The 120,898-nt window shown below is 46.5% G+C and overlaps 5 protein-coding genes and 1 pseudogene across 5 annotated transcripts; 4 read left to right on the top strand and 2 right to left on the bottom strand.

The window, feature by feature from the left end:
• Positions 1–6,106: 6,106 nt before the first annotated feature.
• On the bottom strand, positions 6,107–7,624 carry C1H1orf162 (chromosome 1 C1orf162 homolog). The gene is made up of 3 exons (XM_075540392.1): positions 7,223–7,624; positions 6,686–6,723; positions 6,107–6,395 (listed from the first exon to the last, which is right to left on the bottom strand). Exons 1-3 carry the CDS (start codon positions 7,347–7,349, stop codon positions 6,180–6,182), a joined length of 381 nt encoding a protein of 126 aa, XP_075396507.1. The 5' UTR covers positions 7,350–7,624; the 3' UTR covers positions 6,107–6,179.
• Positions 7,625–22,973: 15,349 nt separating this feature from the next.
• On the bottom strand, positions 22,974–34,592 carry ATP5PB (ATP synthase peripheral stalk-membrane subunit b). Its single transcript, XM_075559332.1, has 8 exons — positions 34,574–34,592; positions 34,375–34,470; positions 34,054–34,090; positions 30,999–31,144; positions 29,171–29,334; positions 28,627–28,752; positions 23,989–24,168; positions 22,974–23,215 (listed from the first exon to the last, which is right to left on the bottom strand). Exons 2-8 carry the CDS (start codon positions 34,412–34,414, stop codon positions 23,138–23,140), a joined length of 771 nt encoding a protein of 256 aa, XP_075415447.1. The 5' UTR covers positions 34,415–34,470; positions 34,574–34,592; the 3' UTR covers positions 22,974–23,137.
• A 38-nt stretch (positions 34,593–34,630) lies between these two features.
• On the top strand, positions 34,631–43,356 carry WDR77 (WD repeat domain 77). The gene is made up of 10 exons (XM_075559321.1): positions 34,631–34,865; positions 35,101–35,286; positions 36,551–36,692; positions 38,123–38,172; positions 39,647–39,717; positions 39,847–39,901; positions 40,329–40,400; positions 41,094–41,202; positions 41,926–41,994; positions 42,759–43,356. The coding sequence occupies exons 1-10, from the start codon at positions 34,751–34,753 to the stop codon at positions 42,916–42,918; spliced, it is 1,029 nt and encodes a 342-aa protein (XP_075415436.1). The 5' UTR covers positions 34,631–34,750; the 3' UTR covers positions 42,919–43,356.
• Positions 43,357–49,688: 6,332 nt separating this feature from the next.
• OVGP1 (oviductal glycoprotein 1) lies at positions 49,689–66,624 on the top strand. Its single transcript, XM_075540385.1, has 11 exons — positions 49,689–49,839; positions 50,648–50,852; positions 51,139–51,195; positions 52,987–53,152; positions 54,161–54,285; positions 56,561–56,669; positions 56,768–56,953; positions 61,241–61,357; positions 62,754–62,889; positions 65,688–66,464; positions 66,566–66,624. The coding sequence occupies exons 1-11, from the start codon at positions 49,689–49,691 to the stop codon at positions 66,622–66,624; spliced, it is 2,088 nt and encodes a 695-aa protein (XP_075396500.1).
• Positions 66,625–84,744: 18,120 nt separating this feature from the next.
• Positions 84,745–92,075, top strand: LOC142436991 (pepsin B). The gene is made up of 9 exons (XM_075540309.1): positions 84,745–84,800; positions 85,305–85,461; positions 87,196–87,313; positions 87,680–87,798; positions 88,489–88,688; positions 89,673–89,795; positions 90,507–90,654; positions 91,491–91,589; positions 91,825–92,075. The coding sequence occupies exons 1-9, from the start codon at positions 84,745–84,747 to the stop codon at positions 91,975–91,977; spliced, it is 1,173 nt and encodes a 390-aa protein (XP_075396424.1). The 3' UTR covers positions 91,978–92,075.
• An 8,137-nt stretch (positions 92,076–100,212) lies between these two features.
• Positions 100,213–116,815, top strand: LOC142436990 (acidic mammalian chitinase-like; annotated as a pseudogene).
• Positions 116,816–120,898: the final 4,083 nt, after the last annotated feature.

Raw genomic sequence — 120,898 nt, 5'->3', positions numbered from 1 at the left:
CTCAACACCTCAAGGACTCATGGTCTCTTCTAGTGGGGTGCTAGCTAGCTTCAGTCTTCAATTAGCTCAAGGCCCCCTGTGATATGAAGCAAGCCCGGCACAAGGCAAGTGACTCTGGACACCATTCTGCATGTGTGCTGGGCACTTAGCTCCAGAGACGCCCAAAGACTTTAGTGAGCACGGTTCCTTCAGCTGGCACCCTAGCCCTCTGTCCACAGCTACTCAGCAGCCTGCTGGGAAGTGGTATGGGCACGGATTGCATTTCCGCTCTTCCCATCCATCACGAGGAGCCCTGGTAGCAAAGAGAGTGATGAGTTGAGTGTTAGCCACAAGGTCAGAGGTTCAAACCCACCGGCTGCTCCACAGAAGAAAGGCGAGGCTTTCTGCTCCCCCAGAAGATTGATGGTGTCTGAAACCCACAAGGGCAGTTCTCTGTCTACAGGGTTACCTTGAGTTGGAATCAAGTCAATGGTGGTGAGGGGTATTTTGAGTTTTAGAATTCTTTATGATTTCCATATTGCTCCCATCCCAGAGTCACAGACCAAGCAACATTAAAACGAATCTCCCCCCGCCCCCCGAGAAACAAGACAACCCTAATCCCTGTTCTATGGCCACTGTAAAGGGGTTGCTAGACAACAACTCCTGCAAATCGAAACCCAATTTGGTCTCTGTTAGGCCATCCTACCATCTAGGCCAAGTGCAGATACCAATCTCACAAACCAGTGAAAATGTCCAGAGATGTCTTAGAAGATTTGCACTCACCCAATTTGGACAACTATTTCTCCTGAGAATCCTACAGGCTTGCTCAGATTCCTGGAGTCAAGAGCCTCTTTTTCTCCCCTTCACCTGCAAAGATCCTGTGACTCTACGGTCAGTTAATTATCTGCTGACTCAGGGAGGAAGACTGGTTGCATGCATGTTCTCATGGGATGAAAACTAAAAGCAACACTTTGTCTGGGGCTGTCCTGTTAAAGACAGGAATCGTCCAAAACCCCGAAGAAGAGTGAGTCATTGGATATTCGATTGACAAGCGGGTGACTGAAGGGCAATGTTGAGCTGAGAAGCTGGTGCGGCTTGGGGTCCCAGGATTGGCAGTCGTTTGAGGTCAGAGCGGAGGTTGGGAGCGGCTGAAACCTGGAGAGACCTCCTGGGGGTTAATGGGAGATCATGGCGTGGCCTCTGCTGCCCTCCACTCTCCCCTTACCACCTCCGGCAGCATTTCCGTCAGCAAACCTTTCTCTTCGACCCATTCGTACCCACAGACTGCCTCATGGGCCCCGGAGCCTAAGTTTTTCTCCTAGAGGAGCTGCTGTCTCTGCACACCCGTGATCATGCCCACTGACTACCTGCCTGGTCTCCCAGCTACTGCCTGTTCCTGTGTGGTGGCCTTACATTGCAGGCTTCGTCCTTGGCAGCCGGGCACTTAACCATTGTGCCTGCCAGTAGGACCCCTACTTCAGCTACTCACCAGCAGCTTATTTAGCCCGTTTGTGCCTCAATTTCCGTCACCTCGCTGATGAGAATAATGATTGACATGCAAGGTGTTTTGTGGGGACTTACTGGCGAGTCCTTGGGACGCGCTTGGATGATAAGCAGCAAGCACTGTGCGGCCTGCTGGGGGGAACCAAGACGCAAGGAATTGGGAGTCGGAGCGCAGGATGGGTTTTGCCAAATGTTAGCCCAGTGATGTTCAGCTGGCAATCGTTTTCCCACATCCTTGAACTTTAGTCGCCTTGTCTATTTAAAGCAATTTTTAAAGAGCTGTGTGCAGGCGGCTTCTCCCCCAACTTCCTTCCCTGCGGTCAGAGCCTTATCGACAAGCCGTGGGTGGTGGAGTCATCCTGCAGAGAAGGGAGTGGGGGTAGGAACCAGACAGACATGCTCTACCACCTGCTTGCCCCCGTTTTCCTCTTCTACAGGGTCTGTGATCTCTCCCGCAACCCCTGTGGGCAGGCTGAGCTCATGACCCAGAGGAGGCTGGTGCTGGGGTGGCCCTGGCCCAACAGTATCATCGCGTGGGGTACAATCTTTGAAGCCCACTTCTCTGCTGCTGCACCACAAGCTCGATTCTCCAGCATCCCCTACCCTAGTAATAAAGATGAGGTTTTGAACTCTATTTGCTGTGTCCTTTGTCATGTTTCTCTGCTGGTTCAGAATTCAGAGGAGCCCCCTTTTAGAAGATACTCAGCAGGGCAAATGAACAACTTCAGAAGATATGCCAAACTGTGTTTTGGTAAGGGAAAGCATACTTCCTCCCCCTTCCTGCCCTACATTTACCAAGTTCCTCTTCCTGGAACTGTCACTCTGGCCCGTTTACCCGTGTGCCCGTCCACAGAGATACAAGTGTATGTGCATATAGGAACCCTGGTGGTTTCGTGGTTACACGATGGACTGCAAGGTCAGCAGTTCAAACTCACCAGCTGCTGCAAGGGAGAAATTTGAGGCTTTTTGTTTCTGTCAAGATTTACCACTCTGGAAACCCCAAAGGGAAGTTCTACTCTGCCCTATAGGGTCTCTGTGAGTCAGAATTGACTCGATGGCGGTGAGTTGGGACTTGTGTGTGTGTATACATTCGACAGGATTGTGGCAAATAAAAAGCTCCATCCACCAACTTGCACCTTTCCATTAACAATGGCCCTTAGAGCTGTTTCCATAGAGACGGCTGCCTCCAGCTTTCTGGCAGTTACACTGAACTCCACTCACCAGGCCCCGCTTATGGAGCCAGGAGGGGCCTGTCCCCCTCTCACTGTTCCCATGGGGAGCCCAATGGATGCGCACAAAGCCTGCAGTCAGCCTACCAGGTGTGAATCCTGCTGCCATGACTTACTAGCAGTGTAGACTCAGGGAAGCCACTTAACCTTTGCCTGCATTTCTGGAATGATGAGAATAATAACCGTTATAACCTAAGTGTTTTGTGAAGATTCAACACAGCTCTAGGAGCCTGGCTCACCCCAGGGTTGCTAAATGCAAGGTCAGCAGTTTGAAACCACCAATAGCTCCACAGGCCCAAGATGGAGTTTTTTGCTCTCATGAAGAGTTAAGTCTCAGAAGCCCATGGGGGTGATTCTCGCCTGTCCTATAGGGTCATGAGAAGTCAGAATGACTCCCTGACAGCGACTTGGGTGTTTTACTTGACTGGTTTTTAAATATGTGCCAAAAAGAGTCATCGCGGCATCACTGGTTAGATTTGGGCTGCTAACCCCAAATCAGCAATGCGAATCCAGCAGCTGCTTCAAGGGGGACGATAAGGGCTCCCGGCCCTGTGGAGAAGTAGAGCCTTGGAAACCCAAAGGGGCGGCTCTGCTGGGTCTGGAGGGTTGCTGGGAATGGGGTGACCCCATGGCGGTGGGCTTTGGGCTTTCCCCATTCTAAGCACTGAGAATAGCACCTGGATGGTAATATGTCTCAGTACGTGCCATCCAACTTTATTAACTCTACAACTAAAATTAGATAGGTGGTTTTCCATATACTTAAGTAGGATACCGTTTTAGAAATTTATTTTGAAGTATTGTTAGGGATCCCAAATTGCTTCCACGGTAACTGTATCCACTGAGTCCCCCACTAGCCCCGCGCTTGTCTTGGTTTCTCACCATCTGGCTTAGACACTTTCTTTTTTAATATTTCAAATAGTGATGTTGTTGAATATGTATTATCTAATTTGAATTTCTCTTATTAAGAGTGATGTTAGAAATATGAACATAGAAATGATTTATAAATTATCAAGGGTTCATGAGGGTGGGAGGGGAGGGGAAAAAGAGGAACTGATACCAAGGGCTCAAGTAGAAAGAAAATGTTTTGGAAATGATGGTGGCAACACATGTACAAATACGCTTGATACAATGGATGTATGGATGTGATAAGAGCTGTATGAACCCCCAATAAAATGATTTTAAAAACCCCAAAGAATGAAGTTAGGTATCTTTTCATATGATTAAGGACCATTTATATTTCCTTTCCTGTGGCTTGTTGACCCTTATAACTTGACATTTTTTATTACTGGTTCCTTTTTCCCCCCCTGTGATGTATGGGAGCGCTTTGCATTTTAAGAAAGCCAATCCCTTTCCATGAGATAGTTTGCAAATGTTTTGCAAGCTTTTGACTTTAAGATGCAGTTTGTGACTCATAGCCCTCAAGTTGAGTCCAGCCCCTTCCAACCTTATCAGACGAGTGGAATGCCCCTGCGAGTTTCAGAGACTAACTTCTTGTGGGAACAGAAAGCTTCATTTTCTCCCTCAGAGTGGCTGGTGGTTTTGAACTGCTGACCTGTGGTTAGCAGCCCAACACGTAGCCACTCTGCCACCAGGGCTCTTATTTTATAAGTTAATCTTTTCTGGAGTCTGGGCTTGTGCTCAAGTCACTTTCAGATTATTTTATTCAATTCTTCCACTTAAAAAAATGAACTCATGTGGTTTTTATTTTTAATTTATTTTATCTGACACTTATTTTTTAATCGCAACATTTATTCAATAAACCATCCCCCCTAAGTGATGTGAAATGCCACCTTCAACCTACTCTTAAGTTTCCTCACGCATTTTGGTTTGCTTTTTTCACCCCCTTTAAATTTGATCCCAACGACTGATTATTCATGCACAAAACAGTTGTATAGTTTTAATTAAAGAACAAAATGCTCTACCATTGAGTCTATTCTGATGCATAATGCTATTTGCCCCTTTGCAGAACGGAAAGCCTCCTCTTCCTCTCACGGAGCTGCTGGGGGTTTGAAACGCTTCTCACGGCACCCTTCAAACCCCGACGGCCGAGCTCGATGCCGTCCAGCCGATGCCCGCTCATAGCGGCCCGGGACACGCTCGGAGCCTGGAACTGTTTGTGGGAGTGGAAAGCCTGCTCTCCAGCCCACGGAGAGAGGCGGTGGTTTCCAACCGCGGACCTCACAGGTTGCAGCTGCAGCCCATCCCCACCCGGGCTCCCTGACAGCGCCGCCAGTACGGTTTCATTAAGTATGCCTAATTACAACGGCTAAGGAGACAGTACCACCAGGGCTCCCTCATAGTTTAATTAGTCATACTCCATAAAACTGCTTTTAGTTAGCCTTCCAACATTTTTTTAAAGAGGAAGAAAGGATTTTCCTGGATTTTCTTTATTATTTTCTTAAAGAATGTTAAAATGGGATTGCTTTGGGGTATTATTTGGGATTGGCATTTAAATGAATCAGTACTTTAGTGCCCACAAAAGATGGTTATGCACACCTCTTATGCTATATAGCAAGGTGGTGGGAATCTGCATTTGAAAGGCTTTACATAAAACCAGGCAGTTCCTCACAGCCGACCTCACCTGGATCAATAGACTTGCACTCCTCAACCAGTAAATAAAACTGTTTTCACAGGGTTTCTGTGGCTCCTTGTGCAGGGAAGTAGATAGCCAGGCCTTTCTTCTGAGGTGCTTGTGGGTGGACTCAGAACTCTAACTTTCTGGTTAGGGGTTAAGAGCTTTCACCACCCAGGGAGTAGGGACCTCGTATTTACATAGACGTTGTTGAGCTGCTAACAAGGTCTGCAGTTCAAAACCACCAGCCACTTCAGTGAAGAAAGATGAGGCTTTCTACTGTAAAGTTCTACCCTGTCCTGTGAGTCAAACTTCCTGGGTGGCAGTGAGAGCTGGAATGTACAGAGCACTTGTGCACATGGTGTCTCATTTCATTCCAACACCAGCTCGAAGGAACTAATGCTAAAGAGATTAGCAAACTGCCCCAGTGAACACAGCAGGTTCGTGGACACGCTGGAAGCCCATACCCCAGTAGGTCCTAACTGTACTTCAGGCACCATCACCTGCCTGCCTGGTAGTCTTTGCTGACCTCTGGAGAAGGTCCCAGAGCCGGACGCATGAAGAGAGCGCAGCAGTGCAGAAGGGTCATCCGGATAGACTGCTCTCTGGGCTGTCTCCTCAAAGCCGACCAGGGAATCATTCCAAGGGCACGATTGTCTGTGCACTGGCTCAGTGCCACACACTTGGGAGGGTGGACAGCAGGCAGTGTGGTCCTCCACGGTTCCACAGGCTGTAGGTCCAAGTGGGAGGGCCAGGAAGCGATCCTCTGCCCTGGAGACAGACTGACCGCTGCTCTTCCAAATGGCTGGATAACGTTGCCAGCTCAGGCTGTGGTCCCACATTTTTAATAAGAGAAAACAACACACAGAGGTGGTACTGGCGGGACGGGAACAGGCCTAGTTCACCTCATTAATTTGAGCGTAGACAATGGGGTCCTGGTGGTCTTCAGTCACCTGGGTGCTCTTTGCTGATGAGGTTCTGAAAGCCATGGTGGCATAGGTCAGCGAGTCCTCTGAGGTGGCCGAGAGCTGCCAAGAAAGACAAGGGAGGGATGAGTGGGTTCCATTTGCAGGAAGATTCAGGACCCTCTGCAGAAGCAGAGGAAGTTTGCTCTAGATCAGGGTCGGCGAACTTTTGAGACAGAAGAGCAAACCCCGTCTCTCACAACAATTTACAAATGATTCGAGATTTGCACAAACAAACGAAGTCACCATGATTGGAAAACTAGCCTTTACAACTTTTATAAATGAAACTCTGATAGTTTTGTTTTCAGTGTCCAATTTTACTTCAGAGCCACGTGGAAAGAGCCACCGTTTGCCATCCCTGGTCTAGAGGGTCCGGGGAAACCCAGAGTCCCTGCCACCACTGTCATCGAGGGCAGCAAACAGTGCGGCCGCATTACCTTCATCGGCGGATCCAGGACTTGGGAACTGGAGTGACCTGCCACAAAGCCAGGAAGAAGGGGGACAAGTCTCATCAATGGGACCTGGAGGGATCAGAAGCCTCTCCCCTTGGTCTCAGGTGCAAAGGGGGATAGGGAGGGTAGGTTAGCGATGGGAAAGGTGGAGGGCGAGGGGAAGGGATTTGAGGTCTTAGGCTACTGAGAGGGTGGGTCAGGAGGTTTTAATCTGCTCTCCTTCCACCCTCCCTCCTACTCACTCAACAAACAAGTGGCTGTGAGGCTGAGGCCCACTCATGACCACCTGTGCCTGTCGGGTAGAACTGTGCTCCACAGGGTTGCAATGGCCCGGTTTTTAGATGGCAGTTACTAGGCTTTGATTACCAGGCACCGCCAGGTGGACTTGCACTTCCAGCTCCCCCTCCGTTAGCAGTCAAGCATGCTAACCATTTGCACCACCCTGCCTCCCATTCACTTAGAGTTCCCCCTATTTTTAACGGCAGAGAAAGAGGGCTGTCCCATGTCTTGAGGACCACTTACATTTCCTGTAGCTCTTTATGATGAGGAAGACAAGGGCCATTAGCAGCAGTGTGAGTAGAACCCCAGCGCAAAAGGCCAGAACCAAATGAAGAACCTCCTTGCTGTTTGGCAGAGAAGAGGGGCCCATGAACTGCTGAACCTCTTGAAGGCCCTTGCTCAAGGCCAGAGTGGAACCGCTCCCACTACAGGCAGACTCCCGAAACTGCTTTCACAGAGATGGGTTGCCCCTCACGCCCACTGTGTTTCAGTGTTGCTTTCTAGTTCCATTTGAAAATTCAATTAATGCTATGGACTCTCCCATACATTCCCAGGTATGTACACACAGGCACGCACACACTCCCATATATTCCCAGGTATGTACGCACACACACACACACTCCCATATATTCCCAGGTATGTATGCACACACACACACACACGCCCATATATTCCTAGGTATGTACGCACACACACACACACTCCCATATATTCCCGGGCATGTACACACACACACACACACACACTCCCATACATTCCCAGGTATGTACACACAGGCGCGCACACACTCCCATATATTCCCAGGTATGTACGCACACACACACACACTCCCATATATTCCCAGGTATGTATGCACACACACACACACACTCCCATATATTCCCAGGTATATACGTACACACACACACGCCCATATATTCCTAGGTATGTACGCACACACACACACTCCCATATATTCCCAGGCATGTACACACACACACACACACACACACACACACTCCCATACATTCCCAGGTATGTACACACACACACACACTCCCATCCATTCCCAGGTGTGTACACACACACTCCCATCCATTCCCAGGTATGTACGCACACACACACTCCCATCCATTCCCAGGTATGTACGCGCACACACACTCCCATACATTCCCAGGTATGTACGCACACGCACACACTCCCATCCATTCCCAGGTATGTACGCACACACACACACACACATGCAGCATATTTAGGAAACCCATGCCTCTCCTAAAGCTGCAACTAAACCCACTGGTATTGAGACAATTCTGACTCACGGGCAACCTCACGCGTTACAGCTCTTGACTGTTGTCCTGACTGCAAACTTTGTGAAAGCAGACCACCAGGACTTTCTTCCTCTGAAGCCTCTGGGTGAATTTGAACTGCTGGCCTTTAGATGAGCAGCTGAGTATAACTAACCTGTACCTAACCTCCACTCAGAGCCTCCCAAAGTTCAGAGAAGCCCAAGTTAAGACACACTCTTTGGCCGTCTCTGCTCCACTCTCCATAGACTCCCACCCGCGGTTCCCAGCCGAAGCTCTCAGTACAGAATCGAATGCCATGGGGTACAAGATGCAACGGGGTGGGGGGGGGGCACGTGCTCATTTACTTGGCGCTGGGAGCGATGCAGGATGGAGACTTGGTCGTTGTGGTCACCGTGGGTTGGATGGATTTGGGGTCTGCAAGAGAACATGAGAGGCATCACTGAGTGTGTCTGCCCCTCTGCACGGAGAACTTTCTGTGTTGGTGCTCCGCATGCCTTCTCCTGCCCGAGCAGCCCCTGCAGGTTAAGGGTGGGGCTGCCACTCTAAATACGAGAGGGTTGCTTTGAGTCTTGAAGCCTTTCAAACAAAAGGCTAAATTGCAACGAAAACAAACAAATCCATTACACAAATGTAAGCAGTCAGAGCCTCATGTTTGGCTACCGGTTGGCAAATCTGACCGTGGAAACGGCTCCTTTTTGTTGTTTGCTTGATTATTGGCACTGATTGACTTGCTGACCCAAAGCAGCCCTGCCCGGTAAGCCTTCCAAATGCCCATCCCACAAGTAGGGCAGCAGGAAAGTACTGGTTCTCCTAAATCATCCGACTACACTCTCAGGTCCCGAGGGCAGCCCGCGTGGGCTCCTCTTGCCATTCCCTGGCATTGGCGTCTCCATCCCAGCTTCAGAAATGCCGTCGCCAGTGCCATCCTCATTACAACCCTGGGCACCGCTTCACGGCAGCAGTGACGTGCGTACCGACTCTTCTCAGGGACTCACCAGGCGTGCGTTCCTGTTTAGAGCCGCCTCCTCCCATGCTGGCTTCTCTTTGGAATTAAAAAAAGACATCTTTTAGAAAACTCAGAAGAGAGATCATGATACCGAGATTGATATTCATATACAATGAGGAACACTGAGAGAAAGACAAGCCACCGGTGTTCTAAGGGGCCAGTGGTCACAGACTTTACAGGGCACGGTTACTGTGGCTCAGCCGATAGGGCTCAGCTTCGCAGGTCCAGAAAGTTGATCTTGTCAGCTCACCAAGAATTGACTGATCTTTCTACACCCGATGCCCACCAATGCACTGGAATGGCATGAGCAGGTATTGTAATTAAGTGTATTCTAGCTATCAAAACATCCATAAGAAAGCCAAATGGTAACCAGACTTTTGCTTGGTGAGCATTAAGTTAGGTGTGGTTGAGAAGAGAGGAATGGATGGTTTTATTGTGAGTAGCTCTCAAGTTGGTTCCCACGAATAGCAACTCCAGGGATTACAAAGTAGAGCTGCTCCATCAGGTTTTCTTGGCTGTGATTTTAGCAGAGACAGATCACCAGGCCCCTGCTGCCTTGGGGGATCCTGGGTGAATTCCAACTGCCAACCTTGAGGTAAGCAGTTGAGCACAAACATTTGCACCACATAAACTCAAAGCAAACTCGCTGCCATTGAGTCGATTCTGACTCATAGCAACCCTATAGGGCAGGGCAGAACTGTACCTGTGAATTTCCTGGACTGTAACCCTTTATGGGAGTAGAAAGCCTCGTCTTTTTCCTGCAGAGCTGCTAGTGGCTTCGGACTGCTGACCTTGTGGGTAGCAGCCCAACCAGTAACCACTATGGCACCAGGGCTCCTTTAACATCTTGGTATATTTCCTTTTAATTTAAATTTCACTCATTAAAACAAACAAAAAACCTTATTTGAGATTCTAACCTCCTTTCCCTTAAATTAAAATTGTACCAGTAGTAATATTCTGTGCCAATGTTATTAATGCCAGTAGCTCTTCCTGCCACATCTACAGCCAGTTTCCTGATTATTCTCAATTCCAATCAGTCAAAATGAAGGGAATTTTTCATGTGCATAAATTTTTATCTGCATCCCTGGTTCATTCTTTTTAAAAAAACAATCATTTTATTGGGGGCTCGTACAACAACTCTTATCACAATCCATCCATGTGTCAAGCACATTTGTACATTTGTTGCCATCATCATTCTCAAAACATTTTTCCTACTTGAGCCCTTGGTATCAGCTAATTTTCCCCCTCCCTTCCTGCCACCTCCTCCCTCATGAACCCTTGCTAATTTATAAATTGTTATTATTTTTGCCATATCTTACACTGTTTGACATCTCACTTCATCCACTTTTCTGCTGTCCGTCCCCCAGTGAGGAGGTTATATGTAGATCCTTGTAATCAGTTCCCCTTTCTACCCCACCTTCCCTCCACCCTCCCAGTATTGCCACTCTCACCACTGGTCCTGAAAGGATCATCTGTCCTGGATTTTGTGTGTTTCCAGTTCCTATCTGTACCAGTGCACATCCTCTGGTCTAGCCGGGTTTGTAAGGTAGAATTGGGATCCTGATAGTGGGCGGGGAGCATGTATTTAAAAACTAGAGGAAAGTTGTATGTTTCCTCATTGCTACACTGCACCCTGACTGGCTTGTTTCCTCCCCACAACTATTCTGTAAATTGCCTACAAACAGGCTTTGAGCCCCCAATCTGCACTCCCCCGCATTCACAATGATATAATTTTTTATTCTTTGATGCCTGATACCTGATCCCTTCGACACCTCGTGATCACACAGGCTGGTGTGCTTCTTCCATGTGGGCTTTGTTGCTTCTCAGCTAGATGGCTGCTTGTTTATCTTCAAGCCTTTAAGACCCCAAACGCTCTATCTTTTGATAGCTGGGCACCATCAGCTTTCTTCACCACATTTGCTTATGCACACATTTGTGTTCAGCAATCTTGACGGGAAGGTGAGCATCATGGAATGGCAGTTTAATAGAACAAAGTATTTTCTTGCATTGAGGGAGTACTTGAGTGGAGACCCAATGTCCATCTGCTACCTTAATATTAAACTTATAAATATATGCACATAGATCTATTTCCCCATCATCATATATAAAGATATTTACATATGTACATGCCTTTATTTAGACCTCTATAAATACCCTTTGCCTCCTATTTCTTTCCTCTATTTCCTTTTACTTTCCTCTTATCCCACTATCATCCTCAGCCTTCATTTGGGTTTCAGTAATTCCTCTCAGTTACATTGTCCTTGATCAATCCCTACCAGGCCTCTTGCACCCTCCTCGCCACTGATTTTGGATCAGTTGTTGTTCCCTTGTCTTGCAGTTTGTTAACACCACTTCCTTACCCCACCTTTCCCGCTCCCATGTCCCCCCCAAAACTGTCCGTCCTGTTGTTTTCTCCTCTGGATGGTTTATCTAGCCTATCTTATCTAGATATACCTGAAGAGATAATAATATGCACATAAAACAAGACAGGGCAAAACAAAGCAACAAAACAACGATAACAAAAAAAATGACCAAAGAAAAGCTAGCCTGTAAATAGCTCAAAGTCTGCTTCTTGACCTTTAGGAGTGTCTTCTGGTGGAGTCTGCTGGGGTGCCACACCCTGGCCCCAAAGTCTATTTTTGATACTTCCTCAGGACTTTCTTGCTCTGCTCCCCTTGCTGTTCTGCTGCATGCCCTTAGTGTTTTCCTCGGTTCCTGGTTATTTCTTAAGAGACCACGATTTTACTTCAGATTCAGGCAAATCCATAATAAAGTATTTAGGCCAGGCTGTTCCTGTGGGCTCTTAAGGTCATTTAGACAAACAATGCCATCCAGTACTTAGGAGTTTTAATTGTTCAGCTCTCAAAAGTCAGTCACTTTGCAGGTCCGGGCACAGAGGCTGGGGTGCAGGAAGGATGGGTCTCCTTGTCACGTAACCAGTTCCAGCAACAGCACAGCAGTATCAAGGAACTTGCACTCCATGATCTGCTTTTAAATTGCAGCATAGTAAAGAAGCAGAAAGGCGCCAAAAGGGAAGTTTAGTGAAAAGGTTAGGTTACGAGACTAGGAAGCATTGCACATCACAGAATCATCAACAGTATGAGCGATTGTTCCCCCAGCTCTTTCTTGCTCTTTTTCTAACTTAAAAGTTAACAGGGCTTTTTTCCAAGAACCATGAATCGTTGGTATCATATCCTTGGGCTGACAAAGTAAGTTTGCACTAATTGAAGTGCCAACTTTCTGTACCCACTGGGAAGAGAGGACAGAGGAGCAGCATCGATTTCTGTAAAAGCCTGCCTCCACACAAGGGTCTCTGAACAGAATGACAACGCTATCACACAATACCACAGGGAAATAATTACTTATAAAACCAAGCACCCAAAAGCAGAAATTACATTTTCTTTGGAAAACAACCATCCAAAACATTTAACAGAAGCAGAAATTTAAAATAGACGCCATGCTATTTATCCGTTTTCATGCTCTGTCCGACACTGGAGCATTTCTGCTTGCCACCAGAGCAGCCCACGAAATGCAGCCATTCCAACACAACCTCTCCCACCAAATAAAATGAAAAGATGAAATCAGCAATAATTAGGTGGCATTTTCTTTGGGGGGGGGGGATGGCTATTGACTCTAGATTAAAAGCATATAGCCAACGCATTTACCTTTTCAGAAAAAGTCCAGTCTCCTGATGCAATGAGGTAAAACAGAATTTTTCAGAAATGACTAAATACAGATGACAGCCACTGTCTGCCACCGTCCCCCTGCGTGTTGCAAAGAGCTTGCCTAATTCGGCCCAAGCGTAGACTTCCTCTCTGAGGCCAACACACCCACACACCCCGCCCCCCAATTCCACAACCAGAGTTTCATTTCTATCTTTTGACACATGTTAGTGAGGACAGATAGAAACCACAGCTATTACTAAAGACTTATTTTAAGTTTATTTCTAATTGAGTGTTTATTTCCTTGGCTGTCCCCTGCTACGGTCCTTGTCATCCAGTCTTTGTTTTTTTTTAATAAAAAAATTATTTTTTGCCATCAAGAGTCTTACAATCTCATCTGTTGTAGGCAGGGAGAAGAGACTGATTTTTAAAATACATTGAAAAAACGAAGAGCACAGAGTCCAAGAGCCAAGTGCTAGCGGTGCAGATTTGTGTGTGGAGTGTAATGTTCCCTTCAAAGGCATGGCAAATTATGTATTTAGAAATAAATATTGTCTAGTCATACGTTACTACTAATAGAGATATTTGTTAAATAAGTGCTATAAGCCAGGCATAGAGCTGGGTGGTGTGGATGTTCCAAAGGAAAGGAATATATACATATTATATATAAAAATTATATGTATAATTTTGGTCTCAGGGAGTCAACTGTCTAATTAATATGACAAAATGTGTCTGTGTTAATTTGAGTACTAACTTCTTCTACCATTGGGAAGATAGGATAGAAGAGGATCATGGGAGAGAAATAATAAAGAGCTTATAATAGATTTATAATTACCTGTGTAAAAGGCCCAGAAAGGAAGGAAGGAATTGGAGAATACAAGTGGTTGACATGCTCAGCTAGTCACCGAAAGACTACCGGTTGGAGTCCCCCTCTAGGTGCCTCGGAAGAAAGGTCTGGTGATCTACTCCTGCAAAACTTCAGCCATTGGGAGCCCTTGAAGTATGGCTCCCGTCTGACGAGTCAGGACCACCATGAGTTGGAGTCAACTGGACAGCGGTTGCTTCTTGTCTGTAAGTAAGGGTGCTTGAAGGAGACGTCACGAAGCTTACATTGGCACTGAGAACGACAGCAGGAGAGAGCGGGAGGAAGGGTGTTACATGGTGTGTATTTGTGTGTGGTATGTGTTTGTGTGCGGCATAAGTGGTGTGAGTGTGGTCTGTGGTGTGATGTGTAGTGTGTGTGGTCTATGGTATATGTGTGGTAATGTAGTGTATGTGTGTGGTGTGTGTGTGTGGTCTGTGGTGTGTAGTGTATGTGTGGTCTGTGGTGTGTAGTGTGTGTGTGGTGTGGTAGGTGTGTGGCTGTCACCTTTATTGAAGATTACTAGGTCTTTCTCCTGGGGAGCCGACGGGTGGGTTCAAACTGCCACCTTGCAGTTCGTAGTTGACCCCTTGGCCTTCACACTACCCAGGCACCATCTAGTCATCAGAGTTCTATTTTCTAAGGTGAAGCGCTCTCCTGTGACCCCTACCCCAACCCCAGACCCTGCACCCACTGTCTGCTGGCCTCCCCAGCCTGCAAGTGTCAGCTTAGATCGAATGAGAGTAGCTCTGGTACCTGGCCACGCGGAGTTGGGTGCACACTTGTTACCAGGGCTCAGTAAGAAGCCAGGGGCTACTTTCAAAGGGGAGACTGTGGGAAAGGCTATGGCATTGATCTAGCATCCTCGGAAGTCCGTGCGGTGATGCGCCCCGTGACTTGACATCATCCTACGGGTCCCAGACACACTGGAGCACCATGGAATTGTCAGGAGTACCTGACAAGGTAATCCCTGAGGCATCTGGAATAACAGAAATGTATTCTTTTGTGGCTCTGTGGGCTAGATGGCCATGATCAAGGGGGTGGCGAGGTTGGTGCCTTCTGGGAAAGAATTTGTCCAAGATACCTCTCCCAGCTTCTGGTGGTTGCCAGCCATCGTTGGCATTCCATGGTGTGTGCAGCCCCTTCGCATGGACTTCTGTGTCCCTGTATCCAAAATTTCCTTTTAGGACAGGAGTCATGTTAGATCCAAGGCCCACACTAAGCCATTATGACCTCATCTTTAATTCGAGGTCAAAACGGGGTCTGAAAAAAACCCGATTTCCAAGTACGATCACTTTTCCTCAGGTTCTATGGGGACATTAGTTTTTGTGGGACACTAGTCAGGCCAGCGAGGAGTCCTGGTGACATAGCGGTCAATCAACAGTAGTATTAACTACTTCCTCCTCACCAGGTCCTGTCATTATATCACAAATGTCATGGACCATATGATGTCTGGGCTGCTGGAAACAGGAGTAAGAGCGAGGATCAAGAGGCGATGTAGATTTGAAGTAAGGCAATGCAGGGGAGATGCTGCACTGACCGCATTTGCTGAAGTGGCTGCATACAAGACGGCATTTAGACTTGCAGAAGTCACTTGTGGAACAGCTGCTGTCGTCAGCTATCACCTGACTGATGAGTCAGCACAATGCAGCTCTCTCCCACGGTCTGGCCCTTCTCTGACCCTTCTTGATCAGTGGCGCCTGACTGGTTGACCTCTTCTTTCTCCTCATCTGAGAAGTCATTCTTTTCTCACTGTTGTACTTCCCTAGGTTATTTCATTCACTTCGAGCACCGAGCTTGCTCTCTGGACGCGACAGAGATGCTTTGTATTTCTAGCCATAGCTTTCATCTGAGTTGAAGTCAATTTCCTGCACGTCACCCCATGGACATCTGTCAGCTCATTTACAATAATAAAACGGAACCCAGTGTCTTCTTCCTGGAAGCCTGCTTCTCATTTATTTTCTATCTCAATTAACAGCATCACCACAAAGCCAACCACGAGACAATGAACGTGATTCCCTCAACAGAAAACACCTTGCTTGCCACCCACCTACCTACAAAGCAAACTTGTCCATTCATATTCCAAAATGTGTGCCAAATCGACTTCTTTTTCTTATCATCATCCTTGCCCAAGACACTATCAGTTTTTCCACCTGCTCTTAATAATGTCCCAACACCCCTCTCCACTCTGTCATTCAGAGGTCCAAGAGTTGAATGAAGGGGACACAGAAACTTCAGAGAAACTTCCATGCTTTTTTCTTTCTCCATTTTCCTACAAACTTTTAAAAGCCCCCGAACAAAAATAAACACAAGAATTTATGGCGTCAGTCTATGAAATCTCAACTATCACTGTCTAAACTTTGAGAGAAAAAATTCGCCAACCCTGCTCTAACCCATTATCCATGCCTTCCACTGCTTAGCATCTTCCTAATGGCCTTCCTGTTCTTTTGACAGTAGCTAAAATAAGCCTGCAAGCGCTGGACTACTTGTCCAGCATCATCTCCTGCCGCGCACCCTTCCTCCTCCTCTGCCCATCAGACCCTTGCTGCTATTCGAGGTGCCAGGCTGGTTTTGCAGCTTGTCAGGACCCCAATGTTCTTAGAAGCAGATCTCTGGGCCTTTCTCCTGCCTGCAGTCACTGGGCGGGTTCCTTTTGCTTGCGTTTTGGTTCGTACCGAGGACCTTCAGTGTTACACCATCGGGCTCCTTCTGGACATACTAACCATTTCATACCAGCCACTGCCACCAAGTGATTCCGACTCACAGCGATCCTATAGAACAGAATAGAACTGCTCCTTGTTGGGGCAGACAGCCTCGTCTTTCTTCCATGGAGGAGCTGATGGGTTTGAACTACAGACCTGGTGGTCAATGGCCCAGTATTTAACCTACTACAGCAACAGGGCTCCTTTCCAGTCGTAGCAGAGTTCTGTTTTATCATGGGCGGTGCTCTTGCCATTCAGTGCCTGTGCACCAAGTGTCAGCTGATTCCCTCTATCCTTCAGTGTCACTTTAAACATAATTTCTTCCAGAAGACTATTCATGATCCCAGAGATTAATTTCACTTGTTCGATGTGCTCCCAGAACCCCACAAGGAGCTCTCAGCTGCTAACCAGAAGGTCAGAAGACTCACACCACCAACTGCATGCAGAGAAGACTTGGCCATCTGCTCCTGGGAAGACTTCAGCCTTGGAAACAATGGGCAGTCAGTTTTACACTGGCCAGTAGAGCTGCTGGGACTCAAAATCAACCCCGTGGCACACAACAGCACCCCACACGGTTTTACAATTAGGATCACATAAGAGCCAGCTTCTAAGAGTTCATGGTAAAATAGAATGAAAAGATAATGTAATTTTCCATACTTTTTGAAGTCCCTCATCTTGTTCAAGGTCTCAACTATTCACCTGTAAGCTCTGTGAATAGCCTTTCTCAATATGGTATAAACCAATCCAAAATCAAACTCATTGCCATTGAGTTGATTCCGACTCTTAGAGTAAGTTGAGACTACCTGCCTCCGTGAACGTTAACAGCCGCAGACACCTTTTACAGTCACCATTAGTTGACTCAATGGCAGTGAGTTTAGTTTTTTGTATATATCATCAGTGAACTTACTGTTCCCCACTGAAATTTTTCCTTTTCAAGGGCCAACCGCCTCTCCAGGTTTGATGGACGATTTTCTTTGTTGAAGGCTATCATGCCAGCCCCACCAAGAGACACGATGGTCCTCACCGACCCAAAGCATTATGGGGGATACCACTGGAGACGCAGTTCGGTAATTGTGCCCAATCTGATCCCACCACATCAGGGCAAAATACTAAAGCTGTGTGACAGAGCAGCAAGGGGAGCAAAGCAATGAAGTCCCTGGGGAATACCAAAAATAGACTCTGGGGCCAGAGCATCAGACTCGACCAGAAACCACTCATAAAGTTCAACAAACAGACCTTGATTTTTTTTATGTCGTTTTATTTTTGTTTTCTTTTGCTTTGTCTTGTATTTGTGCTTATTATTGTCTCTGCAGGTCTATCTAGTATAAGATAGGTGGGCTAAGCAATCTGGAGGAGAAAACAATGGGACCAATGGTTCCAGGGGGCCACGGGAGAGGGGGAGGCGGGGGAAAAGTAGGGGGGTGTCAAAAAACCCAGGGACAAGGGAATAAAAGGTGATCTATAATCGATGGCGACGAAGGGATAGGATGCCTGGTGCTGCTTGATCAAGGGCAATGTAGCTGAGAGGAATTACTGAAACCCAAAGGAAGGCCGAACATAATAGTGGGAAAGAGGAAAGTATAAGGAAATAGAGAAAAGAACAAGGCAAAGGGCATTTATAGAAGTTTAAACACAGGCATGTACATACATAAATATATTTATATATAACGACAGAGAAATACATCTATGTTAAGTATTAAAGCAGCAGATGGACATTGGGCCTCTACTTAAGTACTCCCTCAATGCAAGAACACTTTGTACTAATAACCCGGCATTCTGTGATGCTCTCCTTCCCAACATGATTGATGAAGACAGAATGGGTGCATAAGCAAATGTGGTGAAGAAAGCTGATGGTGCCCGACTATCAAAAGATATAGCATCTGGGGTCTTAAAGGTTTGAAGGTAAATAAGTGGCCATCTAGCTGAGAAGCAACAAAGCCCACATGGATGAAGCACACCAGCCTGTGTGATCATGATGTGTCGATGGGATCAGGTATCAAACAAAAATACTTTTATCATTGTGAATGAGGGGGAGTGTGGGGTGGGGCCCAAAGCCCATCTGTAGGCAACTGGACATCTGCTTAGGGAAGGGTAATGAGGTGAAGAGGCAGTCAGGGTGCAGTGTAGCAACGATGAAACATACAACTTTCCTTTAGTTCCTATATGCTTCCTCCCCCCTGACTATCATGATCTCAATTATATCTTACAAATGCTGCTAGACCAGAGGATGTACAATGGTAGATAGGACTGGAAACACAGGGAATCCAGGATGGATGATCCCTGCAGGACCAGTGGTGAGAATGGCGATACGGGGAGGGTGGAGTAGAAAGGGGGAACTGACTGTAAGGATCTACATATAACTTCCCTGGGGGATGGACAACTAAAAGTGGGTGAAGGGAGACATCGAACAGTGTAAGATATGACAAAATAATTTTTAAATGATCAAGGGTTCATGAGGGAGATGGGTGCGGGGAGGGAGAGAAAAATGAGGAGCTGATGCCAGGGACTTACGTGGAGAGCAAATGTTTTGAGAACGATGAGGGATGGATTATGATAAGAGTTGTATGAGCCCCCAATGATTTTAAAAACCCCAAAACTTGCCACTCTCGATTTCTGAAACCACTCTCTACTGTCCATTTGTCGCACGGTGGTGGCTTACAGCCTGCTGTGATGTTGGACGGTCTACAGTGGTATTTCGCGTAGCAGCAGGGGCACACACTGAGTGGACAAGTGTCAGGTGAGCATAGAGGACAGATTAGGAAGGACATAGATTAGGTAAAATCGATGAGGCAGGGACAACCTTATGAATAGTCGTGGAGGGGACTCAACATATGACAAGGAAAGAGTTGTCTCCCCAAAGTAGAGTCCACCTTCATGACATGGATAGAGTGAAGCTTTGGGGACCTTCTTCCTCTGATGTGGTATGAGTTTACCATTAATAATCAGATTGTGTCTGGGTCAAGTATAAATCTAGGAAAACTCGCAGCTGTTAAAATGAAATGGGACAGGGGGAAATTATGCTAGGCATCAGTGTACTGACAAGGACTGGTATGAACCATTTTGAACGGATAACCGTCTGGTCTGCTATGCAGGGAACGGCAGTTTGAAGAGTGGTGAATTCAGCGCACTTGAATCCACCGTCAGAGAACATTTCAAGATCTATGCTTAAGTCTAACATTGCCAGTGACGGGAAATGCCCATACACCTATAAGGAGAACCAACCAATGCCACAGACGAAGTTCTGCAGTCTGAAATTGATCAAACATGTAGTCAAGATGCTTTGGCAACTGGAATGTGACAGATGGAAAATATGGCCTTGGTGACAAACACGTCTGTGACTGCATGACAGGAATGTTTCAATACAAAAAGCCTGTTCATTAGAAATACCCCCCCCACGCCCCCCACCAACATTAACAAGTGGACCTACCCAGGAATTAAACCAACTAAATCTGTGGGAAGAGACGGACTCAGACGCTTCAGTCAAGATCATCAGTCAGAACAAGGCCAGGGGGCTCAACTGCATATATGCAAGTTCAAGTTGAAACTGAAGAAAATTAAAACAAGTCTACAATCTCATCTTTAGCCCATCTCATCTTAATTGAGAGACCCTCTCAAGAACAGATTTGGCAAACACCAACGATTGCAGACCAGATGAGCTGAGAAGACATTACGGACATCACGTCATTAAAGGGCAAGATCACAAAGGGCATCACGTGACTCTCAACCTTGTTCTTGAACAACAGACTAGCTAATGCAAAAAAAATGACGTTAAAAAAACAAACAACCAAAAAGGCTGACCAGATGTTAAAGGTTAACTAAAGAGGACAAAGGATCATAACAAAGTGCACAAAGACCTGAAATTAGCAAACCCAAAGGGAAGAACAGCCTTGGTGTTTCTCAAGCTTAAAGAGCTGAAGAAAATTCAGGCTTCAAGTTGTAGTAGTCAAGGAGTCTGTGTACAGTGTAGGAAATGTCAAAAGATAGAACAATGACTGTGCCGGAAAGAATTGGTAGGCGTTTAGCCGTTTCAGAAGGCAGCGTCTGCTCAATGGCAGCATTACCACTGGTCAATGGTAATGGAAAAGCCCAGCTGCACGGAGGGCACGGGGAGACAAGACTTCAGGAACTGATGGACGGCCAGGTGAAATGTTTCAACATACGTAATGCGGGAAGTGCTTACTCGTCTATGACAAGAAATTGGAAAATGGCTTCCTGGTTCATTCCACAGGTGATTCACTATAATGTGAAATTTATTGAATGATATTATTCAATCACACGGACAAAATTTTGATGAAGACCATTTAAAAACTGTTGCAGTAATATACTGATAAGGAATTGCCAGAAATGCAAGCTGGAACACAAAGTGGACTGGGAATGAAGGATATTATTGATCTCAGATGCTGACTTGGCTGAAAGCAACCAACTACCAGAAAGATGTAAACCTGCATCGGGTTGTATCCTTTCACTTTCACTTTCCTTAGTCAATCTGCATACCAAGCAAATAATCCAAGAAAGTAGACTCGATGAAGAACTAGGCTTCGGGGTTGGAGAAGATTCATTAACAGCCTGGTATACAGGTAACCCAATCTTGCTTGCTGAGAAGACCTGAAGCACTTATCAATGAAGGTCAACGACTACAGCCTTCAATATGGATTACACTTTAACCTACAGCAAAAAATCCTCGCACCAATAAGCAACATCTCTGTCAATGCAGACTAACGTCAAGGATTTAATTTGACTTGCACCCACAATCAACCACCATTGAAGGAGCAGTAAAGAAATCAAAGACTTCTTGTATCGGGCAAAGGTGATGGAAAATATCTCTTTAAAGCATATTAAAAAACAAAGATAGGTCTATGTACATATAATTACACATTAAGTATTACGGTAGCACACGACATTAGGCCTCTACTCAAGTTCTCTCTCAACGCAAGAACACTTGGTTCCAATAACCTGGCATTCTGTGATGCTCACCTTCCTGCCACGATCACTGTAGACAAAATGGGTCCATAAGCTAATGTGGTGAAGAAAGTTGATGATGCCTGACTATTGCAAGATATAGCATCTGGGATCTTAAAGATTTGAAGTTAAACAAGCGGCCATCTAGCAGGGAAGCAACAAAGCCCACATGGAAGCACACCAACCCATGTGATTATGAGGTGTCCATGGAATTAGAAGACCTAAATCAAACAACCATTTTGATGTGAACGAGGGGGGTTGGAATGGAGACCCAAAGTCCACCTGTAGACATCCTCTCACAGAAGGGTCACAAGGAAGGGACAAGCCAACCAGGGTGCAGAAGAGCACCAACAAAACACACAATATTCCTCTAGTTCTTTAATGTTTCCTTCCCCTCACCACCACGACCCCAGTTCTACCTTACAAATCTGGCTAGACCAGAGGATGTACACTGGTACAGGGTAAGAGCTCTCGACACAGAATCCAGGACAGACAAACCCCTTAGGACCAATGAGAGCAGTGATACCATGACGGTAGGGGGAAGGTGAGGAGAGAAAGGGTAGAAAGGAGGAGCCAATTGCAATGATCCATGTACAACACCCCACCCCAGGGGAATGAACCACAGAAAGGTGGGTGGAGACAGCAGATGATGTAAAATATGAAAATAAAATAATTGAAAGATTATCAAGGGTTCAGGAGGGTGGGGAAGGAGGGTAAAAAAGGGGAGCTGATACCAGGGGCTCAAGTAGAAAGAGAATGTTTTGGAAATGATGATGGCAACTTATGTACAAATGTGCTTGATACAACTGATGTATGGATTATTAAAAGAGCTATAGGAGCCCTCAATAAAATGATATATTAAAATAATAAGAAAAGGTTTAAATAAAAAGATATATCTTTGAAGAGTACGGGTCCCTGACCCATGTGTCTCATTATTTTCAACAGTCATACAGGCACCAAGTGAGACAATGAAAAGGAAAGGCCAGAGATAGACTGATACAGCTCAATTAGGGTGACAAACCACATTTGTCATGGAAACAGAATATCCAGAATGTGCCTGAAAAGCAAGGATAGCAGATTTCATCCACAGTGTTATTCTTGAGACTGCATGTCAAGACATGTATGAGGAGGGCCCAATGCCTGAAAAGGACAGCACGATGCTTGGGAATGAGTGAGGAAGACCACCAAAGAGATGGACAACTGGCTGCAATCATGGGCCCAAAGGTAGCAACACTGGTGAGGCTGGCAAGGGGCCGGGATTGTTTTGTTCTGTTGTAGAGTTGCTATGAATTGATGGCTCCCAACAACAAAAAACAAAACCGAAGTGGTTTTTCAGAAAATCTTCTAACTTGATAATCCTGCTTTCTCACGTATTGCAAGGTGTGAGGGTTAGTTGCAAATTTAAACGACAATGTGGTCATCTTTAGTGATGCACTAAATGTCATTAAAACCAAACTGCTCATTCACAGTAATCATGGAGCGACTCAAAATATAGAACAAGAATAATGAAAAACAGCTTACTGGCCAATGATTGTGTTTTATTCTCTGAATACCTCCACCTCAAACTTCATTTGCAGTAAGGTAAACTGTAACTTGAGTAGACAGCAATATACAAAGAGCGACTTCATCAGACAAGTTTCCATTGAGTCAGGTGTAGCTGTCTCGATTGGTACAGACACATTTACATAACGGGCTGAGCTTGAGCCTTCTTTGCAAGCAGCTTTAGGTCTTGAATGCACTTGGCAATTGTTTCCTTTTCCTGAAACCAAGAAGAGAGCAATCTGGTTAGACCTTACCAAAGCATGAAAGAGCACTAACACCACAATGTAAATGCATATCTCCTGAGATGAGAATCTTAAGATAAATTCTGGATTTAATATGATAAACGACAAGGTTTTGAAATAAAATCTTTTAATACAGGAGAGATGCAATCTAACTGAAATAATTCAGGGATTAGTTAGAATGGTCTGGTGGACAGCTTTTAAAATGAAAGCATGTGTAGTTGGAGGGCAGATATTACCGCCACCACTTGTCAGAGGCTGGCCTTCACAGCCGCTATCTTCCTGTAGAAACAAAACCCCAACCCATTCGTGAAACAGAAATAGTAGAAAGAATGGAAGTGCTAGTCACTTCTCTGTACTTTTTTGTTTTCCAAGTTTCTGAAATAAGCACATATTAGTATGTACTTTTATGTAAAAACTGTTAAAAAAGGAAAAACAACCTATCTTTTATAGTCAAGTTTTTCTAGTCCAATATAATTCAGTGGAAAATGAGCAGATATGCGTAAGTAGCCTATCTATGAGGAAAGGAAGACATTAAGCCACATAAACAAATACAAGTAAATAAATAACAGGAAACTGAATGAAAACTGTGGCGTCAGGAAACAAAGAACTGAAGGTTCCATGTTTACAGAGCACACGTTGGAACATAGGTCTCTCACAGCCAATGTCCTCAATGATCTTTCCATTGTTTTGGGCCTGCAGTGAGGGGCCCTTTGTGACCAACTCTGAGGAGAGGGAAGATGTCACGTGCCTGCTGTGCTGAGATGCTCTGCACCACGCTCTTCTCCACCCAGTTGATCATATGCTCCTGCTCCTTTCGGCGGGTCACATTTTGCACAGAGATATGATAGTCCAGGCGATTCTTCACCTCCTTGTATGCTTTGTGCAGCCGTTCCCGGTAAGTAAGCTCCAAGGCCATAGCGATATTATTCTGGGGGCAAAGAAAAGACAGTATATACTCGAGTATAAGTCAACACGAATTTATCAGCTCAGGCACCTAATTTTACCACAAAATCTGCATTAAAAATGTGCTGGAACACTTGGCTTACACATGAGTACATCTGGTGTATATACAGTTTGCACGTATAAAGCATCATGTCAACTCTAAGACTCTGCTAGTTATGAAGCTCACTCTTCTTTTGTATTTAATGCAAAAGTATTTTATTTACCACGAATGGCCACACGTTGATGTGAGAGAATCCTGAACAGCCTATGACTTCGCACATGTATAAAGGCAGGTATATCACTAAGAGAGAGGTGGCCAGTTTTTGTAACACTGACCCTGACTCAGAGTGAACCATCTTAGGAGACCAATAACTGTATCCTTATTGTTTGCTAATCCTGAGTTATGGTAACCTATTAACTTCCCTAACAAGACCCCTTAATTGTGAGTATCATCTGTGAGCTCTGTGTGGACGGACACTGTAGTGACTTATCAAACAGCCTAAATGCAACGTGGTGTGGGAGGAAAGCTTGGTGTCAGAATAAGCAAAGGCCGGACCATGAAGGTTTGTCTGATCCCTGCCTCACTGCAATAGGGAAGTCAGCGGTCAGAGATGGCCCTCCACTGTCACTGACTGTGAACAAGGAAGACTGAAGAATTGATGCATTTGAATGACGGTGCTGGTGAATAACACTGCATGTACCATGGACCGCCAAAGTAATAACAAATGTGTCTTGCACGAAGTAAAGCCAGAATGCTCCTTAGAGGCAAGGCTAGCAAGACTTCATCTCTCATACTCTGGGCATGTCATCAGACATTAGAACCTTAAGACTCCAAGATTATTCCTATATTAAAAATCCATCCCCCAAAACCAAAACCAACCTATCATAACAGTTTAGACTATTCAGTAGTTAATTTCTGTTGCTGATGATTTTTAGATCAGTTCTAATTTGTGACCTCTAACGTCTTTCAGTTCGGGAAATTTTCATTTACTCTGGTAACAGAACTTAAATACCGAGCAGGAGGCTTACTAAACACTAAGGCTTACTGCGGGAGCCCTTAAATCTACTGAGTTTTCACATAAACTCAGCTTCCATTTGGTGCCTTTATTTTAAAGAGATTCAACTCTATCAACATTCTAAAATTTAACAAAGATCTAAATCGGCTGAATCCCATTTTTTAAAACTGCAAATAGATATATACATCATTTTAAGTATCTTTTGCACTTATGTACAAACATTGCTGAGAGAAATAGTAATTAACACTTGTTGAGTATTATTTCTAAACACTGTATCAGTGGTTCTCAACCTTCCTAATGCCTAGACCCGGGTTCCTCATGTGGTGGTGACCCCTAACCATAAAGTTATTTTCATTGCTACTTCATAACTGTAATTTTACTGTTATGAATAGTAATGTAACTATCTGAAATGCAGGAAGTATTTTCATTGTTACCAATTGAACATAATTAAAGCACAGTGATTAATTGCAAAACAATATGTAATTATAGATTGTGAAATATTTATGTGTTTTCCGAGGGTCTTAGGCGACTGTGAAAAGGTTGCTTGACCCCCAAGAGAGGTCGCGACCCACGAGTTGAGAACCACTGCTCTGTAGCATGTCAATCAAATCTTATATCATCACAAGACGATGGTGATGTTCATTTTATGTATTTAACAGTAAAGGACTTAAAACCAATCCCACCACTGAGTCGATATGGACTCACAGTGACTCCATAAGCCGGAATATAGTTTCCTAGACTGTAACTCTTTACCGGAGTAGACAGTCCTGTCTTTCTCTCAAGGACTGGTTGGTGGTGTCAAACTGCTGATCTTGGGGTCAGGAGTCCAACCCCTAACCATGACAACTCCAGAGATCCCTAAAGCAGAGAAATTAAGGAACTGACCCAAAGTGACGAGGTAAAAAGTTGTGACGCTGACTCTGAATGCAGGCCCTGAGGCTTCAGTGTCCATGCTCTTCAAGATCCAAAGGGCACACGCAGCATTTTAAACTGTGATACACAATGCCACGTTCCACAGAGAAGCTGTACAATTTATTCTCGCAAGCAACATGAACGCCTGCTACCCAAAACTCTTGCTATTCTGATTGGGGGAGGTGAGGTTGATCAATTTCGTCAGATTACCTACGGAAGCAATCTACATATTTAAAATAAACCTGTACTTACTTTTATCTCCATCAACGGTCCACATCATTTGCCTATGGTTCTAACGGATTCTTTTATGTCAAATGGAATGTATGGATTCTTTCTAGTAGGTCAGCCATCTGTGTTAACTCTTAAGGCATGTAGGAATGCTTAACTTACACGCGATCATTTTAACAATTTTTCATATTAAGGATTCTGGATTTTGTTTCTTTGTAAAAGGATTCCCCAACTCCAAGAATATCGAAAAGGTTTCAATTGGTTTTTAACTTGTTTTCCATTTTTACTTAGAGATGACCTTTAATTTAGCTAAAACTTACTTTGAAATTGAGAGGTAGAAAATCAGCTTTATATCCACAGAGCTTTAAAACCCCAAAGAGTTGATTCTGACACCTAGCGACCCTATAGGGCTGGGTAAAGCTGCCCCTATACGTTTCCGAAATTTTTACAGAAGAAAACCTCATTTTCTCATGCAGAGTGAATTAGTTATTTTGAACTGCTGACCTTGTGGTTAGCAGCCCAAGGTGTAAACACTCTGCCACCAGGGTGGCCATTGGTCTTCATACTATATATTATTTATACCTTATATATTATAATATCAAGTACTAAATATATGAAATGCAGTAAATATATCGTTGTTTATATTTACGTTATATATAATTGTTCCTTTCCCCAACTAAGATGAAAATTTTATCAATCTACATCAAATTCTCTTTAGGGCAAACAGTCACTACATTCAGCAGCTAATTCAGAGATTGGAGATGACACAATGATCACAAGTTGGGCTGTGAATCCCAAGGTCCAAAGTTTGAAACCACCAGTTGCTCTGTGGGAGAAAAGATGGGGCTTTCTACTCTCATAAAAATTTGGTCAGTCTTAAAGGCTTGAAGGTGAACAAGCGGCCATCTAGCTTAGAAGCAAAAAAGCCCACATGGAAGAAGCACACCGGCCAGTGCGATCACGAGGTGCCAAAGGGACCAGGTATAAGGCATCATGCAAAAAAAAAAAAAAGATATATGTGTGTATATGTATATGTATGTATGTGTATATGTATATATATACCATATTGAATGAAAGAGGAAGTGCAGAGTGGAGACCCAAGGCCCAAGTGTCGGCCAATGGAGATTCCCTCACAGAGGGGTTCAGGAGAGGAGATGGGTCAATTAGGGTGCAAGGTATTACCGGTGAAGAACATAGCTTTCCCCCAGATCCTGGATGCTTCCTTCCCCCAACTACCATCATCCGAATTCTACCTTGCAGGGCTGGATAGGGCAGAGGTTGTACACTGGTACATATGAGGGCTGGAGGCACAGGGAATCTAGGGTGGATGATACCTTCGGGACCAGGGGTGTGAGGGGCAATGCTGGGAGAGTGGAGGGCGAGTGGGTTGAAAGGGGAGAAGCGATTGCAGGGACCCACATGTGACCTCCTTCCTGGGAGAGGGATGGCAGGGAAGGGGGGGAAGGGAGACTCCGGATAGGGCAAGATATGACAAAATAACGATATATGGATTACCGGGGACACATGAGGGAGGGGGAAGCGGGGAGGGAGGGTGAAAAAAAAAAAGAGGACCTGATGCAAAGGGCTTAAGTGGAGAGCAAATGCTTTGAGAATGATTGGGGCAGGGAATGTGTGGATGTGCTTTATACAATTGATGTATGTATATGTATGGATTGTGATAAGTTGTATGAGCCCCTTATAAAATGTTAAAAAAAAATTGGTCTCAGAAACTCAAGAGGGGTAGCTCTACCCAGTCCTATAGGGTTGCTGAGTAGCCACTGACTTGATGGCAGTGAGATTTTCTTGTCTGGTTTGGGTTAGAGGCACTGTAGAAGACAGACCCAGAGATTTCTGGAAAATCAGCCACTGAAACCTCACGGAGCAGTTCAACACGGAGCTGTCACCATGAGTCAAAACTGGTGAAAAGCTCTCTTACATGAAACTGTCTGCTTTGTGAATTTGGAGGTTTGGTGTTTATCAAGCTATCTTTTACTTATGGCCTAACTTATTACATGCCATTTAAAAATCAATTGTAATTTATTATTCTCCATTTGTGTGGTTCTAAAAGATTTTTCTCTAAATTCTGTTTCTAATTTTAGAATATGAATTCTATTCATTTTTCCATTAGGCAATTCTTAAATACACGTATCTACATAGCCGGTGTCCACCAAAATCTTACCTTGTTAAAATAAAGTTGTTTATTCAACCATTCCATATAAGAAAGTCTAAGTTTCTGTTTTAAAGGAAAACAAGTAACTTCATTCTCTTCAGAAACTTCTGAAACCTACCCTCTGAACATCAAAAAGGTAATGGCGTTTCTGAACCAGGGCCTGCTGTGCCTTCTCCATATCAATCGCATCCTGGATGTCTTTGATGGAGGCCTGCTTGACTTCTTCTAGTTTGGCAATTTTTTCCTGAAATTAAATTGACAACAAAGACCAGTGAAAGCCGAGTCATAAAAACATGTTCATTTTATATTTCAAAGTTTTATGCCTCATTTGAAAGAATACCTATCAAGAAATGTATAAATCCTTAGAAAGACAAATATAAACACAAACACACACACACTCCTCTCCTCCTCCACCACCACCAGCAGCACCAGCACCACCCACTTCCAGCATTAAGGCTAAACAAACGAGACCTAAAAGGAATGAATGAATGATTTGGGGGAAGAACAAGAAATGAGGATCCTTTAAGAATTGATTGCCTCCCAACTAGCAATGTAATACCTTGTTGAATGAAATTATGGAAAAGCTGGAGAGCGTCTGATAGATTAGAATTCTTCTATTGTCTAAAATAGAGCTTGAAAAAAAAATATTTTATGGCTCTTACCTCATTGAGTTTATCAGCAAACTCAGCGACAGAGGGACCATATTTTTTAATGCCATAGATAAGCAACCCTACTGTTGCTATGGACGAGAACGTTTCGGGGGTGACCACATATATTTCTTTGGATAGAAAATATAAAATAAGCCCAGTTCCGAGCATGTAAGGTCCTGGAAAAAAAAAGTTTTTTACGAATGAATATTCTATGCCTAACAAGTAGAAAATATGGCTCTATTTGATTAAAGACCAAGTTAGATAACAATATAAAACAACCAGATTCAAAGATAACACACAAAATTAAAGAGTATGGCACAGCTGAAAGAACAAGGCTCCAGACTCAGGGAAAATGAAAGTTGTCACTCTTAAACTTAATAGAAATCAAGCAGTTTAAATAACCTCTGAGCTCAGTTTCTGCATCTGTAAAATGGCAACTATAGCTTCTTCCTGGGGTTGATGAAACCAAGAAATAATCTAAGTAAAGATCAACACACAGGAGCCACCCTACAATGATGTAAGGGCTACTTTGGGGTACTATGTCCAGGAAAATATACTATTTATTGAATGGGATCAATGTTAAGAATAAAATCCATCCGTTCTGATTTTTGATAGCAAATTGACATTGGAAACGAGCAAAACAAAAACAAAACTTATGCACATAGAAGGGGGTTCAAATGATAAGGATTCTCAATTCCTATAGGATCCAATGCTTCCAATATGGCTACCTTTTTAATTCTGCTGCACCGTGAGTTCTGAAGGTTACAGTCCTAACATATTTCTTTAGATGTCACGCAGGGACAGAACTGGCCTTTATGGCAGCATTTTACATGGTTTCTGACCAATACTAGTACCACGGATGGCAGGATGTATCAGGAGAATAAAACCGTTATAATCACATATATTTTATCCAAAGTTTCCCATATTGCATTTCAACAGTTCTTCTCCCTTTTAAAATCTGCCTTTACTATTCAAAAATAACCATCAGACTATTAGGTTTACCATCGGTAGTTTCCCAAAATACATACATTTTAAGGAAGCACTAGCATATGTAACATTTTTTTATTAACACTTCCTGCCATTTCTGATAGTGAAATACCACTTTAGGCTAAGATACAGTTTAAAACAAAACAAGGCAATACAACACACTGGTTTTCAAAGGCAATGCACGTAGTAGAAAGAACTTTAAACTTATGCCAGAGGGCCTGGGTTGAAGTTCAGCTTAGTTTCCCCCCGCCCCCCAAAAAAGATGCTGGCAAATTATTTTAAGTTCTTGGTAATAAAACTGTCTTCTCAGGGACATTATAGGATTAAGTAAGTTAAAGCACATAGCACTGTAAAACTTGGTATTGAAAGAGTTTATGCCTTTTAAGAGGGAAAAACAGGTAAGGATTATAGTTTTGTTTTCATGTATGTGTGTACAAATAGTTTCTACCGTATTCCATTTTATCCATACCTTTTCCCACTACCTGTTAAGAGTATTATAGCTACTCATTCCTTTAGTTTCTGCATCCTACATGCTTTACGATGGCAGGGATTTAATTTAGCTCACTACTGTATTTCCACTGCCTTATTATAACACTGCCTGACATATAACAGACATACAATAAATTTCGATCAATTTAACTAATCCATTCAAACACATGAAGACAATGCTATAAAATTAAAATCCCAGCCAAATTTATTCCAAATGACAGAGTAATCACATCAAGACACGGAATCACCTCCATAATTTCCCTTTAAAAACTGCTCATTTGTTTTTTTGTGGTTTATGTGGAAGATAAGGGGTCACTAAAATGTTAGGTTAACACAAACCATACCACATATCCTGAATGCTCACCTGTGACCCCAGTTTTAGGATAAAGGAACTGGAAGAATTCCTCAGGGATCAGCCCGAAGCGAACTTTTCCTCCATACTCAGGAAGAGGTGGTACAGGGGCAAGACTTGGCTGCCCTGTGTGAAAGATCCTTGTGGCTTGCAGTGCCCTGCAGGTAGAATTAAACAAATCTAAGCCTATTCTTTGAAGAAAACATAAGGTTTAAGCAATCAGCAGAAACAATAAATGGGGATGAAGACTGAGTAGTTTACCGGGAATTGTTATAAAGAGGAAAGGAACCAACAGGGACTGAGAATTAGCTGTGTGACAAGGACAAATGACTCAACTGTGGACGGTGAAAGCCTCATGCAACCTATACTGCACTGGACTCCCCGAGGGGACTTTGTACAGCTATTAACAATGAAATGTACAAGAACACAACAACTTTATTGACAATTGGGTTCAAATCTAGACTCACTACTTGACTTTGAACAACTAATCTAAGTTTGGGGAACGTGGAGGGAATGAATAAAATGGGGCTAGGATGTTTGCCCCTGATGGGGCTGCTCAAGATAATGCTTGACACACAAGGGAGCTTCCAAACCTCTGTGGGACAAGGCAATTGAACGATAATGGAATTTCCCATGCACTCTTTGAAGCCCCTCATCCAGTAATGTCCTCTGTGCTGGGAGCTCCTTGATAGAACTTCGCCCTTTGTGAATGTTTCCTCGATTAGAGTACTAACTACTCTATGAAAAATACCTTTTCGGGGCTGGTTAGTTCTAATGATGGTATAGTTATAAATCGAGCTGCTATGCATGCCCTTGAAGCTTCTACTCGCTGCTTCTAATTTTGCTTTTCCATATAGGAGAAGCTCAAGACATCTGTGTTAAACACATTAGTTCCGAAATTCCGATTTTCCTTCACAAGGAGCTCGCTTGTTTTGTTTACAAAAATGGGTATGCAGAACTGAATAAAATACTTTAATCAGAAGTCTATTAAGCTTCTGGTCACACAAAATGTCCTTGTTTTTTTTCCCATATTTGCTACCAAGATTTAAGGATCCCTGGTGGCATAATGGGCTACATATCGAGCTGCTAGGCTCAAGTGCAGCCTCTCAGTGGGAGAAAGATGAGGCTGTCTGTTTCTGTAAAGTGGCAAAGTCTTGGAAACCCAAAGGGGCAGTTCTACTCTGTCCTACAGGGTCGCTAGGCGTAGGAATTAATTTGAAGGCAATGGGTTTGGTTTGCTTTACCATGCTTAGTCTCCTTGGCAGTTTCCAGAGGAATAGCAAGGTGGTCAGTAGGGCCAGAGAATGATTTCAAAAGAGAATAAAGCAATAAAATGGGTTAATTCATACTGGACCTTCTGATTATGCTAAACAGTTTGGATTATATTTCCAGTGGAATGGAGTACTCTGAAGAGTTGTAGGTGGAAAGTGACATAATCCTCCTGGCTATTCCCTGGCCGACTCGGATGGGCTCTGGCCTTGCTCAACTGCTAACTAAAGGCATGGGACCCAACCAGAAGCCCCTCGGAAGACAGGACTGGAGGTCACAAGGAAGCCCTGTGGATGGACTCTACTCTTTACACATGCGGTGGTCACAAGTCAGAATCAACTGAAAAACAACGGCTTATTTATGTATTTCCTGTAATTGTGAGAATTAGCTTTAATGGCCAAGACCCAAGTTAAAAGGAGTCTAGTTAAGTGTGGACTGAATTAAATCGAATTGAGAGATCAAAGTACCTTTTACTTGAGCAGAAGCAGAACATGTTAGAATCATGAAATAATATGGAAAAAGAGCTTTGGTAATGGGCTAAACAGACACTGAGTGTGAAGGACAGAGAAGTCTAGGTCATTTCCTTGTATTTTGTATATATACTTAATTTATTATACCACATTACAGTTTGTTTCCATGTCTGTATGTGGGTCTAGTTTTCCTCTGGTACGTTGTGAAGTTAGACGTAGTCAACTACCAAACTCAAAAACAAAACTCACTGCCATCGAGTCAATGAAGAACCGTAGCAACCCTATAGGACAGGGCAGAACTGCCCCCTGAAAGTTTCCAAGACTATGAATCTTTAGGGGAGGAAAAATCTCCATCTTTCTCCCATGGAGCGGCTGGTGGTTTTGAACTGCTGACCTTGTGAATCACAGCCCAATAGTAACCACTGTGCTACCCGGGGTCCTTTAGTGGACTACAGCTTCTTTTTATTTCATACAAATGAACTGAGGGAAGAGGAGAGTCATTTTTTCAAGCATCCTGGTGGTGGTTCTAGGGCTTAGTCACGGAATCAAAAGGAAAAGCCCGTAGCAAAGAGCTTTGCTTTAGGAAATAATATTCACCAGTAACCGTGAACATTTACTAAGTATATACTGAGTACGAGGCCCTGTTTTTAAGAGTTTCCAGGGAATTAAGTCTCTGAACGCCCATAATTGTACCACAATCTCCAACTTGCAGGCAGGAAACTTAGAGCCACATAGCTAATACTATTTGAAGTTAGGAGTTGTCAGTCCCCATTCATGCCATTACTTTACAGTCCCGCCTTCAAGTGATTCCAACGGAGACACTTACTCATACTTATTTTGGCACCCATTATGGAGAAGCTCAGTGCTCAATATTGGTTGGATCAATGAATTGTGCCTCTATGCCTTATGATCTGGCAGTAAAATTAAAGTGTGGTAGACAGATGAAAACCAACATCTTTCATTGCTGTTTATTTAATAAGACTTGCTTTTGGACATGTAATCTGGTACACCCGATACATATGGGCTTCAGCTCCTTTTGCTGAAGGTCACTGGGAGAGGGGTGAGGCTTAAGACCCCCAAATCAGGGTTTCTTGTCTAGCTTAAACACATCCTTTAGTCTCTTGGAAAGCTATGCCGTAAGGTATTGAGCCGTTCCAGGCCATCACAAGAACAAAGACGTCTAAAAGAGCTTCCAAGCGTTCCAAGCATTACCGGAAGGGTAACTGCTGGTCTGAAGCCAAGAAGTGGAAAAGGCACAAAGTCAAACGAGGTGAGAAAACAAGAGCCAAGGGGAACGAGGGGGTACGTAATAATAGTCCCACACTTACCCTGGACCTAGGAGAGCTGCGTTCTTCAGAGAGGGGGCTGCAGATACACAAGGCGCAGGTCAGCAAAGTCAAGGTGGAATGAGATTTCCCTTTCCTCGGTCCCCGCGAGATCCAACTATTACGACCCTCGAGTCTCTTTCCTTCCCCCAAGACCAAGAGCTCCCTCTGGGCAGCACAGCGCACTCTTCTTCCAGGCCCAGGGCTCTCCAGATCTCTCTTGCTTGCCCCCTGCCCGCCTTTCCCCCACCTCCCCCGCCCGTGGCTTACACTCGCCTCTTTCTAATCACCCCAATGGCCTGCACCAAGGTCTAGAACCCTCACCCGCTGTGGCGGCGGCAGAAAGTACCACCCGGGACAACATGGCGAGGGAGGGTCCAGGCTGCGGTCGTAGCGTCCCTGTGACCCCGACCAGTGAGGCTGTCAGGGACAGGAGCAAGATGGACGCTCACAAATCTCGCGATAAGAGATTATCGGGCCCCGCCCCCTTGCCCACAACTTCCGTTCGAGTTCCCGCGAGAACCTGTTTCCGGAGGGTGACAGCCGGGTGTGGAAGCACTTCTCGCGAGATGTGGAGTTGCTGTAGCCTCAGGGAAAGGGGCGGAGGCCCAGGCGGAGTCGCCCCACGTGGGATAGCTGCGGAGCCGAGTCTCTGGCGGGCGTCCAGTTTGGGTTCTAGGTTGGCGTTCGGACTGTGGAGATGAGGAAGGAAGCCCCGCTGCCCATGGTGCCGCCGGCGGCCCGGGAATGGAACCTGCCCCCTAATGCGCCCGCTTGTATGGAGCGGCAGTTGGAAGCTGTGCGCTATCGGTCCGGTGAGCTGAGATCCTGGGCCCGGGCGCCCCCTCCTCCGGACTCACCTTCCCAGCCCTTTCCCGCATGCCGTCTCTACCCTTTCCTCACGCCGTTGAGTTTAGTTCCCCAGCCCGCCTCGCGTTCTTGAGCTCGTGTCTCTAGCCATACCGTGCGCGTTCCTCGGCGCGGTCACCATGGAGACGAGCCCTTCCACTCCGCGCGTACCGACAGCTTCTCACCCCCCACCCCTTCTAGATGGGGCGCTCTTGCTTGGCGCTTCCAGCCTGAGTGGCCGCTGCTGGGCTGGCTCCCTCTGGCTTTTCAAGGACCCCTGTTCTGCCCCCAACGAAGGCTTCTGCTCCGCCGGAGTCCAGACGGAGGCCGGAGTGGCCGACCTCACTTGGGTGGGGGACAAAGGTATCCTCGTGGCTTCTGATTCGGGTGAGTCATCTTTCCATCACTCCTCTGGGACCTAGGACATCTCCGGGGTACAAGTCGGAGTGGGTTGTTATCCTGGGGGAGCCTGAGAGTGTTGACTCCAAACGCAAACTCTGGTGAATGGGACATACTTTCCCCAAGGTTCTAAATTACTTGGCGACAGAATTCAATTGGCATGATTTATCTTTGTGAATCCTGCCCAGCGGGGGTTGTAATGTTCAGAATGATGCTGAAACCAATCTCAAGAGTGTCTGCCCATGTTCTTGTCTTAAAAGTCTTCGGTCTGTTTTCATTATTTTGATTGTCAGGATTAGCCATAAAGGCTTTGGCACTAAGTTGTCAGGCACTTGAAGAAAGGATGTAAGTGGGGTGTTTAAAGATTGGGCCTCTGACAGTTGAATTTGAACCCTGCATAGTTAAGACAACTGGGGGGCAGGGCAATGGCATGTTCGGTATTTAGCCAGATACTATACAAAACATTCATTTATTCAGCAAATATTTATTAAAACTCTGCAAGACATTCATTCAAAAGCTTTAGCAGATACTTATATCTATATAATTGGAAAGGTTTAACCTCACTAGACTATGTACTGTGCAATTGTGGACTTAGCCTTGTCTTTGGGGAGCTGATTTTCCAGTGTCTTCTCACTGGAAGCAGAATAATGGCTTTTGCCCGTCTTGGTTGGCGCTGTGAGGTAAGCATTAACCTGTAAGGTTAGTAGTTCAAAACCACCAGCCTTACCTCTGGAGAAGAATGAGGCTGTCAGCTCCCTTAAAGATTAACAGCCTTGGAAAAACTTTACACAGAGTTTGCTATGAGTAGGAATTGACTTCATGGCAGAAGGTTTAGTTTGGTCCATCGAACTTGAATTTTTCTAAAGGTTTTTCTCATTGTCTGTTTTGAGGAATATGATCATGCCAAATGGCTTAACCAAACCCACTGCCATCGAATCAACTCTTATTCATGGTGACCTTATAGGGCATAGTAAAATGGTCCCTTTGGGTTTCCATGACCGTAAATCTTTTTAGGGACAAACAGCCTCATCTTTCTCCCATGAAATAACTGGTGGGTTTGAACCACTGACCTTGCAGCTAGCAGCTTAATGCATAAGTCTCTACACCACCAGGGCTTAGGAGTTAACTGAACCCTCTAATGGCATGGGCTTTACTTTTAGAGGAATAATTTATTTACTCAGTAATCATGGATGTGAATGTCTCCTTAGGTCTAACTCAAGTCCATGTTTTCCTTGCTCCTATCTCCAACCAGGTGCTGTTGAATTGTGGGAGTTGGATGAGAATGAAACACTCATTGTCAGCAAGTTCTGCAAGTACGAGCACGATGACATCGTGTCTTCAGTCAGTGTCCTGAGCTCTGGCACTCAAGCTGTCAGCGGTAGCAAAGACTTCTGGTATGTCGTCGCTCCTCTTTGTAGACCTCCTTTGCCCATTCTTGCCATCTTATTAGCGCTATTCAGTATTGTTTGTTTGTTTTTCTTGTAGCGATTTTTATTTATTAATAATTTTATTGGGTGTTGTAGTGATTTTTAAAAAAGTAAACATATATTTTTCCATTGTTCAATCACATAAAGTAGTATTGTAAAATTGCTACCACATTGGGCTTCCAAACATTCTTTTTCTTCCTGGACTCCCTGACGTTGTCTCCCTTTTACCACACTACTCCCACCCCACCCCGAAACTCTTATTCTACTTTCTGTCCCCATAGGTTCATCAGTCCTGGGTTTCATATACAGAAAGACATGACACAACTTCAAAAGGGTAACCCCAATGACATAACACCTCTAAGATAAACCCTAATATGAACAAACCATAAAAATACAGAAAATGTTGGAAACCAGATGAGGGTCCAGCATGCATCGGAGGGATCAGCTGACATAGTTTTAACCATTCAAGTCAGATTTAGCCCTTTGATCTTCTGTGCTCATCTCTCCAGTGCACTGTTTAGTTTTGAGGTCATTCTAAGAACCTGGTGACTGCTGGAGCCCTGGTGGTATAGTGGATTAAGCCACAAGGTCAGTGGTTCAAACCTTTGGGAGAAAGATGAGACTGTTACCATAGAGATTTAAACTTGGCAACCGTCAAGTGCAATTTAATTCTGTCCTGTGGGGTCACCATGAGTTGGAATGGACTCAGTGGCCCTGGATTCAGAGGGGGTTTTCTTGTTTATGTGGTTACTGATTGTGACATGGATGTCCTTGGGGATTTTTCAGGCAATAGACCATAGCAGAAGTTGATCAAGGAACAAAGAAAAATGGGACATATTGGTTGAAGGGAAGGAACTGCCTGCTTCAATAAAGGTTTTTATGTAGGTAGTCTGGATTGAGATCAGGCTTTGAATCGCTTCTTCCCAGTACGGGCATGGCCAAGGAAGTAAAGGTGGAAAATTGGGTGTGGTGATTCAGATTGATAACTGGAAAGGGGAAAAATTATTCTCGTAGCTCTGCTAGCAGCTTTATTTCCCTCTTGGAAAACTGGGTCGGCAGAGATGTGCAGTGAGACAACCAGATCTCTTGGCTCTGGTTCTGAACAGAGTTGGAAACAACCATGGCCCGTTCAAGGATGGTGGCTGACCTTGCTTCTTGGATATGTTTCACTCTCCACGGTTTTGCCAGCAATCCATTCTCACATATCAGGCTCTGGAAAGGGTTCACTACACCTCTTAGTCTCCCGCTTCAGGATTTCAGCTGGTAATTTTTCCAGTTCTGGTTATTCTGAATCACCCAACTTTTTAAAATGTGGGTCTATTCGGGTTTCGTTCGGTCAGCGTGGATGGAGCCAGTTTGAAGTCAAGATTAAGTGTCTGTATCCTTTTGCTTCTTAGCATCAAGGTTTGGGACCTTGCTCAGCAGACGGTGCTGAACTCCTACCGAGGTGAGTGAGCGTGCCTGCCCTCTCCGTGTGGGCCTAGGCAGTAGCTTTGCCTCTCCCCTTTGGGCTCACTGAGCCTGGCCGGCATGTCGGGGGCAGCAGTTCCATTTTCACTTGCATATGTGTGGTTTTCCTCTCAAACTACAGCCAGACCTCAATTTCTACCGCTTGCCCTTTTTTCATTTCCCTATTTCTGTTGATGGCCTTGTCACCTTCTTGGTCACACAGGCCTGAACTCCCGTTTCTCGCCATCCTGCCTGCCCATCACCTTCCTTTGTGTTAATTCACTGTCAGGCGTCCCCTCGAATGGACGGTGGCACTGGACTTTGCCACTTCAAATTCGTTGCTGTTTGGGTCTTTCTTTGGTATTTGTGGCCTACAGATTTAAAATTCCATTTTTTTTCTTCAACCCTTTTTACTCTCATTTGCCCTTCCAAGTACACTGCCCTAGCTAAACCCACCTAAGGTAAATTTGAGATAGTTGAATGATATAAGCCCTGAGACATGCAAATCTCAAACTTGAAAGAACACTTCTGTGCAGTTTGTTTTCCGTTAAGAACTATCATGCGCTTCTAATACTCCTTTCGGCTCACCTCTTGGTGATTGGCTTCCTTCTGTGTCAGTCTTGTGTTTGTGTCGTGGGTGAAGTAAGCTTGGTCCTCCTCCCGTGTCCTTACCAGCTGCTCTTTGCCCCCTTTGTCTGTTAGTGCAGAACCCTTAGGTTTTGGTACCTCGTGAGTATTGCACCTGGGCTGGGTTGGGCTGGGTGAGGGGGTCCTCTGTAAAGGGGGAAGGTGGTGGTGACGGGGGAGATCAGAACGAGGACCTGGCAAGCTGCAGATGGTCTCTCAAGTCAATGTGAAGAGGATAACATTGGAGAAGTTGGTTTCATGACATTTTTAGCATCTAGACGTCACCTGGGAGGTTTTTGTGTATTTGTAGTATATGTATGCCAGTATGGAAACTATTTTCAAATCATACCACTTATATCATCTACATCCAGGGCACTTCAGTTTGTGAAAAAATTCCACTCATTTCATTTTTCATCATTTTTTGGAAACTCCTTTAAGCCCTGTCTCCCCCCCCCCCCTTTTTGGTTTCTTCCTTAACTTTCATGTGAATGTGATGAATGTTTACAGAACAGGTCATCAGTTTCACATTGAGCCCTTGACACACGTTTCATCTCGTCCATTGTACTCTCTGCAATGTACGCTTACTTTTCTCTTTCGCCATGTGAGTCATTTTTTTAAATACTTTTATTTGGGGTTCTTACAGCTCTCAGCCCCAAATTTCTCTCACCCTCAACCTGTAGGCTTTGTCTTAATAGTCTCTTGTTAAAAATTTGTTAAATTCCATCATGCAGCTAGGACTACTTCTACCTTCCTCCTGCCTCTTAATGGTATCTGATAGGACGTCATGCTTCTTTATGATGCCCACAGCCCCACCTCTGTCTGATGTTCTTCTCACTCCTTTGCAGCTCACTCTGGCCCGGTCACCTGCGTTGCTGCCTCTCCTCACAAGGACTCCGTGTTTCTGTCATGCAGTGAGGTGAGGTTCCTTCTTCCCTGCCCCACTTGGTTACCACACCCAAGTTCTCTGAGAGCCAAGGGGAGGCCCCCCAGGAAGCAGTAACTGCTCTGGATTGTGAAACACTCTCTTTTCCCTCTATTCTTCCAGGACAATAGAATTTTACTCTGGGATACTCGCTGTCCCAAGCCAGCATCACAGATGGGTGAGCCTGAGAACCAGTCGGGGGAGTCGTGCTAGGGCCCACTTGGAGGAGGCCTTCCTTGCCCAGAGTTAAAGGCACAGTTGCCAGATGCCCAGTCACCGAGACATAACCGACCTAATCTCTTGTCTCACTGAGTCTGCTAACTGCATTTTGTGTGGCGGCCACTAGACTGGCATGGTTCCTCGGTGGGGGGGTTCTCTTTGTCACCTGGGTGGGCAGAGGGACCACTTAGCATCTTTAAGGGTGTGCTTGAAATTTGCCTGTGACACATGTCCAGAAGGGGCAGGAGGCTAATGGGCAAATGGAGGTGTGGGGTTCCAGGGTGGTGACCCTCTGAGATTTGGGGAATTAGAGGTGTGACTTAAGACTTGTCAGTTCATTGGAAAAGCTCCCGTCTTGACTCCAACCCTTGCTTTCCCCTTTACAGGCTGCAATGCCTCTGGCTACCTCCCTACCTCACTGACTTGGCATCCTCAGCAAAGTGAAGCCTTTGTCTTTGGTAAGGAAGATTGTGTGTTAAATTGCGTACGGCTTGCTGCTGGCGGTGAGAGCTACACCTTGGCGCTCCTCGGGGTTTTCGCAGCAAGTCATCAGCACACTTGGGCACTTAGGCGAACGTAGAGGTGGAATGAGGGGATGATCCTACAGTGATTTGATTATAGCCTTGGAGAACATAATCCCCCCGCCCCCCCTCCCCCACCCCCGCCCAGTCATTGTGCTTTCCTGTGTGTTCGCACTGACCCCTGTGTCTGCTGGCTGTGGCTAGATACCTGAGCAAGTAGAGTAGACAGTGCGCTGCTGAGAGGAGGCAAGTAGCTAGGAGAGCCAGAACTCAGCAGGCTGCCTGCTTTTCTCAGCTCTCCCTAGTTTTCTGCCTTGACAGGGTGCAGTCTTAACCACTTTTCTCTACCAGTGGGAAGTAACAGAGTTCCCGTCTCCGGCGGTGTGTCTGCTGGGAGAGAACAGTGGGTAGTGGCAGTGCTGTCACGGAGCTGAGGGCATGAAGGTGGTGGTGAAGCTTGTTAAGCTATGGTCGCATCCTTTCATTCCGTTCGCACAGCCACTCCGTGAGGAGCTGCTCCGGCTTCCCAGCAGAGGAGGCGATGCTTTGAGTGCTTCTCTGGTCCAGGAGTCCAGTTCAGCGCCAGCCAGTGCTCTTAGCCACTGTATTGTGCTCATTTCTTGTCTGTAGGTGATGAGGACGGGACGGTCTCCCTTGTGGACACCAAGAGCACAAGTTGTGCCCTGAGCTCAGCCGTGCACGCCCAGTCTGTCACTGGGCTGGTCTTCTCCCCACACAGGTACGGCTCTTTGTCCTCTGGGCCCTGGCGGCTCTGAATGGGAATGGCGTGGGGCATGGGACTGATGTTGTTACAGGACCAGCTGATTCAGTTGTGCCTTGATGCATTTGCACTTGCAAATGGCTACCATGCCCTGCTGCTGCACAAAAGGTTCGAAGGTCAAGTTTACTCAGAGGTATCTTGAAAGAAAGGCCTGATGTCTCCCAAGAGAGAAGTCAGCCATTGAAAACCTGATGGAGCGCACATCTCCTCTGACCCGTAGTGCAGCGCCTCTGAGTCGCGTACAACAGCGTGAACCACTGCCCGGTTGGGTGCCATCTTCATAACTGTTGAGCTTGAGCCTGCCGTGGAAGCCACGGGGTCAAACGGGGAGTTGGCACGAGGAGTTACCGAAAGTCAAGTCCAATTTGAACACAGCTGAGCTGTAATCTGATTTCTTCTCAGCTCCCCAAATGAATAGTGTTGGGTGGGAATTTCTCCCAGGTGTTTCTGGGATACTACTGAAACTGCAGGGAGGGGACCAGAGGGGTCATTTTCAACCTTGACTTTGCTTCCTTTCCCCATCTTGTTTTGTGTGAACCTCAGTGATAGCCAAACATTAACCCTAAGTAGCGCTCAGGCCGCGTATCCTCTGGGCCAGTTGAGCGTGGGAGCAAGGACGGCCTGGGCTTTGACTTGCGGTCCGGGGTCTCACTTTTCATGTCCTCCTCTCTCCCTCTGTAGTGTTCCCTTCCTGGCCTCCATCAGTGAAGACTGCTCGCTTGCCGTGCTCGACACCAGCCTCTCCGAGGTGTAAGTGAAGGGCAGTTCTGTGACCGGGAGTCAGGGAGGGCAACAGCAGGCTCTGCTTGCTTTTTCCCTCTAGTGAAGCAGCTTCTCGTGGAAGGAGGAGCATGCCCCTCCGCGTGGCAGAAACCACGCAGACGGCTCCTGGACCACCCTCCTAGCCAGTTGTGTCCCTGTGAAAGGAGAATGTGGGCTGTGGGTGGGTTATCTGAGCCTGGCCTCCAGCTCCATCCAAGAAGTAGAGAGTACTCTTTGCCTATCAGAACAAAATAAATACTCATATGTGAAATGAACCTGCTGTCGTGTAAAAGGCACTGGGCAGGTGACCTGAATTATGCTCCCAACTTGCTATGGTTTGCCGCCTAAACCTGGCTTATATATCATTGACTTTACTCAAGCCAGCCTTGGTGCCATTTGGTAAGTGTTGAGCTACTAATTACAAGGTCAGTTTTTCAAATCCACCAGGAGAAAGATGAGGCTATTCTACTTCCATGAAGATTTACAGCCTCAGAAGTAAAGGTTGCTGTGGGTCAGAATTGACATCACGGTGGTGGGCTTCACTGTAGCCAGCAGTTCTCCATCTCCAAAAATAGAAGTCAGGGAGTAAGACACACTGCTTTGCTGGTGGCACGGTCATTCTTCTAGTGACATGGGTGTAAACATCCCAAGAACGGATCCCCGGACCTACTGGGTTTGTGTCCTTCCTCGGGTCTCTTTTTTTGGTCACTCTTATCTGCACTAACCTGCCCAATCTTCTCTTTCTCTTCTAGGTTTAGAAGCCGAGCCCACAGAGACTTTGTGAGAGATGCTACTTGGTCCCTGCTCAATCACTCCCTTCTGACCACAGTGGGCTGGGACCACCAAGTCATCCACCACACTGTACCCCTCGAGCCTGGCCCCGCCCCTGCTGCTAACAGCGTTGCGGAGTAGGCTGTATTGAAGAGCAAAGCAAATCCCATCTGAGCACCCGCTCCCTCTGCGCCTGCCCCTCAGCCTCGGAGACAGCCTGGCGGCTCGTGCAGTGTGCTGTGTGGTGTGCAGCAGCATCTCAGCCTGGGGAGGCTGCCTTCTGGGGTCCCGTAGTCAGAGGGAGGAGAGGTTTTTAAAATATGTATGTCTGTCTGAATGTGTGTAGATAAATAATTTTCCCCAAGTTGTTCCAACCAAAAAAAAGTTGGCCGTAGGCTTTTGTTCTTCTCACACAGCTGTGCCAAAGGTTTGTCCACATCTGGGTGAGGTGAGGCACGGGGACATCGCTTGGTTCTTGAGAGCAGCTCTCTGGCTCCTCACGATCCGTATGCAGGCAGACCTCGGAGGCGCTGTCGGTTCTGTTCCAGACCACCACAATAAAGCGATGGTTGCAGTAAAGCAAGTCCGATGACTTTGACTTTGCAGTGCAGTGTGCGATAGTACTATGAAAGTCTGGAATGCGAGAATGGCCAACCTGGGACACAGACACCGAGGGAGCACTTCCTATTACACTTGCTCCACACAGGGTCGCCATAGACCTTCAGTTTGTGCAAACATACTGCCTGTGAAGCAATAAAATGAGGTATTCCTGTGGAGTTTAATTCACTTGAGAAATGTGGAAATACCTGCATTCACTAAAACCAGCCAGCTCACCTTGATAGAGTCAGGACATAAGTTAATGCAGCTCTTTGCCATTGAACGAATCTGAAATCCACTTTCTACCTGGACCTAAGTATGGCTGACAGTAACATCATCCGCAGAGGTAGGCATGCGAGTTGCGTGTTTCTGTCAGGCCGTCACAGATTGACGTGTGGGTGGAGTGCTAAAGGGCACTTTACGTCCTTTAGAGAGGGTTTGCAGTGACACCTCGGACCTGCTTGCGTCCAGACCTCCCAGCCCGGCACCCTGAATTGTGCGTGGGTATAGGGGGTTTGCAGTATTTAGGAACCCTACAGACTGATAGTGACACGAGAATTGAGCATACTGATGGATTAAATAAAACTGGACTTCATTGGCCTTTCCTTTTGGAAGGGTGTGTTCTACGTGAGGTTAAATTTAGTTTGTTTAGGTCACCAGGATGTCCATCTGAAAGCCCACTCTAAAAACTAAACAGCTACATCCCAAGGAGCTCGTTGCACTTCAGAGTAATCCTTCGGTGACTTAACAGGTTGGTGAAGTGACTGTACTGCATGTGACACCGACTGGGTCCTGTGTATTGAAATGAAGTACGTCATCAGTTGGTACTTCGGAGTTTTGCAAATTAAAATGACATGAAATGGGCAATTTAAAGGCATCTGAGTGAAATATTTCTAAACTCAGGCTATTGTTATTAACAGTAAAGGAATTCCTCTTTGAAAAGGAACAATTTTGGTTTGAGAATACATCTGCTTGAGTAGACAGTGACCCCTGAGCAGTTTGGGTGTGGACAGAACCCGGCTGCAGCAAATAAAGGGCTGCTTTTCTGGGCTTTTCTCGAGTAGGAGGGAAAAGGCAGGGGCAGGGTGGGGGAGCCAGGCTTGGTAGCGGTCTCTGCATTCATTGACTCAGCAGCCCCCGCCCCCAGCCCCACACCCATCACGCTGTCAGTAGACTGCCAACCAGTGAGCAACTGGAGGTCTAGGGAGTCATGTGAAAGAAAAAAACAATACTCAAGGATTCAGGAGCAGAGAAACAAGGAGGATCCCTTGAAACTGCACCGAAATCCTGGGGAGGACCTTGAACTGAAGAGGCTACAGTTGTGGATAGGTGCCACTGAGTCGGTTCCAACCCGCAGGGACCTTAACGCACAACAAGGAAACGCTGCCGGGTTGGTCCCGCGCTGGAGCTCCTTGTTGCAGACTGTCAATCCGTCTTGAGGGCCTTCCTCTGCTACCGTCCTACGTTCCCAAACATGATGTCCTCTAGGGACTGGTCTGACAATAGGCTGTGGGGTTAGGGTTTAGGCAAAGTGTAATGAGGTCGCTGAGGGGCCGGGCAGCCCCTAGCTGATCTTTTATATGTAAATACGAGTTCCGTGCTTTAGCATTTGCTTGCTCCACTGAAGGCAACAATAAATAGGTGAATGAACGCATAGATGAAGGATTGCACCCCTTTCTGGACGATAAAATCTTAGTGGGAAAAGCTGTGAGGCATTGTTTTGTATCAGCCTGTTCCACACTGCTCTGTGCCGATGTCACTGCTAATGACAGCAGGGACGGCAACCACAATGGATGCCACTTTTTAGTGCCCACCACAAGTCCAGGGAGTCACTGGGTGCTACCAACAGTTTATATATTCCACTGCTAACCAAACCTTTAGAGGTTCGAGTCTACCCAGAGGCAATTGGAAGAAAGGTCTAGTGGTCTTAACTCTGGACTACCAGCTATTGAAAAGCGTTGGAGTACAGTTCTCCCAGGACACTGACCCACCGGGTGTTCTAGGCTACAGTCATGGGAGCGGATGGTCCAAGCTTTCTCCACAGAGCTTCTGGGTCCGTGAAAACTGCCAACCTTTTAGCCAAACACTCATTGTACCACCAGGGCTCCTTAAGGATGAGGTAGCCGACTGGGACATCCTATTGATTTATAGTTAGCACTCATTGGATTCTTATTCAATCAATGGGTTTGATCAGGCCACACTTCCAATCCATTCACACGAGAACACTATGAGGAATTTGGTTACATGCCTTCTTAACACCAACAGCATTTTGTCTTCATCTAGGTCAGCGCTGGGCAAACTTGTGAGACGGAAGGGACAATCCTGTCCCTCACAATTTAAAAATTAGTCAAGAGCCATAGACCTATGTTTACAAACAAATACCCTTTAAGTGAAACTAAGCTAGTTTTATTTTCATTTCAAATTTTATTTCAGAGCCACACGTACATACCAAAAGAGCCACATAGGGCTCTTGAGTGCAGCTGGCCGGCTCCTGATCTCGGTGGATGTAATAAAGTCAAGGTGGTTTGCAGCGCTATGGGATTTCTTCAGTGAGCCAAGTCCGTGCCATTTGTAAATGTGGTACTCTGTGTGAACAGGGAGGGATCTTTTCCAAGTATCTGGGTGGAGGTGTCAAAATAAAACCAAGGTAAAAAGCAGAGGCTGTCTTTCCCCCTGGTTTCGGACAGCAAGTACACAGCGAGAGGTTGAGAGTGAACCGAGACATGGCCCACTGATTGCTAACATAACCCTCATTCAGCATTTGACGGTTCACCACCTGCCCTATATACAAAGAGTCATTGTTGCCAGCAGTCCGGCACAGCCATCCCTGAATGAATCGAAGGCCATTGCTGGGCACTCTTTGTTCTCAGCATCATCAGTCATTTCTGCAGGCAGAGGAGGGTCAGGTCTTACACTGACTAGCCAAGTCCATTGGAGCAGAACAGGAGCCCAGGGTACTGACTAAAGGTAGACGAATGAGGTTCTCACTGGGAGGCAAAACTGGCTTCCATGGAGAGAATAGTGTTCACAACTGGTGCTTCTTGTGGGCTCGGGGAAGGCCACAAGCCTAGTAGAAAAACAGTCACGGCAAACGGAGTCAGGGAGTTAGGCAAGGGGGAGATTCAGAAGCAGAGGGACTCAGTCATTCCTTATCAAGGAGCCAGCAAGTCCCAGGGCCTTGGATGAAGGGACCCTAGCCAGACTGAGGAAGCCGAGAAGCCAAATGTGGGGCCAAGCAGTTCACCAGAAAAAATAAGGGACATTAAATGAAAGACTCAGTAGCATGCATTAGGGCACATGGATTCCTGGGGATGACGAAAGGACTATAAGTGAGCCATCAGAATTAGAAACTGCCAGGGACAACTACCCAATGGTACAAGTGGCTTGCCAAGCCGGATCCAGTATTGGTCTCAGGAAGTCTCCCTATTCGGGTTACTATTAGCCCAAAGGTAGAGAGTGGCATTGAGCAGGCAGATGGGGCTCAAGTGGTCCCGTTGGTCTTCACTGCTGGGATTGGACTTCAAGTCTGCTTGGCAACAATTCCCATGCTTTCCCCACTGCACCCATCACGTGGGTCCTCAAAGGACCGCCACGCACACTAGCACTGGGGAGCGGAATCCACACAGTTACCAGACTCTTAGCTTCTTGAGGGCAGTCCACCGTCATAGCTAGAGTTCCTAGCCAGCTGGGCCCAGCATGCACCACATGTCTGGTGGATGTTAGCGGACTAACAAAGGATATGTGTGAGTCTGGGTAGACAAGAGAAACAAATCCATAGAAACTCATGTGTATAAGAGAGAGTTTTCTATAAAGGGTAGTTGTACATTAAGAAAGCATCCCAACCCAGTCCAGTCCAAGCCCATATGTCTGATACCAATCTGTGAAGTCCTCTTTAGACTCATGAAACACATGCAATGACGCTGAGTGCAGGATGACCACAGGCCAGTGGGTGGAAAAAGTCTTTGGATCCAGTGGCAGTGGAAGCATCTCAGCACTGGTCTCTACGTGGCTTCACCAGCTTCCAGCTGCATCAGGGTTGGTCCATGTGGCTTCTCCTCAGGGATGCCTCGCAGGGAGTCTGCATTGTCAGTAGAGTGTCTTGCCGGGAGCAGGCCCCGAGAGAGAGCAGTGTCTCCCACCTCCGAGGAAGAAATACCGGATTTCCCAGAATCCTCAGGAGAAGGCCATGCCCACACAGAGACCTCATTGGCTATGACCTGATTGACAGGCTAGACTCCATCCCTACGCTCCTAATCCTCAAACTGGCGAACGATGATATAACTACCACAGATGGCCAGGATGGATGAACAAATGGAAACATAGTTTCTCTTGGTGGGACCCTCTACCAGGCCTTCTGAGATATTTTGGTAAAGAAATTATCTCCCCTATGCTTTTTATTCCATTGATGTTGACTCCATGGTCTCCAAACACCTGCTGATTACAACCCACAACAAACACACAAAACGCCTTCCTGCTTTCCTCATACTGGAGATGAAGGGCGGAGGTTATGAGAATCCAGAATACCAGCCATTGTTATTTCCCTGTGCTGCTCCCTGGCTTGGCATCTGGGTACCACGTTAGTGACGCGTGCATTAGGTCCCCTGGTCAGGCTTTGGGGAAAAGCGCAGGTTAGATCATGAAGAACAGGTCGTTGCTGGTCGTCCTTGACTGGACTGGGACTCGAACCCTGAAATGCGGAGCACACGCCTGGTCTGAGACACACTGAAGGAGAAAGAAGACTGGCGAATCTTAAGAACAGCTGGCTCGCAGACCCATTTTGTTCATCCTTCATATTGCTGCTTGCTGTCTATTTTTAAGCACATCGTTTGGTGCCCAGAATCCTGTTCATCACGTTCCATAGGCTTATGATACATACGTGGACTCACATGTTGTTGGCTCCACAGAAATTCAGATGTGTGTCTTCTCTTGAGAATTCTGTTGTCCACACACGCTGGGTCTGCTTCCCGCCGGGCGACCAGGGGAGGCTGCTCAGAAGTGCTGACCCTGGTCTTGCCCGTGTCTGTGGCCTTCTGACCACGAGGCCACACATCAGCGATGTCCGTCCTTGAGCACTTACTCTTCCTAAAGTGAAGAAGGCATGATTTCATTGTGTGCACTTGTCCCAGCCACGTGACCTGTCTGGCGAACGTCAGCGTTTGTGTTTGAGAACTCGGCTCTCCTGGGCGGCCTGCTTAGTGCCTCTGATGACATCTGGCTTCCATGTCATTGACGGAGGTTTCCATTCATTGAGTCCTCGTTATAAGCGGAGCACTTGTTAAGAGTGTTGCATCCACGATCTTTTGAACATCTAGGGCAACATAGAAGGCAAATAAGAGCCGTGATCGGTGTGTTGCAAATGTGGAAATTGACGTTTCAAGAGGCCAAGTGACCTACTCAAGATGACAACATTTCTCAGCGGTGTGGCGACATTGGGATTCAAATCTTATCTCCATGAGTCCAAATCTGGGTCTTTAAAACATTGCCCAACCCATAGTCTTACAACAACAGACCGACGGCTTCAGTGCTGTGCTTCTCCTCCATCCCGAGCCCACGGGGGCGCTGTCTACCAGGATGAGGGTCTGAGCAGTAGAGAGGGGCTCAGGAACATTGCTCTGTGCTGAGCACGACCCAAGGGGACGCCTCCTCCAGGCCGGTGCTGGCCCGAGCGGGGACCTTGTTTCTGAGAGTCAGTAAGAACGGGAGGTGCCAGGGGCACCGTGACTCTGAGGCGGCAGCTCATGCATCGCCGACTCTGGCACTGGCGTGTGTGCGCAGCTGGGCAGTCCCGGGGCTGTCCATGGGGGAGCGCGGATAAAAGGACTCCAGGTCCAGCCTCACAGCTGTCAGACCTCCAAGATGGGGAAGCTCCTGCTTTGGATTGGTGAGTGTGACGGGTCCCTCCTCCCCTCTCCCCATAGTCTCACAGGCTGGACTTAGGGGGGTCTACATGAGGTAGACATAAGATGGGACCCACCACCCACCTGTCAGTTTGCCACACTGGTGCTTGCATGTTACTCTGATGCAGAAACATAAAAATAGCAACAGGGTCCCTTGTGGTGGCCAGGTCCCAGCAGACCTTCCAGACTGAGACAGACTAGGGAGAAATGTCTGGAGATCTGATTCTGAAAATCAGTCTGTGAAAACCCGATGGTGCCCAAGGGGATACTGTCCGAGAGAAATCCGAAAAAGGAGCTTGCTGGGTTGGAAGGCACTCAAAAGACACAGTGGCTGTGACCGTGGCCTTGGGCATATTCAGGGCCATGCAGGGGACACAGGACCAGGCAAGGTTGCATTCTGTGGTGCTGGGAGTCGCCATGATTGAAGCCAGCTGGACGGCCATTCGCCACAACAGTTGGATCGCAGCGAAGGGCAGCGGCGCCCGAGAGGCCTGGTGCAGGCTGTGGTGTCGAACCGGACTGTGCGACGGAGAACGCCGCCTACAGCAGAACCTCTGCGGGCGGGAGGGTCCAGCATAGGTCCATGTCCAGCCGAGCATGAGACCCGCAGGATCACATCATTTTCCAGGACTGAAAAACCAGAACAAAACACACACACACACACACACACACACACACACACACTCTTGTCCTAGCGCAGAATATGTGTGCGTGTCATGTTGGTTGGCGTGAGCAGGAGCTTAGACAGACAGACGAGCTCATCTGCCCAGCTTTGAAGGAGGGAGAAGGGATGAGTGCCATGCTTGCCTCCATGTAGGCATCTGCCTGGGGGGCGGGGAGCATGCTTAAGGGGCGGTCCTCTGGCTGAAGGGGAGGGGCTGGGACTTGTCACTCAGGGAACACCTCTGAGGGTCATTCCTCCCTTTGTTCCCTACAGGGTGGGCTCTGGCCCTGGCACACTGTGATGGTAAGGACTTTGGGTCCCCTCCTGGGCAGGGGGGAGTCTCTGACCCTCCATGTTGAGTGTTCTCTGCAGTCCCACCCTGCTCGGCTCCTTGTCCAGGATTATGGATCTCATTTACTTCACCAGAGAGAATTGGATCATGTGCTCTTGGCCAATCACCTACTGTGTGTCAGGATGCAGACTTGAGGCCCAGTATTTCATAGGACAGTCTCTCTTTCCCAGGAGGCCTCAACAGTGGGCGAGGGGCCCCGAAAGCAGGACTTTGTGAGAACATGGGGGAAGGACCTGCAGTGGCCTGGATTCTTGGGCTGGTATCTGTACTGCTCTGTGGGAGCTGAGTGTTCCTCACCCCTCACTCCTCTTTCCCCCGTTCTTGGGTGTCTGCCAATGACTGTGTGTTCTCCCCGGCCAGGTGTGTCCCACAAACTGGTATGCTATTTCACCAACTGGGCACATAGACGACCTGGCATGGCCTCCATCTCCCCTAAGGACGTGGACCCCTTGCTCTGCACCCACCTGATATTTGCATTTGCCTCAATGGAAAACAACCAGTTGGTGGCGAAAACTGCCCTGGATGAGGCGGTTTTCTACCCAGAGATCAACAGGCTCAAGGAGAGGTGAGCTCTCCTTCCTTCCTTCCAAGCCCAACCTCTTCTTCAGGGTGACTCCTGAAGCCCCTTCTCCCACCCAAGGGCTGCCTCCTGTGAGCAGTGGCTGCGGTTGTCTCTGCCTGCTAGCAAGTCCTCTCTCTCCTCTCTCCTCTGCCACCAACTCCCAGCGCAAGCTCTCATCGCCTCCCTGGGCTTGCCTCCCCGCCTCCTGTTTCCCGGTCTGAATGAAGCGTGGCTACAGCTGTCCACGGGGTGAGGACCCAGCTGACCCTCCTCCTTTCCTGAACCCCAGGAACCAGCGGCTGAAAACCCTGCTGTCTGTTGGCGGGTGGGACTTCGGCACGGAAAGGTAAGGGTTTGGGGTCGCCTTCTTCCTGGGGTGGGGGACGATGACAGTGAGGGAATGGACGTGGTAAACTAGAAGAAGGGTTGGGGTGGGGAAGAGCAGAGCCCTGGCCTGGCCCTGGCTTCAGAGACACCCTGACCTCTTCTCCAGGGAGGCTGGGGGTTGGAGGTGGGAACCTGGGAATTCTAACAGCCAGGTTGCAGAGGAGGTGGGAGGAATGAAAGGGGGCACTGGAAACGGGCCCCTGAGCCTTCATAAGAGGCAGGGGCTTTGTCTCAAAGTGGGGAGGAATACGGGACAGGACAGAAGAACAAACCCCAAAGCGCACGGGGTTCATTTAATAACGAAGCCAGCAGTGCCGAGTTCAAAAGACGCTAGGTTCAGTGCCTTGGCGCCTAGTGAGTGTTCAAGACATGCTCCCATTAGGCCTTTGTTCTCCCCCCCTCCTCCCCCAAAGGCAATGTGGAGATTGCAAAATGCATTTCTGGGTCCTGTAGAAAACCCCGCCTATTTCCTGGCTAAGGCCTGAGGTGGAGGCCAGTACCACTCTTCTTACCTTAAGGAGACAGGAGGTGTGGTGTGTGTGTGTAGGAATGATTTGGAGAGTACTCGTGATAATAAAGAGCCCTGGTTAACTCACTAGCTGCTTAGCAGAAGACAAGCGCTGGCAATCAGCTCCTGTAAGATTATAGCCTACGAATTCCTATGGGGCAGACCTGCTCTGTCCGGGGGGGTCACCATGAGTCGGAATGGACACGGTGCCCCACGCCGACAGCAGATGCTAAGTGGCTTCCCTGAGCCCCGAGCTTCCCCTCTCTCAAAAGGGTGACCACCTTTCAAGTAATGAACATTTGCTAGATGCTGATCTAGGTGCTCACACAGCGCATCTCATGGACCCTCAGGAGAAGCTCACCAGGTGGCTATTTGCACCCTCAACTTGTAGGAAAATAGAGTAAAAGTCAGGGGCCTGCAGGAATGTGCCAGGTGGCACCCAAGATGACCCTGTGGGGAGGTGGCACCACAAACCCAGCCTCAACTAATTCTGAATTTGGGCACCTTTCTAACCTCCATGCGCAAGTCTCACTCACATTTGCTTAACGCTCCGCTCTAGTGAGTTAGAATGTCTTTTCTTTCCATAGAATGGAAGAGAAAGTAGACCAAAACAGATCCATCAAACAAGCGAAGGAACAGAGAGGAAATGGGGTGGGGTCCCTCATCAGAGCCTGGGCCTGTGGCTTCAGCGTCTGCAGCCCAGTCCCGGATTAGGTCAGAGATCTTCCCGGAAGTGCTGGCTCTTGGTTCATGTTTTCTCCCCGAGTCCAGCCGAGGGAGGACAGGTCAGTGGGAGGACAGGGCTGAGGAACGGGGCAGTTATCCTTGAGGATGTGCAGGGAAAGGCCCAAGTGCTTTACCAGTGGCGGCACCAAGTCTTGGGTGGAGGGCTGGAATTAGCCCGGGCTCCCAAGGCCAGGTTATGCTCTTTGTTTTGCACCTGCTGCTCCCTGTGCACCTGGCCAAGGGTAGGACGTGGTTTTCATCTTCTACCTGTTGCCTGAAGTCCTCGTTCCTGGGTATCTAGCTTCTGCTGGCAACCCCACCTCATCCCTTTAAGTTCCCACCCTCCCTCCATCTGCCTGAATAAGAGTTCTAAGAGCTAAGAGCTTTTTAGTGTTTCTAGATTTCCTGGTCTTTCCTTCGGCCTCTTCTGTGCCACCCAGAGGCCAGCGAGCAGCCTGGTGGGAGGCTGTGATCCTGTGGCTGGCGGTCCTTGCCTCACCCCTTCTCTTCCTGCAGGTTCACGACTCTGCTGTCCACAGCCACCCGTCGCGCGAAGTTTATTCAGTCAGCCATCTCCCTCCTGAGGACCTATAACTTTGATGGTCTCGACCTTTTCTTCTTGTACCCTGGACAAAGAGGCAGCCCCCTGCATGACCGGTGGGACTTTCTCTTCTTGATTGAAGTAAGGCCAGTTTGGGGGCTGTCCAATCTGGACATGCGTATGCCTCAGAATAATGTGGACGCACAAAACTCACCTGGGGACCTTTTTAAAAGGTAGATTGTGAGTCAGTTTATCTGGGTGGAAAGGCAAATTCTCAACAGGGACTTTGAATTGGAATGAACCCATTTCAAGTCCTGATTTTATCTTATCTGGGCTCACGGCCTCTCTACTCTTGTGAAGAGTTCCACTCTCAGAAGCCCGGGAATCTCTACTCTGTCCTATAGGGTCGCACTGACTCACTGGCAGCGAGTTTGTTTTGCTGGGGTGGTGGGGGAGGCTCAGCATCAGGCTGGAGACATGGGCAGGACCAGGGCGGTTGAGAATTAACAGACGTCCCTTTGCGGTCATCGCCTTGGAGGTGCTGGGTGAAAGAACCACTGGTGGCTGTCCGATGGCGGCTTGTTCCTCTGTCTGATTCTGGGTCATGGTCCAATCGTCTGGAATGCCCCCTGTGCGCAGGCTCCGGACTCCCACCGGCAGTGTGACGTTAAATCCTGTTTCTGAGACAGCTTGCTGCTGCTGTTGACTGCCGTGGCGGTGGTCCCTGACTCATGCTGATCTCATGCATGCTGGGACCAGACGATTGTGATCCATCAGGTTTTCATTGGCTGCCTTTTGGTAATTGACTGAGATCTCTGATGAAGCCTACTCGACATCATGGTGATATACAAGCCTCCACGGACGGATGGGTGGCGGCTGCATGTGGATGTCGGTGGGGAATCTGACCCAGGTCTCTTATTGGAAGGTGAGAAATCCGCCGCCGAACCGCCACTGCCCACTCCTGAGTCTCTTCATGACCCACCACGTGAGGCCAGGTCTGTGAGCGCCTGGGTCAGGTTTCCCTTACATCCCAGCAGATGAAGGCACTCAGCATGATACATGGCAATCTGTCAGCCACACCGTCTCCGTCTCTCTCTTTCCCGGACTCTCTGCTTTGCCTGATTCTCAGTGTCCCCCTGTTCCTTTTAGGAGCTCCTCTTTGCCTTCAGAAGGGAGGCCGCCATCAGCTGTCACCCAAGGCTGCTGCTCTCGGCTGCGGTCTCTGGGGCCCCGCACATCATCCACACATCTTATGATGTCCGCTTTCTAGGACGGTGAGTGGATGCTGGCAAGATGGGTCAGGACCCTGCTGGGGAGGAGGTGTCTCCCCAGAGCTTCCCACATGCCTGCCTGGGTATGGGTGCTCCGTTGATGGGTGTCGATGGGTGCGTAGGGATGAGGACAATGGCTACGTCCATCACACCGTGAGGCTTTCTCGAGAAGATCAGAGGGGGGTGAAGTAGTGCTGTCCCTCTCCCAACATCATCATCTGGGAAGGGTCTCTGTAGAGCCCACTGCTGAGTCTCACAAGACAGAATCCCATGGGGCTGGCCACTGCCTTCCCAGACAGCAGCTATGGGGAGTCTGTGCTACAGGTGGCTGCGACAGGAGGGATAGATGATTGGACAGTGTTCACTGCCAACTCACAATGACCCCTCCCCCCCGTGGGTTTCGTTTCTGAGCCTGTAACTGCTCATAGGAGTAGAAAGCCCAGGTTGTCTCCCATGAAGCTGCTGGTGGCTTTGAACTGCTGACCATGTGGATGGCAACCCAAAGCATAACTGCTTCACCTCCAGATTTATAACTACTGCCTCACAAACCAAAAGTTAGAATGCCCATGCAGACCCACTTTGCAGAGCGTTGAGTTTCTAGGCAACAATGAAGTTAAACAGAATGGCTCATAAATCGTTCTGGACATGCTGACTGAGTTATGTAAGCCTCAGGAATCAAGAGGCTCCAAATGAGGAACCTGTTGAGGATGCAGAACAAACAATAGGAAGGGCAGCTGTCAGATCAAGGGTGGGCCATTTGAATATTTATAACATCATGTGAGGGTCATTCAAATGTATCTACTCAAAACTTAGCCTGCCATATTTGGTCAAACATGTAATTAACTTACCCCTCTGTGATGGCTGGAATTGCTTCTCTCTGGTGACGCGAGCTGGTCTTGGTGCTTTCCCGGATGTTCCCCACCTGTGACCTGGAGGAACTGTTTCAATGGGGGAGATTCTGTGCCAAGTAGAGCATACTCATGCTGGTCTTGAAACCAGGCTGGGTTGAGGGACCCCGCCTTCACTGAGCCGAACAACCTCAGGCAAATGAGTTGACCTGTCTATTTCCATTTCCTCTTTAGAGACAGTTATACTACTTAACTCAGAGGATATTGATCAAGTTAAAAGGGAATGAGATAATTAGTTTAAAGCCTTATCTCTGTTACCTGGTAACTGCTTAATTACACAACACTCAAACTGCAAAACTCACCGCCATCGGCCCGTTCTGACTCATAGCCACTCTGGAGGATAGGTTGGCACTATCCCTTTGGGATTCTGAGACTGACCATTTTTATAGGAGGAGACAGACTCATCTTCCTCCTGTGGAGCAGCTGGTGGGTTTGAACTGCTGACTTTATGGTTAGCAGCTCCGTGGCCCCGGTTAAGAGCTGGACAGCTAATGAAAGATTTGCAGTTTGAACCCACGTCATCGCTCTACAGCTACAGGCAAGACTTGACAGCCTGCCTCTGTGTAAAGATGACGGCCAAGAAAACGTCATGGAGCAGAGCTCCTGACTCATGGGGTTGCTATGGGTTAAAATCTACTTGACAGCCCCCATTAGAAACTTAAAAACTAGGAAAGCTTTCTAGAGGAGTTGAGTTTCAAGGGCTCCTGAAGTGGTAGAATGAGGCTCTTTCATGGCTATGGGACTCTGTGATAGGGCTAGTTCCACCTTCACTGTGTTGTGAATTTCCTATCATTCTTCGAGATGTAATTAACTTATTCTGTTTGGGGAGGTTTTGGGGGCACGTTCCCTGCCTCACTGTGTTAGAATGATGCTCATGTGACTCTGAACTCACACATGGATGTAGACCTCCGTTAGCACCCGCATCAGTCCTTATTCAAATAGTCTTCTTCTCCGACTTGGGCCTCGGCTGTGCACACCATGAATGCTTTCAGGGCAGCATCCTGATGCACAGTGGTCCTCAGCCAGAAGCCTGTTCCAGTGTCAGTATCTCCAGGGTGGGCACAGCCTGGGAAGGCCCCACGGGCAGAAAGGGAAGGGACGCTGAGGCGGCCAGTGCATACATAGCTAGTTCTCATTGCCATCGAGTTGATTCTGTTTCACAGCCACCCCATAGGACAGGGTAGAACTGCCCCTGTGGATCTCCAAGACCATGACTCTTTATGGGAGTAGAAAGGCTCATCTGTCTCCCATGGAACAGCTAGCGGATTCAAACTGCTGACCTTGTGGTTAGCAGCCCAATGCATAACCACTGCACCACCAGAGCTCCTATGCATAACTATGTAATAATCTCCTCCTCCTGTCTCTTACAGATACCTGGATTTTATCAACATCTTGTCTTATGACTTCCATGGGTCCTGGGAAGGGGTCACAGGACACAATAGCCCCCTGCACTCCTTGTCTGGAGACCCTAAATCATCGGTAAGAAAGGGAAAGATCTCAATAGGTCTAGGCACCTGCTTCTGGTCCCAGGAGATTGGTTTCTAACAAGGAAGGGTTTTCATTTTTCCCACCTGCAGGCATTTGCTATAAATTACTGGCGGACGCTTGGTGCACCCTCAGAGAAGCTCATCATGGGATTGCCTGCTTACGGACGTACCTTCTGCCTCCTCAAAGACTCTGAGGCTTGGCTGGGGGCCAAGACCACGGGACCAGGACTTCCAGGGAAGTACACCAAGCAAGCTGGCTTCTTGGCTTATTTTGAGGTGATGGGACGTGGGCCTCTCCTCAAGTGGGGAGAGGACAAGGATAGAGGCAAGCGCAAATACAGGGCAGCTAGATTTTGAGCAGAACTTTGAGCCCACAGAGAATTCTGATGGGTAGAAATGATAGCCTGGGAAGGGTTTCCCAGGCAGAAGTGGCAGCAGGCATGAAAAGACAGGATGTTTAGGGGATGCCAGATAGCAAGTGATGAGGGTCCTTCGAAAGGTCCTGGAAATATGACATTATCTTTTTGTACCATTCTCCATGACCTTGTTGGCCCCCAGACTTTAGGCTGCAGTAGTGTAAGTGCCAACCATCTTCCCAATTTCTGTTCTTTCCTGGGTGGACAGTGATGTTTTTGTTGCTCATCTAATGAAGTATGGTTATGAATGAGGCAGAGGTAAAATAAGGTTTTTGAAGGATATTATGAGTCAGAAAGATCATGGTAGGCAGAACTTTCAAAGCATCAAAATAAATGATTTATGCTTCTCTAGCACAACTAGAACACCTGTACTCACTGAAGGCCTATGTCATAGTTCTTATCGTAATGCTGGGTACAGGTATCAATCAAATGCTTGGTTGACAGTGACAATCTGGTTGGTCCCAACCTTTAAGACCTTTAGAGCTTCAAAAGCCAGGTTGATAACAGTTTGTGCTGAGATCTCATGAACAGAAAAGAACTTGTTTATGAAAATCGTTTGAAAAAAACCACAAACAGACCAGATTTAGTCACGGATCAGGTATGTTATGATTAGTAGCTTTATGTCGGTATTATTTACTAAACCCTGCTGTGTGGAGTCACAGTGTGGAGGATTATTAGACCTCAGCTTCCAAACCACAGACATTCCTGGCCCAGCAAAGTTGACAAGAAACCTATCCCACCCTACCTTTGTCAACTTGGGACCTGGACGCATCTTCTTTGGCCATACATAATCTTCAAACATTTTGGTGATGCTAGTGCCTAACATGATACAGCTAACATGTGTACAACTGAATTTACATCTTATTTTTGGTAAACAGACAGAGCAAAAACAATTGCTGCATACATACAAGGAAGAAATATATAAATGACAGTCCTTGTTTCTGCAACTGGTCATGTGGCCCGTAGCTGGCATTGAGAACTTTCTTCTTTCACCACCTATTCCATATGCCCTTTGCCCTCAGCTGGTTGTGCTTCTTTGTCTGGCAGCGTGACCCCAACCGTCACTCCTGCAGGATCTGGGTCATTAGTGGTCATAGTCAAGAGGGCTGCTGTAGTTTACAATGGACTTACATCACGGGCCACGATAATTCCAAAACTCAAAAAGCTGCCATCAAGCCGTGTCCGACTCACAGCAATAGGTAGACTGTCCCTGTGGGTTTCTGAGACTATAACGTTACAGGAGACGCCACATGAAACTCATTGCCACTGAGTCAATGCTGACTCAAAGTGACCCCCTGTGGGTTTCTGAGACTGTAGCTGTTCATGAGAGTAGAAGGTCTGTGTGGATTCAAACTGCCACCCATGTGGATCACAGCCCAATGTGTAACCACTACACCATCAGGCTCCCTGCAGAATACCTTGATTTTCTCCAGTGGAGTAGTTTCGAACTGCTGACCTTGCAGTGAGCAGCCCAAGTGGAACCATTCTACCACCAGAGCCCCTTCAAAACTCACTGCCAATTAGCTGATTCTAATTCATAGCGATCCTATAGGACAGGGTAGCACCATCCCTTAGGGCCCCGAGGCTGTAAATCTCTCTGGGAGCCCATAGCCCCAGCTTTCTCCTGCAGATGCTTATCTGACAGCGCGCCCCAGCTTTGAGCACTTAGACACAGCCCAAGGAACCCCCTGGACTCCAAGCGTATTCTTCTTTACTTCCATTATGCAATATCCATCACATTTCCTTTGGGTAGTCAAGATCGATCACACCACTCAGTAGAGTAACTTCCTTCCTTGCTTGTTGACCCAGAGACACGAGCACCCAACGTGGCCTGGAGGCACTCTTAACTGCCCGGTCACTGGAATCAGTGCTGTGTCCCCAGGCGGGAGCCTTCTTCCTTTTGGAGCTAAGCCCTCAGGGTCTGAAGAGCACAGAGTCGCAGGCACAGGGAGCACAGAGGCTGTTAGTGAGTCACTAGAAATAATAGGGGTCGGTGCCACTCCCTTTGCCACGCCTTGGTTTCTAGGCTGTGAATCTTGGATACTGAAGAAATGGTATCACATACCGGGTACTGGTATAGAGAATACACAGCCTCCTGGAGGACATTGCCCCAGTCTTGCCAAGTCTTGCCATCTAGCTGGGTCCATATTGTGTTTTTAGAAGGCCATTCCACAGTTCTATCAAGTGAGCTGACAAGAATGATAGAAAATATGATAAGACTAGAGGATTCCACAAACCCAGACCCATTGTCACACTTCATTTGCTGTGAAGTGGGTCCCTTGATGAAAGGGAATGCCGTGCGGTATGCCAGGCCGGTGGATCAAGCATTCTATAAGCTCATGGATGATAGTTTTGTCAGAAACATTGAATACAGAGAAGACAAATCCACATCTAGTGTAAATGTCTATTCCACTAAGAACAAAACACAGTGAAACTGGTCCAGTGTCATCAACCTACCACCCGTTTGCTAGATGATCTGCTTGAAGCATGGCCCCATTTCTTGGACTCAGTATTGGTCTCTGTTGCTGACAGATTGGGCAGTCAGCAGTGGCAGCTGCCAGGTGGCTTTGGTGAGTGGAAATCATTGTTGGTGCCACCATAGTAACTATGGGCATGGGCCAATTGGGCAGTGATAGGAGTGGCTGGGAAAGAGGATGACTGATTCCAGCGGAGCGTGTCATCCTATTGGTGAGCACTCACATGATACATAAATATCTCCACTTCTTCAGCCCTTCAGAGAGGTCTGTCGACGAACCTCTTTCCCATACCTACTTGTCACCAATTTCCCAATCATGCTCCTTCAAACTCTCTGGCCAAACCATTGACTCTATGAACAGTTACACATCTGGCCCCTTCTTTTAAGCAAAAAGAACAGCTATATGTACTGCTTGAAGTTCTGCCCCTTGGGAGGATTTCTCTTCACGACTGCCCTTCAGGGAGGTCCCAGGAAGGTTATGAGATGCTGCCGCTGTCTGCTTTCCAATGGCGCCTGCCTGTTGTGCAGAACAATCTGTGAACCAAGGACGTGTTTCCTTTTCCTCAGTCCAACCTATCATAAGGAGCTCCTCATGCGGCCATAGGTACAGTCTGAGAGAAGGAAGTAATATGATAGGGGTGGAGACTGCGCATTTCGGGCATTTCTTCTTCTTCTTCTTCTTCTTCTTCTTCTTCTTCTTCTTCTTCTTCTTCTTCTTCTTCTTCTTCTTCTTCTTCTTCTTCTTCTTCTTCTTCTTCTTCTACTTCTTCAAGTTTCCAAATATACATTTATTTTTTCTATGGTTTCCCTTTCTAAGTAATCTTTTAAAAATTAGTTTTATTGAAATATAATTTACATTTCATACACTTCCATAGTTCAGTCATATTAAGAAGTTGTAAGGGGCACTTCTTGAGGCGGCTTCCGGTCCGGTCTGAGCCCTCTCTCCTGGAGGCCCCTCACTTCGTGATAGAATGCTGCAATGCACCGTCAACCGTATGACTCTGTGGGGCAGACACTACCCAGTTCATAATGGACAGCTCAGGCCACAGGGTGCTTTGGGAGCCCATGGTGAGATGTTCAGTCTCTACTCAGGCCTAGTAACAAGACAAGAGCTACTTTTCAAAAGGGAAGTCGTTTTCTGCAGAGGGTGGGAGAGCTTTGTTCCTAAATTCTAAGGGTCTGCACGGTGAATCACCAATAGGAGCCTGCCCCAAACTCCAAATTGCAGCGCTATCTGCTACAGCCACTTCCAGCATCACGGGACCAGCTGAGTCACATGGCCCAAGCGGCAGAGTGGCATGTGTGGCAGCTTGGACCTGAGGCAGAGCCTTCTTTCCTTCTGGGCTCCTCTCAAAGCCAGAGTCACTCAAGTCACTTGATAAATAGACCCAGTGTAGCACATGCACAAGAAGGATGTGTTGCATCCCAAACGCAGAGAGATTCCTGGTGTCATTTCTTAAAGATGTCACGCATGCCTGTGTTCTCTCTCTCCTTCCATCCTGGACATTGGAGAAGGGAGCATGTAACGTTTAGAATTTGGTCTACCTTCTCATTTCCCAATGAGGGATTCTTGAACCAGCTGGGTCCGTGGGAGAAGGAGAAGTGTATCTGCTGGTGTTTCTCTCTATTTCACTGTGATCTACGGAACTAACCTTGTGGTCCTTTGGGCAGGTTTGCTCCTTTGTCCGGCAAGCAGAGAAAAGCTGGATCGACAACCAGTTTGTCCCTTATGCCTACAAGGGGAAGACGTGGGTTGGCTATGATGATGCTGCCAGCTTCACTTACAAAGTGAGAGCCTATTCCTTTTGTCCTGCCATATCATATATAGTATCCCTTTGTCTATAGTGTGTGTGTGTTTATTGGACAGAGGGCAAATAGGTGAGGAGGATTAGGTCAAATGACTTTCAGACACACTTAAATTTTAATTTTATCTCTGGCTTCTTAATTCCATCTAGTCCAGCCCTTTTACTTTGAAGGTAAGGACTCCAAATATTGAGAGAAGTCTCTTCTCTCAGTTCACACAGGTCGATGTTACAGTCTCATTTCTTTCATTTGAATCAGCTGATTTCAAAGAGGTAAATGCCAACCAGGCAAAAGATGCTCAGCACTCAGGGCATGTTGCTAACATGCAAAGGCTGTGTAGTCAGGGAATGCTTCCTGAGGGAAACGGGCAGGAGGGGATGACGCCTGTGAAAAAGTGTGGCTACAGAAAGCTCCTATTGAGTCCAAAGAAGACTGTGGTTGGAGCAGAGGCAATTTCTACAGCGGAGAGGAACATGTTGACCAGTCTGTGGAAGGACTTCAGTGCTGTTGAGGTGATTGGTCTTCATTAAGGTGCTAGTGGTGAGGGAAGCTGAGTTCAAATCCAGGCGATGCTTCTAATCACCCTGCTGCATTGCCTTCTGAGAATCCCCCTTATTGTACCCAGTCTAGAGATGAGCCCGTACAATAGGTTGATCGATCCTTTATTTTTTTTTCATTTAAAAAAAATTTTTTTATTTTAACAATTTATTGGGGCTGATACAATTCTTTTCACAGTTCATACATATACATACATCAATTGTATAAAGCACATCTGTACAGTCTTTGCCCTAATCATTTTTTTCTCTTTTCTTCTTTTACATTTTATTAGGGACTCAAACAAATCTTACCACAATCCATACATATACATACATCAATTGTATAAAGCACATCCATACATTCCCTGCCCCAATCATTCTCAAAGCAGTTGCTCTCCACTTAAGCCCCTTGCATCAGGTCCTCTTTCCCCCCCCCTCCCTCCCCATTCCCCCCTCCCTCATATGCCCTTGGTAATTTATACATCGTTATTTTGTCATATCTTGCCCTATCTGGAGTCTCCCTTCCCCACTTCTCTGCTGTCCCTCTCCCAGGGAAGAGGTCACATGTGGATCCTTGTAATCAGTTCCCTCTTTCCAACCCACTCACCCTCCACTCTCCCAGCATCGTCCCTCACACCCTTGGTCCTGAAGGTATCATCCACCCTGGATTCCCTGTACCTCCAACCCTCATATGTACCAGTGTACAGCCTCTGTCCTATCCAGCCCTGCAAGGTAGAATTCGGATCATGGTAGTTGGGGGGAGGAAGCATTCAGGATCTGGGGGAAAGCTGTGTTCTTCATCGATACTACCTCACACCCTAATTAACTGATCCTTTATTTTATAGGCAATGTTCATCAAGAGAGAGCATTTTGGGGGAGCCATGGTATGGACACTGGACCTGGATGATGCCAAGGGCACTTTCTGTGGCAATGGCCCTTTCCCCCTTGTCCGGATATTGAGTAATCTTCTGTTGAATGATGGTGAGTAGCTACGACCTAGAACCTGGAATTGGAAGTTGGGTGACAGACAACTTGGGTCACCAGGGAACGATGACAATCCTAGTGATCTGGTGCTGCTCTCTCAGAAATACCTCCGATGGATGGTTTTGACAAACTGGGCTATTTCTCACAGTTTAAGAGGCCAGAAGTCCAAATTCAGGGTGCTGGCTCTAGAGGAAGCCTTATTTCTTCGTCACTTCTCGGGGGAGATCGTGTTTCTTTGTGTTCCTGCTCCTGGGTGCTCTTCTTGTGGCTTGGACTCCCCGCCCCCCCCATCTCTGCTAGCTCACTTGCTTGTGTAATCTCTTTTACATCTCAAGAGAGAGACTCAAGACACACCCTATTTTACTCAACCTCATGAAGGCAGCAAAGACCACCCATTCCTAAATGGCATTTTAACCACAGAGATAAACCCCTGCCATCCCACCTATTCTGACTCATAGCGATCCCATAGGTCAGGCTTGAATTGCCACTGTGGTTTCTGAGATCATAACTCTTTACGGGAGTAGAAAGCCTCATCTTTCCCCCGTCGAGGGGCTGGTGGTTTAGAACTGCTGACTTTTCAGTTAGCAGCCTAGTGCATAACTACTACACCACCAGGATTCCTTCCAACCACAGACATAGAGGTTAGGACTTATATAAAATGATATAAAGCACATTTGGGGGCAACATGCTAACCACAGGGTAAGCAGTTCAAAACCAGTAGAGAACTGTGCAGGGGAAAGCTAACACTTCCTGCTCCTGTAAATATTTACAATCTTGGAGCCTGGGAAAAGAAGGGGTTTGAGGAAAGATGGCTGGGCAGCTCCTTCCTGTTCCCCGACTTGAGAGCAGTTTATACAGTGCCTCTGCCCACAGAGAAAACCACTAGTGTTGAAAGGAATCGACTTGAGGCCCTGTATAAGCAGCTAGACAGTGAACTCCCTCCGCCTAGCAGGAGGGAAGAAAGAAGTCCAAATCCATGTTGCTGCTGTCCCACTGGAGGACTTCATCGCACATTACCTTTGAACCACTTGGTCCAGAGGGCAGCAGACGAGCAGCGTAAAGAATCCTTTATTTCAGAGAATGAGAAGTACTATTGGTCAATTGGAAAAGATCCTAGAAAGGCTGCTGCAGACACCAGAGACAGAGATACTCAATTCTCAGACTGCTTCACAAAGGAGCAGTTCTTTTCAAGCGTTTTTCGTATTTGCTCACCTGGAGTACAGCTTGGACTCATTAGGATGAATGTTACATAAATGGGAAATGCAAATCTGCTCCGAGATGTAACATTTCCAGTTTGGACTTCTGGAAACCAAGCTCACTGCCTTCAAGTTGATTCCATCTCAGAGACCCAACATAGGACCTCTGAAGCTCCATGTCTTTCCCAGAACACAGAGCTCATCTTTCTTCCAGGGAGGAACTGGCAGGTTCCGACTGCGGGCCTTGCCGTTCGCAGCCCACCTCGTGAGCCGCTCTGTCACTAGGGCGCCTTCTATAGGCAATTTGCTAGAACATGAGTATTGAAATGAGATGCTCTCCACAGTGGTGATAGGGGAGTAAATGATTTAGTTCTTCCTGTTTGTACTTCTCTGTGATTTGTTCTTTAAACAAAAGTATGAAAATGTAAAGAAAAAAGTTAAAAAGATTTACCTCTTTGAAAATCCAAAGGGGCAGCTCCACTCTCTCCTACAGGATTATTGTGAGTCAGAGCTGACTGGATGGCAGTGAATGCCTGTTGGTTTTTCCCCCTTTGCTGTGTGTGTGTGTGTGTGTGTGTGTGTGTGTGTGTGTGTTTAAGGAGTTGGATTAGACTCATTGGCAATCAATCCATAACAGGTCAGAGGAGGAAAGGGCTCTTCTACTTTATGTAAAGGTCGAGAGCCCTCCGTCCACTTTGCAGAAGGTTGTAGAGGACGATACAAGTCCAGAGCCCGCTTGCAGGAACGAAGACTGTGCTGGCTCCTAGTTAGCGCTTAAAATGTGTTAGCTTAGGCGCCTGTCTCTTCATCCTGCTTTCATGGGACAAGGGCCAGAAAGAGGAATGAGGCTTCTTTGTATGTATCTTTTAGACCCAGATGTCTTCCTGGCAGTTCAGAGATAGAACTTGGCATGCCAGAGCTGAAAGATCCTTCCAGCAGTCTATAACCCTCATGTGGTGGATAGAGATTGGGAACCAGGAAGGTCAAGTCTAGGTAACACAGCTAGTCAGGGGCAGAGATCGATTCTAACCTAATTCTCCAAAAACATTTTTTTCCCTAGTACTACACAGTCTTTCTTGATTTTGTTCATGGCGCCCCTTACAATGTGGGTGCCAGGGGGTTCTTCTCAGAGATTCTGATGAGACCTTGGGAGCAAGGTCTTGCTACAGGTGCAGAAGAGCTCAAGGAGGGCTAGCACAGAGAACTAGCAGGACTCCCAGGAGAGTAAAGCAGCAAATCCATTGTGTGTTCACCAGTGCCTAGGACCTTACTAACATGGTGGGCTGGGTAGGGGATCAGGTCTTCTCTGTGGTGGAATTTCATCTCTGCCCTCAACTGGGAGAATTTTGAAATCCTCCCATTCTGGATCTTGGTAGCAGCAACTTTAGCCTGGGGGTAATTTTAGCCATGCCAATAATTAATAGTATTAGAAGAAAGAGGTAGAACTCATCCTTCGCTGGTGATTTTCCTTAGAGTTCAACTCAATCCCTTCCTCACAATCTGGGTTCTCATCTCTTATGGGTTCTTCAGTAACTGAGCTTGAGAGCAGGTGGTGAGCAAGGCATTGATCACTCATTTTGAGATTTTTTTTCCCCACAGGAGATGAGAGAGTGGCCACGGAGAGCCATAGGCACTATGAAAACACCATGCCTGGGGAGACTGTGACCCCTGGAAGGGAAACTATGGCCCTTGGAGAGCATAAAGTGACTCTGAAAAAGAAGAGCATGGCATCTGAAGAGATGGCCACATCCCCAACTGTGGCGCCTGAAGAGATGCTCACATCCCCTGTGGATTCTTCAACTGTGGCGCCTGAAGAGATGCTCACATCCCCTGTGGATTCTTCAACTGTGGCACCTGAAGAGATGCTCACATCCCCTGTGGATTCTTCAACTGTGGCGCCTGAAGAGATGCTCACATCCCCTGTGGATTCTTCAACTGTGGCGCCTGAAGAGATGCTCACATCCCCTGTGGATTCTTCAACTGTGGCGCCTGAAGAGATGCTCACATCCCCTGTGGATTCTTCAACTGTGGCGCCTGAAGAGATGCTCACATCCCCTGTGGATTCTTCAACTGTGACACCTGAAGAGATGCTCACATCCCCTGTGGATTCTTCAACTGTGGCGCCTGAAGAGATGCTCACATCCCCTGTGGATTCTTCAACTGTGGCGCCTGAAGAGATGCTCACATCCCCTGTGGATTCTTCAACTGTGGCGCCTGAAGAGATGCTCACATCCCCTGTGGATTCTTCAACTGTGGCACCTGAAGAGATGGCCATATCCTCTGTGGGTTCTTCAACTGTCATGTCTGAAGAGACGGATACATCCCCTGTGGATTCTTCAACTGTGACGCCTGAAGAGATGGCCATGCCTCCTGTGGGTTATGCAACTGCAGCATCTGAAGAGCTGACCATGGCCCCTGTGCATCATCCTCTGATTGTGACCCCCGAAGGGACAACCACGATCCCTGTGAATGTTCAGGCGGAGACTCCCACTGGAAGGATGACTTTGGCACCTGCAAGGAAACCTGTAACCCCTGAAAAGATTGTGACGCCTTTAGGAAAGATATTAGTCTCTTCTGCTGAGCAGACTAAGGCTCTAAGAGGAAAGAATTTGACTTCCCGGGTGAACTTTGACTGCCCGATGGGGAACTTAAGTCTCTGATGGAAGCTGAAAGCAGAATTCTGCCCTCTGGTCCTGCCAGGCAGCTCTCAGGAAACTTGCTTTTGACAACTTTTGTTTCCTCTCCTGTCAATTCAATGAACCTTCTAGCAGTTCCTTACTCCCTGGGGGTGGGGGGGTGGGTGGAAAGAAAACTCTTGTGAGTGAAGGAGCCTAAGCTCTCATGATGAGCGAGGCTGAGAGAAACTCTTGTCTTGTCCCCTGGGTGACCCAACAGAAATCGCCTGCACTTTCTAGTCAGAAACCATTCACAGCGGCAAGCAGGCTCCAAAGCCCATTTATTTTTCTGATGACAATCTGGAAACATAAAATCCATCTGCATTCTCTGAGGTTCCTTTCTTGAGATCACCCGTGTGATCTAATTGTTAGCTCCCCCCTTCAAGATCACCTTCCCCTATGGATAGTTTTGGGAAGAAAGAGTTAACGTTGCTCTCCATCGTGGGTCATGTGTGTCCCTCTTTGCTACTTGTTAACTTCATTATTGGCAGATCCTAAGTCTCTGTTTCCTATATTCCTCAAGGTAGACTGGGAAAAAGAAAGGGAAGTTGCGTTTTACAGGTATATTTTCAGCATGGTAAAATCCTAGCCGAGCCTGGTCAAATAACCTCGCCGGTTCTCTCCACAAGAAGCATTTGAGGGGAAGGCAAAACACGTGTGTGTGTCTTCATACTTCTTTTGTGTATCCTCCGGAAACACAAATCCCACATGCCAAACACACATTTCTGAAATGCATGGAAAGAGACAACGTGTCAGGAAACAAATAGAAGAAATAAAGAAAAATAAAATGGAAAATTTAGATAGAAGTGAAAATAAAATAACCACTCAAGAGTTTTAAAATCACGGACTAAATTCAACAGCAGAATGGAGATAATACAAGAATGAGCCATTGGATTTGAAGGTAGATTTATAGGCACGAACTAATCTGAGTAATAATAAAAAATTGAAAAACCAATGTGTCAGAAATGTATGGCATAATACCAAAGCTATAAACGTTGCTGTTGGATATACAGAAGGAGAGCCGAAAGGCACAGAACAGAAAACATTTGAATCATACTGTTCAAACACTTGCTAACTTTGGTGGAAGGCATAAACATAATGTATTCAAAGAGTTCAGCAGCCCTAGAAAAGGTCAAGTAAGAGAAATTTGTGCTCAGACATATAGTCAAACTATTGAAAACTAAATATAAACTTAGCATTTGGTGATCTCTATGGTGTAAATAAGAGACTAGGGAAATATGCTTCTCCTAAGTGAAGAGAGATAAAAATAATTAAATTAAGAAAACACTATCATTACAAATAATCCATGAAGGAAGGAACATTAGAAATCACCAGGCAGGCAGTCATCTAGTTAAAGACAAATTGATCTGTAATTATAATAATTACATGTAGACGCATGCCTCAGTTGAAAGAGATCATTATACTTCATACAAATCAATTTTATATTATTTATCAGAGACACATCATAAGTTTAAAGCAATAAAATAACCTAAAGAAAAATGATGAGCGGCTATATTATTAAATTACTAATAGAAACAAAACTTCCAGTTGTCCCTTTATTGCTGAACAAGTACATTTTAAGGCAAAAATCCCTATTAGAGACAAGTGGTACTTTTATTTCTGATTCCATGGCAGGGCATTACTCCTGCTACATACAGCAACCAGCCAACGGAGAGCTAAATAACACAATTTTTACTGCTGAGTATATCATAGAACCATGGAGGGTCTATGGTTCTTATCATGAGACGATACGGTAAACTATCCTGGATAAGGTATCAAGGATAAGATAAACTAACCTTCTAGAAGGGGAAGAACAACCCTGAGGGGAAGTGCAAACAGCAAGCCATGCACCCCTCTTTTACCTGAAGGCATTTCCCAATTCTGGGCTGGGTTGGACTGTTCCCATGAAAGAGCCATTACCAAGGAAATGAGAAATCAGGGAAACATTTAAAAGTCACGTGGAACTGGAGCGACAATGAGGAGCATGAGAAACGTCAATCCGTGTCTGTCCAGTTTTCTCCAGGGCCTTGGCTAGTTTCAGGAGTTGCACAGCAGCCTGGGCAACGTGACCCAAAGTGTCTAACAGGCAGAGGGAATTATCCTGCTGTCTGGTGACACTAAGGTGAGGGGATGGTATGAAGCCGCACTCATGCTCCTCTGGCTTCGGCAGGGGTCTCCACCTTCACATCTGCTCAAGGATGACTCCTGCTCAAGGCTGGGTTGACCAGAGAACCAAATCTGCTGACACTCATATATGTGTAAGAAAGAGCCTTCTATCAAGAAGTAGTTATATATCAAGAAAACGGCAGCCCAGTCCAACTCAAGACCCTAAGTCTGATCCTAGTCCATAAGGCCCTCTTCAGACTCATGCAACCACACGCAATGATGCAGAATGCAGGAAGACCACAGGCCAGTGGGTGCAAAACCATGGGACTCCAATGGCAGGGCTCTAGCAGCAAACGGGTGAGCCAGCAGAAAGGTGCAGGCGGAGAGAAAGGGGGAGGCTCCCAGGACCCTCCTCATGAGAAAGCCATGCCCACAAGGGGTCACCATCAGGCTGTGGCCTGATTGACGGGCTATACTCCACCCTACACTTTTATAGCTCTTCAAGTTGACAAGAAATGATGTGACCACCACAACTCCTATGCTTCCTTCTTCATGCTGACACCATCTACCCCTCTCACGACACTCTACTTCCCTGCTGGGTCCAGAATCTCTTGCAGCGGCCACACAGAATGCACAGACAATCCTCATGGTTAGGGAGGCTTGTTACGGAAGTTATGAGGTTACAATTCACGATCAGAAATGTTAGGGATACAATTCTTTGTCTGCAGCACTTCTCAGCCATTCTCTCAGACATGTCTCTCTTTGATTCTTTGACTAGCCACACATACACTTGTTCTCGATCTCACTCTGTGAGCCAGGAATGCGGCTTTGCTATGTGGAGTGTTCTGTCGAGATTATTACCACTTCTCTGTGAAGGGATCTTGTATGTAACACATTTGTGACTCTTCTTTCTTGATTGTGGGATTCTCTCCATTTCTACTTTTCAAAAAATTCTTTTATTTTAAAAAATCATTTTAGTGGGGGCTCATATAATTCATATCACAATCCATACATCCATCCATTGTGTCAAGCACATTTGTTGCCAATATCATTCTCAAAACATTTTCTTTCTACTTGAGCCCTTGATATCAGCTCATTTCCCTCCTCCCTCCCTGATCCCCCTGCCTTCATGAACTCTTGATAATTTATAAATTATTATTATTTTGTCATATCTTGTACTGTCCAACGTATCCCTTCACCCAATTTTCTGTTTTCCATCCCTCAGGGAGGAGGTTATATGTAGATCCTTGTAATCAGTTCCACCTTTCTACCCCACCTTCCCTCCACCCTCCCTGTATCACCACTCTCACCACTGGTCCTGAAGGGATCATCTGTCCTGGATTCCCTGTGTTTCCAGTTCTGATCTATACCAGTGTACATCCTCTGGTCTAGCCAGATTTGTAAGATATAATTGGGATCATGATAGTGGGGGGAGGAAGCATTTAAGAACTAGAGGAAAGTTGTATGTTTCATCATTGCTAACCTGCACCCTGACTGGCTTGTGTCCTCCCTGTGACGCTTCTGTAAAGGGGTGTCTAGTTGCCTACAGATGGGCTTTGGGTCTCCACTCTGCACTCAACCTTATTTACAATGATATGCTTTTTTTGTTCTTTGATGCCTGATATCTGATCCCTTCGACACCTCATGGTCATACAGGTTGGTGTGCTTCTTCCATGTGGGCTTTGTTGCTTTTGAGCTAGATGGCCGCTTGTTTATCTTCAAGACTTTAAGACCCCAGATGCTCTATCTTTTGATAGTCAGGCACCATCAACTTTCTTCACCACATTTGCTTTTGCACACATTTGTCTTCAGTGATCGTATCGGGAAGGTGGGCACCCACTGATGTGATCTTTTGTTTATTGATGTCTGGTACCTGGTCCCTTCTACACCTGTGGTCACACAGGCTGCTGTGCTTCTTCCATGCGGGTTTTGATGCCTCTGAGCTAGGTGGCTGCTTGTTTACCTGCAAGCCTTTAAGACCCCAGATGCTATATCTTTTGATAGCTGGGCACCGTTAGTTTTCTTCACCACATTTGCTTATGCACACATTTGTCTTCAGCAATTGTGTAGGGAAGGTGTGCATCATGGAATGGCAATTTAATAGAACAAAGTGTTCTTGCATTGAATAAGTACTTGAGTGGAGGTCCAAAGTCCATTTGCTGCCTTAATACTGAACCTATAAATATATATGTAGATCTATTTCCCCACCATCCTATATAAATATATTTACATATGTACATGCTTGTGTTTAGACCTCTATAAATACCCTTTGCCTGCTAGTTCTTCCCTCTATTTCCTTTTACTTTCCTCTTGTCCCACTATCATGCTCAGCCTTTATTTGGGTTTCAGTAATTTCTCTTGGTTATATTGCTCTTGCTGAATCACTACCAGGTCTCTCACACCCTCCTTGCCACTAATTTTGGATCACTTGTTGCTCCCTTGTCCCTGCGTTGGTCAATACAACCTCCTTCCCCCACATCCCCCTCTCCCATGTGCCCCCGGAACCATCAGGCTGTTGTTTTCTCCTCCAGATTGTTCATCCAGCCTATCTCATCTAGATAGATCTGCAGAGATAATAATATGCACCAAAAAACAAGGCATAGCAAGACAAGGCAACAAAAGATAACACAATGATGACAACAAAAAAGAAAACCAATGACCCATGGAGTACATCCTGGCCCACCAGGTCTGGAGGACGATATCCCTGCTGTGAATAGCCAATGCACAGAGTGGACCATATGGCTGATCCCACTATGAGACATGACGTCCCACACTGGCCCAGGGCTCTGTGGGGACAACACTGGAGACTCAGTGTTTGGGGATTGGCCTGGTCTGACCCCACGACATTGAGGCAAAACACTAAAGGCGTGCGGCAGAGCCATGGGAGCTCCCGAGGGAGTGCAGAGAATAGACTTTGGGGCCAGAGTGTGGAATCCCATCAGACTTGACTGAAGGACACGCTTAGAGGTCAAAAAATCAGACCTTGATCTAATTACAGGGTTTTTTCTTTTTAAAATTAATATTTTTCTTTTTTTAATTAACTTATTCTTTTCTGGGCCATTTCTACTTCTTAAGATAGCTTCTTTTATATCTAGAGGACTGGCAAAACTGACCAATCTCTTTCTGTTAGACCTGTACACCCTGTTTGCCTGCTCTCATCCAGTCATTTGGTGAGAGTCACAAAATGCCAAGTAATTTCACTCCACCACATAAGGAAACCAAGACGTCATGTGAGAAAGAGTCTGTCTCAAATACTTGGCTAGTTTTCCCCTCAGGAAATTTGATGTTGCAAGGGACAGAAGCCTGGGGAATTGGGCTGGACATTTGTAATAATAAAAGTAGGATCCCCCTTAGCTTTTCAGGCCCTAAAAGATGGGAGGCCAAAACTGACAAGTGAGAGCAAATCAGAGGGAGAGGCCTATTTCAAAAGCTGCACCTCAGCCACGACCCAGCTCCGTCTCTCAACTGAGATTACACAGCTGTATGGCCACTAAGTCAATTACGACTCATAGCCACCCTCTAGGACAGAGCAGAACTGCCCCTGGAGGTTTCTGAGACTGAAAACATTCATGGGAGTACAAAGCCTCATAGTTCTCCCTCAGAGCAGCTGGCAGTTTCAAACTGCTGACCTTGCAGCTTGCAGCTCAATGCCTAACCCCCTGCACCACCAGACCTCAGGATAGTGGAGATTCACTGGCCCTCACGCTAGCTGTGTAACACAGAGAAGGGGAGCCCCTGCCGCTGGAAGACAGGACCACCTGGAGCCTGTACACAATGAGCAGCGCACTAAAAATGACAAGACCTGGATAATGGCAAGAAGATGCGCTTACTAATCGAGGAAACATAATAGGATGTAACTCAAAACTCACTTCCGTGAAGTCAGTACTGAGTCCTGTGGGTTTCCGAGACTGTAACTGTTTACAAGAGCAGGCAAACAGTCTTTCTCCCGAGGAGCTACAGGTGGTTTCAAACTGCCGACCATGCAGATCGTAGCCCAGTGAGAAACCGTTACACCACCAGGGCCCCCCTAACGGAAGGTAGGTGATCCAAATCTCAACCTTACAGACTTTAAAATAAGCCATGATACGTATGTTAAAGTAAAATAGAAGGTAAAAGATGGAAAAATCAGGAAAATTTTCCTAGAAAGTTGACACATTAAAAAAAATGAATCAAGTTACATATATTCAACATAGGGCACATACTTGAACAGTGCTTTTAAAAATAATTTTACTGGGGGCTCTTACCGCTCATATCACAATCCATACATACCTGTGTCAAGCACTTTTGTACATGTTTCCATCACCATTTTCAAAACATTTCCCTTCTACTCGAGTCCTTGATATCAGCTCATTTTCCCTCTCTCCACCCTCCCTTCCTCCCTCCTGAACTCTTGATAATCTATAAATTATTATTATTTTCATGTCTTACACTGACCTCTTTCTCCCTTCACCCACTTTTCTGTTGTCTGTCCCCCTGGGAGGGGGTGATATATAAATTATTATGGTTGGTTCTCCCTTTCTCCTCACACCTTACCCTTACCCTCCTGATATCGCCACTCTCATTATTGGTCCTGAGGGGGTTATCTGTCCTGGATTCCCTGTGTTCCCAGCTCTTATCTGTACCAGTGTACATGCTCTGGTCCAGCGGATTTGTAAGGTAGAATTGGGGGCATGATAGTGGTTGGAGGGAGGAAACATTAAAGAACTAGAGGAAAGTTGTATGTTTCATCAGTGCTCTACTGCACCCTGACTGGCTCATCTTTCTTGTGATCCTTTTATAACAGAATGTCCAATTGATGGAATTTGGGTCTCCACTTTGACCTCTCCCTCATTCACATCCATATGATTTTTGTTCTGGGTCTTTGATGCCAGATACCTGATCCCATTGACACCTCATGATCACACAGGCTGGTGTGCTTCTTCCATGTGGGCTTCTCAGCTAGATGGCCGCTTGCTTATCTTCATGCCTTTATGACCCAAATGCTATATCTTTTGATAGCTGGGCACCATCAACCTTCTTCACCACATTTGCTTATGCACCTGCTTTGTCTTCAGCAATTGTGTTGGGAAGGTGAGCATCACAGAATGCTGGATTATTAGAACAAAGTGTTCTTGCATTGAGGGAGGACTTGAGTAAAGGCCACATGTCCGTCTGCTACTTTAATATGTAACATATAACTATATGTACATAGATCTGTTTCCCCATCATCATATATAAATATGTTTACATATGTACATGCCTGTGTTTAGACCTCTATAAATGCCTTTTGCCTCCTAGTTCTTGCCTCTATTTCCTTTTACTTTCCTCTTGTCGCACTTGAACAGCGCGTCCCAGTGCAGAGTTCTGCAGTGATGAAAGCGTTCGATGAGCTACATTTCCCAATAAAGGATGCGCTCTCCATAGGCGTCTCTTCAGCACTTGCAATGTGCTAGTGTAATCCTGAGGAAGGGAACCGAAATGCTCGTGAAGTGGCATCTGAACAGCCACATGGGCGAAGGCCTACTGGATTGAACAAAACCCATTGCAGCAGCATTACCATGGCGGCAGCAACACTGCCCCTGACAGCGAAAGACAGGCGGCTCCCTAAACGGGCATCTAGAATAAAGCGACTAAGCAAACAGTCCTGTATTTCCAAAGCAAAATACTGTACTGTAAAAAGTAATTATTCGCAGCTGCACAAGACATCGATCTACAACCAATGAAGAACGTACATACGAAAACACAAGCACAATGAGCAAGTCAGGATGGTGATTACCCTGGGGATGTGTGTCTAGAAAGAAGCTTGAGGGGGCTTCTGAAGCACTGGTCATAAAGTAACTTATCTTCTCAAAGCATATAGGAGTTAACCCTGAGGAGCATTGGCGAAGAACTTGGCAGTGACTCCTCTCCCCTACAAGGCGGGTGCTGCCCCCTCATAGCTGTCAATGACATTCTTCCTTAGTGGTGTGGAGAGAAGGCGGGCAAGTGGGTGGATCCCACCAACAGCAACCACAACAAACCCCACCCCCTGCCGTAGAGTCTGTGCTGACTGACCCACACTGATCCCATCAGACAGGGTAGAACTGCTCCTGTGGGTTTCTGAGACTGTCATACTTTTAAAAATCATTTTATTGGGAATTCATACAGCTCTTATCAAAATCTGTACATCCATCCATTGTATCAAGCATGTTTGTACATTTCTTGCCATCATCATTTTTGTTCTTTCTTTCTTTTTATTTATTTATTATTATTAATTTTAGTCATTTTATTGGGGTTCATACAACTCTGATCACAATCCATATATCCATCCGTTGTGTCAAACACATTTGTACATTTCTTGCTTTCATAAGTTTCAAAACATGTTCTTTCTACTTGAGCCCTTGCTATCAGCTCCTCATTTTCCCTCTGTCCCCAGCCCCCCTCCCTCAACAACCCTTGATAATTCATAAATTATTATTTTTTCATGTCTTACCCTGACCTTTGTCTCCTTTCACCCACCCTTCAGTTGTCCGTCACCCTGGGAGGGGGTTATATGTAGATCATTGTGATCAGTTCCCCCTCTCTTCTCCCACCTTCCCCTTCCCCTTCCCTTCCTGATATCACTACTTTCATGGTTGGTCCTGATGGGTTTATCTGTCCTGGATTCCCTGTGTCCAGCTCTTATCTGTACCAGTGTACATGCTCTGGTCCAGCCAGATTTGTAAGGCAGAATTGGGGTCATGATAGTGGGGGTTTGGGGGAGAGGAAGCATTAAAGAACCAGAAGAAAGTTGTATGTTTCGTCAGTACTATGCTGCACCCTGACTGGCTCATCTTTCCCTTGTGACCTTTCTGTAAGGGGACACCAACTGTCTACAGATGGGCCCTGGGTCTCCACTCTGCACTGCCCCTCATTCACATTGATATGGTTTTTTTGTTCTGAGTCTTTGATGCCTGATATCTGATCCCATCGACACCTCATGATTACACAGACTGGTGTGCTTGTTCCCCCCCCCCCCCAGCATGAGCTTTGCTGCTTCTCAGCCAGATGGTTGCTTTCTTATCTTCAAGCTCCTAGCCCCCAGACAGTATATCTTTTGATCACCGGACACCATCAGCTCTCCCCACCACACCTGCCTATGCACCCATCCTGTCCCCAGTGACCATGCCGGGAAGCCAAGCATCATGGAATGCCAGGTCATTAGAACAACGTGTTCTTACATTGAGGGAGTACTTAAGTAGAGGCTCAATGTCTGTCTGCCACCCCAATACTCAACACATAAACATATGTACATAGATCTATTTCCTTATATATAAATATATCTGCATATGTACATGCCTGTATTGAGACCTCTATAAATGCCCACTTGCCTCCCAGTTCTCTGCTCCATTTCTCTCCCCTTTCCTCCTGTCCCATTATCATGTTCGGTCTTGATTCGGCTTTCAGTAATTCCTCTGGGTTACATTGCCCTTGATTAAGCCCTACCAGGCATCCTGCACCCTCCTTGCCATTGATCTCAGATTACTTGTTATTCCCTTGTCCCTGAGTTTGTTAACAACCACTTCCTTTCTCCTGCCTCCCCCTCTCCCATGTTTCCCCGGAACCATTTGTCCCACTGTTTTCTCCTCCAGGCGGTTTATCCCACCTTTCCTACCTAGATAGACATGCAGAGACAATAATAAGCACAAAAACAAGACAGAGCAAAACCAAACAACAACAACAACAAAAAAAGCAAAAACAAAAAACCACAACTAACAACAAAAACTCAACGACAACAAAAGAGAAAAGCCTATAAATAGTTTCAGGTCTGTTTGTTGACCTTAGGAGCGTTTTCCAGTCCAGTCTGGTGAGGTGCTATGCCCTGGCCCCAAAGTCTGTTTTTGGTATTCCAAGGGACTTCATTGCTTTGCTCCCCTTGCTGCTCGGTTGCATGTCCTTAGCTTTTCGCCCTGGTGTGTTGGGGTCAGATCAGGCACAAGTCCTGTCCTTTGCCTCCAGTGTTGTCCCTTGCAGTGATATGGGTCAGTAACCCATATGATTGAGTAACTTATAACCGATAACTGGTAACCCATCACTGATATGGGTCAGATATGGGTCACAGACAACACTGTGCCTCCAGTGTTGTCCCTTGTAGTGGTATGGGTCAGTGAGGGATGTCTTGTCTTGCAGTGGCTGGCCCTATGGTCCTCTGTGCATTGGCTGCACTGAGCAGGAATATCATCCTTGGGGCTTGGTGAGCCAGGATGTGTTCCACTCTCTCCTTCCCTCTTTGTTTGCTCCTGTGTGAGCTGTAGCTTCAGTGCGGTTTTTGGAAGAGAATTCTTTTGCGGGGAGCGGGTGAGGTGTCCACGTAGTTGGGATTGGGGCTGGCCCTGCAGACCTCTCTATTCATTCACGTCTTGGCGCACTGTGTTGAAGTCTTGTCCCTCTCTCCCTCTCCTGTGGAGATAGCAACACCGCTCCCCTCCGTTGGGTGGGTTAGTGCCCTGTTCCTCCACTACCCATGTCTGTCTGTCTTTATTTTCCCCTCCTTTTTAGTTGCTGCCATATGCATCCCTGGATTGGGCCTGACCCCGCCATAGTACCTGGTATGGATACAGTAGCTTTCCCCTATGCCCCCTTTGCATTTTTAAGCTTACATCAACAGACTCATACTGCACACGTCCTTCCATGCCTGGCCTACTTCGCTCAGCGTAACTTCCTCCAACTCTTACCATGCGGCTATGTGCCCCATGCGTTCACCACTGCCGTCTAGGGATGCATAGTACTCCGTTTTAAGTATGCACCACAGTTTTCAATCCATTCATCCATTGCTAAAAACCCGGGCTCTTTCCAACTCCCTGCAACTGTGCACTGCGTAGCAAAGAACATGGGAGCACAGATGGCTGGCCATGGTTTATTTCTTGCCTCTTCTGGGTATATGTGCAATAAGGGGATTGCTGGGTCATATAGTAGCTTGATTTCCATATGTTTTAGATATTGCCAAATTGATTTCCATAGTGGCTGTATATACCTACAGGTCCACCAGCAGTCGATGAGAGTTCCTATCTCACCACAGCCCCTCTGACACTTGTTGCTTTCTGATGTTTTGAATCGAGTGCTAGTTGGTATCTCATGGTTGTTTTAATTTGAATTTCTATTATGGCTAATGACCAGGAACATTTTCTCATGTGTTTATTGACCATTCAGATTTCTGCACCTGTGAAACTTCTGTTCAGGTCTTTTGCCCACCTCCTTAGTGGGCAGTTAGTTTTTTCTTATTATAAGCATGCAAAGTATTGTCGATTTTAGTAATAAGGCCTTTGTCTGATGTGCCATTGCTACCAATGTTTTCCCAGTCCGTGGGATCTCTTATTACTCTCTTTGTGAATTCTTTCAATGACACAGGTGTTTTATCTTCAGTACATCCTACTTGTCAATTTGTGACTCCTCTGTATTTGTATCCATCTCTATTTCCAATAGCCTATGTATTTCCTGTGCCAAGGTTCTCAGGTTTGTCCCAGTTCCCTCATAAGTAACTCTAGTTTGGGGTTTTATCTCAAGGTCTGTGATCTACCTTGAGTTTATTCTTGTACATGGAGTGAGGTAAGGGTCTTGCTTCATTTTTCTGTAGGTAGATATCCAATTTTTCCCAGCACCACTTATTGAAGAGAACATCCGCTTCCCATTTGATATTTTTTTGGCCCTTATCAAATATCAGTTATCTGTATTCTGATGTTTTCATTCCTGAGTTTTCAGCTCTTTTCCACCAGTCTGAATATCTGTCGTTATACCAGTACCACGCGGTTTTGACCACTGTGGCCATATAGTATGTGCTAAAGTCAGGTAGAGAAAGCCCTCCCACTTTGTCCTTCTTCTTGAGGAGGTCTCTGCTAATTCTGGGCTTCTTCCCTCTTCATATGTGGTTGGTAATCAATTTTTCTAATTCTTTGAAGAAAGATGATGGTATTCGTATTGAGATAGCATTAAACTTATATAGTGCCTTGGGCAGAACTGACATCTTTACTATATTGAGTCTTCCAATCCACGAGCATGGGATGTTCTTCCATTTTTGAGGTCACTCTTGGTTTCTTGTAATAATGTTCTGTAGTTTTCCTCATTCAAATTTTTTGCTTTTTTTAGTCAGGTATATCCCTAGATATTTCAATTTGTGCTTGGCTATTGTAAAGAGTACTACCTTTTAAAATTGTATCTTCTGTGAGCTTGTCTGATGGGTATAGCAGTCTGATAGACTTCTGTTTGTTGATCTTGTATCCTGCCACTCTGCCATATTCTTTTATCACTTCCAACACTCCACTTCTGGAGTTTCAGGGTTTTTCGATATATAAAATCATATCATCTGCAATAATGATGGTTTTGCTTCTTCCTTCCATAGACAATTATCTCTGATGTCTTTTCTTTGTCTTATGTTGCTAGCTAGGACCTCCAGTACGATGTTGAATACGAGTGGGGACCAAGGGCATCCTTGTCTAGTCCCCCTTTTCAGTGGAATTGTTTTCATCTTTTCTACATTGACTTCCACGTTGGCTGTTGGTTTTTCATATACAGCCTGTATCATATTGAGGAATTTCCCTTGCATTCCTATCTTCTTGAGTGTCTTAAACAGGAATCGGTGTTGGATGTTGTCGAATGCTTTCCCAGCATCTATAGATATCCTCATGTGGTTCTTATAATTTTTCATGTCAATGTGGCAAATAATACTAATGGTCTTTGTATGTTGAACCATGCCTGCATCCCTGGTATCAATCCCATGTGGTCATGGTGAATTATTTGTTTTATATACTTTTGTATTGTATTGACTAGTATTTTTTTAAAAGGATTTTGGCATTGATTTCATTAGGGATATTGGTCCATAGTTCTTGATTCTTGTGAAATCCTTGCCTGGTTTAGGTATCAGAGTTATACTAACTTCATAAAGAATTTGGGAGTTTTCCGTCTTTTTCTATGTTCTGGAAGAGTTTGTGTAGGATTAGTGTCAGTTCTTCCCTGAATGTTTTTTAGATTTTTCCTGTGAAGCCATCTGGTCTGGGGGATTTTTTTGTTGGTAATCCCTTGAAAATCTTATCTATTTCTTCTATTGCCATGGGTCTGTTGAGATTCTTGATGTCCATCGAGGATAGTCGGGGAGGGGTGGGGGTTGTTTTTCTAAGTATTTGTCCACATCTTCCAAGTTGCTGAGTTCATTGGAATACAGGCTTTCCTAGTATTTCATTGGGATGTGTTGTAGTGTCTCCTGTTTCATCCCTCAATCTTGCTATTGAAATTTGTTTCTTCCTTTCCTTGGTTAGGTTTGCCAGTGATCTGTCAATTCTGTTAATCCTTTCAAAGAACCAACTTTTAGCTGTATTAATTTTTCCATAGTTTTCTTGTTTTTCCTCTCATGAATCTCAGCCATGATTTTTATCTTTTCTTTTCTTTTGCTACTAGTAGAATTGTCCTGTTGACTCTGCTCTAATTGCTGTAAGTTTTGTGTCAGTATATCAATCATTAGTCTGTCTTCCTTTTTCATGTGTGCATGTATTGCTACTAAACTTCGTCTTATAACTGCCTTTGCTGTGTCCCAAATGCTTTGGTAAGTCATATTCTCATTAGTTTCTAGAAACTTCCTGATTTCATCTCTGATCTGGGTCAGTACCCACTCCTTTTTCAATAGGAAGTTATTCATCCTCCAATTGCTTGTCCTTGTTTTCTTAATTTTCCTTTTGTTGATTTCCAACCTTATGGCACAGTGGTGGGAGAGAGAAGAGACTGTAATTTACGGGAGTTAGAAAGCCCCGTCTTTCTCCCAAGGGCTGATCCTAGAGTGAGGAAATGATAAAGGAGAAGACTGGACAAGAGAGAAGGCTGTTGTGAACGGTGTGTGTGTGTGTGTGTGTGTGTCTACAAGTATGTAGAGGTTGTGTATCGTCGGGCATCAGGTGTTGGGGGTAGGATGGGAGTTTGGAGAGGAACTTAGTGTTAGAGGAACCTCTTGCTTCTCTCACAGTTACACACCCTCCCAAAGCTGCTCCATTACCTTCTGATACCAATGCTAAGAAGTTATATGGGTGCCCAGTCTACCATTTTCGACGCCCTGCCTCCATGAATGCTGTTTCTATTGCTAGTGGTGCCATCGTGCTGTAGTGAGTTAGCCGTCCTGTTGGCAATGAGAACTGTGCAGTCTAAATATGCTGGCGTTCTTCTTGTAAGTGGTCCTGAGATGCTAATTTTTTTCCTTTATTCTTTTTACATGCTGGGACCAGGAGTCCTGGGGGCGGGGGAGGGAGGAGTCACGCACTGGGCTGCTAACCACAAAGCCAACAGTTCAAAACCACCAGCCGCTCTGAGGGGAGAAAGATGAGGCTTTCTATGTTTGTAAAGCATTGCAGCCTCGGAAACGCACAGGGGTAAGTCTTCTCTGTCCTATAGGGTCACTGTGAGTTGAAGTCTACTCAATGGTACTGAGTACAGTACTCTGGGACCTGGGTGGAACTGTGGGTTAAGCACAAGGCTGGCAGTTAAGACCACCAGCCACACCTTGTGAGAAAGAGGAGGTTGCTTACTCTTTACAAATTTACCGTCTTAGAAACTCTAAGGATTTGGAAATGACACAATGGCAGTAAGTTACCGTAAGACTAGCCAGATACTAGCATAAAAAAAACAGTCTATTGGATCAGGGTCATGGCTCAGGGCAGAGTGGATTATGAAAGAAGAGGAGAAAAGATGGGTTTGCTTCTGCTATGTGTAAGTTGGTATATAGGGCATAATAATGTTTTAGGGATCTTTCCATTCTACATTGGCACCAGACTTCTGATGACGAGATCCTCACCCTTTACCTATGGGTGCTCTAAGCACTCTGGAATATTGAAAAACGTATTGACCATATGTGGAGAGTTGAAGAAGGCAGAGCCAATCTTCAATCTCGCCTAGTGAGATAGGGGTTTTGTGGATGAAAAACCTGAACACCAGGGGGCAGCAGCACCCTACAAACCAAACTCACTACCTGGAGTCATTGCATTTCTGAGGCTGTAGTAAGAAGCCGCTGCCAACCATGGCTCCTGGCAGGCTACATTTTTTTACATAGCACGAAGAAGGCTAGGGCTGTGTGAGAAAAGCAACGATGACTTTTCTATTAAAAAGAAGTCAAATGTAAATGTTTCCATTTACAGCCCAAATGGCTGCTTGCATGCACATTGAAGCAAATAGCGTCAGAGCACTTGGGCCTAGAGGAGGAGGCGGTGCAGTTCAATCGTGGTTGTGCCCTTAGACTTGGACTCCCAGCTCGAGTTTTCATGAACGGTGTCAACTGGTTGTGGTGATTAGATAAACATCTGATATACAGTCGATGCTCAACACATATGAATATTGCCATTATAAGGCTATCTCTGTAGTTCTTACATTTCCCTTCAAAAATCTTATGTGTTTTTTGAAGCCCAGGGTTGATGAACCGATAGAGACAGCAAGTAGAATAAGGGTTTCCCAGGGAGGAGGTTTCTATGGTGGAGATGGGGGGGGGGGGTAGAAGGGGGATGATGTCAAGGAGTTTATGTAGAAAAAGAATGGTTGGAAACTGATTGTGGTGGCAATTGTACAATTCTGCCTGATGGAATTGAACTATGGATTGATACGATATATCTATTAATAATAAATGGATAAAATTGAAAATATGAAACAACAACAACAAAATCTTGTTTCTGGGGAACAAAACATTAAGTCACACAGATACATTTGAGACCTTCCTTGGCTTTGTTTATAGCTCCCATTTCAAGGTTGCTTCATAATGAAGGTCTATTAACTGCCCCTCGTGCCCACACCTTAATTTAGGGAATCATTTACTGACTGCCTTTCTTGTCCACTGGTTTTGATTTGAATAGGTTCCAATCTAAGAGGCTGTGAAAATGTAGATGGTGGAGCATTTATTAAGTGGACGATTTGCTGGATTAGGAACTTTGGTGTCTCCCAGTTGTTTACAAGATAAGGTTGATTTCCTTAGCATGCCATATATGACCAGATCCATATAAACACCAAGGACAGATAGCCCAGTAGTTCTAGCCATGATGGTCTAGTGTGTTGTACAGGCAGTCCTTGGGTTATGAGCATATGATTTACATGCAAATTGTAGTTAAGAACCAACCTACAATAAAGCCTATTGTATAAAAATTTTGAAGTCCATATGAGGGGGCTTCAAAATTGTGGAAAATTTCAATTATCTTTTCATTCCATATTTTCACAAAATATTTGAAGCCTCCCGTACCATGGTTTATATGAACAGATAGGCACTGCTTTGTGATATACATCAAAACATTATTATTACTAAATCGCTTTAAAAAATGTTTTAAGGTACCTGAAGGTATTTCTTTAATGTTTTAACACTTAGAAATGGATACTCTGTACAAACATGTGACTGGTGTTAGAGACGAGCTGTACCTCAGTGTTCCTTCTAACACACAAATTCAGCATGAGCACAAGCTCAGGAATTCGCTCTTCATCCGGGATGGCTTATCTTCAGTTATAAGGAATGCCGTCAGTTCTCTGATCATCATGGTACTTAAAACATGGAAGATTTTAAATAGGGACTGCTTTCATATAGTCTGAGGGTTATTCCCTTTAACGGGTTACAGTCCTTTCATTGCACATGACTTCTACGATAGTAAACACTTTCAGAATCATATTTTTATGTGGTTCTTAGAATTGCAATTTTTTTGTTCAGAGCGTGCTGGGAACTGTGCAGATCCAGGGGAGGGCCTCTGCACTGCTTTAGGCTGGTGAAGAGCCTTGTTTTTCCAGCCATGTTGTTCACAGAGTTCTCTAAACTCACCTCAAATCTTGGCTCCTTTATGCCATTGGTCAAACTTTTCTTCTGCTTCTAATGGCTCTTCCACCTCCTTTATACCCACAAGTCCTCCCTCATTCTACAAAACCCCCCTTCCTGGTGCAGCCTTTCCCAACTCTCCCGCCAGGCTCTTGTGCTATCACCCACACGCATGTCATGCATGGGTGGATGCTTAGCCTCTACAGCAGGGGTCTTCTAACTTTTTAAACAGGGGCCAGTTCACTGTCCCTCAGACCTGCTGGAGGGCCAGACTATAGTTTAAGAAAAAACTATGAACAAATTCCTATGCACACTGCACATACCTTATTTTGAAGTAAAAAACAAAACGGGGCAAAAACACCTGGTGGGCTGGATAAATGCTCTTGGTGGGCCGCAAGTGGCCCGCGGGCCATAGTTTGAGGACACCTGCTTTACAGTGATCACACAGATGCATGTCGACAATAGTCATTGCCTCTGTTATTCAAGCAAGAATGCAGACCTTTGCTTATAGGGGCCTTTTCTTAATTATCTTTGAATTCCCAGAGATGAGCACTGAGCAGACATTCAATAAGTGATTGGTCCTTTGCCTACCTACAAAGAATAAGGAGTGAAGATGTCAGGGGCCATGAAATCATGGAAGGCTACAGGTGAGAGGAAGCAGAGGAGGGGGCAAGAGAAGAAGGGGGAACACTGGGGAGTAGACTGTCCATCTCAAAAGGACACAGGTTCTTTAGAGCAAAAGAGCAAATTGTTCCATTGTTTGGTAGAAGTTGCTGGTACCCGTTTCTCAGTAGACACAGGCCACCAGGGTACTTTGTCCTAAGTGTATTTAATGTTTGTTATCAAATCCTAATCTTTAGATTCCATCAGCCAAGCCATTACTTGCCTTTTAAGTTGACGGCAGATGGATATTAGAGTTGTTAATGCCACCCAGAGGGAAAGACAAACAGAATCCTTGTATGTAGAGGGGCACACGTTGGTACAAAGGTAGGATAGCCCACGTGCCTAGGGACCCAAAGGGCAGGGAGGCCAGGGTATAAAAGAGAGGCCCAATCTCCCTCCGTGTGTCCCAAGCCCGGGCTCTGCACAGTGTTCTGCGTGCTGTGGGCAGCGGAAAACCATCACCATGAAGATCCTGATTGTGGTCTTGCTTTGTCTACACCTCTCAGAGGGCTTGGAAAGGTGTGTATGGGAACCCAGCTTCCTTGTCTTTTCCAGTCCGCAGGGAGCCTGGCATGCCAGGGAAGACCAAAGGCTTTTTTTCTTAGGGTCCTTGGAGAGGCAGGCACGGTGACTCTCAAGAACAAGAACTGAGCATCTACTGTGGCCTAAGACTGGAAATGTCTGTAAATGCATGTGTGTGCAAGTGTGTGTAGGTACAGGTGTGTGCGTGTGTGACTTTGCAAGGGTGCGGATGGGCATTTTGTTTCCCAAGAATCCTGTTCCTGCCTTAGAGGAGCCCATGGGAGACATAGACATTTTTTCTTGGAACGATACTATTCTGTCCTCTGCCGGGAACGCTGCCATGAGCAGGGCCGGCGGGAATCTGAGAGGATTTCCTGTAACACCAGTCTTTTTGAGCAGAGTACCAAAGAGGTTGGAAGACTTTAGGTCAGATTGATCGAAGAGATTGTTCTAATGGGACAGAGTGAAGCTTATCCCTCTTGCTTAACCTATTCTCTGCAGAATCATTCTGAAGAAAGGCAAGTCTATTCGAGAGGTGATGGAGGCTCATGGAGTCCTAGAGACCTTCTTAAAGAACCACCAGAAGAATGATCCAGTCACCAAGTATAATTTGAATAATGATGCTGTTGCCTATGAGCCCATCACCAACTACTTGGATGTGAGTGAGGGAGCCGGGAGCTGTCGATTCATAACCCTTGACTAACCACCGTTCTTCTCACTGTCACTGAGCTAATCCTGATGCACAGAAATCCTGTTGGACAGGTTGAACTGCCCCAATAGGTTTCCAGGACTGTAACTCTTTACAGGAGCAGAAAGCCTCATCTTTCTCCATGAAGCAGCTAGTGGTTTTGAACGGCCAACCTTGCAGTTAGCAGCCCAATAAGTAATCCACGACACTGCCAGAGCTCCCGAATAACCATTCTTACACATCTATTTTTACCTCTCATTAGCTGTGATTTTGCACTAACTACTAAACCTCTAAATCTCACATTCCCCTTTGAGTAATAACGTTGTGAGCTGGTACCATGAATAATGCGAGAGCTGGCACGGTGTGGCTCTGTTGATTATGCAGAGGGTCCCTGTGAGTCGGAAGCTGCTCGATGGCGCATGATGGCAACAGTATTGCAGTTGCCTTTCCTTCTCTCTCTCATGACTGGCCCATCTCTTTAAAGCCCACTCACAGATTTAAGAAATCCATCGAAGAAAGGTTTGGGTCTGCTGAGCATTCCAAAGGAAGTTCTAGCAAAGGGCTGAAAGGGGAACAAAAGAAAATGCATGTGACAGACCAGGCCAGGCAGCAGGGTCTCCAGGGATGCCAGAGCCTCTATCTCTCCCCGTTCGAGAACAGCACAGTGGTCCCCGCAGTAAATATCCACATGATGTCTGATCAGAGCATCTGGATACGCTGACGTGCAGTGGACTTGTCCTTAGTGAGATGTTACGCAGCATGTCCAAGCTGGAAGGTGCCTTAGGTATCTGCTATGTCAGCTCCCACACTTTTTAAGCCGTCACCTAACTATGATTTATTTCCAATCGTTTTTCATCCTCTTCCAATCAAGGCGTAAACCTCCCAATTACCCTCTCTCTCCAAACTCCAGGAACCACTAACCGACTTTCAGTCACTATGCATCTGCTTATTCTAGACATCTCATATACGTGGAATTATATAATATCTATTCCTTTGTGTCTGCCATATTTCATTTAGCATGTTTTCAAGGTTCGTCTCGGCTGTATCACATATTAGAACTTCATTCATCAATACTCTCTATGGCTGGAAAATATGGACTGATATGACTATACCATGTTTTAAGAGATGCATAGAAGGAATGAATGGTTGAGATTGTTTAACTTCTATGGGAAACAAGTGGCTAGATTCTTTTCAAAGTTAAACTATCTTGCACTCTGCACGACCTCTCGGTCCAAACATTTTTGGTTTCTTCCATTTGCTAGAATGTGACCAGGAAAGAGGAACATCATGGTAAAAGTATTTAACACCAGGAGAGAAGGGGGGATGGGATGTGCATGTGAATGAGAGAGAAAGATAGGAGGCTGGGAGGGAGGGAGAGAGAGAGGCAGAAAGGGAGAGGAAAGTGATTCTATCTTGAGCCCTGGTGTTCCAGTATACCATTGCAAATCTACACAGGTAGCACTCTATAAAAAATAGGAAGTGCACTGGAGGAGAGCATTGTTTTGCTAGGTTGTCTCAGGATTGACTTGCGGCTAGAAAGAGAACATGGAGATCAAGAGAAGCTGTCTGCAGATGGGAGGGAGCACCGGTAGGCAAAGCCGGTGCTTCCCCCGACAAAATGACTTGGATGAACTAAGTTAACTTCTTCGCTGTCTTGCAGACAAGGACGGGAGCTGAACGGAGTTAACACCCCTCTCTTTGCAGGCATTCTACTTTGGCGAGATCAGCATTGGCACACCACCCCAAAATTTCCTGGTCCTCTTTGACACTGGCTCCTCCAATCTGTGGGTGCCCTCTGTCTACTGCCAGAGCCAAGCCTGCTGTGAGTACACCGTCATCGGGACCCAGCCCACGACTGAAAGCAGAGGGGCAGGGAAAGTAGAGAGGGAAGAAGTGGCTGCGTCAGAATTGGAGCTCAAGTTCAAAGCACCTTTGCAGCAGCAGCTGGAAGTCCTGATCTCCGTCAGAGGAGTCGAGCCCGCTGTGAGAGAGGCAGAAGGAATCCACTAGATTCCTGTTTCTCTCCCCGCTTAGTTCTCTGGTAACCCGCTGCTCTCAAGGTCCCTCTGAGCCAGCCCTTCCCCTTTCAGCCTTGCCCTGAAGATCTCAGGACAATGAGGATAAGCTCTTTCCAAGTGTCTGGGAAGAGCAGTGAATGACACTCACAGTCCCTTTTGTTTTTCGACAGCCAATCACAACAGGTTCAATCCCAACCTGTCCTCCACTTTCCAAAACAACGGACAAACCTATACCCTGTCGTACGGGAGCGGCAGCCTCAGCGTGGTCCTGGGCTATGACACCGTGACTGTGAGTAATGGTCTCTGAGGCTTGGACAAGTGGTGGCCTTGGTCGTGTTTTCTGGAGTCTAAAGCTGCCAGAGAAATCCATGCGCATGAATTAGGTACAATCTTCATAGTTGCTAGGAGGTAGAAGGGAATTCAACGGCCGTTTAGTTCAACCTCTGATTAGGAACTGTCCCCACAGCAGCCAGGACAGGTGGCCTTATCACTGCAGAAAGCACCTTCAATTGTGCTAAAGTTTTCTCTTCTGATGATTTTGCTTCCCGGTCTTCACACTGCCTCTGGGACCCCACAGAATGAATCTGCCTCCTCTTCCACACGGAGGCGCTTTGGGTGTTTGAAGACATATTTCTTTCTTATTTCTATAGGTCAAGCACCCACAGTTCCTCAAATCATTCTGCCACATGGGTCTTTCAGTGGAAAACTAGACTCTCCCCTTTCACTGTCCGTGGGGGCGGAACCTGGAACTCCAGCAAAGAGCTGCCTTCCTCTTCCCAGCGCTCACACCCCGCCCTCCCCGCCCTGAACAGGTGCACCCCGGATGAGGTGGCACTGCTGTCCTTACTGATTCTGTTGAGCACTGCAGGAAAGAAGCCACCTCCTGTCCTCGGGAGAGGCTCTAGACGCTAGACCCAGGTACCGAAGACCGAGAAGGATCTGCCTACCTGGATTGTAAGCTGCCGTCTGCTCATCTCAGGTTCAGAACATCGTCGTCAAGAACCAGGAGTTTGGCCTGAGTGAGAATGAGCCCAGCAACCCCTTCTACTATTCAGACTTCGACGGGATCCTGGGCATGGCCTACCCGAACATGGCAGTGGGCAACTCCCCAACGGTGATGCAAGGGATGCTGCAGCAGGGCCAGCTCACCCAGCCCATCTTCAGCTTCTATTTCTCTCGGTGAGAGCCTGTCCTCCCTCTCCTCCTCCTGGCTGTGGAGGCCCCAGGAAGCCCCCGCCTGAGACAGGTTGTACAGCCTCTTGATAACTTGCTATACCCAATGTGCGTATCTCGGAAATAAAATACTACCTGATTATTGGGGTCAGGAGGCTTGTTTTAAATGCACTGTAGGGATTTCTAATTTTGTTAGTCCCCAAACCTGACGGGGATTCTTTTGTTTCTTAATCGTGAGCAGTTTTCCTTTTATTTCTGTCACTCTGGAGATTGATGTATCTGATTTGTCCAGCTGTGACTCTATCGAAGTCACAGGGGCATTCAGTAGTAAAGAGAAGCATAGTGGAGTCAGCACGACAATCCACGCCTCCAGCGTTAGAGGCGTTCTCGACCCGATCAGTCCTGCCACAAAGCTCACTTTCCCAGTGAGGAAACGGAAGCTCAGAGATCACCAAGGTCGGTGACGATCATGCTGCTACCAGTGGAGCAGAGCTCCCTCAGTCTTAAAGACCTTCTGTGGCAAAATGCATTTTCTGCTCCAAATTTCCCAAACACATGACCTTTGGGGTGCCCACAAGCCCAAATCTCTTCCTTCTGTGACGGGCAGATCCCGGGTAGCCAACACAAGGGGTCTAATTCCTTTTAACATTGTCCAGTTTCCAACTTGACCGTGTTAGGAGCAGTCACAGGACACTTGAGATCTCCGTTGAACTCCATTCCATCGGTGTTTCTGCTCTCTCTCACTTCACTTCAGAAGCATTTATGTTCGTATTTCAGATGACTGTCAACTCCATCTTCTCCTTTATGGACGTAATCAGTACTTCCAATTCTCTAATACCTAAATGTTACTTGGAAATCTCTTTCCCTTTGCATCTCTGAGCTTGGCGACTCCCCCATTCCGTTGACCTCTGAGTCTGTAGGAGGGAGAGGAGAGAGGGACTACCTGTCCCATTCATCCTGGGGAAACATGTTTTGTGTATTGTTCCTCAGCCAGCCGACCCATCAATATGGCGGGGAGCTCATCCTGGGCGGCGTGGACACCCAGCTGTACTCGGGTGAGATCATCTGGGCTCCTGTCACCCGGGAGCTCTACTGGCAGATCGCCATCCAAGAGTAAGTAGAGATGGCAATGCCTGCGGATCGCGGACATCCCTAGGATTGTGACAATGTTTTCTGTTCTGCCCTGGTGGACGTCTTTCCACTTAAAGAATCACTGAAAATTTCCAAGTTGAGATGAGCCTGTAGCTCCCCAAGTTCTGACATGCAGTTCTTATCTGACTTTTTCTTTCATTGGTCACCTAGTTTTACCATGCCAACAGATTTGTCATTCCTCGGCCAACTCAGGCGTGTGTTTCTGGAAGCTTCCTCATCACCGTGTTGAATATTGGAGGCATCATCTTTACCAGCTCCATCATCAGCAAGGGGAATAGCTCCCCCTGGTGTTTTTTCTGTGCCTGTCATTATGCTCAAAACAGACCATACACTATTGCACACCCTTGCACAACCCCACGAAAAGGCCAGCACATATACATATATGTAAACAAACATACATGTATGTCATTTCATGGATAACCAAAACCATACATGTTAGAAGGTTAGGATTGGAGTACAAACTTTTCCCGAAATTCACGGATGATAACCACTACAAGATGATCTCAAAGGTGTAGAAACATCACACGACGCTGGGACATACTGGAATGTGGGTGGCCTGGCTTGCTGGAAGAGGAAAAGAGTCGGAGGGCTGTCGGGTTTGAGAGAGGCGAGGTGACCTCGCTCAGGTGCATGGCAAAGGCACTCAACTCTCTGTCCTGGTCTTCCTCTCAGGTTTGCCGTCGGCAACCAGGCCACAGGCTTGTGCTCCCAGGGCTGCCAGGCCATTGTGGATACGGGGACCTTCCTTCTGGCTGTCCCCCAGCAGTACATGAGTTCCCTCCTGCAGGCAACAGGAGCCCAGCAAGCCCAGAACGGTGATGTAAGTAACCAGTAGCTTCTCTGCACGGCCAGGCAAGCCCAGCACCGCAGCCTGATATAATGAATTCACCGGGGCAAAGGGGAAGTGTTGAGCTGCGACCTGAGCCCTGGGATGGACAGATGAGGGAAGACCAAGCGTGGCAGTTCCGGCCATGAATCCCAGGGCAAAGGAGCAAGTATTCCATTCCATCCCGCCAAAGTACAGGGTGAAATATTGTCAGGACGCGCTGCAAATTCATCATACGTCCTACTAGCATATAGCAACGGTCATTTGATAGCACTGAAATCTTAGAGTTAGGGATCAATACCTGTTTTCAGTCCATTTGGGGTTCTTTCTTGCCTAGAAAAGCACCTTTGGGGTCTCCTCTGAGTTCCCTTCCACAGACGTGCTCCCCCTGGTGTACATTTTGTACTCTGCTTCCCCCCCCCCCCCAGGGGATCTTGGCTCCTCGGGGTGTTGAGTTCACGGACGTGTGCACACAAATGTGACTAGGAATGTGCACAAGGGCATGTGCTGGGCAAGTGTGAGCACGGCCCGGCCTTTCTCTGTAGATGGCACTTTCTGAGGCTGGAGCGTGTGTTCTGGGATCATGTTACACAGCCCATGTCTATGAGCTGAGACATGTTTCGGAAGATATTCTCAAGGAGAGAGCTCATAAAAGCGGGGGAGCCCGGCGAATGTGGCATCTGGGGAGCGGGCCGTGTCCTTCACACCCTGAATCAGCTCGAGGGCCAAGGGGAGAGGCTCGCAGGAGACTCGGGAACATGGGGATGTGGGGCCCTTGTCTAGGCTTCTGGCCCGTGGAGCTCCTCAGCATCATCTCCTTCCTTTCTCAGTTTGTGGTCAATTGCAACAACGTACAGAATTTGCCCACCATCACCTTCGTCATCAGCGGGTCCCAGTTCCCTCTGCCGCCTTCTGCCTACGTCTTTAACGTGAGTGTTCACTCCCAGACTCTCCGGACGCTGGGATGAGTTGGGCCCAAACTGCTGTCCCACGTGCCAGCTCTCATCTGGCCAGCTTTGGGGGATCACCAGGGGACAGACTGAAAGCTCAGCAAGACTTCAGAGGCCCTGACTAGTGTCATGGGAAATACGGCATGGGGAGGACTTGAGAGGAAACATCTCAACAGCGCAGCTGCTTAGACCCCCATTTCCTTTGTCGTTTTAGAACAATGGCTACTGCAGGCTTGGGATTGAGGCCACTTACTTGCCCTCGCCCAATGGGCAGCCCCTGTGGATTCTGGGAGATGTCTTCCTCAAGGAATATTACTCTGTCTACGACATGGCCAACAACAGAGTGGGCTTTGCTCTCTCTGCCTAGACTGCCGCAGGCAGCGGTCTCCAGCCTGTCCTGCAGGCTCGGGGATTTCCCTCATGCTTCTGGGGACCACCGGCAGCACTTTCAATGGCCTTGACCCCTTCTCCTCATGGAATTCTGACTTCCTAATAATTAATAAATCAAAAAACTTCAAACACTTTTGGTGTTCTTTTACAATGTGTGTGTATGTGTTCTGCTTTTTGTAGTTGATTCTAAACTAAAACTTACGTATCGGGTGCCCTTGAGTCAACCCTACTCATGATGACCCCACATGTGTCAGAGTAGAACTGGACGCCACGGGGCTCCGAACGGTTAATTTTTCAGAAGTGGAATCCCAGGCCTGTCTTCTAAGCAACACTGGATGGACTCGAACCTCCACCTCTTGGCTAGCAGGCAAGGATGTGACCTGATTGCACCCTACAGGGACTCCACACTAAAACTTAGCAGCTAATGTGAAGTGTGTGTGTGTGTGTGTGTGTGTGTGTGTGTGTGTGTGTGTGAATGGATCAGCTGGAGGCCTCTACCTGCGGAGCTGCAGCGTGGGCATCTAGGACAGTGGGGTCCACCTGGGAAGACCTGCCTGGAAGTTAGATCAGCACTGTCTTCTCCACCATGTGTCCTTCTAGCCTTAAAGAAGAGCATGGACCAGAGAAATGAACAACTCAAGGGTACTTGTGTTAGTCTGGGTACTTTAGAGAAACAAATCCACAGAAACTCATGTATAAGAGAGAGTTTTATATAAAGGTTAAGTGCACATCAAGAAAACACCCCAACCCAGTGCTGCCCAAGCCCACAAGTCCAACATTAACCCATATGTCCAACACCAATCCACAAAGTCCTCCTCCAGCTCACAAAGCAGACGCAATGATGCCGACTGCTGGAGGAAAGCCAAGTCACTGAACGTGTAAGCATCTCAGTGCTCCACATGGCTTCTCCAGCACCGAGGGCTGCATCGGGGTAGGTCCATGTGACTTCTTCTTGAGGATGCCTTACAGGAAGTCAGCCTTGCAAGCTGAAGCTGGGAACTGCTAAGGCAGCTGCACCCTGGTCTGACCATCAGAAAGCAAGAGACCCGAGAACTAGAAAGGCAAGGCTCACTGAGCCATTTATCCCTCCAGCCTTCAATTAACCCCACATGTGTTTATCAGCCAGGTTGGCACAATAAACTAACTATCTCAGTGCCGAAGGAGGGAAACTAGTTTAACCTTTTAAGCAAGTGGCCTGAAGAACAAATCTTTTTTTACAGTTTTACTGGTACATAAGCCAAATATCATATAATTCAATAGTTCAATCATATAAAAAGTGTTTTACAATCATTGCCACAATTTTAGAATATTTTCTTTTTCCGTGTCTTCCTTGCTATTAGCTCCACTGCCACACCCTCAAGGAACCATTAATCCAGTCACTGTCTCGATAGACTCTTCATTCCTGGATTTCCTATACCAAAAAATACACAAAAACACGAATGTTATGAAAAAATAACTTAAAAATGGTTTCTAAAGAAAGCGGCAGCACAGTTTTAGTGACTCGGATGACTACCGGGCATTTTCACAGTTCCTAGTACTCCTTCCTGGTCCTCTTGGCAGCTGCTTCCCACGTTCTCCTGGGACTGAAAGCATTACAGCGTAACATCCAGTCTTACTTTACAGTAGAGGGCATCGAGCCACGGAGAGGCGCTGATGTCGTTAGTGTCACTATCAGAAGCAGCATCAATGTAATAAAAGCATGTCGTGACAAATGCACAAGTGTGGCTGATGCCATTGATGTAGGCAGTGTTACAAGAGCTAGAGGAGCCCTCAATACAATGATTAAAATATATTTTAAAAAAAGAAAATAAAGAGTTTTTCTTTAAAAAAATAGAAAGATTATTTTGAAAAGATGATGTGTGCAAGCCTCTTGACATGTAAATATAAATGAAACCTGACTTCGGCCCCAGGGAATTCTTAACCAAGTGGCGTGTGCCTTGCTTGTCGGAAGTAAACCCAGTAGCCGAGTTTGCATTCCACGGCCAGCCAGCGCCGTCACCTACGGCAGGTTTCCTGTGTCTGGGGAATTCAAAGCTGCCATTGCCGTCGGACTGAAGAACTGTTGGATAATGGAGATATCACATTAATTCAAACAGGATGAGAAGCGTGTATCTGGAGGGAAACGAAGCAAAGGATTGTTCATCCGGATGTGCGTGTGTGTGCGCTTGGCTGAGGAATACACGTGGATGTACATTTTTCATGCCAACGCTCGCAGTCCCTATATTAAGACGTAGTGGAATCTCTCTTATTGGATGGAGGCATACCTCCACGGGGCAATCCCTTTTATCTTCTTAAGGAGAACCAGCTCCTTCTTGTCAAAGAGGAGGAAGCTGCAGGACAACCAGCTTGCCTCCACTCCCACTGCGTGTCCTGTCGGCCACTGTTGCTGCCTCAGTGTCACTTTTCTTCACGCTCCAGAGTCAAGTCTTCAGACAAAGACCCCAAGTTAGAGATCCAGTTTCTAGAAAGGTCCCAGCAACAACTTGCAGGAATTAGTGTCAAAATCAGAGGTTCTCAGCCTTCCTGATGCCAGGCCCCTTTAATACAGTTCCTCATTTGGTGACCCCTCAACCATAAATTGTTTTAATTAATACTTCATAACTATAATCTTGCTACTGTTCTAAATTGGACGCCCCTGTGAAAGGGTCATTTGAACCCCCCCCCCCAAAGGGGTCTCGACCCACAGGTTGAGAACCGCTGATTTAGAGGATTGGCGAAGCCAGGTTCCAGCTAAAGAGATGCTCCCCTACATGTGAAGGGGCTGCCTACCTTGCCCATCACTTGTGGATGGAAACACAGTTTATGTTGATATGTGACTGCTCCCATCTTTCACAGGTATGTCTCGGTCCCGAGTTCACTAAACGATAATCCTGCCAACTCAATCCAAGACCACAGGGAGAGAGAAGAGAGAGAGAAAGAAGAAACAAACCAAACAAAGCAAGTGAGATGCACCATGGAAGACACATGTATTTTGAGGAATTGGCTTATGTGATTGTGGAGACTGGAAAGACCCAATCCCGTAGTTCAGGTGACAGGCTGGAAACTCCAGCAGTCTTGTCTCTTTACAGTCTTGAACAGAAAGTTTCTTTTTCTGGACACCTCAGATTTTGCTATTAGCCCACTCCCATTCCAGAGCATTATCTACTTAGCTTAAGACCAACAGATTTAAATGCTGTGCTTGTTCTGGTTGGCTCGGGGTTGGTGGCGAGGCCCTGTATACTGCTCCATAGGGTTTCTTGGCTGTAATCTTTATGGAAGCTGATCACCAGGCCTTACAGAGAGCCCCCGGGTGGGTTCCAATCACCAATTTTGAGGTTAGCAAACTTCTTGTGACACCAAAGAGCTCGGGTGACCTGGAGGCTTAGGCCTTGGCTGCTAACCTCCAGGTTGGTGGTTCAAACCCACCAGTCACTGTAGTATCAGAGAGAGATGAGTCTGCCTGCTTCCGTAAAGATTATGTTGTCAGAAACCCAAAGGGGTAGGTCTAAGCTGTCTGAGAGTGTTCTATAGGTCACCCGAGTCAGGGTCAACTTGAGGCAAAGGATCTGGTGTGTGATACCCAGGCTCCTGATTTAAATGCTAGTTACATGTAAATACCGTCAAAGCAATATCTGCACCACGATCTGACAACACCATGGCACCGGTACCTTGCCAAATTGACCTATAAAATGAGCCACCACAGCATCTCATGAAGGATGGCACAAGAAAAAGCACAGAGGCTTAAATGAACTGGTGTGATGGCAGAGCAGCAGGGCATCTGGGCTGGCTGGAGCACGTGGTGCCCGCAGGGGCTGGCAGGACATAGGCACTTGTGGCTGCACAGGTTGTCTGGGATCAGTCTGGCAAGCTCTTGCTCAAAGTCTAGTCTTTATTGTCCAATCATGGAGATCCATCACAGGTCTGTGGGGGCAGACCTTTGCTTCAGGAGAGTTCTGTGCCAGTGTTTCCCGCCTGTAGGAGCTCCTCCTGCTCCAGCGCCTGCTGGATCATTTACAAGATTCCCAAGGCTCGTAGGTTCTTTATTCCTGGGAGGGCCCCTCTGCTAGACTCAAAGCCATAGCGGAAAAACCTAAACAGAAACAGATGCCCTCTTGACATGTAGCACTTACGTCCGTCTGCTTCTTCTTTCCTTAGCTCACTCCGATGCCCACTTCACTGTCCACACATCGCCGGGAGCCCGGAGACCTGCTCCCACTGTCCTGGTCCGCAGTTTCGACCTTCTCACTCCCTCTGACCACACTGTCCACACCACTCTCTGCCCAATGGGGTCCCTCGATCCTTTCTGTCACTGTATGCAGCCGACGGTACCCTTCAGGAGGGTGAGATGAGGTGGTCAAGAGTGGATTCTCCCTCTCTTTGCACGGAATCCAGAGTTGGGGTGGGGGATAGGACACTCTCTGGTGTCTTGGGAGAAGGTCATATGGTCACATTCATTTGGTCGATGTGGCTTGGTCTTTCCCTCACCAGCTGCCTGCACTTCACAGAGAATGTCCATCAGGGCAGCTGTGTAGCTGGTCCTTGGATGCTCTTCTCCACTGGCCTGCAGCCTACCCACTGCAGACCCTAGACAGTGCTTCTCAACCTCCCTAATGCCATGGCCCTTAATACAGTTCCTCATGTTGTGGTGACCCCCAGCCATCACATTATCTATTTTCCTTCTTTATTACTTCTTTCTTTTCTTTCTTCTTTCATTGTTTTATTAGGGGCTCATAGAACTCTTATCACAATCCATACACATCTGTACATTCGTTGCCCTCATCATTCTCAAAACATTTGCTCTCCACTTAACTCCCCCCCACATCAGGTCCTCATATTGCTACTGTTGAGAATCATCATGCAAGTATCTGATCTGCAGGATGTATTTTCATTGCTACAAATTGAACATAATGAAAACATAGTGATTAATTACAAAAAATATGTAATTATATGTTGTGAAATATTTATTTCTAATGACAAATAAATGAAATTTAATCTTGAAGCATGGTGTAGCATGGGTAACAGTCTTCACACCAACTACTCGGTTTGTGGGCGTATCTGCATGTGGGCGGACCCGCCTGGAGATGGATAGAGGAGCGGTGTCTCGGTTCCTAAGACCATCAGAAATATGTGTTTTCCAATGGTCTGAGGCGACCCCTGTGAAAGAGTCATTCAATCCCCAAAGGGGTCGTGACCCAAAGGTTGAGAACCGCTGCCCTAGACTCTCTCCTGGCCCGAGTTTTTGGTAGCAAGATTTATTTATTTATTTTTATTAGCACTATTTTAGGTTCACATAAAAGGGTGCAGAAAGTTCAGAGAATGCCCATTGTATAGGATATACTCCTGACCCCCTGTACACAATCTCCCCTATTATGAATATCTTCGCATTTGTTATAATTGCTAAATCAATTCCGATGCATTATTATGAACTGAAGTCCATCGTTCATGTGAGGGATAAGCTCACGGTTGTGCTGTCCAGTCTTCTGGGTTTTGACAAATGCGTGGTCTATCTCCCATGTCCACCATGGTAGTATCATACAGAGGCTTCACTGTTCTAAAAGGCCCCGGGCTTTTAAAATGTAATCTAATTTACTATTATTTTTTAATCACTGTATTGGGGTTCATACAGCTCTTATCACAATAGCCATCCATCCATCCATCCATCCATCCATCCATCCATCCATCCATCCATCCATCCATTGTGTCAAGCACATTTGTACATTTGTTGCCATCATCATTCTCAAAACATTTTCTTTCTACTTGAGTCCTTGGTATCAGCTCCTCATTATTTTTCCCTCCCTCTCTCTTGAACCCTTGAAAATTTATAAATTATTTTTTTTTCATGTCTTATACTGACTGATGTCTCCCTTCACACATTTTTCTGTTGTCCTTCCCCCTGGGAGGGGGTTATATGTAGATCAGTGTGATCAGTTCCCCCTTTAACCTCCTACCTTCCTCTTCCCCTCCTGTACCGCGACTCTTTTTATTGGTCTTGAGGGGTTTATTTGCCCTGGACTCCCTGTGTTTCCAGCTCTCATCTGTACCAGTGCACATGCTCTGGTCTAGTTGGATCTGTAAGGTAGAGTTGGGGTCATGATGGGGGGGGGGGCAGAGGAAGCATTAAAGAACTAGAGGAGAGTTGTACGTTTCATTGATACTATGCTGCACCCGGACTGGCTCGTCTCTTCCTGTGGTCCTTCTGTAAGGGGATGTCCAATTGTCTATAAATGGGCTTTGGGGCTCCACTCTGAACTGCCCCTCATTCACATTGATATAGTTTTTTTTGTTCTGGGTCTTTGATACCTGATCCCATTGACACCTCAAGATCATACAGGCTGGTGTGCTTCTTCCATGTGGACTTTGTTGCTTCTCAACTAGATGGCCACTTGTTGATCTTCAAGCCTTTAAGACTCCAGATGCTATATCTTTTGATAGCCGGGCACCATCAGCTTTCTTCACCACATTTGCTATGCACCCATTTTGTCTTCAGTGATCATGTTGGGAAGCTGAGCATCACGGAATGCCAGGTTATTAGAACAAAGTGTTCTTGTGTTGAGGGAGTACTTGAGTAGAGGCCCCATGTCTGTCTGCTACATATACTTCACATATAAATTTATGTACATAGATCTATTTCCCTATTGCTATATGTAAATCTATTTACATATATATATGCCTGTATGTAGACCTCTATAAAGGCTCTTTGCTTTCTAGTTCTTTCCTCTATTTCCTTTAACTTTCCTCTTGTCCCACTATCATGTTCGGCCTTCATTAGGGTTTCAATAATTTCTCTCAGTTACATGGCCCTTCTCGCCTTCGATTTTAGATCACTTGTTCCCTTGTCCCTGGGTTTGTTAACGTCACTTCCTTTCCCCTGCCTGCCCCCTCTCCCATGTACCCCCCGAAACTGTCGGTCTGTTGCTTTCTCCTCTGGATTATTTATCCTGCCTATCTTATCTAGGTAGACAAGCAGAGACACTAATAAGCACAAAAACAAGGCAGAAAAAACAAAATAACAAAAAAAAAAAACCCCAAACAACAACAAAAGCAATGACAAAAAATGAAAAGCCTAAAAATCGTTCCAGGTCTGTTTTTTGACCTTTAGCAATGTTTTCTGGTTGAATCTGATAGGGTGCCATGCCCTGGTCCCAAAGTCTATTTTTGGTGTTCCCTGGGGATTTCATTGCTTTGGCTCCCCTTGCTGCTCTGTTGCACGCCCTAAGTGTTTTACCCCGGTGTGGCGGGGTCAGATCGGGCATAATTCCCACACTGTGCCTCCAGTGTTGTCCTTGTAGCAATATGGGTCAGTGAGGGATGTCATGTCTCACAGTGGGGCTGGTCCTCTCTGTGCATTGTCTGCTTTGAGCAGGAATATCATCCTCCAGGCTTGGTAGGCCAGGATGTGTTCCCCTCACTCTCCTTACCTCTTTGTTTGCTCCTGTGTGTTCTGATTAGACATGTCCCTCTCCTTGACCTGTAGCTTCAGTGCTGTGCCCTGAAGTGCATTCTTCTTGGGGGATAAGGGGAGTCCACATAGTTGGGATGGGGGATGGCCCCACAGACCTCTCTATTGGTTCCCTGAGGCCCCAGACCTTTTTAATATACCATTCCTCCCTCTCAGGGATCTTTTATTTTTCCTCTCACTGGTCAATGGTGACCCATCAAGTTCCAAGATTACTTCCTGTTTGAAGTCTTGCCTGCTTTTCCAATCGACAGCCCCCTTTCTGTTTACTGCACACCTGTCCATCTTCGTGTTGCAGGGCAGTCATGATGCATTTCAATGTGTCTGTGTGTGCATGACCGCACTTGTACGTGGGAGGGGAGCCAGCATGTCTCCAGCCTCCATGCTTTCCTGGCACATGTCATGAGGGAGGCGCCCAGGAAATGCTTGATTGAATAATTAATAGGCATGTGATGATTAGGAGGTGTCGATGCTGTAGTAGCAAGATAGCTCTCTGCCGAAGAAATAAAAGAATTATTATCTCCGTGGGAAGTTTCCTGTTTAATGAGTTCTCCAAACTTGGCCCAGCAGGTGAGGGGCTCTGGCATCACGGCAGGCTGCCCAGGAACCTTGGAAAAGGCACAAGTGTAGAACTGGAAGCAGGCCCTGGGGCTGGATGTTGGGCACCCTGTCTTCTGCAGCTGCTCCACTTTCACAGTGATAATCAGGCCCCTCCCCCCACACACCTGATATAGCGCACCCAGAGCTGAGGGGCTTTGTGCGGGGACTGCAGCAGAGATGGGAAGGATGCTGCTTTGGGCTGGTGAGTCACGGAGAATCAATCCCTTTCCCTCTTCTTCTCTAAACTCTGGGAGTATTCACCAGCAAGGATCTGGGAACAGGAACACAACACCTAGCATTCCTAAACAAAAGCCCTGTGTGGAATGCCCATGCATCTCTCCCTTCTCTTGGCACGTACACCATTCCCATCAGGCTCCTGATTTACCCGGCCGTGGGTGCTTTCCTCTTTTGCCCGTGGTCCAGAGTGAGAAGAGTGAAGCCCCCTGTCCTATGGTAGAAGGTGCTCGAGAACTTCAAAGACTTAGCTGGTGGACATTCCCATGTGTCTCTGGATCCTCCTGGGTGAAATGACTCCCTACCAACACACTCTGGTCATCCATGCTCCTTTCTTCTTCTTGATGCTCATAAACTATGTGCCCCTTTATTGTAAGTCTGGGGAGGAAGTAAGTGAACTAGAGGGAAATCCAGTCCCAAGGGAGCAGGAGAAGCAGGGACCGAGACTGGGATCTTGATCAGGATATTCATGTTTGGATTCTAAACCTACCACTCATTCAATACAAGATATTTATGAAGAATCTACTAGTAAATCAAAGAGACCTGGTTGCACATTAGTTTAGTGCCTGATTGTTAATTGAATGGTTGACAGTTCAAATCTACCAACTGTATCAGGGGAGAAAAGACTTAACCAAATGCTCCTGTGAAGATTACAGCCTATGGATCCAATGGGTCAGTTCTCTTGTGTTCCATAGGGTTGATAAGAGTCAAAATTGACTCGATGACAGTCGACAACAGCAATAAACCAGGCCAGTTGTCATTGAGCAGATTTTGACTCATAGCAACCCCAGGGTAAAACTGTGTTCCATCGATCTCAATGGCTGATTTCTCAGAAGTAGACCCCCAGGACTTTCCCTCAGGTTCTTTTGATGGATTCTAACTTCCACCCTTGCAGTTGGAAGCTAAATGTGTTAACTATTTGATACCACCCCTCACACCCACGACTCCCTATAAGCTTGTATTGGCTCTTTCTCCCCCACTCCTCCTCCCCCATTAACAAATCTAGATGATAAAAGACAATACTTTACCTCTGGTTAACCACTTGTGTTTTCAGAATAAGTTCACATTCATAATCAAATTTTATGGTCACAAAGACCCAGAGCCAGCCAAGGTCTTGGGGTTGTCCCACCTCAAAGGAGGAAGTGGAGGCCTGGGCCCAGGGTGATGGATCCACTAGCTGGAGAGTTTACCCAGTCAGAGCCCGAGCCCGGACACACTCTTCTGAAGATAAGGCACTCAGCCAGACCCTGCTTCTGCAATTTCCCATCCACGAGTAGCTGCTTCAGAAATCTATACTCTTCCCTCACTCCAGGAATGCTATTAAATCTATTATTTTTGCAATCCTCCTCTATTCCTTTCACACTTACCTCACCACCTGCAGCCTCCTCAACACCAGCTTGTGTAAAGGAGGAATCAGCGCTTCCCTCAGTGCTTAGATGTGATCTCTTTCATGTCCTCTTCCACCTTGGTCCTGACAATTCTTCAGAAGTCGGTGGTTCCTGACCAGTCAGAGGCTGCTAGTTCCCAGGAAGTGGGGGTAGCAGGTTTCACAGGCTCTGGGGCATTCTGGGACTCCAACAAGTGCGATTTACTTGGTTACCCTTACTGAGCATACAATTGAGTTAAGGGTCGTGAAGTTGGGTCTTAATTCAAGTCAATGGGGCCAATGGTTAGAGGAAAGGATATTCACTCAGCTCTAGAGGTGTCCTGCCACTAAGCCTTACAACAATATTTCAGGGTAGGGTTTGTAACCCCCATTTTGGCCAGGAAGAAAATGGAAGTTGCGGTTGGCAGTAGAAAATCTGAGTTTCAAATCTAACAAGACCTGGCCCCAAAGCCATGTTTTTTCTGGTTTACCACCGACTGGGTGGTGTAGTACCCAACTGCAGGACCTGGCCTCTCTAACCCACTTTCCACCCCTATCTCCAGGGGCTGTTGAGGCAGAAGTCATGGAGAGGTGAAGGTGGGTAGGACTCCCTGGGAGCTGAATGCTCATGGTTACCCAGCAGGGCGACAGTCTTTAGTGTCCTTCAGAAGCTGGGGCCGAATCACGTATTTGTGGCTTGTTTTGATTTGTTTGCTTTATAATTTATTTATTTTTACTGTGGCGAGTCTAAATGTAAGGGAAAAAATCGCCATGTCAACATTTAAAATGTACACGCTATTCCGCGACATTAATCACTTTTATCATGTTGTTGCTTGCTTTTTGACAGGCCTGGCTGTGTTGCTTCAGCTGCAGCTTGGTAAGTCTCGCGAGGCTTTCTTTCGGATAAGGGATTTTCCAACATCAGCAGACTTACATGCTCAAGAACCTGAGAGAGTTAGAGTTTCTAGCTTCCATGGGACAGTCAAAGTTGTCTTTCAAAAAAGAAGAGAGAGGATGAGAATTTTCTCCCTCCTTCTTTTCACCCCATCCTGAACGTTCACATCTCTTTAAGTCAGTAGTAGGAATAAGAACTGCCTATGAGCAGAACAGTGTCTAGCAGGGTAAAGGATTCAGGGAGCATTAGACGCCGACGCATTTGACTACCACTTGCAAGTTTGGCGATAGGAACCCATCCGATGGCGTCTTAGAAGCCGGGTCTGACAATCTGCTTCGGAGAGGCCACCGCCTTGAACCCCTAGGAGCAGCTCTGCTCTGTAACATGGGTCGCCAGGAGTTTGAATCAACTCAACAGCACCTAGCAAGAAGCACATGAGTAGGTTAGTTGGTGAGGCCAGGGGAAGTGGGGAATCATGAACTCCCCAGAAATCGGACCTCTTCAAGGGAATGGGTTTCCATTTCACCTTGTTGTCTCTAATTCCATTCTCACAGCCGTGAGCAGGAGAGAACATTTTTAACTTGTAGTCTGACCTAATCAATCCGAGCCTCTGATACCCCCAGCCCTAAGTCCAGAGCAAGACCTGAGGTTCCCAGAGTGATTTTGCTGTTCCTCCCCCAAGAGACCCCAGGAGTACTGAGTCTCCAGCCCTCAGTGTTTCTTCTTACCAGGCACAGCCACGAAGCTTGTGTGTTACTTTACCAATTGGTCCCAGTACCGCCCAGACCCTGCCAAATACGTGCCGGAGAATGTGGACCCATGCCTGTGTACACACCTTATCTACGCCTTCGCCACTATGGTCAACAATAAGATCGCGCCCTACGAGTGGAATGACGATGTCCTCTACCCTCGGTTCCAGGCTCTCAAGCAGCAGTGAGTACCTTAGCCCAGCATATGTTGGGGAGTCATAGGGTAGACTCCAAATCCAAAGCTAGTACTGGGTACTGTCTCCTGCCTCAAGGCTAAAGCACACCATGTGGAACGGATGAGTCCGGAGGAGAGAAGACAGGCCAGGCCAAACCACCTGGATAAAAAGCAAGATGATATGTCCCTTTGCCTCAACGATTTTATCTCCCAGAATTGTTGGCTTCATTGCTCCGATCCTCTATTTCCCTTCTCTGCGTGTTAATCTAGATTGGATCCCCCCCCCCCCATCGATTTCTGGTCTGTGCCCCTTCGAGACTTGGTAGCTCAGGGCACTGAGCAAGGGAGTGCCCGAGAGGCTTCAAAGGAAAGTAACTTGATAGTTGACTGTGCTCATGAGCCTGTTCATGAACTCCCTACTATAATCACCTTCCCAGTGAGCTCAGGAGGGGAGGGGTCAACTTTATTTGGAAAACCTTTATTTTCTGTTTTCAAATGGATGATGCAGTTAACAGTTTTGAGTGGGGATGCCGGTGGACGTGGGTTGTAACTTTTATTTATTTATTTTAAAAATCATTTTATCGGGGGCTCATATAACTCTTATCACAATCTACCCATCCATCCATCGTATCAAGCACATTTGCTGCCATCATCATTCTCAAAACATTTGTTTTCTACACGAACCCTTATTATCAGCTCCTCATTTTTCTCCCTCCCTCCCCACCCTTCCTTCCTCACGAACCCTTGATAATTTATAAATTATTATTATTTTGTCATGTCTTACACTGTCCGACGTCTCCTTTCAGCCACTTTTCTGTTGTCTGTCCCCAAGGGAGGGGGTTATATGGAGATCCTTGTGATTGGTTCCTCCTTTCTACCCCATCTTCCCTCCACCCTCCCGATATCACCAGGGGTGTAACTTTTAGAGTCTCATTAATATCTTTGGCTAAATTCCCACCATTTTTTCCCCTGGGAATGCCTCCCGTCAGATAGCAAAGTTGCCTACCAGGTTGGATGCACACCCATGATTGTATTGCCCCTTCCACTTACGGTAGTTTGGCCTCTTGCCCTCTGCTCTTAGAAGGACTACTGTGGTGGCCCAGAAGTCAAGTGTGGGTGTTGCCATCTGAGTGGTAAGCAAAACTGTCCCTTTGAGGCGCAGGAGGAAATCCCGAGAAGGGGGTTCCTAGGGAGCTGGGCTGGAACTGCGAGTCTGAGGGAAGGCCACGGTGACTCCGTAGGCAGTTCCCCATGTTGGACTAACATAACTGCCCGCGCTTCCTCAACAGTAATGAAAACCTGGTGACACTCCTGGCGATTGGTGGATGGAACTTTGGCACGCAAAAGTAAGAACGCCTTCTCCCTAAGGGCATTGGAGTAGGAGCTGGAGTAGGATCGTTGGAGGAGGAGTCTGGAAAAGAGATCGTTGAAGGAGACATGAACGATTCCAGGAGTGCCTTTGCAGCAGCTGTTCCCAGACAGGAAAAGACCTAGAGTCAGGAAGTGAATCAACGGAAGTGTTTGCTTGTTTACAAATTTACTTATCTTGAAAAGGGGTTATTTGCAGTCCAGAGTTTCTGATCCTAGGGTTATAGGTTGAGGGGAGGGAGAGAGCTTTAGCAGAGAAACAGTGTGAAGGTGTTAAGTATGGGAATAATCGATCACATGACCTAGACATAAAATCTGCTTACTTAGAGTGCTTCAATTTACGTCAAAAAGTATTTAATGAACATGTATCATGTACTGTTATTGTAGGTACCAGTTCTAGAACTCAGAAGTACATAAGAATGAAAGAGCTATTGAAAGGAGTCTTAAAGAATATAATGTCTCTCACTCTTCCACCTGGAGACATAAAGATGGGCAGGGGCATGTTAGATGGAGCGGGAAGGATGTTAGATGCTTCAACAAACATTTATAGAGTGCCACAGAGCCAGGCACATTCCTAACACTGTAGGGAAAATACACGACTAAAAGAATCCCAGGAAACTTCCGATCTCGTTAGGGAGAGCGACTTCCAATCTCTATGGAAGCAGATAGCCTGGTAGCTCAGGCCCCATGGAGTGGCTGGTAGGTTTGAACCCTTGACTTTTCAGTTAGTAGCCCAGCAGTTCATCCACCGAGCCACCAGGGCTCCTCATATAGGCACCACTAAATATAGTAATGACTATGTGCCCAAAATGGCATGAGCACAGTGTAATAAGATAGTTGCAAGAATGTCATGCTAAATACTGCTTGAGCAAAGAGTTTACAAGAAGACGAGATAGCATTTGAAAAGGCCAGGGACTAGTAAGTAGAAGCGTGCCAGGGGGCATGGGAAGGGCATTCTTGGAAAAGAGAACCACATGGACAAAGGCACAGAACAATCAGTAGCTGTCATGATCTTAAAGACAGGACATGAGAAAGAGGGAAGGCAAGGTTATAATGAAGCATATTTTGTGAATGGAGGGGATGAGTTTTCCTTGCCCTGTTGTCGTATTATGGTAACCGTGTTGACGGGAGTTAGAAGTTAATAGTAGGGGGGTGGAATGGGACATAGTGCACCCATTTGTAATTGGGTGAAAGAAGACCCTAAAATAATGGAGGGATGGTGCGCTTGTAAGTCCTGCGAGGCCTGCTTTAAAGACTAGCTTTGCAGAATGATTTTTATGACATCAGACGACTGGGGTAGCTGTTGGAGAAGAAAGGGCAGCGGTTCTCAACTTGTGGCTCGTGACCCTTTCACAGGGGTCGCCCCATCCACAACAGCAGCAAAATTACAGTGATGAAGTAGCAATGAAAATAATTTGATGGTTGGGGGTCACCACCACATGAGGAACTGCATTAAAGGATCATGGCATTAGGAAGGTTGAGAACCACTGTGATAGTGACTTTCTAAAGACAGAAGTTGGTGGTGATGCCTCATCTCTTGGAGCTGGGGCCACACCAAATCCCCATGAGAGAAAGAATGAAGGGGCAGAGGGTATGGCACCTGAATGCACTCAGGACCATACCCTCTCCAGGTTCACCGCCATGGTGGCCACGGCTGGCAACCGTAAGATTTTCATCGACTCAGTGATAGAGTATCTCCGGCTGCATGGATTTGACGGCATTGACCTTGACTTTGAGTATCCAGGGTCCCGGGGCAGCCCACCTGAGGACAAGCAACGTTTTACTATTCTGATTGAGGTAAGGATTGACAGATGCAATCATAAAGCCCAGGCACTCTCAGGATCCCCAACTCTTGCTTGACTTCCATTCCCAAAGGCAGAGGAAAGGCGGGGAAGGACACCATCTCACAGCACATCGGGCTCTGTGTTAGGCACAAAGCAGACTCGACTCTCTTTACCATTCCTGATACTCATGTGAAGGATTTTTTTAAATAAATGTATTTTTAATCCTTCATTACTGATTATCCCTATTTACTGAGAAACCAACCGTGAAGTCCTACAAGAGCAATAATTTGGCACAAGCTTTCTGGGTGATACAGTGAAGTGTTTGACTACTGACTGAAAGGTTGGTCCCCTCCAAAGAAAGGCCTGGTGATCTGCTTCTGGAGGGCACAGCTCCGGAGCAGTTACGCCTGCCCACGTGGGGCTGCCAGCCGTCCAATCAATCACCTAGGTGGCAATGAGCAACAGTTGCCTCCAAACGCAGGCAGAAACTGACAGAGACCCTACAGAATAGATTCAAAATAAGGAAGCAGGGAAACAGATTCCAGACGATTTAGATTCCAGACTGAGCACGCTCTCAAAAACACCCAGTAAACACTAGCAAACAAGGAAACTCCCCCTCCCCCCTTGGGCAAATATTACTGTTTTTTTTTTACGTTACATTTGGGGTCATTTGTCGACACTGTATCTTCCCTAGGATTAACAGTAACCTTGATCATCGATGCCATTCTCCCTGCCTACGGGGGGAGGGGGGCTTCCGTGGTGGCGGTCTCACCTTGCATCCAGGACACGCGCGTTTGATTTGCAGCGCCTGTGCTGCCTCTGTCCCGCTGGTCGCGGGCCTGGGCACTACTGCAGCAGAGTCTTTAGACTAAGGCAGTGTGGGAAGGAAGGCCTGGCTTTCTACTAGTGCCAAGAAGCCATGAAAACACGAAGGCTCTCGACTGTGCCGTCTGCCTCTAATCCTGGGGTTGGCACAAGCCCGGGCAGCGTGGCGTCGTCCTGAATGAGGGGGGCCAACTTGAGGCAACACAAACCACCACCCTATCTGTTGCTGCAGGAAATGTTAGCGGCCTTCGAAGCGGAGGCCCGAGCCACCGGCCGGCCCCGGCTGCTGATCTCGGCCGCAGTCTCCGCAGGCAAAGGCACAATCGACGCCGGTTACGAAATTGCCAAGATCGGAGCGTGAGTCACACAGCTGTACCCAGAGATTTCCAGAACGCCTGTTATGCTAGGGCAGGATTTAGACCTTCGGCACTCGTCAGGCCTCCATCAGACTAAATTTATGTAGTCTGTAGGTCTTGCCGTCTGTTTGTGGGACCGTCTACCCCTCGACCTGCTCCTAGTGCTCTTAGTTGGCATCTAGTCGCGCTCCTGCTTGCGATCTAGAGGGTAATGTGCTTAATGCGGCCTGAAGCTCTCCAGGGGGCTTGCATGAATGCACGAGGCCCCTGCCACGGGGTTGACCCATTGGGGAGAGAAGTATTTGCCCCGTCCCCCCCACCCCCCACCCCCCATCAAAGGCATGACCACAAGCGGAAGATGAGAAAGAGAGATGGAGGAAGTTCTTTATTCTGTGTGCATAAAACCGCTGGCAAGGTATGTGGCAAGCTGGGTTTGTTGATTTTCCCTCTGTTGGGGCCTGCCCAGAGTTGTTCTGGGGGGGGGGGCAGTTTTTAGTCTACAGTCTCTCACTAGGCCAGGGGGAGGGTGAAAGGGTCTTCTCCAAGGCTTCCAGGGACACCTAGTCCATCAGTGTGCTGAGCTTTGTCCTGCACGAGAAGGCAGAGGCGCCCGGAGTTCACACAGCGTCACCTCCCAGAGCTCTAGCAAGTCTCCTTCAGTGATTGACAGCCCTGCACTGGGCAGAGGAGTGCCCAGTGGCTCCTTGGAGGTTTCTGGGAGCAGTGACGTTTTTCCCCCAGCACAGAGTCCATTCACTGTCTGTCTCAGAGCAGATGCGACAGACAGGGGTTGAAAAACAAGAGCAAACCTTAAAAGCGGTGGGGTGGGGGGCCCTTTGTAAATACAGACTTGCTTCTTGTCGTTGTTCTGAATAAAACACTAGTGCCCACGGGAGAAACCACAGAGAATCATGTTTGCTGCTTAATAAACAAGTAAAAATTTCAGGCTAGTCAGATTGCGAGCCACATCACAACGGTTAGCAAATGCTTCACCAGGGTGATTAGTTAAAAAAAAATTCTGGCAAAAACTACATGAACATTGGTTATGCTCTTGTGGGAACTTGTATGACACTAGAGTTTAAAAATCTTTTCTTAAAAAAAGTTATTATAAACCCCTTTCAAAGGAAGCATTTCACAGATCTCCAACACAGACAAGAAAAATAAAATTCTGATTGAAGTAGAAATGAAAAGACATGGGGAAACAGTCTTTCACCACGCCCTCCAGGTTTCTAGAATTGTATAGAGCGTATCTCAAAGAAGAGAAAACAAAGATATGTCATAGATGATCCCTCGGTCAACCACAGTCATAGCTATGCCCACCACCCGGGCCAACCCCCGCCCCCCGATGTTCCAACAATAACCACAGTCACGGTAACATCTACACCCTCAACTGCTCCTCACCCTTTCTGTCCCACTCTTCTGCCAGGCTGCTGGACTTCATCAGTGTGATGACCTATGACTTCCATGGAGGTTGGGACACAGTCACAGGACACAACAGTCCCCTGCATCAGGGTTCTGCTGACCATGGAGAGTTTATCTACTTCAACACTGTAAGGCGTGGGTTATAGGTCAGAACTAGGAATCAGACATGGGGAGAAAGGCGGAGGGGAATTCATTGGCTTTGAACCTTAAATTGAGTGTTCCCTCAGGAATTTGCCATGAAATATTGGCGTGACAATGGGGTTCCTGCTGAGAAGCTCATCATGGGGTTCCCCACCTATGGACGGACCATGCGCCTCACTTCTTCAGACGTGTCTGTGGGAGCACCTATCTCGGGACCAGGGTCTGTCGGGCCTTACACCCGGGAGGCTGGCTTCTGGGCCTATTACGAGGTAACTACCCCCGGGAAAGACGGCAGTGGACACTCAAGATGGTGGGGGAGTTGGATTTGATACCATTTGGGTTCCTTTCTATCGTAAGATAATGTTGCTGGGTGATTCCCCTGTCCACCCCCAATGGCGAGACAAAACATTTCCCAGGGAGCGATGGAAATCTTCCTCCTGGGAAATGAGGGGTCATGCTACATATAACCCGACTTACACGAGGGGGGAATTCCTTTTAAGAAAGAGAAGAGTTTAACTCTTACATCAAAATGTAGAGTTTTTAAATCACTTTTTTAAATGTTAAGACAAGAGAGCCTTGAGAGAAATAGGGACATTCTTCTGTGAGTTCTCTATCACATTCAGGCTACTTCTAATTTTGTCCAAGATAATTGACCGAGCTCTGACATATGTCAAAAGTATCCTGGCGATGCTATGGATTAAGGCAGCAGGCTGCTAACTAACTGCAAGGTCAGTGTTTCAAACCCAGCAGCTTCTCTGTGGGAGAAAGACGAGGCTGTCCGCTCTTGTAAAGGTTTACAGTCTCAGAGCCCCTCAGGAGCAGTTCCCCTCTGTGCTCCAGGCTCGCTATGAGCCGGAACTGACTCGATAGCGATGGGTTTGTTTCTCGTTTGGATTCATACGTTGGCATCATGCTGGACACCGGGCATTCTAAGACACAGCTCCTGCTCTCATGGACAGTGCCACCCAGAAGAGGTACGTGGGGAATGCAGAGCACCACAGGTGACACTATCAGAAGGGGTGACACTAAGCTTAATGCATAAAATTGTTGCACAGTATTTCAGCAGATATTTATTAATTTTTATAAAAATATCCCTAGTTAGCTACAACAACAAAACCTTTTTTTTGGTAAGCCTAGCTTACATGTATCATACATGTACCTCTGCGTTAGTTTACTTTGGGCCTTCTAATGTGCTTTGCTCATTCATATTCCGCTATCACGACACATTGAGTCATGTGGTTTTCTCTACTTGTAGTATCAGCACATGCTGCTGCAGTTTAATTTTGTAATATTTTATTTTGTCAAATCACCTGGCATTTTAACTGCGATACTGTGTAAATAGCATTGATCAACCTCTATTTGTGATGTCTTAATATTCTCTGTATTCCCTCTCTGGGTTCTAATATTCGTTGCAATGGCTGTGCAGAACTTACAGACAAAATTCACAATTAAAGGGTTTATTAGCGAAGTTAACAAATTGTAATGCCAGTGAGAAATGCTCAGAGTTGAGTTGTTTCTTATGACATGTTACAAAGTTTTTTCAGGTCTGCTAATAAATTCCCAAAGTGGCATGCCACTCCACTGTGAGCCTCAACTAGTAAGCATTCAGCTCAAGTTCCATGGGGCAGCAAGCCCAACTCTCCCAATTAAGTACCTGGAGGCGCCCTACTCTGCAAACCAGGCTCCTGTACAAAAGTCCATCACCCTGTTCCGTACTCTGGCCCCTGGTTCTGCTGCTATTCCTCTGATACTATAGTTGTCATCTCTATCCAGGAGGTTCACCTCACAGGGATCTTGGGTCCAGAGAATATGCTCCACTCTTGGATCTTTCTGGTAATGAGATCTCTCCTTCTGCTTCTGAGAGGGACCCTTTTATACACAGTGGGATAGTAATCCAACAAATAACTCACTGTCCCTGCAATATCAAGAAACTTTTGCGAATGAAGTAGTAATGAAAGGAAAAGGAGAGAGAAAAAGGTTAAGTTATTAATAATATTGCAACTAATAATGCTGTAATAAATGTAGAAAGATTTGACTAAATTTTTATTGTTAATATTCACATAGTCTAAGAAATAGTACATTTAAGCATCATACAACTGTGTTGTTGTTGTTAGGTGTCGTTGAGCCGGTTCCAACTCACAGAATCCTATGCACACAGAATGAAGTCCTGCCCGGTCCTGTACCATCCTCACAGTTTCCCTTCTGTTTGACACCATTGCTCCAGGCACTGTCCATCAACCCTGCTAAGGGTCTTCCTCTTTTCACTGCCCCTATACGTCACTGAGCATGTCTCTCGCCAGGAACGGGCTGCCCTGACAGTACATCCAAAGTATGTGAGACAAAATTTTACAATCCTTACTCCTGAGGAGTAGTCCAGCTGCATTTCTTTCAAGACAGATGTGCTTGCCCATTTGCCATTCCATACTTTCAATATCTTTTACCATCAAACAATTCAAATGCATCAATTCTTCTTTGGTCTTCCTTATTCAATATCCATTTTCTACATGCATATATACCATGCCTTGGGTCAGATGCACCTTGGTCCGCAAAGTAACATCCTTGCTTTTGAACTCTTAAAAGAGGTCCTGTACTGCAGATTTATGCAATGCAATGCATGTTTTAAAATCAGGAAAGGCAGGCATCAGGGTTGTATTCTCTCACCCTACTTATTCAATCACCATCCAATTCAACTTGATGCTGAGTAAATAATCAGAGAAGTCAGGTTGTATGAAGAAGAAAGTCGAAATTCTTGACAACTATATTAATCCTATATTCTGTGATTGAATTTGATAATAAACAATAGTAAGAATGCTGTCTAATTTGCTGTGGGTGGAGGGCCATTAGGGAAGTAGCACCCTAAGTTAGCTTTCTAGGTGGTGCCAACCCGCGCGCAGCCCAGGTAGAGGAAACAAAAACACAAAGGGGTTAATTAGCGGAAACTTTGATTTTTACAACAATGCAATTGCTAGCATGTCATTGTTTAAGAATAATATTCACCTAGTGAAGTTTTAGTCTATCTCAAGATTTTGCTAACTTGAGTTCCTCTGATCAGATCTGCACATTCTTACCTGAAGCCACCACTTCATGGATCGCAGACCAGAAGGTCCCCTACGCCTACAGAGGCAATGAGTGGGTGGGGTTTGACAATGCTGAAAGCTATGAGCACAAGGTAAGTGTCAGCCATGGACTTATGATTACGTTACATCACCTCTGCCCCTGAAAATATGCTATGTATTCAGAAAGAACCCTGGATGAGAAACCCCACTTATAACGAGAGCTTGATCACTGGCTCACTGTGTGATGTTATGTCAACAACTCCCCTCCCTCACCCTCAGTTTCCTGCTCTGTAAGACAAGGCAATAAAAGCAGAGGATTCCTGAGGCACCTTACCTTTGTGCTTATAAAATATCAACACGAACACAAATACATCTTCTCAGACCCCCATGAAAACATCAATACCCAGATGACTTTTATAGATAAGCCCACACACTTTGGGTTCTTTGTAGACAAATCTAGGACCTGAGATTGAGCCAAAATCTACGTGGAAACGGTGCTTCCCTAACTCTTACCAATCCTCCCACTTCTTTACCACATGCCCAATTCTGCCTTCTTGACTATGCTTCCTCTGATCGATTTAGGGAAAAGGACGTGAACGCACAGCAAAGGAAGACGAGACTTGCCTGGGGTAGTAGGAGAGCGATCATTCATGTTTATACCCATTCACTCATGAGAGAGGAGGTAGAATTAAACATGACCAAGCAGAAGAATACCACTCTCTTGTACTGCTGGTCAGGGTGAGAGAAATTCCAAACCCTTGCCCTTTGGTGTGTGTGGGGGGCAGGGTGGGGTGGGGGAGGCCATGGAGAACAAAATGATGCTGCTGGAAGAAGCTTCAAAAGGTGAGAAGAGAGGGCAAGTTGAAAGCGAATCATACTACCGACAATTCAAGTGTGTGAGGAGCGGAACCCTGATGGCGCATTGCAGTGGTCATGAGCAGATCTGCCAACCTTGAGGTCATCAGTTTGAAACCTCCAGCTGCTCCTCAGGATAAAGAGAAGACTGTTTATTCCTATAAAGAATTACTCTCAGAACCTCACAGAGACAGTTCCACCCAATCCTATGAGGTTGCTATGAGTCAGGATCAATTCCACGGCATGATGTTTTGTTTTAACCTAAAGGGCCTGGCAGTGCCCATCAGGACCCTCACTAGAAAGTGCATGATTTATGGTAGATCGGTGTCTACATTCTTGTTGGAAGCTGCCAGCACCCCACTAGAGGGCTCTCTCTGGGCAGGAAATAGTTGGGGAAGCCTTGGCAAAAGCCCCGTTTTGTTCTGTGGAAGGGGAAAGAGAAAGCAATCATTGGCTGCCTACAACGTGGCAGCTCTTTCATCTCAGACGCTCCACTCAGTCCTTGTAACAGGCCTATGGGCTGGAGTACACGAAAGAATGCGTGCTGAGTGTGTGCTCAGCAAACGGCAGTTGCCGTTGCTCTGAAGGGTGCATTACCATCCCGAATTTCTTAACCAGAAAATTGGTGCTGAGAGGGTCCTTCACTTAGGATACAGGGAGGTAAGTAAAAACATATTGTTACAAAATCACAGAAACCTTTATTAAACGAAAATTCCGTTAAAATGTGAAGTTATGATTTGTCGGCCTGTTCTCCACCTAAGTCTGTCCACTTCCGAAGGCGGGGTTCCGACGATGAACTCCCCTAAAGAGTTCTGTGCTCTCTGATTGACACCACGTTAGAAATGGGCTCAAAGGGCTGTGTCCCCGTTAAATGCTAGTCTCGTTTGGAGACCCAGAAGCAGAGGTCTGCAAGGGTGAGGCCGGCGCTGCGGTTGGGTGGAGTAAGGCTTCCCGGCGCAATACTCACTGGGTGTCCCTTGCTGCCCTTGAAGAATGAGTGGATGCACTTTGATGGAAAAATAAATTCCCGGGCACAATTTTCCTGACCTTTTTCTCACCAATGTAGTTTTCCTAAAACTTCTGCCAATAAGCCCCTGTGGTTTTCTTTGTGCTCTGATAAAATCTGTCGAGAATCTCCTTTAGAATCCACCCCCCCCACCCCCAAGCCGTGATCACGACCGTTTGAGTTGGCCTCTCTGCAGTGAATTTAACTGGCCTTTTGGAAGACACCCCCCTGACGCTAAGATGAACGTATTACTGGGAGGGCTTGTCTTCAGCCACACACTAATTTAAACTCATTCTGTTTCGAATAAACCTGCACGTGTACGAACTGAAACTCAAGCCCTGTGCTTTTTGGCGGTTTCTAGTACAGTCAGCAAAAGGGACACTGGGATTTGGCTTATAGGTCAGCCTCATTCCAGAGCATATGCTTTCCCACGGCACCACACAGGCTTTCAGTTGCCACGTAAAGAACCCCTTGGGTAGGTCTTGGTGGCTTTCTTTCCAGGAAGCGATAGAAAAGTATATAACAGGGATGAGATAAATAGCCACACCCTTCAGCTTCCAACTCTAGAGTGTTTTTACTGGAAAAGCAGTATGATCAAAACACATATGCACAGGTACTTTTGGGGTCTTGCTTGTGATTTCAGAGCATGAAAACAATAAATAAAGGGGCATGACATTTTAGTCCACCACTCTGAAATAGTTTCAATCATCACAAATTAGGTTTAGAAATATTAAGTAGATACATGAGAAATAGTTATTTTTTTATGATGGCAAATGAAACAAATGCCCCACAAATATCAGAATCTAGATGGTTTGTGCATTGTGTGGTCACCATCTAGACAATGATGGTAGGTACACAAAGCTATGATTAACATGCAAAAATGAAGTTATTCCATCATTGTATAATTGTTTCTGTGTGTTTCTTTGAAAGAAACAATTCCTTATTTCGCCATGGTTTTAATAATTGTACACTATTTTGGAAAACTTAGGATTTGGATTCATAGCTTATCCTTTTGTATCGCAGGTAACCTTTCTGAAGGCTAATGGGTTTGGTGGTGCCATGGTTTGGGCTCTTGACTTGGATGACTTCCTGGGCAACTTCTGCAGTGAGGGTTCCTATCCTCTGATCTCCAAACTCAAGTCTCTCCTGGGGCTGCAGACACCAGGTAATTAAGAAAGCACCTGCATGACTCGAACCCCAAACGCTTCCAGTCCCAGTTTCATGGACTCTCAAGGTGGCAGAAACCCCAGGTATACTCTTTGGCTCTGGAGGCTTCCATTCATTTCCAGCAGAGAAGACATGGTTTCTAGCGAGGGCTGACACATACTCACTTTCCAAGCTGGGACACATTTGAGCAAATGGTATGACTTCAGAGAATCCAAAGCAAGCTCAACTGCAGAACATGCAAGGGCTCACGAAGGAGCTCACCCAGGCATGGAACAAAAGAATTTACATGATGAATTGCGAGAGTGAGCATCCTGAGTGAAGAGAATAAGGCATCTTCTAATATTCAGTAATCAGAGAACTTGGGATGGGATGTTGAAGCAATTTATTTAACACAACCTTAGAAAGTACAAACTCTCCCACATGACCATATGTTAACCTACAAAAATGACTGACCTACTGTGTGAATCTGAGAGTAAGTCCTCTGTCATTCTATTGCTCTGTTGTTGTCCAATTCAGCAAAACAATTAAATATCCAGTAAATCCGTTGCTGCCTAACCAATGCTGACTCCCAGTTGACCCCATGTATGTCAGAGTAGAATGGTGCTCCACCATCTAGCACATTAGTATTATTAAAAAAATTTATCCCCAGACACTTTTTCAGTCCCCAAAGCAACTCTGGGTTAACTTACGCCTTCCCCCTTTTTCATTAGCAGCTAAGTCAGGGACTCCAAATACTAAAGACTATAGCTATGTTTTCTGTTCCTGCCAGTGAAAGATGTGGAAACTAGAACTCTGTTCACGTTGAACAAACGATCTTACGGCAATCTGCAACTCTGTCCTGATCTCTGGTGCATAAAATCCTCCTATCTCAAATCTTATGACGACTCCACATGTGCCCCAGAGTAGAACTGCTCTAATGATAATGTTTAGGGAGGCCGGTTGCATGTCTTTTTGTCTGTGGTGCCTGTGGGTGGGCTTGAACTGCTCATATTTTGGTTACCAGCGAAGGGAAACCACTGGTGAGCCAGAATCGACTCGATAGCACAAGACAAGAGTAACCATAACAACAACGTCCAGTACGGCCTGGCTTGAATTTATTAGGTCGGGAGGACATTTCTAACTTCAGATGTCTGGAGGGGTCCTCGATGTTCACGAACTGATGTTTTATGTTCCTATCTTTTTGCATGTAGGCTGCATCACTCCAGAGCCTCCCAAGCCCACCCCGCCCAGCACGTTCTGTGAAGGCAAAGCTGATGGCATCTACGGGGACCCTGATGATCCCTCCAGGTTTTTTGAGTGTGCCAATGGAAACACTGTGGCCAAAAGGTGTGCAGATGGCCTCGTGTTTGACGACAACTGCAAGTGCTGCAACTGGCCTTGAGCAGCCTGGAGCGGAACGGAGGGAGCAAGGCCTTCCTGGAGTCTGTTTCTGCTCAATAAACACGTGAAACATAATCTTATCTTGTCAATCAGTTGCATTATTCTCTTTCTCACAGATCTCATCTGGGAAGCCAGGAAATGTGTTATTAACAAGAGTCTCCCTAGAAACCTGGAGCCATGTAGCTCTAGTCAACGTTTTGTTTTTTAAAAATTCATTTTATTGGGGGCTCTTACAATTCTTAACACAATCCATCCATCCATCCATGTGTCAAGCACTTTTGTACATATGTTGCCATCATCATTTTTTTTGAGCTGCTAGCCTTTTTATTGGGATTGAATATTTTTTTTATATTTTATTAGGGGCTCATACAACTCTTATCACAATCCATACATATACATCATACATCAATTGTATAAAGCACACCTGTACATTCTTTACCCTCATCATTTTCAAAGCATTTGCTCTCCTCTTAAGCCCTTGGCATCAGGTCCTCTTTTTTCCCCCTCCCTCTCCGCTTCCCCCTCCCTCATGAGCCCTTGATACTCCACAGCTTGTTATTTTGTCATATCTTGCCCTGTCCGACGTCTCCCTTCCCCCCCTTCTCTGCTGTCCATCTCCCAAGGAGGAGGTCACATGTGGATCCTTGTAATCAGTCCCCCTTTCCAACCCACTCACTCTCCACTCTCCCAGCATCACCACTCACACCCCTGGTCCTGAAGGTATCGTCCACCCTGGATTCCCTGTGCCTCCAGCTCCCATATGCACCAGTGTACAACCTCTGCCCTATCCAGCCCTGAGAGGTAGAATTCAGATCATGGTAGTTGGGGGGAGGAAGCATCCAGGATCTGGGGGAAAGCTGTGTTCTTCATCGGTACTGCCTCGCACCCTGACTGACCCGTCTCCTCTCCTAAACCCCTCTATGAGGGGATCTCCAGTGGCCGACACTTGGGCCTTGGGTCTCCACTCTGCACTTCCCCCTTCATTCACTATGGTATACACACACACACACACACACACACACATTCTTTTTTTTTTTTTTGCATGATGTGTTATACCTGGTCCCTTTGGCACCTCGTGATCGCATAGGCTGGTGTGCTTCTTCCATGTGGGCGTTATTGCTTCTGAGCTAGATGGCTGCTTGTTCACCTTCAAGCCTTTAAGACCCCAGACACTATCTCTTTCGGCCATCATCATTTTAAAACCATTTTCTTTCTACTTGAGCCCTTGGGATCAATTCATTTTCCTCCTCCCTGCTTCCCTCCCTCATAAACCCTTGATAATTTATAAATTATTATTTTTTCAAGTCTTACACTGACCGCTATCTCCCTTTACCCACTTTTCTGTTGTGTATCCCCTTGGGAGGGGGTTATATATAGATCATTGTGATTGGCTTCCCCCTTCTCTCCCCCCCCCTTTCCCCTTCCCCTTCTGGTATCGTTATTCTCATTATTGGTCCTGAGGGGGAAATATTTAACAAACAATTAAATCTTTTCTGAACATGTGCCATGAACTTGCTGCAGATTAAGGAACAGCAAATAGTTGCTGAGTAGCTCTTGTTCCCCACGCATGCTGTTAGGCTCCAGGAGCCACTGCAAAACACAGCACACATTTCTTGTCCTTGTGGCTCGGTGCCATCAGAAATAAATCTTATCACTAGATGGAAAAATCAATTTCTAACTGCATTAAAATTTATCCCTCTAAAGATGCCAGTTGTATGTTTTAATTTGACAAGTTAATTTTGAAGTGCATGAGGAAACCTGTATTGGTGAAATGACCAAGGAACTATTAAAAAGAAAATGAATAAAAACTTATTCTATAAGATAGACTACCATCTAAAACACTTATTTATTAATGGAAAACTATAGAAAGTTCAGAAATGCTTTTGAATTTATAGAAGTATAAAGTTTCTTCTTTAAGCTACTAGAGTCTCTTAAGTGGTGTGCTGGCTTTCTTTCCCCACCTTGTCCATGAGTATTTGTGACTCCGTGCTCATGCAGGTGAGGCTATTGGGGATTCCTCAGGCAATGGGGGAAGCAGGAGGTGAATGAGAACATCCAATGGATCAGAACAATTTCCAGGACAATTTTCAAGTTAGTCTAATGTGGCGAAAAAAATGTTTCTCCTGAAGGGAAAAAGCATAGATAAGTAGTAAGACTTTGGGGGACCTTGAGGATTAATTTGTAAGTAGTTTGTAAGAGTACAAAATTTCCAGAAAGATCATGGTCTGTGTTACTGTAGAGCAGTGTAACTTATTCCCACAAAAGGAGAATAACAGAGGGGTGACTATACTGTAATCTAAAGCAGCAGTTCTCAACCTGTGGGTCGCGACCCCTTTGGGGATTGAATGACTCACAGGGGTCGCCCGATACATAACAATAGCAAAATCACAGTTATGAAGTAGCAACAAAAATATTTTTTTGGTGGGGGGGTGGTGTCACCTCAACATGAGGAACTGTATTAAAGGGTCCCGGTATTAGGAAGATGGAGAACCACTGAGCTAAAGGTTTTCACATTTTATCTCCTTACCTATTGCTCTGGAAGGATATTCGACTGGCAACTATGGAGTGTTTCACAAATCTTGAATTGTATTATTATGCTTTCTCCAGACATGCTACCTCCCTCAGGCCCACTCTGATGGACTCACTTCCTCAGCATCAAGCACAGAGGTGCTAAACACTCAACAGCTGTTGTGGCAGGGTGGTAGCCAACTGCCAGCGTGACCCCGTTTGCCTCCTGGTATCCAAGCTCTTGCGCGGTCCCCTCCAACATGAAACAAACACTCTTGCTTGATAAATGCGCAGCCTGGTCTGTCTTGTGAGCGGGGCATTGTGGAATGATGTGCGCTTCATTCTAGACTGCCCCGGTACTCTTTCTTGGGTCACTTCCTTAGGAGAAGCCTGCTGCCACTCCAGACGTCGTATAGAAAAGACCCCAAATGAGGCATCAAAGCTGCCTGCCAAAAGCAACACCAACCTGCCAGCCCTGTGGGGTAGCCATCTTCCTGGGTCCTTTACAGTCCGCCCAGCCTTCAATGACTGCAGTCCCAGCTAATGTCCAACAACAACTTTGTGTGAGGACCCAAGCCTGGATGACCCCGTTCGGTCAATCCTGAAGTCCTGCCATACGGAAGCCACACGAAATAAGCATTTCTTACTGAGGCAAGGGGCTAAATGTTGAGGGAATTTGTCTGCAGTCAGAGGTAAGAGGTAGCAAGTAGAGGCCTCACTAGCTTGGTGGTCATTTGTTCTCCAGCCATGAGATGGTCCAACACCGGGACTGAGCCAGCCATTTATTCAACCAACTTCTGTCAAGTGCCTGGTCTCTGTCAGGTCCCAGAGATCCAAAGAGGAGCATGCCCCTGGGGACTATGAATCAACGACTTCCCGCAGAGGTTGGAAAGACGCTCACGGAAGAAGTTCTTGGCCAAGTCCGAGGATCTGCTTTCAGGCCAATGCTGGCAGTTGCCCGCACACCTGCGTCCTCGCTTATCTGCTTGGCCTTGTCCCAGTCAAGTAGGGGTACAACTGCTGGCAGCGAGAAAGCTACAGCCTTGGGGGCATCAAGGTGAGATAAAAACAGGCCCTGACACCTGCAACACCTGCCTCCACACAGCGCTGAGCCTCTCTCCCAGTCACAGGTTCCCCCCACCCACCCCCCCGCCCCCTCTGGTCCAGTCTGTTTACCCTAAAGAGTTGGGTTTTAGCATGTTCCGAGGCCACAATGTTCTTTACAGTTTACACCCCCCCCTCCCTCTGCCACCACCCTCCATGCTGCCCCAAACCAGCAGAAACGGGCCAGAGGTACAAGGTCCACATTTCTCTGATGGAGCCGCCTCTCTCCCTATACTTGCCATAGCTGCCCTTCCACCCCTCTGGGGCTCTGGCCGCAAAAGCACGTGAGGGAAGAGAATGCATCTAATCACGTTCCCCCACTAATCCAAGACTGACGGCTGGTTTTGTGTGTGGAGGCAGGTCCACAGTGGGAAAATTGCATGCTTAAATGAATGTTCCAGCATCCCTCCCTAGCCGCCTTAAGACCTTTCCTGTCTTAAGCTCTGTACCTTGGGACCTTGATATCCCAGCA

Source organism: Tenrec ecaudatus, chromosome 1 (assembly GCF_050624435.1).
Source record: "Tenrec ecaudatus isolate mTenEca1 chromosome 1, mTenEca1.hap1, whole genome shotgun sequence".
Taxonomy (NCBI): Eukaryota; Metazoa; Chordata; class Mammalia; order Afrosoricida; family Tenrecidae; genus Tenrec; species Tenrec ecaudatus.
This window is presented reverse-complemented; position numbering and strand designations above follow the sequence as displayed.

Bases quoted from the DNA above. Each gene is read 5' to 3' on its own strand.
- WDR77 (XM_075559321.1), top strand. From the start codon at position 34,751: ATGAGGAAGGAAGCCCCGCTGCCCATGGTGCCGCCGGCGGCCCGGGAA. The intron at 34,866-35,100 runs GTGAGCTGAGAT...CACCCCTTCTAG, and splicing joins AGCTGTGCGCTATCGGTCCG to ATGGGGCGCTCTTGCTTGGC. The intron at 40,401-41,093 runs GTAAGGAAGATT...TCTTGTCTGTAG, and splicing joins AAGTGAAGCCTTTGTCTTTG to GTGATGAGGACGGGACGGTC.
- LOC142436991 (XM_075540309.1), top strand. From the start codon at position 84,745: ATGAAGATCCTGATTGTGGTCTTGCTTTGTCTACACCTCTCAGAGGGC. The intron at 84,801-85,304 runs GTGTGTATGGGA...TATTCTCTGCAG, and splicing joins CTCTCAGAGGGCTTGGAAAG to AATCATTCTGAAGAAAGGCA. The intron at 89,796-90,506 runs GTAAGTAGAGAT...TCTTCCTCTCAG, and splicing joins TGGCAGATCGCCATCCAAGA to GTTTGCCGTCGGCAACCAGG.
- C1H1orf162 (XM_075540392.1), bottom strand. From the start codon at position 7,349: ATGGGCCCCTCTTCTCTGCCAAACAGCAAGGAGGTTCTTCATTTGGTT. The intron at 6,724-7,222 runs GTAAGTGGTCCT...GCTTTGTGGCAG, and splicing joins CATAAAGAGCTACAGGAAAT to GTCACTCCAGTTCCCAAGTC. The intron at 6,396-6,685 runs GTAATGCGGCCG...ACCCTGATCTAG, and splicing joins TCCTGGATCCGCCGATGAAG to AGCAAACTTCCTCTGCTTCT.
- ATP5PB (XM_075559332.1), bottom strand. From the start codon at position 34,414: ATGTTGTCCCGGGTGGTACTTTCTGCCGCCGCCACAGCGG. The intron at 28,753-29,170 runs GTAAGAGCCATA...ATTTAATTTCAG, and splicing joins TTGCTGATAAACTCAATGAG to GAAAAAATTGCCAAACTAGA. The intron at 24,169-28,626 runs GTAGGTTTCAGA...CTTTGCCCCCAG, and splicing joins ACCTTTTTGATGTTCAGAGG to AATAATATCGCTATGGCCTT.
- OVGP1 (XM_075540385.1), top strand. From the start codon at position 49,689: ATGATTGAAGCCAGCTGGACGGCCATTCGCCACAACAGTTGGATCGCA. The intron at 56,670-56,767 runs GTAAGAAAGGGA...TCCCACCTGCAG, and splicing joins CTGGAGACCCTAAATCATCG to GCATTTGCTATAAATTACTG. The intron at 56,954-61,240 runs GTGATGGGACGT...TCCTTTGGGCAG, and splicing joins GCTTCTTGGCTTATTTTGAG to GTTTGCTCCTTTGTCCGGCA.